This window comes from Parus major, chromosome 1 (assembly GCF_001522545.3).
Source record: "Parus major isolate Abel chromosome 1, Parus_major1.1, whole genome shotgun sequence".
NCBI lineage: Eukaryota > Metazoa > Chordata > Aves > Passeriformes > Paridae > Parus > Parus major.
Window position 1 is genome coordinate 86,727,208 of NC_031768.1, and position 139,775 is coordinate 86,866,982.

Consider the following 139,775-nt stretch of genomic DNA (forward strand, 5'->3'; position numbering starts at 1 on the left):
TCAGATTTAATACTAAGCAAAAGAATGACAAAGTTCTTCGGCAAGGTTCACTCTGCCGCTTACTAGATGGTTAAGCCACACTAAGGGTAAATAAGCCACAAACAAAATCCACTCAATCAAAACAGAAATGAACTGAAAATTATCTATGTGTGTGTATATTTAGCTGTGTGTGATAAAAGGATAGAAAGGACAAGGATAAAAAGGTATATGGCCTAAAAGCTTAATAGCACTCAAACTTAACAGCACTTAAACTTTACTTGTACCTTAAACTTGACAATTTAGCAATGGAACAACGTTTAACAGCCTTTAACATAACTTATACCTTAAACGTAGCAATTTAGCAAGGGGATAATACTCAACAGCATTTAATTCAGCCTACGATTTAATTTAAAGTTATTTACAGGCCTAACTTATTTAGACATCTAAGGTACTTAAACACCGAAGACAGCACCTTTTCTCCCATTTTGCCACATTTCTCCCATTTAGCATATGCACACTTGTATGCACACAGACATAAAGAGTCAATGCAAGGTACCTGTGAAAAGGTCCCCTCAAAGGTAACAACATATTCACTTTGGATGCCTTTGCATCTCCTCACTGAGCAAAGGGGTCTCGAGGAGTGAGGTTATCAGCCCGGGATCCATCGTTGTTTGGTGATCTCTGAGTGCAGCAAAACGAGTTTGCTGGCTCTGGGAGGCCCCTCTCAGAGGGAGGGTGCTGGTCTCACCCCAGGAGAGCTCCAAGGCTCTCATTTTGGACCGCTGTTTATCGGCTGCAACTGAGGGGGCCTTCATCCAATGTTCCATCCTGGCCACACTTCGCATCGGCACCCTTTCTTTGAAGGTGTGAGAATAAGGATGTTACACCATTCAGGCCAGAAATATAGTTTCCAAGGCTGTTCACAAAACATCCAGGAGCTCGTTAGGCAGCACAAGTTTCTGGGAGCGCTCTGTTTCTGATTAGCTCAAGAGGAACTGGGCTGAGGTGCTGCTTGTCAGGGCCAAGGCCTACGAGCATTTCTCAGATCACAGTGAGGCCTGGAAAGGGAGGGGGTGGTGGATAAACCAGCACAGCCAGTAAAAATCAGCCTCAATGGTCTAAGAGGAAAGAGCTACCAAATCCTTTTCCAGTCTAGTCTGAACAAATTCTAAGATCCCACTGTGTAAGAATAAGGCTTGAAATAACTTGCACCCTCAGAAGTGGGAAGAGAAAGGGCAGGTGAACATGACACACAGCCTTGGTACAGAGCCAAGGGAACAAAAGGGTCAGAGGAAAAATAAAGGGAAGAAGACAGACTATTGTATAACTGTGCACAAGTACAAGAGAACAGTAGTAAAAAGGGAATTAATTAACTAATTAATTGGTGTAGCTTTCCTTAATTATCTGTTGCTTAATCTCATCATGCAACTACATGTTTCTTCATCATTTATGCTGGACAACACCACAATTTTCAACTCCTAGGCAGGCAAGATCATCAGAATCTTCAGTGTTTGATACATTCCTTCCAATCAGAGGCAGGAGCATAAGGACACATTATGTATCCCTAAGAACATCCAATCACTTTGCTATACCAAATCAATTTCATACAACCTCCACAGCCTTGTTTTTTGATAATACCTAGGCTGACCTTATTCTATGTGTATGATGCTAAGTTTTCCTTTTGAAATCTCTTCAGACATCAGTCACAAAGCTGATGCAGTTTAATTGACACAGCTTGCACTGAATTAATGACTTTTTTTTATTGCCTGTTCTTCCTAGGCACAATATGGGAAATGTAAAGGAGGATGATCCACAGGTTCTATTCAATTAACATGGAAAGAGTTAAATGCAGCAACTAACAGAATATGCAAATAGCTATTCACTGTAGTTTGCATCCTTGTGATTACTGGTTGGGCTTTTACAATCAAAGCATTCTATCCTCAGCTAAGATAAATGGAAAATCCTATTGCATTTTTGTGGCTTTCCTGGACACCCACAACTTTGTCTTTTTCTGAGTATATACCTTAAGAGCAATACTATCATCCTGCTTTTAGTTTGTTTCATGCCTATACACAGATGATACTTGTGAAATGTGACATACAACTTTAAGATAGCATCTTGAAAATATGCCTAATAATTTTATAAAAAAAAAAAAATATAAAACCCTCCAAACATTAGTAATAAGTGACTAATCACATCTGATGCCTAAATTTTCAGTGCTGAAATTACTGCCTTGCAAAAATATAATCATTCTTCTGTTTTCCAAAAATGAAAATGTAAGGATTCAATCAGCCATACATAATAGCAGACCTGGCAACTCTTGAACAGATTTTCTCCTTTATGTATCAAGACATGAGACATAATGTTTACTACAAATCCCATTTTCCTTGACACAAGATTCTGCCATGCAGAAAGAGCACAAAAAATATTTACTTCAATGTCTTTTATTGAGAGGCTATTTTTTACCACACATTAATAAATAGCTGTTCACAGAGAAAATACACTTAGCTTGCATAGTTCCCTCTCTCTCTGTTTCTGTCTCACATGCACACACACATGCTCATAGTAACCTATAATTGAATTACAAAAGGAAAACAGTTTTAAATTATTAGCAATAAACAATCACTAGTGCTGAAGGAAGAAAATATGCAAACAATGCAAGCAGCAGTAGAATGTTGACTAATGAGTGATTTGCATCCCTCAGGTCACATTTGAAATCCCTTTCTTAAGCTAAAACTGTGGTGTTATGCTGGTTTGGTCTGGAGAAATTGTGGGTCTGGAGAACAGCTACCAGAGAGACCTGGTCCACTGTTTTTAATTTGTGCCTTCAAATTCAGGAATGAAAGATTTAAATATTCAGAGGAAAAGTTTAGAAATCTTATCTTACAAAAAAGGATAAACACAGACATACACATCACCTGATTCCTACTGAAACTTGGATCATTTTGATCTTGAGAATTGAGATGCTGGAATATAATTAAAAACTAGATGTGTCCTCACAATTCTCTCAAGCAAAGGTCAGAGCATAATCTGCCATAATTTATGCAAATTTTAGTGTCCACTGGATCATTTGTTCCATAGTTAGCTGACTGCACACTTACCATGAAATTCTGAACAGTGACCTCAAGTGAATTTTAATACACACGGTTTGAATAAATAGTGATTTCATGATTATTTGGAAATAAACTTGAGGGGGAAAAAAAGTAACAGAGAATCATATAAAACAATTTTTTTTAATTATTAAGGAAAAATGGTACAGAAAGCAACAATAGTCACAAAAAAACCCTGTATAGATGTATGTATAAATGAAAATGTCTCAGAGGAAGTGTACTGAAAACATCTGCCTCAGACTACAATTGAAAGATGTCATTAAAACTTTACTTTCAGTTTGTTTGACTCTTCATCCAATGGGTTATAAGATCAAAACACAGTTTATTCTGAAACTGAATAACATCTTATCTTTTCTTACAATAAATATCATATTGGTTTGCACTTGAAGTCTCCCTGAAACCAAATTTTGTCAAATATTAACATTTCTCTAGAGTCTACTTTCTTCAAGTAATACTTTTGCTGAAAAATTTCTGAGTGACACTTCTCCAAAAGCATTTGGGCTCACAAGACAGTAAATATATGACTAGCTTTTGGAAGGTTTTGACAAATACATTCATAAAGATAACACAAAGATAAATACCACTCCAGATAACTTCATTTAAGATGTCTGTTTAAACCATTGTCAGTTTGAGATACCAAGACTAATCCATCTCTAAGCTCAGGTTTGTCTTAACCACAGGATACATCTCATTTCTCTGAAACTCAAAATCCCTCCAGCACAGCCTGAGTAAGGAAGAAAGTGGTTTCCTTCCTAACTGCTTGTTTTCCTTCAGACAGCCCCGTTGTTACCTTAAAACTTAGTGTATTACCCTCATCTCTTAACTCCATCTCTGTTTTGTTTAAAGATAATGGCAGTTCAAAGGTACATGTACTTACACAGCCCAAAACAAGTTTTGAAGCAGTCTGTATTAACTTCAGACCACAAGACATGTATTTGGTGTGCTTATCTTACTTTCACAGGCGTATGGGACTGACAGTCATAAGACCTAGAAGAAGCCTTTAGAAGTGTGTACAGCCTTCTGTACAAAAGGGGTTCATACTCTGAACTGAAACAATCAGGCAAGAGTGGTTTGTCTCTGAGTTATCTTGCAGTGAGTGATGTACTTTGAAATTCTGTGTTGCAATGTGCAGCAGTAAAGGTATAAATTTCCCACAGATACAAAAGAACTGTGTTCAGAGGAATTGGAGGTAAAGATTACTGCTGCAAGCTGAAATCATGGATCAGGAGAGTGTCCTGTGGGACACATGATGGCTTTTGGATCAACTCTGGTTCTGCATTTCTGTCATTAAAGACCACATGGCCTTTTCATTTTGCATGAATGAGCAGGGCCTGTGTGTGATACCAGAAACCAGATCAAAGAAAGAACGGGTAGGTGCCGAGAGGCAAGTGAAACTCTCCTAAGAATACATAAGAGAAGACTCAGTCCTGCAGATTCACAAGAACAGAAAAACTCAGAACATCAAGACTCTCAAGTCCCTCAAGGCCAGATCATGGTACCAGGTAAGAGTCAGTGAGCGTCCGAGTGTGAGGCAATAACTGAAAGTAATGTGTGAATTGTTATCTGCTATTAATAATAACAGATTGATTCTACTACTAGTCTACCTAGTAAGAAGTGATCTAATAGACATTAATTGTGATCTTTTTCTCTCCTGACTTGAATACAAACCAGTAAAATTTACAAATTTACTCCTGAAACCATCACATCCTTGCTTGACTCTCTAGGACTAGTACAGGCTCATTAATGGTTGCCTGCCTGAGTCCCATCTGTACCTCACTGACCAACAAATATTCCACTAATCATTGTCCCTTCACTGACCTGCCTACTTTGCATTGTGTTGATAATAGTATAGGGAAGTCTGAGATGTTGCATATCCTCAGGGCAGAGTTTGTTGTCAAGTACCAGATTAAAATGCCTTGTGGTCACTATGAAATAAGGCCTTTCTGTCTGCTCTACAGCAATCTGCTCTTGTATCTGCAGCAAAAGGATGATTTATTCAGAGGATCTGTTGTGGTAATTCCTGAACAATGGAAAAGGGATTTAAGGGGACCATTGGAGTCATCAAATCCACACTTGCGTTAACTGAATGAAACATGGCCAATAGTTCCTTCCAGTGACCTTGGTCATTACTGCAGAAGTTTTCTGTCACCATTTTTACTCAGAGCTAATTCCAGGCCCTTATTTTTCTCATTCCTTGTGATATCCAGTCTTAAATGTCTCATAACAACTTTATGCTTTTCTTTACATTGTATAGTCTTTGTTCCAGTTTGTGTTGACCTGTCTCAAAATACTTAGAAGCAGAAGTTTGTTTTTTGTTAGGATCTTCATTACCCTTTGACTGTAAAATGGACTTTGTATTCATCTGATCATCCCTGAAGACATTCTTTGTATTGTTCCAATTCTAGCACATCATTCTGGTAAGCAAAGTGTTGTGTTCAGTTTCTTAAGCAAAATATCTCAGTTGTTCTGCTGTTTCCTGCTTGATTTTCCCAGAATCATAGCACCACTTTAGTTAGCAAAGATGTTAATATCATCAAGTCCAACCATTAACCTAGCACAAAACCTAAGGGCCTGAGGAAACCTATGTGTGTCATCTACACACCTTTGAAATAAATCTGTGGGTGGCAACTCAGTCACTTCCCTGGGAAGTCTGTCCCAGTGCTTGACAACTCTGTCAGTGAAGAATTTTTTCCCAATATCTCACCTGAGCCTCCTGAAGCACAATGTGAGGTAATTTTCTTTCATGGTGTCTGTTCTAAAACCCATGGGCACTGGCACATACCTGTCTACAAAGACACAGTGCCCATAGAAGAGGTGCTGGTCATCAAGGGCTTGTACACTGAGAAACAGATCTTACTCTACAGCTTCCTGGAGTGGGTTTAAAACATCAGTGAGAACTCAGTTGGTGGACACCAATCAGCAAAGACTAGTGCTAAGTGAAACCACTGAACTTCTGTATAGGGGCCAACATGATAATGCATACCTTACCTATCTCTCATTAGCACATCTGTAGTGGGATTTTCCAGACTTTGACCACATTTCCAATGGAGTTTCTGGTTTTCAGAGGTCTGTATCACATAGCAGAAGCAGGATGCTCTGCAAGGGAAGGTCAGCCAGTAACTGAAGCTGACAGCAAACTAGGCATGAAACACGATCCTCACAAGAGTTGCAGTTCCATAATACCTGAAAATAAAAACCCTCCAGAATAGGTCAGCAACAGCACCAATGTTAAGGCAGTAGTCCAGGCAATCCAGACAAAACCAAGATCAAGCCATAAAGTCAAGTCAGCAGATCAGGGTCAGATATCAGCAAAGTTCATGGCCAGACTTCAGCCTGGCTGCCCTGTAGCTCAAGCAGAGACCGTAGGTGAGTGGTGAGCTCCTGAGCAAAGAACAGGCAGCCTCCAGCCAGACTCTCTGCTCTTCCTCTCAGCTCTTTCTGCAGCAGTCTGACCCAAGGCTGTCCTGCTGCAAAGAACTTGAACAAGCAAAGCCAAATGAGAAGGGGAAGAGGTTGCAAAGATTTGTGTTATAAGGACTCAACAGTATGTATGTTACTGAACTCAGGATTCTGGATAAAGAACAGATAGATGTCATCAGAGAAAAGGAGGATGCTGTCGTTCTCATCCCATCACTCATAATAGTACATAATAGTTTAGACTGGTGTGAACAGCATTCTGCAACTTGTTCCAGTTGTCAGAATGAGCCAAGTAGCCACTGTTTAATTAACAGCAGCTTTTATTTCCCTAAAGTTGCCATTCTACGGTAAATGAGAGAGGGAGTAGAACTACCAGCAGTGGTCCCCTAAAACAAAAAGAAACACAGCAGAGGAAACATGAAGGCCTGTAATTCAAACCCTAAGGAAGATCTATTTTAAGAGCTTCTGCCCAAAAAGTTTTGACCAAATAAGGAAGCCTTAAGCCTGCCCCAAAGACAGAGAGGGTATAATTTTTTACTTACCGAACCACCTCTAGTTATAAACACCATTTCCGTTGATTGGAGTACAATTTATCCCAATGAGACCGATAAGCTACAAATTAAAGGAATTTTCTTTGCCTTTTTTTCTTCTGAAGTAATTAATAAATGACCAGTGTTCTGCACGTTAATATTCCTTTGTCAGGTGGGAAATAACACCTTGCGCACAGCTCTGCCTGTGCCACCAGTGTTGCTCCCTTCAGTAAAACAATTCCGATGATGACATCAGGTACATAATCATTCTTCATATAAGGTCACAAGCACACTTTTTGAATTTTATTGGACGTTTTGGTTCCTTCAGATTGGAGATGAATCTTCTGATAATGTCTAAAAAGGTGAAGAATATTTCTATTGGTTCCTTCAGGTAGCTCATGCTAGCACGTGAATCTATATATTTCCTCCTTTGCAGTCATTTGTGAGATACAGGAATGCCCAGCCAGAGTTTTATCTAGGCAGTGCCTGGAGAGTGAAGTTTCATCCATCTGCGGTCAGGATGGCAGCAAAACGACATCTTTCAGCTCCAGTGCTGTGGTTGATTCTCCTCTCCATTCAGCTCTCCCTGGGTAAGTACATACTTTATTTCACATAAGACAGTGAGATAAAAAAAAGTATGCAAATTTCATATAAATAGGTTGTTATTCTACCAACCTCTAAAGCAAAGTGACAAAAAGGTGTTTAAATATGTTTCTGTTTTTGATTCAATCTCCTTGGTGATCCTGAGATAAGGAAGGGTAAGCCTTTTTTAAAAGTTTTGTATTTTACTCAGATATCAGTGACTGGCCATTCTCAAAAGAATTCAAGTCCAAATTTTGTAAACAGTTTAGCTGTACTAAAAAACAGGTGGGTATTCTTACTACTGTCTTATCTCTCCTGCTGAGCTCTTTGTAGCTGGAATTAATAATTCCAGGTCTTTGTTCAACACTAGTTAAAATGATGTAGCTCTATCCTGTGTGTCCAGCAGAGTTTTGGTAACACAACATCTCCTCAGTTTTTCCTGTATATTGGAAGCTTATCACTATTTGTCTCTCTGCTCTTCTGGAGCTATGTGTGCATGCTTGATGCTGGTGATGAGAGGCAGATTTTGGAAACCTCATTTTTATCTCTCTACACACGGAGGTGACATGGCATTGCGGTGGTGGTCACATCCCCATATGATGAGAACAGGACTTCACAGTTGATGTTTTGCTAGAGCATGGCCCTAGTCTTGAAGGTTCTCACCAGCTGTGTGGATGCAGTCAGAGCTCACATGGCAAGGAACAGGAGGCACTCCTAACGTACATTTTCACAATATGAAACATTTTTTATTTTGACACTTTTGTAGTGATGTTTTAGTGTCAACTGAGCTGTACAGCAGAAATGAGAGTGAGTTTTCTGCCAACTCCTTGTTAACTTCAGGGAACAGTAAGAGACTAACTGGAAGATGCAGACAAGAGTAGCTTTACAATGACACCATCATCAGCACCTACCACCCACATCTCTGCTCTGGCAGTACTTGCATTCTCCATGCTGCTACAGGAGTTTTGATGTTCCCTAGGCACAGAGCACTGCAGGAGTCACAACTCTCTGGGAGTGAGCTGGCAATCTGCTCCTGAGGCAGCAGGCCTGGGCTGTAAACCTCCTCTTAGAGCCTGGGGACAGGAATGCATGATACACTCTCATCCTTTTTCTGTGAGAAGAATTGGGTTTTCAGCTGGATCAAGCAAAAATCTCATGCCCTCTCAGCCAAGCAGAACACCAAACCACTGAATTCAATTAAGGTACTTGTGGGACATGATGTGGAGTGTGAGAAAATACAAAATTGTACCTGTACATATCATAAAAAATTAACAGAAGAGTGATTACAACAAATGACAGCTTTTATTAGGAAATGTTTAAATCTGTCAGTTGGGTTATGCCTACCTCTGCATCCAGTCTTTCATGCTGTTACATGCTGAAAATGTCAGATGTACAATTATTCAAAAATTCAAATGCACAGAGGTCATAGAGTTGACTGAAGAGCTGTTTGTTTTGCTTCTGGATATGGCTAATAGAAATTGGTTATCTGGTTCCTTTAAAAATGTACTAGGAATTCAGCTTTTCTTAGAAGTCATTTCTCTTTTTAAGTGTAGAAATGTTATAGCTGAGAAAACTCTTTTTGGACTATGTTCTTCAAATAGCCTGGGGGTTGTTCTTCAGAATATCTTTCTAGAGACTTATAAGACTTATTACAGAAAGATCATGCTCCCTCTGAGACAACTTGTTGCAGGCACAAAGTGGTTTTGTAGTTACCTGAGGATTGTGCTATGTGTGTGATTTTCTTACTCAGGAGACTTGAGGAGAGAGGATATTTTGCAGAAAGAAATAGGTTTTGGAAGTTACCTATATTGAATAGCCGCTTTTTGTTTGTTTGTTTGTTTGTTTGCTTATTAGTAAATAAGCAAATATTGATAGGCAGGAAATTGTGATGAAATCCAGCAGTGTTAGCAAAGAGGTAAAGCCTTTGCCTGTGTATGAGAGGTGATCATGTCTCAAAGCCACATTGTGTCTGATGAAAGTTACAGACCACATGAAGATGGAGGCAAAATTGCCTTCCAATTGACTACTGCCAGCAGTTTACTCTACAATAAGAAATGAAACAATGGTTGGTTTTGGAAAGAAATGGCTTCATTAGCACCGGCTCATGGGTTAAGACTGACACACTTGCAGTGAGTAAAGAGAATAATTGTTTCCAAGTGCAAAGAAAAATTAAATATTCTCATTTCACAGTGTCAGATGACAGCAAGATGTGTGATATGTAGAAATACTTCTCTCTTTTGAAGAAGAGAGAGAAGGTGATATTTTACATAAAGGATTATTTTAAAGAAATCTTATAGGAAAACCCAAGGCTCTTAGTGCAAATTATCTTTAGTTGTTTATCAAACACCTTCATTGATAGGAGATTATCTTTCTGGTCTATTTGCAAGATTTCCACAGCTGCACTGCTTTCTATCCACATCAGTGCCCAGTGCTGGGTCTGGATGAATACTGCAGGTTTCTCTTGGCACCTGGTCACTGTGGCTGTGAGTGCAGAACAACAGGGCCCAAGGCCAGGCATGGCTGTGCCAGAGTGGAACACAGATGCACCTCCCACTTCGCACAGGCAGTGAGAGAAGGTGCAGGTCTGTGCTTCAGTGGGCCCATGGGCAGAGCACATGTGTGGAAAATCCAGGTGGGGAAGGCCAAGGCCATTAAGGATTCTTAGTGCACTCAGGACATCGACAATTGGATCCAGCCTGTCCTGTAAATGTTTGCTTTAATATTCCATTGTGTGTCAGGTCTTGAAACTGTAAAAAATTGTGACCAAAGTTATTAGGCTTCTTATGTGACTGTCCTGTAAACCTCCTTTAGCCATGTGGTCAATCCGAATAATCCCCCAGGCCCAAAAGAAGTTGCCAGCCCTCTTCAGGGATTTACCTCTTTCATAACGTGCTGAAATGAAAACCTGATCAAACTGAAGACAAAAGTCAGATGTGGCCAACTTCTTCCTGTTTCCTTTTCACATTTAGCTTGTAGTTTGTCCTTAACCTGAGAATACAACGGTCCTGCATGTGGTTTTCTATTGTTTGATTTTCCACCCATTTCATGAGTATCCTCTTTCATGCTTCAAACAGCAGTGACTTTGATCCAGCTGGGAGTGAGGCTAACTTTTAGTCCAGTCACACGTATGTAATACTCATACTAATACACACCCACATACACCACAGCTGTACATGGCTGCCCACACAGGTGGAAACATGCGACGTGTGACATGTGACAGAAAGATAAACAGCACCAGTGGCTTTACAATGATCTATCTTAACTTCTGTAAGGCCTTTGACACGGTCCTACACAACTGTCTTGTCATTAAATTGGACATATGTGGGTTTGATGGATAGATATTCAATAGATAAGAAATTGGCTGGATGGATACATCCAAAGACTTACAGTCAATGGCTCAATGTCCAAATAGAGATCAGTAACAAGTGGTGTCCCTCAGGGGATGGGAACTGTTCAAAATCCTTATTATTGACATTGGTAGTGGGATTGAGTTCACCCCTGGCAAGTTTCAAGAAGATGCCAGGCTCAGTGGTATCTATCAGTGGCAGCCACCGAGGGAAGAAATGCTATACAGAGGAATTTTGATGGGCTTGAAAAATGAGCCTCACTCCATGAAGTTCAACAGGGTCAAGTGTAAGGTGCTGTACCTGGCTTAGGACAGCCATCAGAGTCAGCACAGACTGGAGGGTGCATAGCTTGAGAGCAGCCCTATGGAGAAAGGCTTGGGGATACTGGTGGGGACAAATTGGATACGGGCCAGCAATGTGCCCTTGCAGCCCAAAATGCTAACTTCGAGCTGAGTCTTCAAGTAGACCCCCTGACCTTACCGCCTCTCCAGCAGCTGGCCTGGCCCCTCTTATCCCTCTGGTAGCCAGCTGCTCCAGTTACCTCATTCCCAAAGACACACACACAGACTTGGCTTCCAGGCCAATTAACTCACAGGATAATGAAGGTTGGTCTACTGTAGCAATCACACACTGATAGGCAGTCCCCTCACCCACTCCAGTTGCCAATGTTTATTGTGGCAGGCTTTGTGAATCACAAAGCAGGGACATTACTCAGCATTTCCCAGCCCTGATAAGTCAGTAAAAGAGAAAATTTGCCTGTCATTAGAAATAATTTACATTTTAGCAGTGCAGTTAGCTCAAACTTGTAAATACAGACATAACTACTTGCAAAAAAATGCTCTTTAAATTGGACTATTTAGAAAGGTGAACCAAATAAGTCTGATGTAAGAGTAAATTAAGAGCAATAATGAATCTCATTAACATTTGCAATAAATAATCATGATTAAGCTCTGTCCTTTCTATAACCTTGCTCTGTCTGAAGGCGCTGATGAATTGAGGCTGTCAAACGGAACTGGCCCCTGCTCTGGGAGAGTGGAAGTAAAACATGAGGAGCAATGGGGAACTGTGTGTGATGGTGACTGGACCATAAAGGATGCTGAGGTTGTCTGTAAGCAGCTACAATGTGGATTTGCTGTTAAGGCACTTAATCGAGCTCCTTTTGGAGAAGGAACGGGACCAACGTGGTTGTACCGAGTTGATTGCCATGGTGATGAACCTGCTCTCTGGAACTGCACACATACAGGATGGGGTGCTTTTACCTGCCCTCATTACTTTGATATTGGAGTGATCTGCTCAGGTAAGAAGTGACCCAACCTTGTATAACAGAAGAAAAGATAAGAGCCTGGGATCAAACTTTATCCTAGTTGGATAAAGCCAAGTACTCCCTCTACTCATCCAAAGCAAGTTGCCCCAGCATTAAGTCTTCTGCTGACTATGCAAGCTGACTTTGCCTGGGCACAGCAATGACATAGAATGAGCATATTAAATGACATATAACAGAAAAATAAAAAGCACTATTTATTTCTACCACAGCTCTCCCAGGCAACAGGAGAGCAGTACTGAACTTGTCTTTGACCAGAAATGGGAGCTAAAAAAGCAGGTGTAGGTAGAGAAGCATGAAAATGCAATGTTATGTCATGCAACTGCCCTTCTTCTCCAGATCTTCAGGTAAGCTAAGACAAGACAGTCTGCAATGGCAAAAAAAAGTCCAATATCTGTTTGGCTGCTTCCTGTGCATAATGTTCATGGTTTTACTCATTGGAAAAAGAACCACTGAAAGAAGTTTTTCCTTCCCAGCTTCAGGACTTTATATTTGTCCTTTTTAGATTTTTGTAAGGTTCTTATCAGATCATAGTTCTAGCCTGTCTAGATCTCTCTGAATGGCAGTTCTGCCCTCATGGTTATCTCCCCCGCCCCCCAAAAGTGATATTCCACTTGCTGACAGTCTTCAGGTGGAGTGAAACTCACTAATGACCAAGCCTGGCCATTCAATCAGCTGCTTAACCATGCTGTCCTTCCAGCCAAGAACATCCTAGTTTTTGGACATAAGAATATTGTGCAAGACAGTGTTAATGGCAGTGCTAAATGTGAGGTAAATGTGAGGTAAATGTGAGGTAAATGTGAGGACGTGCTGCTGCCCCCTCTTCTATAAATCCATTTTAATCAGAGAAAGCAATACAGTCCCACAGGCATGATATACACTTGATATAACCATGCTGACTCTTCCCATTCATCTCCTTGTGCCTGCAAATGAGTTCCTAGAAATCTCACTCTATATTTTTTGCAAGTACCAAAGTAAGGCTGGCCAGCCTGTAGATCTCTAGACTGTCTTTTTAGCAATTTCTGAAACTGGGTGCAACATTTCCTGTGTCCTCTTCCTGGGGTGCTTCAGCTTCCTATCCATTGAAATAATGAAGTCTCAAGGACACACAGTAGTAAAAAGCTGTTTGTCTATTTATATGTTTGGGGATTACTACTTCTCAGTCATTGGCAGATGTTCAAAGCTTCCTTCCTTCTTTCCCAAGGATTTAGTATTTTCAGTTACTGAGAAATAAGCAATTTCATACACCATTTTCTTTTTTATCAGTGTTATACAGGAATTTCCCTACTCACAGTTCAGAAGTATCAGTGGTCCTCAGAGAAGTGAAATGTGTCTTGCCCATTAAGGTACAGGAGCTGTGAAAATAGACCAGTACAACCAACCCTTGATGCTGGACTTCTTGTTTTTTTGGATTTTTTCCAGGCTTCTCTGATCTGCGTCTGACTGGAGGGGGCACTGCCTGCTCAGGACATCTGAAAGTAAAGCAAGAGGAAACTTGGGCCACTGTCTGTTTCTCACACATTAATTTCAAAACTGCCTCTGTTATATGTAATGAGTTAGAGTGTGGCCAGGCTGTGGATACCTTGAGAGGAACTCACTTTGGAAACAGACATGAACTGATCTGGCAAGAAGAGTTTCACTGTGAAGGGAATGAGACTCACCTTGCAGACTGTCCCAGGAATATACACCATACTAACACATGCTCTCATGATGCCACTATTGTGTGTTCAGGTGAGACTTTGGACTGACAGACATAATTCACCTGTGTCCTTCTTCCTGTTAACCCACAGTTCAGAGCATCTCTACACTTCTGTCGTCCTCAGGATCCTTGGATGCCTCCCCTACCATGCCTTGAGCCATTCAAGGGGGAACAGAAAATAACAGAGTAGTCCCACAATGTCTCATTCACTCTACTGAGAGTCTGCATCTAAAATGCGCTGTTGTAATCACTTCACTACCACACAGAGATTTCAAAAGGGCTGTTATTTCTTTTCTGCTATTAGAAATATGAACCCAACAGACCTAAGAATGCTCTACACATCCTTCTCTTATAAATAAAAGGAAAAATGGCCAGAGGAGACAAGCAGGAATATTGAGACATTAATTTATTTCCTGTGGTGCCAGTGTGTATGTTAATACCTGGCACTTCAGTTAATTATAACTGGAAGATGTACCATATCTCCAAAAGGTTGAAGGAGGCTCAAGTTACAAATGTAAGTAATTAAAAAGTAAAAAAAGGTTGCCAGAGGCCTAGATGACTTCCATTGTGACTGGAATGACTTAAGAACTCTATACAGTCATGGCTGCTGGGGGCTCTGAATACAACTATGTATTGCCATCCACTGAAAAGGTGAATATTAAGCCTAGCAAACATAATTTTTTTTCCTGAGGCCACAGTTCTAAAGGAGTAAACTAAATGTGGGGCAGAGCTGCTGACAACAGTCTGACACAAAACAAGTCTGGAAATGTGTTGGAGTTCATGTCCAAAGGGCTTCAGTCTGTTTCAAGACTGCCTTGGACACTGTGACCAGTGGCAGCCAAATACCTCAGTTAAGGCATCCAACAGGCCTTGGGTCCTGACTATCTTGCAATAGTCTTAGCTCAGAGCTGAAATCCTGGGCTTGTTTGAGGTACAATGCAAGGGCAAGGTAAGGGTAGAAAGTATGAGAAGACAGGGACTGCACGGGGCTGGCAGTAGGACACCACAGTGCCATCCATTCCACCCTTAATTTATTATCAATGCTGATGGTTATGGCCTGTGGTGTTCAGAACCTTGCTCTGGGGCATGGATGAAAGCTGAGAATTCCTTACTGCAATTTCTGTTTACCAGGAAATGTGACATGACTAACTACTGTGAGAGTGATACCACTTGCCCCTACTCTGAGTTCCTCATAGGCAAGGCAGGGCAGAAACTGTCTCTGCAAGAGATGTTGAAGATGGCAGCAGTATTGTGAGGGGAGGAGAGAACAGAGCAAAAAGGAGACACTGAATTTAAAGAGACAAAAGACTTTTAGTCATACAATGCAGGCTACAACATGGACAATAGAGACTTTTTCAGAGCTGGCTAATCAGCATCCTGTTCTAAGACACCTTCCAGTAAACTGTCACATTACTCAGTGCTAGTTTCTTGCAGATAGAGAGAGCTCTTACAGTTTTCAGTGCAATACCATAATACCCAAAAGTAACTGCTAAGCTCTTTTGTTCTTTCTGCAGGCTACGGTGGGTACAGGCTGGCAAATGGCAGTACCACATGCTCAGGGAGAGTAGAGCTTCTTCACGGAGGCACATGGGGAACACTGTGTGACTACATGTGGGATTTACCAGCTGCCAATATCCTCTGCCAGCATCTAGACTGTGGAGTTGCACTACTGATAACAAGTGGACGGTCCTTTGGGGAAGGAAATGGATCTGTCTGGAACGGGACATTCAGCTGCCAGGAGAATGGCTTGCTCCTAAGAGACTGTCTCGTGCGTGCTCTAGGTCATGATGAATGCCCTGCTGGAAAAGAGGCTCGTGTTGTCTGTTCAGGTGAGCAGGGGAAAGGTCTAAGAAGGGAACTGAAAGACTCCTTCCTTGAGGAAAAATATGGACTCAAAATTCAGAGGGCATATGTGGAGTCAGGCTCTGTCCTTTGCTGCAACAGGAGTCAGGGCTGCACTTCAGCTGTACCACAAGGCTGCTGTCTCTGAAATGCTCCTAGTGTCAGGTGACAGCAGGAGCAGGGCCGCTGCACGAGCCAGGATGAGCTGGGCACAGAGGCTGAGCACAACACAGGCAGAGTCCTTACCACCAAGACACAACCCAAAGTATCTGCACAGAGGACAGAGGAAGGTACTGGTGGTAAGGTCCCAGACAAGTCAAAGGAAATAAAGAGATGCAGGGTCTGGCTGGAGGAAGCAGCCAGGCATGGCATGAGACAAGACTGGAGACGGTTACTCCTGTCATGTACTTGAGGCAAGGACTGAATCCCTGGTCCAGGTTTAAGTGAGGGCTTGGACCAGCAGTTGAAGGATGCAGAGCTGTAGGCCCTCAGTCATATTGATCTGAAAAATTAAGGTCTATTGGTTGACCCTAAGCCCAAAACCTAGTGCCCTAATTTTAAAAATTGCAAATGGGACCTAATTCTGAGTTCTAGTAATACTTCTCAGTAAAATAGACTGGACTGAAGTCTACTTATGAGTATGGAAGTTTCTAGTTATGAGTATGGCCCAGTTAAGCCATTTTTACTACTGAATGATAAGAAAAACTCATTCCCATTTCCCAGTCACTTCCAAGTCCTCCCCATGAGCAGCTGCAAATGTAATACTCCAATAATCCCTTTCTCTTACATTCAGGGTGTCCAGGGGGCAGGTTGGTGAATGGCACCACATGCTCTGGCATAGTGGAGATCCGCCATGGAAACACATGGGGAAGACTCTGCCACTCCCACTGGAATTTGCAAGCTGCCAGTGTTCTCTGCCATCAGCTGAACTGTGGATATGCAAAGTCAATCCAGATGGAAGATGGTTTTGTGGAAGGAAATGGGCCTATATGGAGAGATGCTTTTCACTGTGAAGGGACAGAGTCCTGCCTATGGGATTGTACTCAAGTGACTTTGGGCAATCCAACCTGTTCAGCCAAAGAGGCAGCCACTGTAACTTGCTCAGGTAAGTCAGAAGTGGCCTTTTATGGGTAGTGCAACTTCAGACCAAAGCAGTGCTGATGACCTCACTGATAGGAACTAGTCTTTGAGATGGAGAAGCCTTTCTCGCATCCCATTGTAGGCCCTTGTGTGCACAAAAGCAAACAAAGCCTTAACGGACATTCTCCTTAATCAGTGGTGAGAATTAATATTTCACCAGCACAGAAATTTGTCTTCCATAACTTTCCTACAGGTTATTTCTATTGCAGTGAGATCAGTAAATGTTACTCAATATATTTCTCAACTCTCTTGAGCCCAGGTCTTGCTGAATCACTCAGACTCTCAGGGGGTGAGAGCCGCTGTGATGGGCGAGTTGAGATCTCCCTCCGTGGTGTGTGGAGCAGAGTCCTAGATGATGACTGGGACATTAAGGATGCCCATGTGGTGTGCAGACAGCTCCAGTGTGGAACTGCTGAGAAAGCCTATTACCTTCCAAAGTCTGAGCGAGGTATGGGTGTTGTTGGCCTAAGGAGTGTCCAGTGTACTGGAAACGAGACTCAGCTGATGCTCTGCAACACCTCCCATTATCAGACAGAGCCAATGGGAGTTTCTGAAGATGTTGGTGTGATTTGTTCAGGTGAGTTGCTGGGTGAAAGATACATAATGTTTCCTAGGGTTTCTCCAGCCCACATTATGCTCTGGCATCACAGATCTTAAGTCGGCATGAGTCTGACCTTGATGATAGTTAAGGAAGCAAGTGTAATTTACATAGTGCTTTCTTCATCTGAATTTCTTACAGAATTATCTTCCAGAGTCAAAAAGAACTATATGAACACAGAAGCCATAAGAACACTAATTGCACTATGATTGCCAAGCATTCTTACTGCCACTTGAGAATTAAATAGCTTTTATCTTGTGACATTTCTATATTTATAGATACTTGCAGCAATTCTACAAAATATTACAACAGTTTCTACTCTTCTTTGATTTTGCAACCCATCTGTAACAGGAACAGTATCTGTCTCTAACTAAATGAGTAGAGAAAGAAAACAGGTTGTTTGGCTTTCTAAGATAAGGTGACCTCTGCATATACTTAGTATGACACTTCATTCTTGCAGTATCTCACAGGAATCATTCAAACATTCGCCTGGTGCAGTAGGCCTTTCCCTTAATGCAGTTTTAGCCTCAGAGGACTTCTGCCCAAGCAACCATAGCAGTAGAATTGGGATATAACAAGAACATGATGTCTTAAAAGTGCTTTAAAAATATTGCTATTATTATGCTTATTATTATGCAATTATTATTATTGCTGACCTGTGCATTATAGTTGTCTTGCATGTTGACAGCTGGATTTTCTTCCCACAGGCAGCAGACAGATGAGGTTGGTGAATGGAACAAACCGCTGTGCTGGGAGAGTAGAGCTTTATCATCATGGCATCTGGGGCACCATCTGTGATGATAACTGGGATCTATCAGATGCCAATGTTGTTTGCAAACAGCTTGGATGTGGGCATGCCATCGAGGCATTTGTCTCTGCTCATTATGGTGAAGGATCAGGGAAGATCTGGATGGATGATGTGAATTGCACTGGGGCTGAATCTGATCTCTGGGCATGCCCCTCTAGGGCATGGGGCCAGCACAACTGCCAACACAAAGAGGATGCTGGAGTCCTGTGCTCAGGTGTGTTTGGAAAACGCTTTTCTAAGCCTTCGGGTTCAAACAGGAGGGTTGTATAAAAGGGAAGCCGAGAAGAGTGGGGACTTGCTTGGACAGCCTCTTCCTGTCTTGATGACAAGTCATCTTCTTGGGCCTACCAAGATGCAAAGGACCTACAGAAGCCCATATTATGCACCAACACACACGCACTCACACAAAAGTGTGTGGTGTGGTAGAATATTTGGGGGATAAATTCAAGGAGTTTGTAAAGATTTCCACAGCAAGGGGCTGTGTGCTTGTTACAGTCAGTTACAGCTGGCTCTGAAACCAATGGGAGCAGCCCACTGTGCACCACAGCATCAGACAATCCAAGTAGCTTATGGTGGCTCTGCTCACGTGTATTTAAGACAGAATGACAGTAGCAAGAGAGAGGAGAAATGAAAGAGAAGTGAAAAAAAATACTGATGACCACTGAAGGAAGTGCAGCCTGTTAGGGCCCATGTTGGAGCCACTACAAACCCTGAAAGGACTGCAGCCTCTGGAGCATCCATGCTCCACAATACAGGTAGAACCAGTACAGGTAGTTAGCACTGTAAAAAAAAAAAAAAAAGTGTTATTACACAGGCAGGAAAGCAACATATCACAAGAAGTTTGTGGCCATTTTTATGTTTTCACTTTCAGATTTCCTGGCTCTGAGGCTGGCGAATGGCAACGACTGTGCTGGACGTGTAGAAGTTTTCTACAACGGGACGTGGGGGAGCGTTTGTTCCAATAGCATGTCCCAGCTCACCGCAGTAACCATGTGCAAACACCTGGGCTGTGGAGATGGAGGAGCAATAGCCACGGACTTCAAATACGGCAGAGGGTCTGGGCCCACGTGGCTGGACCACATTGAGTGCACTGAGCAGCACAGCTCGCTCTGGCAATGTCAGTCAGACCCCTGGGATCCTCAGTCGTGCAATAACCGAGCTGAAGAGACACATATTACTTGCACTGGTAATCAGAAATGCATTTGTGTATGGCCAGACATGAACATTAACCTATGCATACACATAAGGACGTCACAGTAATTACTTTGTGTTCACTTGTTATTTGGTGTGTATGATTTCTAGCTTATACACATAGCCATGGACAAGTGTACAAATCAGTTTGGTTCTAAAGGTCCATTTCTAATGCCTGCCCTTTTGACAGTATTTCACACCTATGGATATCAATATCTGTAGTCATATATATATTCACTATAATAAAAATTAATTCTACATGACATTCATATATCCTGAAAGTGATTGCAATTGCCTTATGAGAAGAAGGAGAGCATAACCATCAGGAAGATTATAACTCACAGCAACACCAAACAGACATCCACCAAGAACTAAACAGGCCATACACATATTTCAGGAAATAATTAACCTGATGGTTAATTTTCAGGTATCTTACACTCCCTCATTTTTTTTTTCAGAAAATAATTAAATTACTTCATTATTTAAATTCTGCAGGAAGAAAGGAGGCAATATCTCCATCTGCATTTGCTGAGTGTCCAAACTCTACAAGTTGTTCAGGTACCTCCACCTCTTCGGTTTTCCTTATTGGACCCTGTGGAACTTCCTGCTGTTTCAGTAAAACAGAAGGTTTCTGTGTTTTGCAGACAGGGAGAAGTTACGAGTCGTGGGAGGGGAGGATGAATGTTCAGGCAGAGTGGAGATGTGGCACCAAGGATCCTGGGGAACAATCTGTGATGACGCCTGGGACGTGGCAGATGCCCATGTTGTATGCAGGCAGCTGGGCTGTGGATCTGGTGTGTCTGCTCTGAGTGAGGCTGCCTTTGGGGAAGGCACTGGTCCCATCTGGTTGGAGAAGGTGCACTGTAAAGGAACAGAGCTGTCTCTTTGGGACTGTCCTTCCAAGCCTTTGTTTGGTAAAAACTGTGATCATAAGGAAGATGCTGCTGTGAATTGCTCTGGTTAGTGACTGGTCCTTTATTACACAGGTCTGGGAAGGAGGTGGGTAGGGGAGCATTATGCCAGCTGTGCTTCCCGGTGACTAGCCTTTTCATAATTTTGACTGCAAAAACATCACAAATTATATGAAAATATATTTTTCACACTTGCCTTTTCCTTAATGTGGACTCACCTTCCTTTTTCAGGTGTGACAAAAACAACAGCACCACCCACAAGAGCAGGTAAATTCTTTATCTCTCTTTTCTTTCTCCCATCAAATGACAATTTAATGTCCCTAATACTTATCAGATGAAACAGCAGCTTATTTTAGCTCATCAGAAAGCACTTCCCTCAGCCTTTCATAAAGGAACACTGAGTGGCACCACCCCTAGCTGCTGAATTTTATCTGCTTGAGCAGGACCCATAACAGAGCAGCAGATGCCCTGCCTCTCCCTGCTAGCATGGGCACAGCAAAGGGCTTCACTTTGGGGCACGTGATTCTCTACCTGTTTCCTCTTTGTTTCCATTCAGATCGTCCCCGGCGCCCTGCCATGGGCAGTACGAGATTTTCAGTGCCTGTCATCCTCTGCATTATCCTGGGGACCCTTCTCTGCCTGGTCCTTGCCATTCTTGCTGGGCAGATCCGACGTGCCAGGGCACAGCAGAGAGGTGGGTCTCTCAGCAGGACTGGTATGAAATGACTGCTTTACAGGGTCCAAATGTTTAGTTGGCTGGAGAGGCAGTGGGGATGGGTAACTGAGATGAACTGCATCTTTTGCCACACTGAGATTTTTCACTTACTTTCTGGCAGTGAAAGAGCCCAGCGGTGCTTATCCTCAGTCAGCACCTCTGAGTGCCTTTCTAGGTATCAACCAGGCTATGTAGACCTAGGTAAGGCACTTCTTTTCATGGCCCCAGCCTGAGTATGATCAGAGACTGTTAAAGTGATCATTACCTTTTACTTTCAGGCTACAGACTGTCCTATGACCCCTTCTCCGAGGCTGTCTATGAAGAGATTGATTATAACCTGATGAAGGAAAAGCAGGGCGTGACTTTCCTCTCAGGTCTGTGTCTTTGTGTCTTGCTTTTCTCGAGGGAAAGCTCCTCCTTTCTGAGCCTGATCTGATACTTTGCAGCTCTCAAATCTACTGGGAAATTTAAAATTCCTGGATTTGAGGAGTTTCCTGCCCAGTGGAGTCTGTCAATTCCTTTCCTAGGGATAATTTGTTTTGTAGAGTCCTCACTGCAGCCACAGACCATAGATCAGTATAGGTCAAACAAACAAAAGCCTTTTTCTGCAATTATTTAAAGCAGAGACAAATAAAGGAATAATTTGCATCTCCCTCATAGCAGCTGTGTCCCTATAGGTTTCCTTCCATGGATTGCCTTTCTCCCTTTGTGATTTGTCTCCCCCATGATCCATGAGAGGTGTTATAGGGCCCCTGAAGGTTATTCCATTGTAATCCTTGCAGAAGTAATACTGACTGCTAAAGAATATGAAGGGCTTGGATTCTCTTACTGTAGACTGCTCTTTTTCCCGTGGTGCAGTTTTAGCATTTAAGGAGAATTTAATCTGGTATCATACTCTTTCTCATTTGCCTAGATTCTTATTCAGAGAGCTCAAAATCGAAGGAACAGTTTTATAGAGCAGACAGTGATGAAGAAAATGGTCCTGGAGCAACTCAAGGTAATGTGAGAAAGGGTTTGTACAGAGAAAGAGATCCCAAATCAGGGTAACATTTAATATCCAAAGCATTATGAGTGATTAAGACTTTCATTTCATGTCCTAGTGATGTTTCCTTGTGATCCAATATCTTCTGTCTAACTCTTGGGGTGGAAGAGTGTCATACAATCTCATATACAAGTGCTAGTTTTCTCTTCTATATGAGAAATTCAAAATAAATGTTTGCTGGTAGTTCTGCACACACCTCACAGGATCCAGTCATATGAATCCAACAATCCAACTGCTTCTCCCAACATTGCAACCAGAATAGCTTGTAAATTGCTGCCTTATTTCCAAGACAAATGGGGAGAATTAAAACAGAGGAAAGAAATATTCCAAGTAAGAACAGACAATAAGTGCAATTTGAGCTGATCAAGGGATATTAATCCAAGTGATCTGGAGAAAATACAGATTCCTAGCTGGGGGGTTTGCCTGGGGAGTACATTTGGTTTGTTGGCTGGGGTTTTTTTTGATAATTTGAAATAGGTAAGGGAGAGCAAGTGTTTGGAGAAGAACTGCATTTTCCTAGAGCTGGTCAAAAAGCTCTGTTAACTATTGCCTGGTGTCCAAGAGATCAACTGTCAAAGGCACAAGAAGTTTTGGACCCCAGTTGCCCATATCCCAGACTCTGCTTCACCATGTCTTTATTTTCTACTGCTTTTCTTATATTAAGTACTTTTTTAGTTAAAAAATAAAGTAAAAGTTTTCCTTACTTGCTTTGAAGTGCTTACAGAAAAGACAATTCTAAATAATTTCCCTTTCTCTTATTCAGATTGAATATTGATTTCTTGGTAAAAGGTGAAACAGGAATGTTTTGATTAACTTTTATGTTTATACATGTATTATTGGTAAGCATATGTATGTACAGTAAAACTGTGCACACTAACATTGCTGAGGGATGGATTCCAGTTAGTACAGACTTATTAGTTAGTATTACAGCCCTGTGTTGCTGGATCATCAGCTACTGCTTTCCCTAGTGGAAGTTAATACCTGGACTGTTCTAGAGATCTTTTCACTGCCTGAAAAAGCCCTGGAAGATGCTTATGATGATGCAACAGAAGCTCCTGGACCTAGAGATGCTTCTCTTTCTGGGCAGAATGAACAGGAAATCATTGGTAACCCTGGAGAAAGTGACAGAAACAAGGATTCACAAACAGGTGAGGCTAGAAGAGTATTGCTGTTCTGTTCTTACAGCCAGCTAATCTATACCCATGCTCTGCTTTCCTTATGTCCATAAAATTCCTGCCTGTGGCCAGCCTAGCCTAAGTTTCCACTGCTGCGGATTGTTACTTCTTATTAGAATGACCATGGGGACAGAGGGTAGCAGTCATCTTTGTAAACAGCCTTTTAAGTACCTGAAGACTGATAACAGTTTGTTCACATACCTGTCCCCAGTCCTGTTTTGTATTTTGTTTCTCTAGACAGCCACAACCTCACTTCGTCAATTTTCTACTTAGGCCTTGTAGACTACAGTCTGCTCATGATGTGTCTCTAATCAGTTTGTGTCAGTAGGTCTGCATCTTTCAAAATTGTTTCAAACCCAAAATTTTCCAGTATTTCTTTACAGCATTACCATGCTGAGATCTTACTAGTGTCAGGTAGAGCAGAAGGACCAGCTCTTATTTCTTACAGCATATCCTTCTGTTTATGGATGCTAGTGTGATACTTCCCTTTTTTCCAACAACATGGCAGGCTTGAAAGGGCTCAATGTCTGATGCAGCTTCAAATTGTGCTCTGTAAAATACTACATATCATTAGACATGGATTTTTCAAATTATGCAATTGACTGTTTCTCCCTTCATATGTAGTCTCTTAAATGTCCTTATTAGATATCATTCTATGTCCATGGAGGATGGATTCAGCTACGTTTTTAACCAGGCATTAAAGCTTGTCAGGCCCATATAATTCAGTAAGAATTAACAATAAATATTTAAGACAGACTTCTTTATCAGTGCATTTAATATTACTGTGGAACACCCTCTGTTCCACAGTAATATTAAATGCACTGATACTCTACTTTTTGGGGTAGTAATAAAAATTTCTGGCCAAATTGAGATGTGGAAAAATAATCAAAACATAGGACTCAAAGTAACTAGGGAGACATTAGAGGATTTTTTTTTTTTTTAGCAGCCCATGAACATATTCCTTTTAACACTGTGTATAAAGCTTGATCCTTGGCTATGTATACAAGCAGCAGAAGGCAGAGTGACACAAGCATTTCTCAGGTCTTTCACAGCCACTCCTATCTAAGGTTCTAATTGCTGGAGGAGACAACTGGCAGCTACACGACCACACAGAGGTAACATGTACAGGATGTCCATTTATCTATCTTTGTGTTCTTCCCTTCATGCTTTCAGACTGGATTCCCAGAAACAGGACCTCTGAGGCTGAGAGACCCTCATCCCCTGCTCTTGAAGATACGAGCTATGATGACATTGAAGATCTGGAGCCCTGATAGAGACTACTGAACTGTGCTGACTTCTTCTGGAAATACACCACTGTTCATAAAATGCTAATCGTGTACTAGCAGAACCAGAACAACCTGCATTTAGGATTAGTTTGCATAAGTTTGGGCTATTTCCAGAGAAGAGATTACATACATAAAAAATAAGCAAGCATGGCTGTTAAGAAAATATTTCAAATTTCTCTTATAATTTCTTGTTGCTAAGACTTAGTGGACACTTTTTGCTTTTATTTTCAAATACCTTAATTTTATTTTTTTTTCTGAGTTAATTTTAAAAAATATGATTTATGTTTTTTATTAGAAACTGATCCAAAGATCTCAAATTATGCTTTTCCTTCTGGATATATGGGGACAGCTTTTGGGAATTATTCAGAATGGAGACTGAACTGCCAGAAAATCATCAAAATTCTGTTTAAGCCAGGTCTTTCAGAAAGGAATTCTTGCTGATTGCTTCTGCAGCAACATCAACAAGATGTGACAGGTGTGCTGCAGGCATGCTGCAGGCAGAAGGAGGAAAACACATACACTCATGGGATTTAACTGCATCATGCGATCTACTTTTCCTGGCTCACTAACAGGAAAACTCAGGAAACAGAAAGTTCTTGCAAAGAATAGGAAAAGACAGCAGAAATCAGCAGGGGCAACTAATTCTGTGCCAGAAAAAGGTGTAGCAAGCTATTTATCCCTGTCAGAACTATCTACACAGGACAGAACTTCTCTGCAGGTGCACCAGGCAGTGACCAGGAAGAAGGAATCCCATGGGACTCAGAGATGGCAATAACTGGTACCATAGGCATGATCCAGTTAAACTGAGTGCTCCCCAGGTGACTGGGGTATATAATCCTCAATGTGATTGAGTAAGTGGGATACTGGGAATGTGTTAAAATTTGTAGCCAAACTCCTACAGAATTCTGCCTGCACCTGAATGGCACCTGCACAAGGAAATTTTTAGGATAATTGGAGTAATTGGATTAAAAGCATATTAACAATACAAGATTAATAAAAGATGTAAAATGGCTTAACTGTGGGATCTGTCAGGAAAAGTTTCTCTTCTAAGGCATGAAAATAGATGCATTCAGGATGAAACCCAAGAGAATCAGGCTACAGCTGAGCTCATTACAAATCCATCTTTCAAACTTTTGGAAAAAAACAGGTACAAAAGGAAGTTGTTTGTGAGTGGGGTTACAGGCAACAGTGCTTGTTGCAGAGTGTGTAGCCAGCTGTGTTGGAGTCACCTCTGTGTGTACATGTGTATCTCTCTAGGACACACACTCAGCCTCTCTACTGGCTGAACCAGAACTCGGGAATGCAGCAGTCACATCCTCAGGCTCCAGTGGCCTGAAGAGAGGAGCCCACAGACCCCAGAGGATGCCGGAGGCAGTGACTTATTGCAACTCTTTGAAGTCACACTCTGCACTATTTTTGACCCTTTGAGAAAAATGTAAGGCAGGATTTCCCTTTAAAGAAGCCGTACAAATTCTCCTAACTAGAATTTTTATTCAGTCACTCATTCGTTCTTTTTTGCCGCCAATATGCTTGGTAAGGACTTCACACTTAAGTTTCCACCTCTCTCCCAAATACTTTCTTAACGATTGACTCACTGCCCGGTGCTCAGTTAAAAAAATACTTCAGTGAGGGGTCACAAACTGTTGCTGACCTTTCAGGTTTTTCATTCTTGAGTGAAACTTACTCATAATTCAGAAAGCTGCTTTGCTAAAAAAAAAAACAAACAACAAAACAAGATTACAGCCAAAGGAGGGGTCCAGGAGCACGTTCCAGATCACATCCAACACTGAAGGGTTCCACTGCACCGGGGAAGGAGCCGTGGCAGAACTACAGCGTCTGGGGACTGCATAAGGACTTCCTGTGGAATGGGCAGGGGACCAAAAGCGGGGAAAGAGAAGGGCTTACGTGAATGGAGGAGGAACAAGTGTGGGGAAAATGGAGGGTGAGGGGATAAAACCGCTTGCTGATCCGGCAGGGAAGCCGTGCTCCCGGGAAAACATGCTGCACTGCTCCGCTGAGTCAGCTCCCGGGTTCCCTCCTCGGGAGCCTGCTCTCCCCCGGCCTCTAGAAGCACAAGGGCACTGGCTCCGTCCCGGAGCCCTGCCATCCCAGCCCGGGATTTGCCGGAGAGCCGGCGAGGCGAGGCGCGGGGCCGGGCCGAGCGAGCAGCAGCCGCGGGGAGGCGGAGCCGGAGCCGGAGGGGCGGCGGGGGAGGCTCCGTCCCGCCGCGGCGGAAGCGCCGCCCGCTCCCTGCCCAGGGCTGCTGCTGCTGCTCCGGCACCGCACCGCACGGGGCCAGGATGGGCCGGACGGTCGTGGAGCTGTTTTACGATGTGATCTCCCCGTACTCCTGGCTGGCGTTTGAGGTGAGGGGTCGGCAGAGGGAGGGAGGGAGGGCCGTGCCGGGTCTCCGCGGTGCCTGAGCGGCTCTGGCTCCCGGCCGGTCCCGCCGTCGCCTCCCCCTCGGAAGGGCTGCTCAAGGGCAGCTCGGCCGCTGGCTGCTGGCAGCGCCCTTTGCGCCCCGTAGTTACTTTTTCCCTCACCCCTGAGGGGTGCCTGGGTTTCTCTCTCGCGTGTTGAAATCCAGGGATAACAGGGAAGCGTGTCCGAGCCAAACGCCAAGTGCAGGAGTTAGTGCTGAACATTTTGCTTAGGGGATAGTTTTCATATTCAACAAGTGCGAGTGTCCTGATCATGTCATGAGCCTGATCTTTCCCTTACTTACCCCTGCTTAGGCTTGGATAGTCTTGACATAAATAGAGACCCCTCGGTTTTTCTGAGATCAGAGTTCTCTGGCAGCATCCAAGAAAGGCTTTAGGACTAGCCCTAATAGAGTAGGAAAGGATTTATCTGTAGTATTTACTGCCTTAGCTGCACACAGCTCTATAGACATCTACAGACTGTGAATCCCTCACAACTCTTTCACGTTGCAGGTTCTCTGCCGGTACCGGCACATCTGGAATATTGACCTGCGCTTCCGTCCAGCTTTCCTTGGTGGCATAATGCAACAAACTGGTATGGAGTACCGGGAGATGAGCTCTGTAGGGAGACATCTCCTTCACTAGTGCACAGCACTAGTGTGCAGGCCCTTGGTGTGTGCAGAGCCCACGCAGAGACAGCTCTGAACTAAGTTTTGGCACCAGTAACAGATTAACTATAGGGCTGTGGAGCTCCAAGGGGATTGAGAAATTAGTCATAAGGAATTTCACGCTCTTGCAACTACACAGAAAGTCTATACCAAAGTTCATCAGTTCTAAAATACAGTAAAATAAATAATAATAACTTGATATGGAGTGTTTTCCTAGAGTTAGATTTTAAACCAGAATTAATTTGTGGAACACTTGCACTTTGTGATACGCAGGACGGATACAAGTATGTCCTGAAACAGTATTCGTGACCTTAATTACATTACCAAGACTTAAAAATCATGAATTAACAAGCCTTTACATCGGTTTACCCATGCATTATGAGTTGTTTAGCTTAAAGTCATCTCTCTGAATCAACATAAATCCCTGCTAGGATCTACCTTGGTTTAAAACTGATTCAGCTATCTTAAAGCTTTGATATGTAAAAAACTGAAATAAACCATAAATCATAGCATTATCTTTGGAAAAGCCAAGTATCTTTCAGTAAGCCAGTATGAAATTATACTTTTGGTATATGTACATGTGAGGCATAATTCATCCAGTTTGTTCAGTGTTATTATAATACAGCTGGAAATCTCAACAGAACTTTCTCCTAAAAGGTAACAAGCCACCAGCAATGTTACCAAAGCGAGGTGAATACATGCTGAAGGATATGAAAAGGATGGCAAAATACTACCAGGTGCCTGTACACATGTCCGCAGATGACTTCCAGCGTATCCTGGGCACAAGTAAGAGTCTTAGCTGGTACTTCTCATCCCTAGCACTTCTGGTTCCAGTTCTCCCTATCAGTAAAGGTGAATTTCCTGTGTGCAGCCTTTTCCTGAACCTGTGAGCAGTATGAAGTCTGTGCATTCATAGCCATGAAAGAAATTTCTGGAGAAATATGGCTGTGGATGTTACTAGCATGGGAGATAACTGTGGATCAACATGAGCTTTGCTGTACAGACTGTGGGTTTCTCAGGGCTGTTACAGGGGAGATCACACTGTGCTTAGGTAGCAGTTGTGCAGACCACACTGCTCCTGATGCTGTGACTTGTCTGAGTGTTTCTCTGTCTCCCCACGAATCCAGGCAGTCTGACGGCCATGCGCTTTATCACAGCCACGGACATGACAAACCCACAGTACCTGGAACCCTTATCTAGGGAGTTCTGGATGCGGTTTTGGTCACAGGTCAGTATTTGATGCAGCCTGCTTCTTGACCCTTTCTGTCACCCTTCCTGTCCCACATCATTCTAATGTGGAATTCCAGCAAGAGGAAGAAAATGTCTTTTAATGAAAAGTCATAGCAGGAACTTAAGGTCACAGTGGTTCAGAAGCCACTATGAAAAGAACTAGCTTATAATCAGTTAATTTGCCTTCTTTTAGGTATATATGGTGGGTCCAACAGGCTGGACCAGTGGGTCAGTTGTTCATATCAGAAAATACTTTAATACATTCCTAGATTAGGTGACTTAAGATTTTTTCTGAGGTAATTTCTCCAGCAACTAGTATTATGATTATTTTTGTTTTCTTAGAAAACTTACTTTTAAATCCAGAGCTGAGCTTTTGTTCCTTAAATACTGATTTACTTATTTTATTCTTTTACCAGCATGAAGATATCACTCAGCCAGAGAACATATTGGCAGTAAGTGTCTCCTTTTTCTTGGTGCTTCTGCATTTCTCAGAGAGATTCTTATTGATGACTTTGATCAGTAATAAAGACATCTTTGTCAAATGAAAAAAATTGATTTAAATTCCCTTGCAGCTCTGTTCTGAGCCACTAGTGTCACATCCCAACAGTTTGGAATTTTGGGGTTTTTTCCCTTGTCATATTTTACATAACACACATAACCAGAATACACCTGTTTTATTTTTTTTAGTTCATGTTGCAAGATACCCAGGCTAGACAATGAGTTATCTTCTGATACTGTTTTATTAACAGTCATTAAAGTTGAAATAGTTTCACCAGAATGCATTGAGGTGTTCCTACTATATGAAATGTTCAGGTGGAATGCAACACCTGGCAAAGGTGACTTTCCTTAGAGTGATGGAGTCAGATTTTCTATTAAGCTCAGTGCTATATTTTGTATTATGTATTATTTTGTATTATGTATTATTTTTATATTATGTAAAAGTGCCCTTTTACATACCTGGAAATTATACTCCTGATGTAGTTCTTTTTCCTTTTTGATTTTGTTCATTACAGCAAAAGCTGTAATGGCATGTAAGTTAATATACTAGGATATACTCTTGAAGGTCTCTCCTTTCTTCATTATTTTATAAGTTCTTGGAATATGAAGAGAGGAGTTATCTTTGACTAGTCTCTCCTATCCAACATCCCTTGCTGAAATCTGAAACTTTGTCTTGCTATTCACTCCCAAGTCCAGTCCTTGCACTTTAGCTTAATCTTAGAGTAGCTTTTTTACCAAAATTTCAGCAAAGATTTGCATTTTTCCTTTTTAAGAAGCAAGATTTGAAGGATATAAGTGTGGTACTTTCACCATGGTAGGCAGCCAAGCACCACACAGGTGCTCACTTGCTTCCTCCCACTGCCCAGGAGGACAGGGGAAGAGGAAAAGAAGAATAAAAGCCAGTAAACTTGTGAGTTGAGATAAAATTACTTAATAAGCAAAGGAAAAGTGGAAGCAGAGTGAAAGAAAATAAAGAACCACCTACATGTAGACTGATGCTCAGCCAGTTCCTAAGAAAAAGGTAACCTGCCTAAACTCCCTCCTCACTAATTACTGCTGAGCATGGTATGTGGCATGGTCTGTCTCTTGGGTTAGTTCAGGTCATCTCCCAGCCTCTAGTGAAGCCCCAGTTTATTCATTGTGGTGGGGAGAGTGAGAACCAGATACTGCCTTGACACGGTGCAGACACCATTCATCAATAGCTAAAATAATTAGGATGTTATCAGCATTGTTTTGGTCACAGATCTGAAACTCAAAACTACAGGAGCTGCTGTGAAAAGTAGTTCCATTCCAGCTAGAACCAGTGAATAAATACATACAGAACATTGTCACATAGCCTCTGAATCCATCATTACTTAAATAAAGCAAGGACAGCAGAACTTCAGTGACAAACTTCATACTCAGAATGATCTCTAACTTAATCGCAGTTTGGCAGTCGATGAGTATCCCCAATGTTCATCAAGGCAGAGAGGGAAGTGTCCTCTTGTCTGCTTGTGTCTGTCTTCATTCACTCCTGCAACATGTACTAGACTTTCCTCTCTTCTGGAGATTTGTTATCCAAAGGTGGGTCAGAGATTCCAACCAATAATCTGAGTCTTTATAGGTGAATTTATTTTATACATCAATCAGAAAAACTGAACGTTTTTACTTGACTTATTGTCTTAGTATTTTTTTACTTCTTTATTTAGTCAGCAGTAGCTTCACATAAATTGCTATAGCAGCGATGCATGGTCTGAATTCTGCCCCAGTCCACTTAAATCCTCTTCCTGCCCTGAAATGGTGAGGACAGATAATACATCACTGTGTAAATATTGCAGTCTAAACACTGGGGCTACCAAGCATTCTGTTCTAGTCCAGTGGTACACTTGTTTAACCTCCTGTTCAAACACAGTCAAAAAGAGCCCCTCGTCTCCCTGATGTGTTAACAGGAGAAGGTACATGAAAAAAAGTAATTGAAAGAAAGAGTCATTAACACCTGCATGTGCAGGATTACTTGTCCATATGCAATATTGTGGTTTTTTGGGTTTTCTTGTCGTGATTGGGGGGGGGGGGGGTGCGGTTTGGGTTCTTTTTGTGAAATACTTTATTCAAAGGGTACTTGTAATTCACTGTTCCCAGATAAACACTGGACCTTTAAATTTGGCTACTTTGTCTCATTGCTGTGTAGTAGAGGCTTGGGAGAAGTGAAAAAGATACAGCAGTAACACCAGCAACTGTTTAACCTCTGTGATTTAGTGTCTTTCATGCAGTGTCACTCATAGATCCCATGTGGCCACACTTGTCATACAAACTGTTTCTGTCTTGGTAGGCTCGTACAGTGAGATTTTATTTTTCATAACACCAGTTCGAGTTTTCTTATAAGGTAGCTAATGAGTCATTGTATCAAAGGTTCTTTTGGGGTTTTTTTCCTTCTGCTTAGGAACTCCTGGGGAAAAAAGTGCAGATTTGGGGCTCAGAAGGTTTAAAATGTCTCTTCTACTTTGTATCTGAGAGTTGTTAAATTGATTAAACCTATTGATGGTTGGGAATACAGCAAGATAGCTGTGCAAAAAGTGCTTCAAGAGTATTCTGAAATTTTTTGTCAATAGACTTTAGGTGATAATACTGAAGATTCAAGTAATTAGACCAGGGAAGGAATTAGAGTATTTACTTTTAGAGTATTCTTAATTGTATTGTCTTTTCACAGGCTGCCCAACAGGCTGGGCTCTCAGCAGAGCTCTCCCAGAAGGCACTTGAAATGATTTCATCCCCTACAGTGAAGGACAGACTGAAAGAGACAACAGCTGAAGCACTGAAATATGGGGTGAGATGCTTCCAATGGCACTGGGCTTCACAGATATGTATTCCTTCCCTCTTAAGAATACAGGGAAGCAAGGAACAAGGAGGATGATGATTAGAAAGCACTATATAGACTCCTTGTTTTCCAGTGTGTGTGAAAGCCACCTCACTGTTGTTGGTAGTTTATCTCGCTGTCATCTGGGAAAGCAAGGGTGACTCACTCAGCTCATTCCAGCTGGACAGCAAGAACAGGATCAGTACATAAGAGTACATTTATTGCTACTTGGAATAGAACTGTGGATTAATCAGGTTGTTTTTCATGTACCTTCAAAAAGGATACATGGGCTCTAGAGAGTCACCTATTTTCAGATGGCTTCATTAGGCTTATCTTTAAGAATGAAGAAGGTAAAAAGAAGGGGAGGAAAAAAAAAGTTATTGGGATTTATTCCTGAAGATTGATGATATGTCTGCAAGAAACCCTCCCATTATAACATTCTCTGTTTCATCTCCATGGTATCAATAGGCATTTGGGATGCCTGCTGTTGTGGCACATTATGATGGGAAACCTCATCTGTTTTTTGGCTCTGACCGTTTAGAGCTGCTAGGCAGCATTATAGGTGAGTCTACCTCATTGCATCACTTTGGTTTCATGCTTTCACCCTCTTGGAACAAAATACGTAATGCAGCTGAGTAAAACACTCTAAAGGGCTTTCAAATGTTAAATAGTGTTGGTTATCCTTCTCCTGGAATGAAACTGCTGACTGAAATCTGTCTCAGTACACTTAAAATGACCAAATGATCCTTTTCAAGACCAGAAGTAACTTGAGTTTTCCATTCTCTCTTGGTATGTTTCAAGGCTTTGTGCTCCATGTGCCATTCTCAAAATACTACTGAAACTCTTTAGTTCTCAAAATATTCATGTGTAACCTTTTGCTACTAGACAGTAGGTCTTGGCTAAGATTATGACTATGGCTGGTACTGCTTCTTTTTTTTTTTTCTTTTTTTTTGTCATTCTAACATTTTCATTTCATATTGCTTCCTTCTTAGTAAAAGCACATTATTACAACTCCCCAATCCATAACTTGTGTCTACCTACACAGCTGTTCATATATTGACCACCCTTCTTTTCATTTTTCTATTAACAGAACACACACTTTAAATGCTTTAAGAGATTGAAGTAGATTGTGATAAATAATAAAACTGAAGTCACCTGTTTTTATGAGTTAGAAGGCATTTGACTATTCATCTCAAGATTTGGCACTTGAGAGAGTGTCTCTAGAAAGAGTTATGCTCATAATTAGCTCACATTTGTGGAAAACATTCAGCAGAAAGTATTAATTAATGCAAATTAGTATTAGTCACAGGCTTTAGCAAAAGGGAAATTTTTTGAGAGTTTATTTTTTTTTAGTCTTTTGGATGAGTTTCTGATTCTATAAAATATTCTTGATGAACATGAGAGTCAGGAAGAAGAGTACACAACACCCACTACACTAGTCACTGATTTGGATGTTGTAGCCTGGTTTCTAGTCTCAGCTCCAAGGATTTAATCAGATTTAATTTTTGATTCTCTGACTCCCCAGCCTTGCACTCTTTTTTTTTTAACTCCCAGTCCCCCCAAAATGAGTCCCAAAAAGAACTGATTTCTCCCTCATGTGGAGTACCCCTGACGTGCAGAATGTCTCATCTGTAATGGAGGAAAATAATTCTTCTGCATAGTTTCAGTTGTGACTAGACAGTGAAAGATTTATGGAGCTGGCTGAAGCACACCAAACAAGATATAAATCTGTATTCCATCACCAGCAATTACCCTTCATGAGAGCAGGAACAGTAATCCTGCTGCAGAAAAATGACCAGCCAATCACTTGTATGGATTACATTTTAACTGTCTCTTTTGTGTTGGTTTGTTTTACAGGTGAAAAATGGCTGGGACCAGTTCCAAGTCCTAAGCTGTGAAAAGTCCCAGGGAAATATATAAGAAAGAAAATATATATGTCAATCTTCAGTGATTATCTGAATGTATTCAATTTTATGGAAAGATGCCTTTCTCCCCCTTAACAGTTCACTTTACTGCTTGGTCTCATCTCTAATTTTGAAGAATTTCAAGGTTTGCCAGCCTGGTGAGGTGTTTGCCAACACAAATGTGTTTCTTTTCTTTCAACATATCAGAGATTAGCATTAAAGATTTAACTTCTTGCAGAGTGAACATTCTTCTTTCCTGGTTGGTTTTCTTTCCTTTACCCTAAAAACATGAGGACTACGTAGTTACTGGACTGCAATCTCTGCATTTCTCATGTCTTCCTGCTTGTCCTTTTATAAACACACACACACAACCTAAGAGAAGCTGGCCACATTCTCCTTTTATTTTAAGTCCAGTGTACTACATAGACATAAGAAGCACAGGCTAAGATATTAATGCTTCCTTTTACTTTGCATCATGGCAGCTGGAAAGGACACAATTCAAGCCCAAAGAAGAGTCTAGGGAGCCCATCAAGAATTTTAAAAGGAACTGTCCACATCCTGGACAATATTTGATACACCTTGCTCTGCAGTGACTGATATTTGAAGAAACCACCACACACGTGGCACCAACACCAAACTTTGCAGCAGGGGTTTTTAATGAATCCAAGTTTTACAGTAATGTCTTTGGAGGATGGTAGTGAACACCATTGTAGGTTCAGCTGGTAACTGAAGAAAACTCTGTTTTGCTTCTTCAAGGATGCCCTAATTGCTGCCTACCCAAAGGTGATTTGGATACGTCTGTGAAGGACTTCCAATCATGTAGTCTGCAGTGGAAAAGGTTGCAAACAATAAAATGAAGAAAATTCACATGGAAATAGTTTGAGCCTGGCCCTGTATCAGGTGAATTGGAATAACACATGGAAATTTGATTTATATGAAGTTTGATTTCTCAATGATTCCACACTCTCTGATGCATCACTGAATGAAACAGCAGCAACTGAAATTCCCTGTTTTGTCTTTTTCTGAACTTTAAGGTAAAGCATATTCATGTATTTTCACTTGAACAGCAAATCCTGGAACAAAGCATCAGAAAAAAAAATCTGCATCCTTCACGTTGTTACAGCTGTAAGTGTTGTGGCAGTATCATTTGTTCTCCCATCCACAATTTTTACTTCTTTTGTTTCTTCAGGAAATACCCTAGGATTGTAGGAGTCCTTCCTCCTTTCTATCAGTACAACCATTAGTCTTTGGACAAATCCAGCCTGGAACTTAAGGAAATCTTTGTGAGAGATAAGAGAAGTTAGAATGACAAGGAAGTTACCAGTATGTGGGTGCCATAGGTTTCTTTGAGTCACCTGAAGTCATGTTAAAGAGATCTTTTGGCCATTTCTTCCCTGAAACTTGTTAGTCTCCAATCTGTGCTATCAAACTGATTCAGAGATTGTGATAAAATGGAATTACTTAAAACATCACTTTAAGCCAGTAGTGCTGTCTCAGGAGTGGGTAAAATGCCCTTTTGTGGAAATAATGAACTCTGGTAAGGAGCTGGTGAGAATTCAGGGAACATCTGGAAGTAATCTCACAGTGAAAAGCAGGGTCTCATGAAACTTTGTTCTTTGAACCAGATCAATTGAAAAATAGCCAGCCTTTGTGGCAGAATGTTGTTGATTTGGCAGATGGACTGAAAGACATGGATCCTACAGGCTGCAATATATTTCACAAAATTATCTTAAATGCTCCTTGACCTACTTCAAATCAGTGGAAATTAAATGCTCAAAACCTTAGGTACTAAAATCATACTTAAGCACTACTGAGATACATTGCTTATTGCCTGTAATAGCCACCAGTAAATGCAAAACCACAGCCTTTGCATCAGCGAGTTTGCAGATTATTGCAATTCTGACTTTGTACCTATTTTGAGCAAAATTTACCTGTTTGGGAGCAGAACTTTGTGGGAGTTCTGCCCCTTGTTTAGACAACCTTGCTCCTGTGTTACAGAGCTGTGATGTGAGCACAAGCTCTTGGCAGACACTCTGGGGATGACCCCAGTAAACAGCAGCTAGCAGCTGAACTGTGATGCTCGGTTCTGATCTCTGTCATAGCACACACTGAAACAGTCTGGTGGTACCCGCTCCCCTCTGATCTGCTGCGGCACCAGTGGCCACCACCACGTGGAGCTGGACCGTTCACCTGACTGCTCTGAATGCCACAAGGTGGCAGGGCAGCTACAACTTGAGCGCTGAAGATCTAAACACCAACAATAGGAACTACCAGCTCTTTAGGAATATTTGGGAATAGCTGGAAGAATTTTCTTCCGTGAAGATGACACACTACTCAGCTATATACTAAACTAGTTCCTGAGAGCCTCACTCCTCAGCACTTTCAAGGCAGCTGTTTAGCTGTCAGGCCAGGGAAGATACAGGACAAAGAAAGGGATACTGAGCAAAAAGAGAGACTCTCAACAACACTGGACTATGAATTCTAGGGAGCAAACCTGAAGTTGTGTTCCCCTTTGCTCTATTACAGACCTCACCAGGAAATCAAGTCCCACTCCCCATGTCTAGAAAAGCTGTGAAACTGGCATGGACAAGTAGGTCCCAGTAATGCTAGGCTGAAAGCAAATAAGCAAGTGTACAGATAGGCACATCAGAAAATGAGCAACAGAAAGGGGTTCTGTAAAGTAAGGAAACTAAAAAGCAGAGGTTAGGCACAGAGAAAGGTAGGTTGCATCTGAGCAAAGGAACTGAACAAAGAAAAAGAAACTGCCTAGATTAGGGCAGAGAGCAAAATCTCAGTGGGAAATGCTGCTCCATGAGAGGGAAGAGGCAGCTAAGAAAGGGAGCACTTAGGTAAATCAGACAGGCCAGAGTTGCTGGCTGTGGAAGATGGCGTGGGGAGAAAGGTAAGGGACTAGGTCTGCTTGCTGAGAAGCTGTACAGCCCTTGCTGCACTGTCTCAGTGAGGCAGGGATGGCCAGGGGCCCATGGCTCTCCTCCCACCATGTCCATTACCTGTGCTCCTCACCCTGCGTGCAGCAGACAGTGCTCCAGCGCTGACATCACACACAGCACAAAATGGAGGCCTGCAGAACAAGGCACCGCTTTAACCTCCCCCTGCAAGCACCTTCCTGCTGCCCTTTCAACCCTCAGCAAGCAACACCTCCTAAATCAAGCCTCTCTCTTTTCTCCCATCCTTACCTCTGTGCAAGTGAGAAGGAAACATTTTATTAAAGCACTTACTGGATTATGGTGCTGAGCCTCTGCTTTGCTGCCTTTTCCTTTTCCAGTGGAGCCAGCAACACTGCTGGAAGGAAGCAACCTGCTTCCTAGAAGGGAACCAAGCACAGAACAATACAGAAATAATCAAGAGGGTATCCCAGAAGCTGCACACATAGCTGGTTTTACTCCAAAGTTTTCACAGATCTGTGGCTCATCCACAGCTAAGAGTGAAAGGAGTGTACCTATGCCCAAACTGCTAGTGTTACTTTCACCTATTTCTCATTCCAGCTCGAAACATGAGGAAAGTGACTGCTTTTGTTTCATTTAAAAAACAATCATCAGCCACTGGTTCCAGACAATCTGAGTGCCTTATTCCCAAGGATACACATTTGTGAAGCAGACTCTAATCTTATGCTCACAGTGTTTCTCTTCCTTTTCCCTCTCACCCCTCCCTTGAGATTCCCACATCTCAGGGTTTAAGGAATTTGCCTCATCACATATCAACACCATGGCAAAAACAGGGATTAAATACTTGAAAAATTCGCAAATTAAAAGCATTTTTTTGCTTTCTGTAATCAGCTTATATTCACCATACACATTTCTTAAGAAATGAGTAAGATGTCTTTAAGACAATAGCCTTCTTAAACCATTCTACATTTATTCTTAGGTGATCCTCCCTTCTATCCATCCTATGGTTAAAATTACTAAATATGGTCATTTCCTAACCAGTATAGTTTGTGGGAATTTATGCATAGCTGCATCACAACATAAATCTGTATTATAACTCTTCTTTAAATCAGAGGAAAATGGAAAGAGTTTGAATTAAAGACTTGATGTTAGTGTGGAATGTGTTAAGGGGTAGAATGGGAAAGTGAATACTTCTGATGGCATATCTAACCACCATTCAATCAGGAAAGTGAAGAAAGCTAGTGTGGTATTCTTGCAATAAGATGGTAAGCTAAGATGATTTTCCGAGGAACACTTTTTTTTTTTTTTAACTTATATGTGACCACACCAGTATTTTCTAGGAAACAGATGAGATGCAACTACTTTTTCAGCATTTTTTCCAAGGCAGACTACCCCCTTTCCCAGTGTCCTGTCATTATGTAATTTTAAAATGAGATTTAAAAACAAAACTGGTAATTCCCTGCCAAATGCTGCTAAACAGTGGTTTTAAACATGAATTTACAATATGAGGGTTCTTCTCTATTTTGTATATATCCCACTTCCACTGTACTGAAATTTAATTATGATGTATTTTTTGCAGGAAGCGAGTAATAGGCCATGTAACTAAATAAAACATATCTAACACAACTGGTAGAGTCTAAGTGTTAAGGAGAGTTATAGCTGAATTTTTATCCTGCCCTTGAGGCTAGAGGGAAAGTCACCTCTGCCTCATGTGACATGCACTGGCACATGAGAGATGTTGGTGCTTTAAAGCCAACTCAGAAAATATTTTGGCAATGGCACTTCTTTATGTCATGATCTGGGAACATAATGACCACAGACTGCTGACTTTTTTTTCCCTGTAACTTTGCTCTCTCAATCTGAAAGGCAAATTGGAGAAGCCAAGAATGTGTACATGGGTTAGGAATGCTGGATTTATTCAGCATAGGATCTAGACTCACAGTGGGCTTGTCTTAGGTTTCTCCATTAAAAAAAAAAAATCCATTCATTCTGATTTTACACAGTGCATTAACTGTGGCTGAATACTTACTGGATAACTCAATAATAAGGCAAAACTAAACTACCAGGATACTGCTCTCTGTCCTCATGTTTGTAAAACCTAAAAAATTTACATTGCCTTCTCTGTAATGATTATTCTCAGTGATGCATATTAATGATTCATATTCTGTGAGACAATAAAAAGTCAGCAGATAGAGAAACTATCTGTGAAGAGCAGCAAAGGCCAATGGACAGGATCCCTGCCTCCAGCATCCACAACAAAAGAGGAACATCTCACAGAACAGAGGTCTCTGCAGAATATCTGACAGTATCTCATCGTCAATGCTGTTGCTAAGATACAGACAATTTTAAGCAGGGATCTGTCTGATGGTCACTCTTGGTATCTCATATACAGCAGCTGTGGAGACTATCATCAAAGTTAGCTCTAAAGTTAGCCCCACTTTCTGACCCTTGTAATCTTTACAAACAGTCCTTTTTCACACAGTTCATATAAAGATTTCACGGTTCCTTCCAACCAACTCTCTTCCTTGCCATACACATCCAGTATTATTGTATATTATATATATGTATATATATTATTATGTGTATACATAATCCCCAGTATCTCTTACCACCTCAACATGCTCCTATTCCCATCTTCCAGCAAGAAACGTTACATGTTTTGCCTTTCACAGTTTCTAATGACTCCCCAAACTCAAAAGAGTCTTTTCAGTCATACTTTCCCAAAATCTTACACAGCCTCATTCTCAGAAATGGACTGAAACTGATTTAAACTTCCCCAATTTTAGCTTAAGGCTGATGCTCAAGAAGAAATGCTTCAGTCCCAACCAGTTCATTTTAACAAAGTGAAACACAACTGTAAACAGGGTCTGAGATCAGGGCAGGTGATCCAGCTCCACAGCAGGAAACACAACGGTTGTCCCTGCCACAGGACTGGAGAGAACTATAATAATCTCTGCACTGTGAATGGATCCAAGCTGATTTTAATCAACTATGTTAGCTTTAATCAAGTACTAGACTAAGAGCCCAGCCTTGGCAAAAACCTCTCAGTGCAGGTTAGCTTCCTGATTACCCACCTTCTCAGGAGCATACTGCTTTGTTCAGGAAGCAGTTCTTATAATCCCATGTCCAAACTATCTAGTTTATATGGGGACTGCATTCAGAAATGCAACCATAGCTCTCCACAGAAAAAACATAAACACTTCAATTCTTTGCAGTCTGTAACTCCTTTTGCAGTATGTACAGCACTATTTATTCATGCCACTGAAACATTCTTTCCACAATAAACTTTACATGGCAGCTTCTCTCCCCATTTCCTGGGCTATCATCTACCTGTGCTTCTAAAATAGTAAGCACAGCATACAGAAGATTTGGCTTAACCTCTCATACACTTCTAGAAGCATAAGTAGAGGGTTTTTTCTATTTTTCTTTTTTACCTGGTGAGCTAGAAGTACTGGGTGTGCAGTCACTGTCATCCAGCCACATACTCTGAACCACTGAATCCTGTTTTGGAGGGCCCTTAAGTGAGCACATCAGCTCCTAGAGAGGGCAAAGAAGATGTGTTTTAATAATGCACTTGGTAAAATCAGGGAGGGTAGCCTCTGTTTGTTAGAGATCATACACCCACCCTGTCATTCTCCTCTTCCTCAGATGTTCCATTTTCCCTCAATCCACTACAACAACTGCTTACACTGGATGATGAACGTGAGAGTGGCTGCATCACACAGTATCCTGAAGTTTGACTCCTGAGCATTCTGTGAAATGCAAGCATTCAACATCATCATGCTTATTGTTACACGCAGACTGAATTTTTTGAGGCATAGCTTTATTACATAGCAGTCAGAAACAGTAAGAATATATTAATCACCCACAGCTAGTTTTTCCACCTAGGAACAGAATTCAGGTGAACTGGCATGCATACCTTAATTTCTAGTTGCTACATCATTTAGGAGAAACACCAATTCTGTTTCCATTCTGGATAACTGTGTGGAAGGACAAGTCTGAATGAATTTTTAAGTCACAGACCTAAGTGTAATAAAGCAGAGTGACTCAAACCACCTGCAATTAAGTATTAAATATATCTAGACATTCATTAAAACCAACAGATTTTATTTTGGAGACCAGAGATTTTAAGAGCCTAAATACAGGATGAAGAGATGTTAAACTCAGTATAAAGGGCAGGTGCAACCCAGTCTGGGCCACCCATTCCCACAGCCACTCTCACACTATCATGTTTTGCCTTACATGAAATTCCAGGCAGAACAAAGGGACCATAAAAAGCATACTTTGCATGTCATCGAGCTTATAAATTGTTACTGCTGTTTTCTGTACAGGTAGGTGTAGCAGGAGGAGGCAGGAAAGCAGACAGACATTAACCAGTATTACAGAACAGTTAACTAAGAAAGTTTAAAGAAGCAATAGGGAGGTAGAAACACATTACTGAGTTCTGCATTATTGCAGGATGTCTCAGTGTCAAACTATGTAGGATCAAGTGCCAAGCTCTTGCATGGACACGTCAGAGCCTTCCTCCTGCTTACGGACAGGAACACACCTAGGTCAAATCCCCATCCTGGTGATTTTCCATATGCCCAGTTGCCAATAAACTGACTCCTGTAGGTCTGTCCCACTAAAATTTAGCTCCCACAAGGCCATTCAAAGGGGACATTCAAAGCAAACTGTACTGGATCCTTTTACCACCACTCTATCAAATGGAACAGACACTGAGGTAGCCTGGTGCATGTCTCAGGTCTATCAAAGAAGACCCTTAAGGTCAGCTCTTCCCAGCTGAGAATTTGGGATTCACTGCTTAGAGTCATTCAGGAGATATAGTCATTCAGTCCATGAGGCTCACACACTTACATAGTAGAAGGTGCACTGTGCATGTAAGCCCCAAATTTATGGTGAAATACTGTCTGCATAAGAGACCAGTGAGTAAGAGAGAGATGAAGTGCTTAAAAATGTTAAGGAACAAAAAAAAATGTCAAGAGAGGCAAGAAAGATCAGACACCTTTAACATACTAAATATATTTATTCCTTCAGAAACACTGCAAAATGTGGCCAGTCTTGACCTACAAGCAGTAATGAAACCTAAAGTCCCAGGCACATTACATGCCAGCATGCAACAGGGAGAACAGTAAAGACAGGGCCAATAAAGGCCAAAGATATTTCCTCAAGAGATTAGGAAATATATTTTGGAGGAAATGAAGGCCAACATGCTTCTCCCTTAGCAGAGCAAATCAATAACATGAATCTAAGTGACGTGAGATCTAGATTTCCACAAGGTATCTCCTTCTCAGCACCCTTCCTCAGCAGGTTTCTCCATCCTTGTTCTCTGCACTGCATTTCTTGTGTCAAGGCCCTAGAGACAGAGGTGGAGTTGTGTTCTTCTGCTCTTGTCTTCTGCAGGCCAAACTATTCTCCCTCATCTGAAGGGAGAGGAAGGGAAGAGAAGGGGGTGCACAGAAGGCCTCTGTTCCCCATCATTAATAGAGGCTGGTTCAGTGGCTTTTGATTTGGCAATGGGAAGGGCACAGAGCCAAAATGCTCCAACAGGAGCTATCTGTCCATCTCTCCATCTATCACTCTCACAGAATTCCTGCTCCAGGAACTGCCAGTGGAGCGTTACTTGGTGCCACTCGGTCTCTCCACAGTCCTTGAGGTCCTCTAAGTACGTTCATGCTCCTCTTAGCCAGGACTCTGATTTCACCCCAAAAGTCTTGCAAGTGTCTTCAGTGAGGTACCCAATGACTGAGTAGCATCCGGTCCACTCCTGTTTGGCTTGATGTCCCCACTCAGATGTGTCTGACGAGGGAAAACACACACACAAAAAACCCATGTACTTTTCCTAGGATATGGACATACACAGTACAGTGCTTGATTTTTCAGATGCAAGCCAGAGAGTCGTCTGATCCTCAGGAGCTCTACTACTTGGTTACATAGACTGGGTTCATTCTTTTGAGTCTGTCCCTTGGGAAGAAGGATTATTTGGAAGGCTACCTGGACAGTAAAGCAGAAAAACTAAGGACAATTGTCCCTGTATGTGGGAGAGAAGACATCGTTAGCTCAAGTGAACAATGCAGTTTCATGGATTGCTGGCTGATCACTGCATAAACGTGTGTTAAACTCAGCATGCGAGGACAGAACATAAGTGCTGCTTTGCCTCTACTGTAAAATAGTTAATCTATTACCTATGTGTTCCCTTTGTACTTATTGCCAGGTTGGTTTTAGTAGAACACAGGTGAAGAGGTTGATCATTCCAAGTTTTGAATCTGAAATGATTATGTAAGACCAGTAACATGACATTGGACATTTCTGAGGTAACAGAAATTACTTGTGACCCTATGGATAGAACCAGGAATGGACTGATGACATATTCCCAGTGATAGCCCATTCTATTATCTATTAGGGACTACATAAATTATTCCAGAACAAGGTAGAACTCTTTTGCATTGCAAGTATGCCTACATCTTGATCCTGGTTTCACAGCTGACGGAAAACAGGTAGGCTACCTCAGCAGAATGCCAGTAAACTGTCTCCAAGACAGACTTTACACTCCCAGCCTTTTCCTGCAATATTGTGTTAACATTGTCTTGCTGAAAATTGTGTGCTTTACATGGTGGAATTACAAGTTCTTAACTCCCTGTCTCTGATGTCATGTAAGAAGTATGGCTGCACATGGGCTAGTCCCTAACTTTGAGATCACAACACTAACTCTGACTAATCACTAATTGTGCAAAACTCCATGCTGCATCCCACCTTGTAAATGAACTGTCCAGGAATGGGCTAAACCACCACAGATATGAAAATACTTCTTTTTTTTTTTTCTGGTGATCCTAAGTGGTTTTGAGTCCATGACTGGAAAAAGAACCCTGGGAACAGAACTAGACAGACTGACAAATCATACAGTTCATGCCTAATGTGCATAAACAATATTCATGCAAGTATTGTTAGTAAAATCCCATGCTGTGTTTGCTCTCTGAAAGCATGTGGATACCAACTTGAAACAGCCTTTGCAGCTGGCTCACCTCCTTAGCTGATGGAGAATGGGGGTTGGGAAGTGGGGGAAGCAGAATTCTTGGTGATTATGCAAGGTAATCAGCTATCTAATCAGAACAAGAGTCCCTCACACATGCCTGTCAGGAACTTCTAGTTCACTAACAAGGTCCCAGGCAGGATGAGGAAGGGAAGGTGGAATGATGTGGTAATGCTGGAAGATGGGGGCTGCTGACCAATCAGCAGTTCCATGTTCGGCATTCCCTCTAGTCCTTAGCTGCCAGAGCTAGCACCTTAAATGGTCTGTATCTCCTAGATGTGCTCCCATCCTCCTCCACACCAAAATTCTGGGCACTCATACAACCAAAAAACTAGTACAAACACAAAACCATGCCAGAATACTGCACCTTGGCTGTGAGAAAATTAAGAGCAGTCCTACAGCATACAACTGGGTAGCTGAACTACTGCAGATAGTCACCAGCTTGTAATTCCTAGGGAGCATTGGGTGTAGTTGTAAGGAAGGCCCTTCCTTTGTCAAATTTGGCACCTGAAGCAACTATAACCATAGAAGCCTGGTTCTAGGGCACCTCCTGAAATTTTCTTAAGAGTCTCCACAGTCCTGAGAAAGGGAAATACCCTAATACAAAGTACTTGCTACCTTTGTTACCACAGGTCTCATCCTAAGTCTCTTGAAAAAAATTAGGTGCGGCAAAATGTTCCAGAAAGTCAGCTGAAGCCTTTGATTTGGAGACAGGCTGTTCTGGAGTCTTGGAAATGTAAATGGGTGGTTTCCCTGAAGTGTTCTAGGTAGGATCACATCCCAGTATAATACAGCTTAGCAGCAGCAAAGCTCCATTACCAGGAAATTGCATTTTTCCAGTTTTTGACAAACAGAAACTGGAGAATTAACTTGCAGACTACTGCATGAAGTGTTTTGCACATACCACTGGGTGTGGTATGGCATGCTTTAGCAATGAAACATAGGTGCAACACATGGGACCGTGCTGGAATCCTGCTGTAACACTTTGGGGAGACTGGAGACAGGTTAGTTCACGCTGGTTGGGAGCAGCGGCATGAATCCTGCTTAAAGGGGCAGAACGTGAGTACAACCCAACATCCCAACATACCCTTGTCCAAGCTTCTCCATGAAGCTCCAAAATCACTCCAGAGCAAACTATAGAGGAAACATACACATGAGTAAACATGGATAATTGGACAGCTCGGATTTTGTGTCTCCTGTTGGATGCAAGCTCACATTACAGTAAAGATATAAACAAGATCAAGTGATCCAATCTTTCGTCATGGTCTATTTAAGAAAGCCAAGTTCCTGACAGGCTCTGAACTACTGTGCCACAGCCAGACATCCAGCTTTTGAGGTGCTACAATGCCTGATGTGGACAATTTCAGTAAAGCCTCCAACAGAGCAAGACATGCACCACACTTAAGCCAATACCAGAGACAGTGAGCATCTTTCAAATACTAAAATTTATTTTCAACTCACTTGCTCTTCCTGCTGGGGAACTCTGGGGAGCTGGGACTGGATGATCCATCAGACTTCAGGTCAAAGAAAGTTCCTGGACAGTCCAACACCCTCTGTATCCTCTCTGTGGTGTCTCTGCTAGGAGAAAAGAGAAACCAGCTATACCCCAGGGCCAGAGTTAATTACCATCTATTCTAACACTCCCTTACAAGACACACTACAAAGCTGTATTTATTACCTGTATACATGTAAAAGGAAGGCAAACACAGTTGTGCTGAAAAGGGCAGACTCCTTAGATGTGACATGTGACACCTGGAAATGGCCAACTTTAAGCTCCTCTTGAATTGAAAAGCCTGAATTAATTTCAGTATTCACCTTTAATTCTTTAACTTTTCCCTCTATCCTCCCCATTCCATTGGTGCTAAGAAGCTATAGAATTTCATAGAGTGTGTAAATATGATGGTTACAAAAGTGTTATTGCTACTAGGACTTTTCAAGGTACCTCTGAAGAAAGTTGTCTGTGTGAGTAACTGAAATGAGAGGTACGTTTAATTAAAGCAAGGAAAGCTAAGGGATTTTGGACGGGTTTTTAGGGCTTCAGTGATGGAGCTTGTCACAAAGTTCTTCCTCTGCTCTCTTGGCCAGTTGACTCTACCTGTGGCCCTCACATCCGAGTTTCTGATGATGACCCTTACTTATGCTAATAGAATTGTTTGAGAGACTGGAAATTACCCTGACAAAAAGTAATTCTAAAATTAAAACAACCCTGAAATTCCTACAACAGACTAACAAGCAGGATGGACTGGGTCAGCTGTCAGCAAAGCCTGCATATCACTGAATTACAGCTTTAGGGTGAAGTCACACGTGACACTTTGAGCTCACTGGTCAAAGAAAGAGAGCATGCTCTAGCCTCCTTCATTCTTGCTGAGTACACTTTCCATCAGTCCTCGTACCCATCAGACTTCTCCACGAGCCAGTTCATGGCAGAACCTGGCAGACAATTAATCCAGTGAAAGAAAGTTGATACTTTTTCTATTTGATTAATGGGTGGAATCAGTTCCATGAAAGGCCCACTAGGGATCTGAGCAATCATCACAAGGAATAGTCAAGACTGGGTAGATGAAAGGGACAAAGGGGAAGTACCACATCTGCTTTCAGTAACAATGAACCGTTAGAGCAGTTGCTAGTGAAACTGCGACTTCAAGAATGACCCAAAAAGTTTTTCAGAAAATACAAGCTCCCTGTTCCTCACATCTAAATTTACAAGTAAGCAAAAGCAAAGCTAAATAAGCCAATTAGTTCATCAGGTCTCTCCAGACAAAGAGCAGGGGGAAAGAAAAGAAAATAAATCCAGGGGTTTTCCCTGTATTAGTAAAGTCTTACAGGTTTTTTTCTAACATTTGAAATGGTTATTGTACACAAGTAATGGATTGAAGAACACAGCCACCTAAGGTATAAAAGTATTTAAAGGAGTGAGAAGCTGTGGCTATTGTGACAGCTTAGATTGTTGCAGGGCAGTTGTCCCTGAAGATTTAATTTTTCCCAAAAGTTCTGCTTTTATTCAAATTAGGTCATAGGCACCTCATTAAGAAAGAAGGGAAAATACAGTAATTTCCTCCTAAAATAAGTAGTTTCTACATTAGAGATGACTTTCCCCCTTTTGCACCCAGTCTTCTTGTTTCTTGGAATTCTTGCAACTGGGAAAATTGCGTATTAGATGCAGAGCATTCATGCAACTTTTGAGTCAGCATAATCTTAAAAAGGTGTCTCAGCTAGAGCTGAGAGAAATTTGTAATTTAACTAAATAATCTCTCGTGACCAAAAGACAACTTTTGAATGGTTATAATTCTGTCAAATATGCCAAATCACTCCTTGGAGCAGCATATTATCTATTATCCATTAATTATAACTATTTCTCAGACCATCTAACTTAAGCATTAGTCATTTTAACTTAAAGCTTTCTAAAATAAATCCTTTAAGTTACCAGAAGTTTTGCCTATTTGAGTATTTTAACATGAAAACAAACAAACAATCAAGCATCCCCTTCCCAAATACCAGCCTTTCATCTGACTGTCTCTGAAAATTGGTGAGTGAAGAAAAAGAAACTGAAGAGTCCTGGATCATACTGCACAATATCTAAGAATGATCTTATAATGTTCCTCCACCCATTTCTTCCATTCTTCTTCAAATACTGATTCTCTCCAATTCCAAACGTCCTCTTCTAATTTTTTTCTGTTTCTGTTATTTGTCCATTTCTCCACTGGCTGACAATCAGTCTCTTTTCTTCCCGTTCCAACCACTTCCATTTTAGTTCTCATTCCTGTTGGTTCCCCCTCTGCCTCTATGTACCTTCCTATGTACCTTTTGTCATCTCCTCTTGATTTTTTTACCCTTTTTGTCTTGTCTCCCCACAGCTCATACCTCTTTTCCTCCTGTATGTTTTCAATGCCAATGGCACTACTCCGTCGCCCGTGGAAGCGGCTGGCTCGAGTACGTGATGGGCTCCTACCAGGCAAGGCAAAAGACTAGAAAAAAGGAAAGCATGACAGAAAGGAGAGGAACAAGACAGGAAAAGCTGTGCAGAGCTGAAAGCATAGGAGAAGAGTTTGCAACATGGATACAAATCCTCTCTTCTACTGCAATACAAGAGCTCAGCTCCACCTGTGCAAGGAGTGCTTTCTGTCAGCAAGCAAGAGCAGCCAGGGCTTACAAAGGTGGTGTGAGGAAGAGACAGAGATATAAAGAAACAAAGGCAGAATACAGCCAGTATACAGAGAAACAGGCTTGGGAAGGGAGGCATCCCCATATGGTGAGAGGAGAGGCAGAACCAGAAAGGCAAAGAAAACCAGAAGTTAAAGGAGCAAAGGAGGCAGCAAACCCAAGTCATTAGTACGCTGTGACTTTGTTGTATTGACATAAAGAATGCATACAACCAAGTAAACTGTCACCAAGAAATCTTCACACTGAAGGGCACATTCTTGGCTTACTCAGAGATGTTTTTTTTGTAGTTTGCCTGTATTGACATCACTAGTGCAGAGACCACAACCAGCTGGACGCACTTTGGCCAAGGTAACCATATTTTCAATATCAGAAACATGGATCATTTTCTGGAAAGATTTGTGATAGATTTTTAATTCATTAGTCACATATGTTTAGTATCCCTATCAAAGAGGAAAGGCTTTGATAGTGACTAGAAATACTCATTCTTTTTCCCACCCCAAACTTTATTCATTCTCCTGTTTGTTCCCAACATGTAAATTCTTTTTACATCATAACAGCACCTTGAATATTTTGTGCACCTGCTTATATTACAGAAAATAGCCTCATTGGTGAAATTGAAGAAAAGAGAACAGTTCTAGTGTCCTTATGTTCTCAGGTCTTGCCATATGACAATACAGTACCATTGCAGCCAAACCACAGTGCATGCATTTTTTAACACATGGCACCATACAGGATCTAATCCAGGATAGCAGAGATAGATCTCTGATGTAGAATCATGTTTTTCTTTCTTCTCCCAGTCTGCATCAATCTCAGCTCTAGTTTACACATGAACTGGGGCTAGAGATGGGCACAGACAAAACAGACTGCAACACATGCTGTCACCACTTGTGAAATGGGATGATACAACAAAAAGATTCACAGTGGGACAAGAGGACAAACTAATAGGGAAAGGAAATATATGAGTGGTTACAAAGGTATGCCGGGTTCTCTTCTTACAGCCCACCCGAATACCTTACCGCAGCAATGGCCTTAGGGCCCTCGGCGACACTCTGGCTGAGGGCAAGGCCAGCTGTAGCTGGGCGGCTGGGCAGGGTGGCTGGCTGCTGCTTTCTCATGGATATCCCCATGGTATCCAGGCTCTGGCTGCGGCCTCTGATCACCCGCTGAACAGGAGGGAGGCAGGGAAACAGACAAACACAGATATACACATATAGACATGCACACGGTAGGGTAGTGTGAGAAGCACCACAGATTGAGTGGGAAGTTGTGACAGACCGACACCAGAACCACACAGATCCTAACTCCTGAGAGGCAGCACCTTAGACACTGCCCAGTTTTGGTCCTAGATGATTCATGGAGCTCTGGGAAGAGCTCTTCCTCAAGTATATTCTCTAGTTTCACTTCCCTTCTCCTATTGCAATGAATAGAAGTTTCCGACAAGTATCCCAGCACACTGGATTAAACAGCATCACCTGGAGTAGTCCTACAGGCTATAAAACACAAAATCAAACTCCTGTTTGAGGCTGTAAGGCTCAGTCTCACATGAACTTGAGTTCTGGTTTCAATAGGAAAGCAGTCATATCAAAATCTGCAGCATTTGAAAAAGCCATTTTCTGGCTTAACTCAGACCTTTCCAGCCTTTTACAAATGTCATCTGTGTACATGACATGCAAATCACAGCATCTGCCAGAAGTCATAAAAGGACATTTTGGGAAAATTAGTGTAAGACATGGATGGGTTAAAATTCATGGCTAGCAGCAAAGGCAGTTTGTATGTAAAAATACACCTCACCAAAGCATCCCAGACCTGACCAAATCTATGCACACAGCTACCAAACCTATTTGTGAACAGGTTAGTTTTACAGACCTTAATAATTCTAATTGACCCACCATATAAAGCCATAAAGTCATCTGAAGAAATGCTATTTATAACACATCTCTCTTTCCAGAGATATAGCATATTATATAAAAGAAGTGGCAAGGCAGTTCCCATGTGAGTGGGAAAGGGCAAGTAGATAAAATAAGAAAGCAATAAAGATTCTCTCTATATAACCTGCTCAAAAGTCAGTTTGCCCATTCATACAAAACCTTTGCTTTCTCATATCAATCATCTTTATCACTTCTAAAAGAAAGTTCTGTCACCTGGTTTATTAAAAAAAAAAATCAACAATAAAAACCCCCTAACATGCCATTTACACTGAATAAGGTAAATTAACTTTGGCTTTTAGAGGGTAAGTAAAGCATCACAGTTTTTCTAGACAGTACACTCAAAGATAAGTTAGAAACTCTTGCAGCGGCTCCTGCAATTCTTTCAGTTATAATTAATTCAACTCAATTTCAGAAAATTAATTCAAGGGAACTGCTGTAGGAACTGAAAGCCCTTTGCTCCTAGTTATTACAATTCCTCTTGCAAACACTGACTCCTTCTTCTGCAAGTCATGGAATAAAACCACATCTGACATTTGACACCACCACAAAGCATAAAGAGTTCGACTTCTAAGGGCCAGTATGGAATTCTAGACCACACTAGGTTAGTAGAAAGGCTCACCTTGAAGTTCTCGAGGAAGCCCCCACTGCCATTCTCTATCTTGTCATCCTCCCCTACAGGTAATCCCATCATGCTGCGGCTGCGAAGTTGCAGCTCCTCAAAAAGGCTCTCCAAGAGGGCACTCCGTGTTCTTTCCTGCATCAACATTGGACATGAGAACAGCTTTTATTGAGAGCAGAGATTTTTTCCTGTTTTTTCAATGTCTTACATCCTCATAAAAAAACCCAACAAACATAAAAAACCCCAAAAGACCAACAACGACAAAAACAAAACCCCAACAGCAGAGTCTGGAATAGAATTTTGGTACCTTGAACCAAAAATCAGTGATATCAGCATACATCCTGTAACATAACACTGAATTTCAGCTAATACAGAATTTCCTCCAGCAAAATATATGCATCATATTCCCACCCTTACTTGAGGATTAGATCTTTATATCAAAATGTACCTGCTCATATTCTATCACACCTGCTAAAAAATAAGAAGGAAATACCCCATAACTGAGTATAAAATCACATTTCATCTTCCTTTCTTAAGCAACACAAAATTAGAAGTCAGGAATTTTACTTTATTTTATCTGATAATAATATATTTATTGTATATATTTAATAAACATTTTCAATTGAAGCAGCCCAGTAACAGACCCACCTCTAATTTAGCAAATTTCTCAGCTCGATAGCAGCTGTACTCAGCGTTGATGAGCTTGACCAGAAGGAATTCACGAAACTCTGCACTCTAGAAGACAAGATGAAGACTAGTGTAAACTGGAGACAAAAACACTAGTAAAAATATCACATTATAAAAGCTTTGCTTACTAGTCTGTGGACCTCCAAAGTGCTCTAGCCAGACTGACAATACCTACTCAGAACACAAGTGTGTGTACCATGTTCCCTGCCAGCTAACACAGGACCAGAGAAACAAACCTTTTTAAATATGGCTGGATTTGGCAGAGGTGGTCCAAAGAAGGGGACATCATCTCGGGCTGTGACTGAAACCTGAAATAATATAAGGGGGAAAAAATGAGTATCAGAATACAAGTGAGACCATCAAACTACTATGATAGATCTGATTCCTCCTAAAAAATTTACCTATACAAAAGAGATGTAATACAGTGTCCTGTGCATCCCTCTGTTTCTGAACTCAGTGGATGAATGTGTTCATTTATCTCCCAGTAACTCAGTCAGATATATGTGCACACAGTAAAAATAATAAAAAAAGCTAAACTGACATATTTTTTAAAAATTCTTTTAAATAATAACTAGAATAACCAGTATAGTTAGGAAAAAAAAAAAAGCTTCTATTCAGCCTGCAAGATTAACTTCCACTAAAGAACCTTTGTCAATGTGGTTGTACTGACCTAATTTTGCAGAGAATCCTTGGTGGAGATACACTGCACACTGAGGGGAGTATTTCAGTGCCACTGCCTCTGTGAGTCACAGGTGGTAAACATACAAATGTTCTCCCAGTAAGAGATAGGTTTCATTTGTTTTATTTCTAGCATGCTCCTACCTGACATACCAATGTCTAAAGAAGTAACTGTAAGGCAGTCCAGTTTTTGCATGGTCACCTGTTTCTTCACAGAACTTACCCATAATTATATGTTGCAATCTTACCAAATACATAAAGTACCTCACACTATTTCACAGGGGGCTTTATTGTCATGTTTGAGATGAAGCAAGACCATTATTTGTCCTTTCATACAAGAGGGAACAATGTCATAACAACCACAACTGCCTCAAAACAACAAAACATAAATGTCACAGAGACACTGAGAGGACTGAATTTAATGAGAAGAAGAAGGAAATGGGCTCTTGATTTAATTAATATTTCTCACATTTAGGCCACCTCCCCTAATTATAAAGCCTCCATCTCTCTCCTAATGGATATCTACCAATTAAAATCCTGCTTTGTATTTTTAGTTTTCTGATTGCAAAAATTGAATCTGTGAAATAAATTCTATTAATAATCCAATTTAACAGTAGGCACTAAAGCTTAAGTAAATGCAACAAGAAATGGCAAAGAAATCTTTCAAATGGCAGTCTTTTGTGTTAGTACTACTATGCTCTCAAGGCAGCATCAGTTAAAGGCCCTTTAGACAGGCCTTTACAGAAAACTCTGCATTGGCTCTAGGGTGATTACTAGGATGATTTCTTCTTCATGGAATGAAGTAGCCCTATTACACTAACAAAAAAAAAACAGTACTGCGGACAGACAAAGATGAAAACAATGGCAGGAAGCCACACAACAAATAGCAAACTTTCCCAGCTCTTTCCTTGTCATTAAAAAGTCCAGTTAATTTTTGTGCCCTACAAAACAGAGAGCAAGAGAAGAACTGGAATCCCATGGCCTTGTCAACACATGGCCTTCACTACAAACCAGCTGCCCACAGCATAGGGAACAAAAGAAGGTGGTTGCTCCACCACTGACACCCTCTTGATGGAAGAGGAGATGGGGATACTGTCCTAATTTTGATATTCTTGGTGTTCCTGTAGACCTCCAAGGCATAAGGATTCATCACCACCATATTATCAAAATCCCTCCATAATACAACACATGGCGCTAGGATTAAAATGCTTCCACAATGAAAAATCCATCACAGATCCAAGTTTCTTTATATTTTCTGCTCTCTCAGCATCACTGAAAGTGACACCGAAAGTTACCTGACAGGTAACACTTTCCTGCCAGATGGGAATCAGTTCTGAAATCCCCAGAAGCAGGTGTAGCTGGCTTGGATTCCATAGTTAGGTCAACCAGCTGTACCTGACCTGCAGCCTTAGGCAGGTGCAAGATGCAAGCACTGTGCTGTGCAGCACCAGTAATGTGGACATGAATTTTACCTGACTTATACAATGTGAGACAATCCCCAAAGTGGGATCAATTGTGGCTCATGCTCTTCGATGTAAACTAAATTTTTTTACCTGAATTCTTTCTGCTTCAATTCCAAAGCTGTAAGCTTCAGAAATTAATCAGCTATTTTGAAAAGTATATAACTTAACTCTTTCAGGTGTAGATACTCAAGAAATCAGGACAACATCTGGCTGAACCTGCACCTCTCCCAAAGGCCCAATAACCCGTTTTCACTTCAAGGATCAAAATCAGTACAGGTTAATCTATTGATCCTGGTTACCTTGTAGAGAGTGTCCCCAGTGGTGCTATGAGTGAGCTGAACTACCACATAAGCATGTAGGAAATTAGAAGCAATCATATCAGGGACAAAAGGTGTGCTTTCATCTTGGAAAATGATGGCTACAATATCATTCCCAATGTGACGCTTCCGCTGAAGCTGGAGAGGAAAGAAATAATGAAGAGAGAAGGCAGGTGAAAAAGAGCAGAACAGTATGATGGGACCTCAAACACCAGTCTGCCTAACATCTCAAACCCATCTCTTCACCAAACCACTACTTTTGCCATTACTCCAGCCATAATTCCCAACATTATACAGTCAGTCAGTCTCCCCTCTATGCAGTCCTTCAAATACCTTCCTCTCCCAGCCACACTGTTGTAATCCTTATTCCTCCCTCTGATACCTGCTGGGAATCTCCCTCTGTGAAGGGCAGCTTTGTGGACACGTGAAACATGATCTCCTTCCCCCGGAAATTTGTATAGACTGACTCTGTGCCTGTTTGGCCTCTGGTAACATCCAAGCCTCCCCGGAACCTGAGCAAATCCACACCATAGGTCAGGCAGAACAGAAATGAGAGAGCAGAGAAAACACAGATGGTATCAATAACAGTGGTACATCAAAGGACCATCAAAGGTAATTTTTAGGAAATCAGTGACAGTGAGGCACCAAATCTTCCCCAAACCAATGCACTGACTGAAGCTGCACCATGTTTGTGCTGGTGAACATGCCAGCTTGCTAAAAGCTACGAAGTTAAACCAGGGATCCTCAAAGTAGCTACGTTCTTTGGCACTCTTCTAAGAAACACACTCCATATCTTAGAACTACAGAAGGGATGAGATGCCTCACAGAAAGAGTCTGAAACAATACTGCCTCATACCACTGTGAAACAAACTTCTATTTGCACTGCCAAATACTATTATTCTCTGCTGATACTGCAGGTCAGATTGAGGTACCAGAAGACCTTTAAATCAAAATACCAGCAGAGACCTAAACTCCAATTAGTTCCCAGACATGTTGGCTGACAAAAGCATCCAGGGCTTCTTCACTTTCACTGGGATTCAGAAGACACAGCATTTCTCTGGAAGCTGGGCTGTAACAGAGTCACAGCCCCTGAACACATGATGTTCCCTAACTTAATCTAGTTTTCCAGCTGCACAGGGTACCTACCCACGGAAATCCTGCAGCTGAATCTTGTCACCAAGGAAATCCAAGAACTCCAGGAAACCCTGACTCTCTACAGTGTTACTGAAGACTTCTTCTTCAGTTGTCTACAGAAGGAAAGCAGAAGTAGAAAGAAGCACAAGGAGTACAAAGAGCAGGCAGTAATTTCTATAGACAGTTCAACCAAGAATCATCTCTGCTTGAATACATTTCTGATATGGGCCCCTCATGGTGCTGGAGTCCTGTGCCTCAGCCCCAGGCAGCCATGAGGGATAGAGCTAGGGATCAGAGACCCACAAAGCCTATACTGCCAGAGACACTGCAGGTGAAGAAGCAAGCCAAAGGAACCACGGCACTACAGAAACACTGCTGCCTCCATGCTACTGCTTCTGGATAGTGCAGACCATGGTATTACATCCCTTAGGCTAACAAAACTGATTCTTTGCATTTTGCCCCAAGTACCATGGGATCTGATGAATCTTACCTGTCCAGGTTTTTGGTAGATGACCCCAAACTTGAAGTTATTGCTTATGACATGCTCATCAAATGCAACAATAAGCTGCGAGGCCTGAGGTAATGAAAACAGAAATTATCAACTGGATGTCATTAGCCAGACCTTGGTGGAAAAGTGATATACAGATATATCAGAACACTGTACCTTGGGATAGAGGACAGGAAAGAAGCGTTCAACATTCACATCCTCACAAAGTAGCTGTTGAGTGAGAGAGATGGAAACAGAAGTGTGATTATCATGTGCCCTGGCTTGCTGCGGGCATGAGAGTGTAGGCACTGTTTATAATTATCTGACAGGAGCCCCTTCAGGCAAAAATTCTGAGGTAAAATTAGAAGAGAAAGAAGAGAAAGCAAATGGAAGGGTAAAAGGGAACTACATGACAGTTCTACTGTGGAATAGTAGAAAAAGAGGGAAATGGGAGGACAGAGGTGAAAACAACTTGAAGAATGAGGCCTTAAGAAAAACAGGAAAGCATTAATCTCACCTTTGCCATCTGAACAGCATTGGGAAACTCATTCAGACAGGAAATGGGAATTAGATCATGTTTGGTGCCAGTACGAGTCCTGACACAAAACAAAAAAGGCATTAGAGACAAGGCTAAAGGGAGACACAAGCAACACTGGCTCTTTAAAGAAAGAGTAGCCATTTCTTCAGAGCACTGTTTAAGTATTAATTCCAGAGGGTTAATTTTAACTGCAGTGCATAGAATCACTGGAAAAGCAAGGCATTTGCTCTTCTTACTGCCCAGTATTTCTTGTGGTGAGCAGAGGAAGACAAAACAGGAGCCCTTAGTCTCTCTGCTCCTTTGCACTCTTGTCTGCCTTGAGGAAGTATTTTGCTTCCCTCCCACCACTGTTTTCATTCACAGAAATCTAAATGTCAAAATACAATTCACAGACACAGAATAATAAGGGATTCCCATGATCAGTGAGGGCTTGAAAGATTGTTAAAAGGTCTGTAAGAAACAGCCTAGGAAAGCAGATCTATGCAAAGTAAAGGAGGTAGAAACAGGTGTAGCATTGTTCCAGAAAACTGACAAAGGAAAGCTGCCTTCCTCTTTGTATGTGTATTCAAGGAGATATCTTTCTAAGGAAAAAGAAATATTGGGCTGTCAAAAGCCTCTTCAAACCATGATAAACAAGCCATTGAGCAAGAAGTACTGCGTATAACAAAGTATCTTACTAGAGGAATAACTACCCTTTTGCTCTTCCCTGGTCTCTTCCACATAGGAAGATAAACACTCCCAGGCACAGCTCACAAACAGGCTCTTTCTTTATTCCCAGATTATTGCTGGCAGTCTGAAGGATTCTCTTCAGACACTGAAGGAAACTCACCAGTGATTTTCTTGTAGCTAATTCCCATGTAACCATTTTTTCCCCTCAATCCTGGACAAATCCTTGTCAGCGGCAACTGTCCATCACCGGGTTGCAGTAGCACTGGCTACTGGGAGTGTACCCGGCCCATAGTGTGGTAAAAAGCTTCTCTGCAGTGGCCTCTCACCTACACAAGATCTTTCTCTGTTCTTCCTGCAGCTCATTCAGCAGTTCTCTCTAGAGAGAATATGTCTCTTCATAACCCTCTCTAAGGGTTATGGCTTCATAGACTGCCCCAGGAATCTAGGTAATGTTCTAGACCACCTCCAAGGGAGCCTTAGTCTCAAATACAAAGCCTGGGCTAGCCTGTCCTCTAATTAGGGAATCCATGTTCTCCTAGAGAGTACTCACATGCCTCTAAGTAGACAGAATAAACAGAAAAGCTTTCTGTTTGAGGGAAGAACAGTATTTTCCACACAGGTACTACAAAGATGCACCTGCAAGCACTACACCGTCTTCTTTAAGGAAACTGCTGAGACCAACTCAAGAAGAGAAGGGAAGGAAAAAAAGGCTCAAAGGTTTGTTTGCAGTTTCCTTTCTCTCCAAAAGAAAGACACAAAATTCCCATCCACATCTACACAGAGGGAGTGCAAGGATACACAGCACAGTAGCATACACTTCAATAACAGGCACTGTTACCTCAGCAACAGGCGTAGATTTTCCTGTTTCTCAATCTGTTCATACTTCACAGAAAGTACTAGGTAGCCCAAGGACATGTCACTGGAATAAAAGTTCTGGTGCTCCTGCAAACAGGAAACCAAAATGCATTATCCCCAACACACTTCCTGGAGAAGTTTACCTGGTTGTTTTTGGTTTTTTTTTGCATACAACCAAGATTAACTAATGTTTAATTTAACTTGGAGTAGCATGCTTCCAGATGTGTGTATGCTGTCTTCCAGCTCACTTGATTGTAAGTGCATGAGCATACTGAAGTGCTTCCAGTCAGTTCACTTCTTCCTCACCTGTCCAACATCAGAAGGGCTCCTGAGAAGGAATAGTATTAGAACATTCAACAACCCGATTTGAAGAAATTGAGTTTCTAGTAAATAAAATCATATCTTTCATGAACTTTCCCTGTATCCATTCAGATTCTGACTGACTAAGCAGTATCTTCCATACATTCAACTGGACCTGCCTGTTTTCCATCTCAAGAGCAATGGCAGGGTTATGGTAAATGGCTGAACTCCAAGAGTGCTCACATCTCAGGAAGGATACAGAAAACAAAGAGGTTTTACAGATGAAGACTGGACACAGCAGTGCCACTAACACTGCCTGAGCTTTACTGGAGTGCACCTGCAACAGAGTCATGCAGACAAACAATGAAAGATACTGCAAACATTTTTACAGTCTCTATACATAAGTGGCTGTAGCCATACATTCTTCCTGGGTATACAGCCATGTTCCAGTGCCCTAGGTATAGCAATGTATATTTTCTATATTGCTATACCATATATATTGCTATACAATCTCTAACCACAAAAGGTTAAAGCCCTTTGACACAGGATGGGAATGGAAACCTCCAGCACAAAGAAAATACTGTTTAGGTGATATCATGCAGAAATGCCTTATTCACTCCCAACATCCTAGTGGAAAAGCATCCTCATGCATGACAGAGAAGTGGGAGAGCAAGTTGTGGTCAGCTGTACAGGCAAAACTTGAACAGTTTGGAAGATGTTCTGTGAAAGGAATACTCCAGGCAAAATAAATTAGTGAAGAACTCAGTGGGAGCAAAGTATAATTTGATAAAAAATGGCTGTGGTCTGTCAGTTCCTTCCTCAGTCTTTTGCCTAGAATATATAGAAAATATATATGCCTAGAAGGTCTGCCCTGGCTCTGATGGATTGCAACCTCTCTCAAAACACTGGCAAGATTGTCTTTTGCTGTCTAAATCTTATGTATTAGTCATAGTTCTGACTCACTGTCAGAAATAAAGATACATCTAGTGAAATACTCTGATATCTATGTGGACACAGTCAACTTGAAGTTAACAGACATAAACCAATCCTCTCTTTCAAAAAAAATATAGGAATAAGTAAGACTACAGTCACTACTGTAAACCAAAATGTGAAGATGTAGCTATCTAACTTTTTTAAGTATTAAAGATGTCATTGTCCTCACCTCCTCTTTGAGACAGAAAATACCCAATATCCAGAACTGCCCTGATACTGACTTATGGGCAAAAGGTTCCATTGCTGATCAAATGAGGCAGTCTGAAAAAGTTATGGTCTAAGAGCAGACAAGAGGCATATAGAATAATATGGCCTCTAGCTGCAGTGCTCAAATCACAGAAGTCCAGTGTGATCTGTCACATTGGTCAGTGGTACCAAGGACAGTTTATTTCTCCTGACCATGACTTTCAGGATATTAATGGATTTTTGGGATGTGAACAAGAATCAAGTGCTGTAAGTCACTGTGACCAAGGGCAGAAAGACAGAGCAGCTGAGGAACAGACATTCAAGGAGCAAAGCAAGACCATTCTCCATGGTCTGTTGAAGTCTAAAATCAAAATACTTAAACCAAGAAGCCAAATTCCAGGCTGTATGCCCAAGACAAGCTGTAAAGGAAAAAGACAGCATAATGCCAACAAAAATCAGAGCTAGAAGGCAAATCAAAAGAAAAGGAGCCAAAGCCTGAGGTTAGCTGCAGCTGAAAGTAACACTGAGTTGCAAAGACCAGGAATTAAGATGCCTTTTGATGAGACTTCTTAGCCAGACCCCAGCAGATCCGACAGGAGGATCTCAGTTGCTTTGGAGACTGGGCTGTCAGCTCTGCAGCTGACAGCTAGGCAGAGTTGCACAATGGGTGCAATCCTCACACGGGAATGGGTACCAGAATTAATGGAAGTCTTAAAAGAACTGATTTTTTGACAAAGCCATTGTTGCTATGTAGCTTGATCCTGAATGTAAGTCCAGGGTTTAAGCTGAGATCTGAGCAATTGTATGCATGAATAAACCTATAATTTACTTCTTATGTTTTTCTTTCTCCATAAAAACATACAGGCAACATAAGTCAGACTCATATTACTTCAACAGACAGCAGCCTTTATTGTTAGCCGTCCTGAAGTTAGAGATGAACAATCAAAAGGCTTTACAGTTGATACTGAAGATTGCAAGTCAGTGATGACAAGATACCCTGGAGCTGAGTGACGTATGTATTAAGTACAAATTTGTTCAGCCACAGAACAGTTTCTGTAACATTTAATATAGTCTGAAAGATAGTTCTGAATTTCAAATAGATCTCTGTAAAAACAATTAAGTATCTTCCATGGGCCAAGGGAGAAGACTAATAGAAAATACAAGGAAAGCTGACAGTTTGCCAAAGAAGTTATAAAGCTACTAAGACATCTGCCATCTGCAGCAACTTTAACCAGCACAAAGAAAGGACAGCATAAAGGAGAAATACATGATCACATATGAATGCATAGCAAGAAAGCTTCTCTCTCAGCACTGAGAGCTTCAAGTGCTTGAGAAAATGGACCCTAAGTTCATTTGACTGGCAGTTACAATGTATACCTTTATTAAATCCTTCCTGGCTTCAGGCTACTTCTCTTTATTACAGCCTTGAGAAACAACATAGACATTGAATAATTCCCGCAGGATAAGACATAAGGTTTTTCAGCCTTCTTCCTAAAGGCTAAATAAATCTTACTGTGTAATCATCATACAAAATACAGGTCACGAGGCAAGGAAAAGGAACTGAGCTATGACTTGAATGGTATTGATATTTTTTGGTGGTTGTTTTATAGGATCTGCTATAAGATGTTCAGTAAAAAGTAAAAGTTCTATAAAAAGTATCACAGAATTGTGCAAGGTTGAGCAACCTACATATGCACATCCATATGTACAAACACAGACATGCATATTAAGTCTGTAGTACCACACAATACTTTGATCACCTGTCTCGCTTAAAGGATATTCCCTAAACCACTGTCTAGACCTCTCCCACCATGTGATGCTTTCAGACTCTTCTTCAGGTAAGAACTGTTTGCTGTTATTCAAAGCATGAAAGAGATCTTTCCTGACATTGCTGAAATAACCTTCCCATGTTACCAACAAGAAAAAGATCGAACACAGCATCAAAGCCACTGCTAACTTTGCACTGAAAAAAATACTCTTCTAGTGGAAAAGCTCTGAGGTCTCTCCTTAACTAAGCTTTTAAACCTTAGGGAAAGTTTTCTAGCCATGGGTAGAGTTTTCTGTGACACAAGAGTCCTGTTCACCTTATTCTTTTCTGACACTGGCTTGCCCAAAAACTTGCATGTTTAACTGAGCCTGGACACACACTCATGTCAGTTAAGGCAAAGAATAAAACACTGGGCACCAGAAAAGAAAGAATACAGGAGAGAGTTTGTCTGTAGTACTGAGGCACTGGTGGCTGGGCACTTTGCAAATGTGAAGCTCTGCAAAAGAGGAAGTCCTGGATCTCACTTGGAAGGAATGATGATGATATGGCCTTGCTTGAGGAGGAGAATGAACAAGATGAGCCCCAGAGGCCCCTTCCAACCTCAACTATTTTGTGCTATCAGGTCAGCAGTGAATCCTATGCTCAGACTGAAAAAATCATATCCAAATTTTCCTCTCGTCCTATTGGCTCTGGAAGCTTTAAAGCACAACCCTAAATTTACCATGACAGAAAAATAATTACAGTTAGCACACTAAAAGCTTCCAGAAGGTTACAGGATAAATGTCCATTAACAGATTGCTCAGCAGACCTGTTAGTCTTGAAGGGAAGCCTCCAGGAAGGCTTCTTTTTTTCCTTATTTATAAATCACATTAATGTAATTTTCCAGTGTTGTGGAACAAGATTCCTACAGAAGATCAGTCTGACAAGCCCAATTACTGCAAAACAGGTCCCCAACACTGTGCAAAGCACCACCTATTTCTGGTTTTGAACTCGTTCAGCAGTCACTGAGGGAGATCACTGAATAAGATGCAGTCAGACTTTCTTATGTCCTTATACCATGAACTAAATCTCAGAAAAGATCATGGGTTTTTCTCACTTGTTCTTTATGGCTAATCTCATCTTGAGATTCAGTCTGGTAATCAGCCAATTCCCTAAACACCCAGGGCCCACCCAAATGGACCTTAATTGCTGACCAGAAACCGTTTACTTTATGAGGCCTAGCTCTGTTTCCCTATGTGTCAAACTGGAATTTTTATATTCATGGAGCATTTAGCACCAAACTTACTTCAATCAACAACTATAAAACACGTGGTCTGGTTTCATCATATACATTCTGTAAAGACCATAAACTGAGGGAAATGGATTGCTCTGCTTCCTACTGAGGAGCTTGCACTGTCAGTGCTGAAGTCCCCTCTGAAAATAATGCCATTTCCACTTCCAATACTATTACACTTCTGTTTGCTTGTTATCCCAAGGTTGGTATCTGTACAGGAGCCTCGAAAGACCTTCTTAACTAAATAAAAGCATTTCCTGTGCAAATCTTTCTACTAATACACAGGATGATGAACATTTCACAAGGGGACACGAACAGTTTAAAACACTACATACATACACATCGTAGTATCTACCTCATTTACATCAGTTCAAGGCATCATAAGGAACTGAAATGCAGTAGCAGTGCAGACATTTTTAAGTCCATCAGAAAAAGTCTGAGAAACATTTCAGCCTTGTGGCTGAGTGGGCAAAAAAGGCTCTGAAGGTCACCCTTACCTTTCCCAGAAAATGTTTGCGGTACAGCTTGGCTGTAGGGTCACTTTCCAGTTTCACTTTACCACTCCAGGAAAAGGGTACATCAGACAGAGTTGGACTCAAGCTGGAGAGGTTGTGGCTGGTCCCTTCAATCCAGTAGCCCCCAAACTGGGGTAGGATAATGAGAGGATATGGCCACCCTTTCTGTAATACCTATTCAGAAGGACAGAGAGCATTAAAGCTGACAGATCTGTAAGCTGGAAGGCCAATAAGCTGAAAAACCAATGAAATACAAGGACGGAGAGAGGAGAGCAATACTAACCTCATGGATGCTGGGATAAGGAATATACTCCTCTTCTGTCTGAAATCAGAACAGCCCATCAGCAAAATCATGTGACATCTTTTAAAATATTATGCTCTCATGACTGTGCAAGCTGCGCCCTCAGCTTCTATTCTGCCCTAGGTCATCCTTTGAGTTTTATTTCAGGACTTAAGGTTAGACTCCACTTCCAAGGTCTCAGCATTGTAACAAAGAACTTGGAGAACAATAAACTTACAAGTCAGATTCCACCCACCCTCCTCCTCCAAACCACAGGGAGTATAGGCATGCAAAATGAGGAAGTAGCCAAACTATAGGTAAACGTGATGTGGTTAGCAGTGGCAGCCTCTCTCCTTTCCTTCCACACAGTGTTAGACAGCTGCTGTCCTTCTGCTGGCAGGGATGACAGTAGGAATGGCAGAAAAAGTGCTGTTATGAGATTGAGGCTGTGTCATATCCATGGCTGATCTGTGGTATGCATCTGAGCAATGCCGAGGTGGGACTCAGAGAACAGAAGCAGTATCTGAGTAAATTTATGCCAGTTGGATGCCCCCTCCATCACCACAAAGAGCACTGACTGAATAAAGCTATGTCAGTTCTCAATGTGGCTTTTTTTATAGGTCATCCCAAGATTAAAAGTCAAGGTCACGTTTGATTTTAAGGTTAGTAGGCCTGAGCTGAGACTGAAAAAATGGAGATTAAGCCTCAACTTGAGGATTTAAAGATAGGTATCTATTCTTATTGCCTTAATATTGGGCAAAACAGATCAACTTTCTAGTAGCATCTCTATGAGTCATCAAGCAGACTACTGAAATAAATGCTATGTGGTTTCATAAATATTATTACAGCTCTTAAATCGAATAAATTTTAGAAATTACTTAGTCAAAACTAACACTTTTAATAACAATAAACTCTTATTGGAACCACTTAAATTAGAAAAAGGGAAATGTTAATTATATTTCAGCTACATAGTTTCACCCTCTTGTGCAGCAACTAGGGAAAAAAAAAGAGAAGTAAAAAGGCAAGCATGTAAGTGTTCTTGGGATGTTTGCAGACTCCCTGTCCATTCCAGTAGGAAAGCACACTGCAAGCCAGGTCAGTAATTATCTGCCATTCTCAGCAATTTAGGAGGCAACAACAACTTGGCCTGACCTTGAGAGGAGCTGGAAGGGAACATCTTTGTTCATCCAGACGACTCCCCTGGAAATACAAAGTCACAGACAGTGAATCTTGTATTTTAGCATGTCTGTTTCACATACCCTCTGTGTCCTTCTTCATACCCTCAACATACATATTTTGTCCCTCTATAAAATCTCTCATTTTAAGCAAGTTTGGAAGATTGGAATAAAAAGGAATAGTGAAGTTGGAAAACAGCCAGTCCTCTAATTTGGCATTAAAACTGAAAAGCTACCCCCAAGCTTACACCTCTTAAAAAGTAGACAACTGGCAGATATTAAAAATAATCTCCCAAACTGATTTTCTTATTTGATTCTCCAATCTCTTCTAGCACCTTTCCTTCATATCCTAAGAAAAAAAAAAGGAAAAAAAAAAACAGAAAAAAACCCCAAAACAATGACTACAAGATGGCTTGGAATGGCAAAAGCCTACTGGCTGCCTAGTCTCTTCCTGAATCAGGAGCTGGCATCCCAACATGAATCTCCCCCTTAAGGCTGTTCCATCCTCTGCCTTAGCACAGCAAAGTAGATCACTTCCACCACACCTCTGCAGCAGAAATGCACAAGAATAGGACAATTTTAGTGAGGAGAGCCCCAGCACAGACTGAACAGAGGGCCAGACAAGACAATATGAGGGTCAACAGGCCATAGTCCAAGTGGGCACCACAGACAGAAGAGTAAGAAGCAGAACTTGTATCATCATATAGGAAGGTGAGGACCAGGATTTAGAATGTAGATTTCTCTTACACACAGTACTTGAATATTCAACTATTGTCACCTAAATCTTGTAACTCTCATACTGAAACATGATGCTGAGACTACATTTTTATATACCATCAGTGACAGCTTAATGGTTTGGCTAATCAGGGATTCCAGACAGGATAAGCAGCTCTTGACTTGGTTGTGAAAATAAGCAGGATTGGATTTAAAACAGCCATGTCTGTGCATATATTCTACAGTGGAACTGGTTGGGCAACTAGGTTCTGGTAGAAATAGGTAAACCTCAGAGGAGCTCTACAGTGGAGACTTAGGAGGCTCAGGAACAAAAGTTTTGGACAATGCTCCAGCTGTACAGGGTGCAAAAACTGCTAGCATAGTACCAGCAACACGGAGCAACATCAACCTTAACAGCTGAGGATTCAAAGTAATCAGGATGCTCTTTGCAGGAGTAACAAAAGGAAAAAAAAAAGGAAAGAAAAAACCCAGCACATCTACTTCACATAAAAACAAGGTTTTAGGAAAACTAGAAAGTTTATTAAAAGAACCTAAGAAGGAGCCAGAAAAAAACCCAAACCTGCATGAAATCATGAGGAGCCAAACCTTGAGTACACAAGAAATGCCTAACACCTAAAAAAAATCTCTTAGAAACATCAGAAGTAAACCAGTATGGCCACACTCCAGGATAAGGAAGACTAGTAGCAGATGCATGAGGTAATTTTTCAGAAGTCTGAGATTGAGTTCAATCACAAAAAGTAGCAGTAACAACAAAATTTAATTGGTTAAATATACACACAGTAAAGATATATAACACAGTAAAGCAAGCAAGGAACAACGAGCAGATAACAAAAAACCAAACTATTTTCCTTAGCTCTGCTAGGAGAAAGAAGCTTCACATGTTATCTACAGGGTGACACAAGATCAAACTACAAAAGCTGAGCTTTGAGACAGTTACACACCCTCCCCAAAGCAACTGTTTTCCTTTTGTATTTTCAACCAATGGATACTAAACAAATACCAGCCTGGAAATATTCTTCATAAGAAAACTTTAGAATATATGATCTGAATTGTGCTGTCAATACAGAGCATTGACAAAATGAACAACCAATTACCAGGAAGTGGTGAGTTGTGAAATTAAGATGGAACACAGGTTGACAAGTGATCTTTATCTTTTGCAGAGGTAGTTAATAGCCATTTTGCATTTAGGGAAGTTGTAAAGGTGAAAAAGTTGAGTTCATGGAATGTAAGAGCTAAACTGTGTTTTGTTGCTGTGTTTCAATTGTCAAGCCATTCAGCTGAGGTTCACAAGAAAGACCAGGTTTTGAAATGGATTTGGAAAAGAAACAGAAAGTCCTGTGCACTGTATCAAAACAGGACTGAGGCAGGACGGACGCAGAGGTACACAGCAGCCACAGCCTTCCACAACAAACTGTGGGAAGTACTGGGGCAGAAATGGAGATTGGGAAACTGCAATCTTGTAATATTTCTCTCTCCTTCCTTGGCATTTTCAGCAGATCTGATAATGCAAGAATTTTCCAGTTTCAAAGGAGGTCCTGGACCAGTATCTCAGCAAGGCCTGAGGGAAAACCTTCTGGGCTGCTGTAAAGATCTCTGTATCAGAGCCTCTACAGAGAGTGAAGGAATGTACCAGCACATTCCATGACTCTGCACAGTTAAGCAAGCTCCTGGTACCCTGGAAGCAGAAGACATAGGTTTAAATCTACCGACCTCTCCTCTAGAGTGAAGCTTAGGATAAGAAGAATGCATCCCTGAGCTGTACAGTCCAGTTTTATTTCAAAGGGAAACCAGGACCACAGAAAACTTCCAGCATAAGTTGTTGAAGTGTCGAAACATGGGCAGAACAACTACTTGATGATCACTGTCATTCCTCAAAACAGAGAGGAATAAACTGCAGCAGTCTCAGCCACCCCTTGAGACATCCTTCTGGTTTCATCTGGTTTGGCTTGCAGCACTGCCAGCTTCCCTGGGTAGCTTACTGCAGACAGCATCAGTCTGGGGATCTCTATCATATGTCCAAGGTCTTGTACACAGGAAGCACCCGGCCTGAGCAGGATGGAAGAACAAATGACAGAGGAAGAGGTGTCCAGACCCAGAGTCAGAGTCCAACATGGCATAACAATGCTATGATAATACACATATTTTATGGGGAAAGAGCAGTGCCTGGAGGGCACTGTTCAAAACAGACAACTTGGATACAAAAGGGGATACAGGAAAAAAAAGTAGTTGTGAGAAAATGAGACTGAACAATATGCAGAAACTGTAGGAGTGCAGAACAGAGGGAGTGAACAAAAGTAATCAAGTGAAGAGGGATTGGCTATGGAAACATACAAAGACCTGAAACATCAGACTTATTGGATGAAATAAAATTTCCTTGTTTTTCAATTGCCTGCACTGCAAAGCAATCTAGGAACAACATATTATTAAGCATTCTTAACAGAGTATATACTGTGACTTCACTAGATCTGTAAGCACAGAACAAGGTGGTCAATAGCCCACTTATTTCCAAGAAATGATAACTAAATTTGAAGAGAAAAAAGAAAAAAGAAACAAAAAAGGTAAACTTCTTTCCCAGATCTTGGGATTAGTTTCAGTGAAAAATGAGTACAACTTTACCTGTTAATTCATCACAAAGAATGTGAAATGGCTATCCTAATTTTCAGTCCAACAACTATATTCCAATCCAATTGTTAAAGTACTCAACAATCAATTTTATCCTGAGACTTTTTTGTTGTTATTTTACAGGAGTAATGTTCAAGCCTCCTGCTTTGGTTTTCACACACCTTGATTGCTAATGGAAACCCTAGATTTTGTTTTCAAGAGTGATTCAACAAATCTAAAGGATAGTCACAATCAAATGGAAGGAAAAGTAAGGAAAGGGAAAGCAAGAACAAACAAAAGAGAATAAAGAATTACTAAAAATCTAAACAAAGAGCATAAAAAGTATTAGAAATTCTTTTTTTTCTTTTGGAAAACACTTAACTTTCAAAAATCTGTTATACTTAACAGCAGTTATTGATTCTCCTAGTGCAAGTCAGGTGACAAAACAAGCTTAACCAAAAAAAAAATAAAAAAAATACCATAAAGTCTTAATAATGGGCAGCTAAGAAAACATCATAGATGCAAAATGAGGCAGTCTGCATGCCTTGGAAATTCCCATCTGCTCCTTGTTATCTCTCTAACTAAAGAGGTGCAAATCCAGTCAGACTTTCCATGTAACTGGGAAATGAGTAAACTGGGAGATGAGAAACACTGGCAATCTTAAGGACCAGTCTTCCACAGAGGGACACCTGGTAGTGACTCTTCCTTATCTGTATTTCAAAAGGCCTGGGAAGGATGGTCACAACCTTTGAGCATGTGCTTGAACTGAAGCAGCACTGCATCTCAAGTTTACTTTCCTGCACAGAGGTAAATGAGCTAGAGGCACTTACAGAGCTTGCTATTCTAAAGCATTTAGAACACAGCCCAAACATAGTGTGGATGTCAGTACAGTGGTTGCAAGGTCTGTGTCTGTGTGCACATGAATACATGGCAGATACACCTTCAGCACCTCCCTCCCACACTCCTTCTCTCTAGTCTGCCAAAAACTACTTCGGCCTCATCACTCTAAACTGAGCATTTTGCTGCTACCTTCCACCTCCTCGCCTTTGTCATCTCACTGAAGTCAGGCACTTTCTTCATATTCATAATTTGATCACTCAAATTTCAGAAAAGAAGTTAATTGGTTTTGGTAAGTGTAATTCCTGCACATAATAAAAGCCAGGAGTAATGTGCAGTGCTATGTGTTATGTTAGGTCAGGGTTAACCACAGCACTTTAAAGAAGATCCACCACTCAGGGAAAATATTGGTAACCTGCTAGAATGTTCTGAGAACATATAATCTGAAAACATAATCTAACTTCATTGTTAGATATTTAACACATATAACATATTACTATTTCTTTATCTGATACGATAAAAAGGGAAAAAAACCAACTCAGCCCTATTTTAAGTTTATAACATAATATATGCAGCTAAATGCATGTATTTCTGTGTAAGAATTAAGCCAGAGTCCTTCTTTCTCACACAAGACAGGACCTACAGTAGTTATTTATTAAACTACCCGACCTTGCTAAATGCAGTTAGGTTAACATCCCATTAATCAACTGTCATTATACCTGTTACCCAGCAGAACAGTTTCATGAAGAAAATGCCAGAGATAACTTATTGCAACTTTGATTTTCTCTCAGAATCACACTTCTGCAAAGAACAGGCAGAATTATAACCTGTGTCTGTTGCTTCCATCATGCTGACTGGAAAAATGAACACAGAAAAATGCTTTTGAAATCCCATTGAGGAGTAAGAGATCGAGCCTAGAAGACCTAAAAATTCTGCAAGCCCGCATTAAAGGATATTGTGAGTGAAACAATAGGACAAACAGTAGCTGATTATTTGTTTGCTACAAAAAATTACGAGATCACAAAGTTTGACAGGATTACTTCTCCTTACCTGCATTTTTTCAATCATTTCAAACAAGTCCACAGTCTGTGAAAAGGAAAAGACAACAGAGAAAAATAATTTGACATTTGCAGAAGCTAACATTATCTTCTGTGGAAATTCAGATATGGAAGGAGCAAACAGCTCCTACCATATTTTGGCAAAGAAACTACTTGCTTGCTGAAGACACAATGAAATTGTTCTTCCTTAATTGGTAGCATGGACAAAACAACTGGCCAAATTGTCTTCTGCCTTGTGTTGCAAAAGTTTGACCTGAACCCTGGTCAGTCAGGTATCAGGAATTCCTCTCTTTCAATGGGTCAGATTGACTTGAGATAATATGGCATAAGAACTGGTCAAATTAGCAAGTTCAGGATTCTCACAGAAGGAGGCCACTATAGCTGTAAGACATACATGCACATGAGCTTGATTTCAGTCAATTCTTCTGCACACATAACTCAAAGTATGCACCAACCCTGAGCCAAACATGGACTGTTTTTACCTTGTTGGGGACAGCAGGAGTGAGGACACATGGAAAGCCTTCAGTGGGAGAGTCTATAACATCACTACAACCCTGCACCGCCTCCTCAGGCCTCCTGCAACAGACAGAGGCAGAAGAAAAAAAAAAAAAAAAAAAATAAAAAGTTAACTCAAGAGAATTCAAGATGTCAGTGCTTGCCTGCAGTGTCTCTTCTGCCTTCTGCTTACTATTCCTCTCCCCAGGCCATGTCGTGCCTATAAGGAAGCTGTCATTCCCTGTGAGAATCCCTGAGGTGGCTGAACTTACCGCTTACCATTTGCAAACATCCTGGATGTAACAGCAACAATTTTCTGGCTTCTGACTGCTCTGTCTCTGCTCACATACAATATTTTCCTCACAACTGTCATGGAAGTGCTGAATGATTTTTCTTTGCCAAGTTCCTCTTCCATCATGGATTTGGAGCAGAATTAAGACGTGTCTCACAAGAAGCTTTGTAATCAGCTCTCAAAACAGAACCATATTAAAAAGGATGAAAGTAGTTCTGAACCATCACTGAAATCAGCACGAAAAGGACAGCCCCAGCTGCCACAGCCCAGGTATTAATCTCAAAGACAGGAGCATAACAGAGATGGCACTAGAACAGAACCGATAACATCCTGCAGAGATGCAGGCACAGTTTTGTGTTACCACTGCTGGTACAGCCAGCATGAAGATTAGGTGAGCTTTTGTCTGCACATCTGCTATGGAAAATATATTATTACTATGGTCCCTGCTGGAGCAGCAATGTGTCCAAACAGCAGCAGGACTTTATTTGATTTCATAGAAGAGAAAATAAAAAGCAACACAAAGACTACATTGTAGTTTAGAAGACATATTTAGCATTGCCCATGGCACTACAGACAGTCTCACTGCCAGCTGCACCTCTCCTACTATTACTTTATAAGCATTCCATGCCTCTCAGTATTTACTAGCAGTCACAGCTGGGCTTAAGTCATGGTGAAGGCCACTTAGATGGGGCTGGGAACTAAGCACAGATTTGCAGGAGACAGGGCTCATCCACTTTGTAATGCAATCATGAATATGACTGTTAGGTGGTCATAGAATCACAGAAGGGTTTGGGTTGGAAGCAACCTTAAAGATCATCTAGTCCAAACCCCTCTGTCACCTACTACATCAGCTTTCAGGGCCACATCCAGCCTGGCCTTGAACACTTCCAGGGATGTGCCATCCACAGTTTATCTGGGCAACTTGTTCCACTGCCTGAGTAAAGAATTTCTTCCTAACATATAATATAAATCTCTTCTCTTTTAGTTTAAAACCATTCCCCGTCATCCTGTCACTACCTGCTCTGTAAAAAGTCACTCTCCCTTTTTAATAAGCCACTTCTAAGTACTAGAAGGCTTCAATAAGGTCTCCCTTGGCCGTTCTTTTCTCCGTGCTGAACAGCCCCAGCTCTCTCAGCTTGTATTTGTAGGAGAGGAGCTCCAGCTCTCAGAACATCTTTGTGGTTGGCCTCCTCTAGACCTACTCTAGCTGATTCACATCTCTCTTCTGGGGACCCCAGAGCTGGATGCAGTATTCCACACAGGGTCTCACCAAGAGCAAATCACAGAGGGAAAATCACCTCTCTCAACCTGCTGGCCACCCCTCTAGTGATGCAGCCCAGGGTATGTTTGGCTTTCTGGGCTGTAAATGCACACTGCAGGCTCATGTCCAGCTTTTCCTCTACCAGAGTCCCCAAGTCCCTCTCCACAGGGCTGCTCTCAATGAGATCATCTCCCAGTCTGTGCCCATGTCTGGGATTGCCCCAAACAAGGTGCAGCACACTGCACTTGGACACATTGAACTTCACAAGATTCTCATGGGACCACCACTCGTCAAGCTTGTCCAGCTCTCTCTGCATGGTCCCCTCTTCTGTTGCGCCAACCACACCCCTCAGCTCTGTGTCATCTGCAAACCTGCTGAGGGTGCACTCAGTCCCACTATGTCATTGATAAAGATATTCAAGATCACCAGTCCCAAGACAGAGCCCGAGAGACACCACTTGTCACTAACCATACAATCATCATAAAATGCAGAGAATAATCCTACAAGGCAATCCAGTAGCTTCAAGATGCATAACTGCTGCTGCTTCCAAGCTACGAGTGTGGTCATGCAGACCCTCACTCTGAAAGCAGTGACTACATTCCCTCTTGTATGGAGATACAGCATATTTCTGTGATCTTGAAACTACTCTACCACAAGTTCCAGAAATCATAGCGCTCACCAGTTCTCTGACAATTCACAATTCATTTTAGTGGCCCAATGGCATCATGTAACTTGCATATAGGCTCATCCACACAAAGTAACACAATGCTTCCATCCCACAATTTTCTCCTGAAATTCAAATGAGAGAGATCTGTATAATGCATCTAGAAATTAATGCCATAACATGTCTGGGAGGGATTTAGTCTTGACAACCTCAAATAAATATTGAAATAGTTTGATGGCAAATGTATTTTAAATTAATACATACGTGCTTTATTTATCATCTTATTCATTTACTTGAAGAATGTTTGGGATGAACAAAATTTATGTCCAAGGCAGTGCACAAAACATTTTCACTGTCTCTTAGAAGTCTGAAGTTTCTGTTCTGTGAGCCCGAAAAAGGCAAGAGCTTAATTTGACAAATTCTCGTTTTCAGAAAGAAGTGTAACAATAGAACCTTTTGTGCAACTGAATGTCCTGGGGCCTCGTTGAATGCTAGTGTTTTCTTTGGCATGTCACTGAGGTGAATCCTGAATCATTCAGAGGAGTTAAATACACACCTGCATCATGGAAATCTGGCAGCTCCTACATGAGGTCAACATGGCCAGTCCTGCCCCCGTCCTCTCACTAAGAATTCATCTCAACACTTGAGACTGGAAAACTTTGGGTAGACACTGTTCTTTACTGTTGAATCCTAGTACAGTTCTATTATCCAAATGAGTCCAGTAGATGACAAAATCCTAGGTCTTACTGTACATTTAGAGATGTTCACATTTTTGTAATTATCCCAAATTAGGAATACACCAGGAGCCTTTGAAAATCCTAGAGAATGCCTTAGATTTTACGTTACCTTCTATAAAATATCACAAAAATTTGGGGTTATTATAATTATTGCTTTAAAGTCCACATTCAGCTTCTGGAACTTTGAACTTCTGGAGTGAAAAGCACTAGACTGTATTATAAAAAGGGAACATACTTCTTTTCAAATTGGAACTTCAAACTCTTTGACCACAGAAAAGAAGAACATCATTCTTCAGAAAACGGAAAGCAATTCTGCAGATTGGGAGAGGAATATTTATGTGCAAATGTATACTCGCTGAAGCTTTATTCTTAGGAAATGGCAATAAGGGGACGCATAGGGCCTAGAAAATGCTGAAGGCTACATTGGGATTTTGCTAGTGACAGTAACCAGTTCATTAATTTCAAGCAGGCAGTCAAACCAAATGTAGGTACTGCTGATCCACTGATAAATTCCACTCTCAATTCTGAAATAGAACAAGAAGAACCTTTGAAGATCTCTAAGCAGTACAACTCTGCTCATGCCTTGTATTCCTGTCTTGCAGCATCCTCTACTATTTCAGTCATGGGATCCTTCTACCCAGCTTTCAAAATCATTGTTATCTGCTGTAGCTGAGCCAGTTCAATAACCAAGTCAATGCAAGTATTTGCTCTAAGAAAAACAGAGATTGCACAGAATTTCATACACCCTTTCATAAATATTCCAAAGCAAATGGGGTTTATTGCACTCTAAAAGGCAAGTGCCCCAAATCCTCAGATAACTGTTTTCCTGAAAATTTACAGAGAAGCAGGTGTATAGCTGTTGTAAATACTTCTGCTAATCTGGAAGCCTTCCAGTAGGAGAAACACCACAGCATGATTTGCAGCTATCTATGGAACAACAGTCAATATAATAACTGGTGTCCCAGACTGATAAGAGTTTTTTTGCAGGGAGACACTAATATGTTTCTTAAATCTCTCACTAGAAGGGACAGGCAATTCAGAAGAACTGAAGGTAATGTGAGACAAGAACAGGTCTGAAATCCTCATAAGGAAAATTCTGGGCAGCAACATCTTTTGAGCAACAGCTTCTGCTCCCTTGTTTCTGCCTTAGAGAGATGCATCTGTTTCACCAAATACAATTGTTAGCTATTCGGTGGAGGCACTGAACACATGACACGAATAGCCCTACTCTCAGAACACCTGTACAGCTTTAAAATGTGCTTACACATGGATTCCTAGAGCTCAAGAGAAGGAATTACTGAAGCAGAACTAGCAAAAGGAAGCAACCACTACAGATGAGAGGCGGCTTGCTTTCAGCTGGTCACAAACTTTCTGCCCACAGACTCTGATTTACAGTAAGCAGCCTCTCTCCCACCCGCACTCCCCTCTGGCTGCTGTGCAGCTCCCGTGAAGGCCACCGCTCCCACTCGTGGGCAGCCCGTGCTCAGGACTTCGTGCCCCCACAAAGAAGTGGGCAGGGTACCGGCAGGGCAGGGTACCGGCAGGGCAGGGTACCGGCAGGGCAGGGTACCGGCAGGGCAGGGTACCGGCAGGGCCCGGAGAACCCCGCCAGCTCTCCTTGCGGGGCACGAGAAATGAGAACTCCAGGGGGAAATTCATCTTGCCATCCAACCCGCACTCCCACCTCCTGTAAAGTCCCCATAGGAGAGGACCCCCACTCGCAGGACGGCAGGAGAAAGCCGGCCGAGCCTCCCCTTTCCCTCCAGGGGAAGGGCATCCGCGGCCGCCCCAGGGCCCGCCTCCGCCGGCCGGAGCGGGGCCGGGCCCTCAGCCAGACCCGGACCTGCCGGGCTGGGCACGGCCATCGCCTTCCCCCTCCCCGGCTCTCCGCCCTTCCAGCCAACCCGCTAGGGCTCTTCCTGCTGCTCCAGCGCTGCCATCCCGACGCCGGCAGCCGCTGCCCTGCCCCGTCCCCGGGCTGCCCGGGAAAGGCAGGGCCCCAGGCCCCGCGGCCGCCGGTACCGGTCCCGGTGGTGGTGCCGGTACCTACCCTCCGCTGGCTCCGGCAAGGAAGCCATGCTCCCGGGAAAACATGCTGGACTGCTCCGCTGAGTCAGCTCCCGGGTTCCCTCCTCGGGAGCCTGCTCTCCCCCGGCCTCGCCATGAAGAAGGGCTCAGGCTCCCTCCCGGCCCCCTGCGAAGCCGCGGCTCCCGCCCCCACCCCTCCTCTTCCTCTCGGGCCGGATTCACCGGATAGACCGGGAAGGGACCCGCACGGCCGGGTCCGGGCCCGGCGGTCGGCGGCCCCGGAGAGGACAGAGGGGAGGAGGAGGAGGAGGAGGAGGGATAGAGGACGAGGAGACAAGGGGGGATGGGGTGATGACTTCTGCCCCTCCTCCGCCGTGTCAGAGCGGATCCCCCTGGAGCCCCCCGTTGTGGGAGCCCATGGATGGAGCACAGCGTGCAGGAGCAGCTGCTGGGACGGCCGAGCCGGGGACGCTTCTCTCCAGGTCATCCGTGAGGGTAACACAAGCACAGGGTTAGACAGGGACAGCAGAGGGGTTTCACTTATTCAACTCTGCTGTAGAACAAGATCACATCTCCGGGCTCTCAGTATCCAGTGAGGAAAGTGAGCATCAAAGCGGATCTCCACAAATCCCCGTTCTTTTAAAGGGAAGGCTAGGAAGATAGAAAATCCACTAAATCCAAATTCTTGTCATTTGGACCTGACATACGTCAAGTACAGAGATTTGGCTCTGGACCCCTTATGAAATAGCTCATTGATGCAATGTGTAAACTAGGGAAGTTCAAATTTACAGGGATCACAAGTGCCTTAACCACATGTATTTCCATTCACTCATCAACAGATTGTCATTCCTGATAAAAAACTGAGCATGAGAACATGGTCTGCTATAGCAGGAATATGCATATACCTGTGTTTAAATGAGAACACAGAGTTCTGGACACATATTTTTTCCTGTGCTTCTCAGTTTCATTCCACAGGATGATGTCATGTTTTCTCTTTACATCAAGACCTATAAAAGCAGCAGCTACAACCTTATGTCAAATGTCAGCCTCACACTGGGTTTGTTCTAACTAATGAAGGGGACATAAGGAAACACAGAACAAGAGACAGAATTTGCCAGAAAGCTAGGAAAAGATGTAAAGCAAGAGTGCAAAGAGTATGCAGACAGACCAAACAGAAAATATGAGCTAGCAGATAGAGAAAAAAGAAAGATGCAGAGAGCAAGGAATTATATCAAAATTTTGGGGATGAACACAGCATTTTCATCCTAATGCTTCCTATAAATTCTACTCTCGAAAGATCTGGATAGAAATGATTATGGGGACTTCAAGGGTCTGTGGGTGGGCAAAAAGACTGTAAGTAAGGAATCAAGATAGGTGACACCTTTGAATGGACAAAGAAAGGGTCCTCTTGTTGTTTTTAGTGACGTAACCAAGTGACTCAATTTCCTCTTGTCTACCTCTTGTAATTCCCCAGAAGATCTGATGCTGGAGAATGGGCCAATTCATACATCCTCACTCCAACTCAAATGCATCCCAAATGGGCCCAGGGCACTGAATAGAACAGCTGCTCTCTTCACAAGCAGGTCTTACTCATTCACCTGAATCTCTGAGCAGAGATGTGACTGGACCAAGGCAAAGAGCCAAGCTTGCCATTTCTGCTGCATCTAGGAAGGAGGAAGAGACATTATTTTTTGCTGTTAGAGAGAGCTGCCAGCAGTAACTACTGCCCTCCCCCATCTCAGGGTCATTATCAGCAGCGCTATCAAGCCTGACCATGGTGAAAGCAAAGCTTACAGAGAGGCTCAGGTCTTTCTGCCATTCTTGTTCTTCGGCAGCTTGCCACTACAGACAAGAACCAACTTTATTCACATACAAAATCACACTGAGCTTAGCTTTCATTTAACTGCCTCACAGCTTTACCTAAACTTCTGTGCCACTCCAGTTGTGTACAAAGCCCTCAACATGCATAAGCAAAACAGCAAACAATTATTAAATACCCTAATTATTGTTCTAATTAGCCTCCTTTAGCAATAGCAATATGAATAAATCACATGTAAGCAAATCACAGGACCACTTTCTGCTCCTCAACTTACAATCAAGCTAACAATTGTTACTATTTACCCTGCTGATGAAAAATATTACCTATTATAATCCTTCAGTTGTAGTAAGTAGATTCAGCTCCTAATGATACTTGCGTTCTTATATGACTAATTGAGTGTACTTACAGTCTCAGATTTTAATCCCTATATGTGTCCTTACTTGCATGGATCATTATGCATTTTATAGTTATTGCGTGGTTCAGGGACTGGCATACAAGTTTTTGTTCTTTCAGGCATCATTGTAGGCATGTTAATATATGTAGTAATTGGTGTCTATACCTTTTGCTATATATTTTCCCAGTTTTTGTTAGCAGATTTTTTCCATGTGTTTAAATTCATTAGCATTTTATCTTGCTCACATAGGAACAGTCTGTATTAGCTGTAACACAGAAACTGGTCCCTGCAATTCTGTTAATTGAGTCATTGTAGGAACATCAGCAGCTCCACGGAAGCTGCGCAGTACCACATAAACACAGCAGTATATCCTTCAAGGGTAAACTCTTCAGGGCAAAACATGTATTTTTTTTAAGTTTTACCACAATATTACACAAACTCATAGCTGCATCCACAGACAGAAACACACATGTTTTCACATCAGCTGTTTCCACAGATCTATGCACACAGCTTCTAAATATAGCACCGGGTGTGCACAGACAGCACCTCCCGCAGCGCACTTGGACTCCTCATTTTCTCTCCAGGACTGACATAATCAGGGTGGGATTCCTTTGAGTGTGGGGAGACCCTCTCTCATGCCCCTCCATCCCTTTAGTTTGTTTCATTTCTTACACAGACATCTGCTCTCCCCACCTCCACTCTCCCTTTCTCTCTCTGCAACTGCTTCTCTACACAATGCAGAATAGCACAATGTCTTTTAAAAAGCACACACACTTTCCCTGATGAGGCTAAAACTGCCCCAAACTCTATCCATTACACAACGCCATGCAAGCAGCAGAGAAGATCCGGATCAACCCTCCCCCACCTATCTTTGCTCCCATTCCTTCTAGATGCAAAGAATTTTTAATTGGCATTGCAAGCAAGACGAGAATAAAAGCAGCTAAGCTGTTCATCCCCTACCTGAGCAAGGATCTCTCATCCCCAGCTGGTGAGCAGATGGAGACAGGGAACCCAGCTGCTCTCCTTTCCTTGCACTATCAATTATTCACGTAGGTTGCAGTGTCCTCCCTCTCCCTCCCTCCCTTTCTCTTCCGCTGCCCCCACCTGCAGCTGAATGGAGATGGAGCAGGTCGGTGCTGTCACACTTGAAACTAGAGATCATTGCCGATTGAACAGCCAGCCCGTGGAGCAGCTGTGCTCTTAAGCAGAGATTTGCCCTGGCAGAAGGGGAGAGACTGGCAGCTCCAGAGGTGGAAGACAGGCAGCTCTGTACATCCACATCCTGCTCCCTGCGCTTCTAATCCCAGAACTGCAGGGATGACCTTTAAAAATGAAACAGGGTTGTTTGGTTGGTTTTCTGTTTTTTGTTTTTGTTTTTTTCCACAGAAAAGCACATTTTTCTAGTTCTCTCAAGTATATTGACAGTTATTTGGTGACAGTGAAGTGGGTCATGCGAATTCATGTGTACAGATCAGAGTAGGAAGGGAAAGTATAAGACTGGAAAAATCTGAAACATGATTACGTAGTACTGATTTAGTCCCATAGCAAAGGCACTGGGAGAGGATAATTTAAGGGGACAGGATGACGTGGAACTTTCTGTAAATGATTTTTGGTAATCATGAGGCATGAGACTGACCTGTGGGTTGGAATGATTCTTCAGTTGCAATTTTTGTAGATAATTAAAGGATTTTTACGTGGTACCAGTCATAGGCAAAGGTAAAATGAGTTCTGGCAGACCTAGATCAAGGCGTTCAAAACACTTTGCCTTTGTAGAGGGCTACTACCCACAAGTGGGTGAGTGTTCTAGATCTGCCTCACAGCAAAATTAGTTTGAAATCCCAGGACAAATTAACTGCTCCATTTTGCACTGGAGTAACTCACCCTGAATCATTCCAGTCCCATCAGTTTTCTGGGGACCCTTCTGCTGTGTTATCACAGTAATTTGTTCTGTTAATTCTTCCCACGACCATAGCTGTGGCAGAGTCACCACAGAGACAAATAAAAAACCCCAACGTACAAAAGTGCTCAAACAGTAGGTCATCATGGCTTTCCTGCCCTAGTTAACTTTTCCCATCTTTTGAAAAAAGTGTCTGCAGGAATTTTACCAGAAGTAGTGAAGAGTTTCCTGAAATAACATTAAAAATAAAATGCCTAATAGAAAACCTTAGTGTTGCAACTACAATTATGAGTAAAACTCCTGAAAACCAGCAATTCTTTTTTAAGAGGGCATTGTGATTGTTTTTAATTGTCTTCTTGTTTTCAAAACTTTACAGATCAAGTTTTGTCAAGCATTTCTCCACAATTCTGCAGGCTGGAAATGTTGTATTTTAAATAAAGAAAAAGTCATCACCTTTTTGTTTTCGTGTGAGCATTGGAACCACCAAGTTTTATAGATGGAACAACAGATTTCCCAAAGATTTGTTTTGTGCAGTTGTTCCAGGTCCAAGATAATTGAGTCTGCTGGAGCACTTACAAGACCCTTCTCTTGTGCTGGATCTTTGATGAGGTTCACTTTGAAACCTTTCCCTCCTTTGGATCGTTTTTCCCAGTTGACCATTTTAATTAAATTTACAGGAACCTTTTCTCTGAGATAACAGAAAGAAAAATCTGTTTGAGATAATTATCAAAGGGATAATTATCAAGTTATCAGAACATATTTTTAAGAAAATTACCAAATCAACAAATTATTTTTGAGACCTTGATACCCTAGTTTTTGTAACTATTCCAGAAGTTACAAAGGGATAATGGTATACAAGCACAGACAGAGTGTCTAAAGTAAGTTTTATTTCTAGAAAAGTAGACTAAGAACAAGACATGGTAAAACTCAGTAAAAGTAAGAAAATCAGCAATGTAAATATTATAGAAGTAGTTATTTTTGGTTTCTCAGTAAGCAGCAAATATCAGTGCCTGATATCTACCTACAGATATAGGAACATAGATTTATAGGTTTTTTTTTTTCTTTTCTGAATATTAGACTCATACTGGACTAGTTGTATGACTATTTTGGTATCTTACAATTTAGTATTATTCATATATACTTTATATACAATTCATGTACTGTATACAAGTTTGTATTATATACTAAAAATTAGTATTATTCATAACCTGATCAATACAGTTATAACATCCTGCCATTTATACAAGTCCTTAAATCCTTAAATCTAAATAATCCTTAGATTATAAACTGACTGGGTCTTCCCGTATGTCTGTAAAGACTGTGGAAGAAATTGTTTACATATAAATACAAATACTTCCCATTTCCTTGCCACCTTTATTTGCATATCTCACAGTGCATTACTGATATTGGTTCCTGTTACAACCACTGCTCCACATAAGGATAAACTGGCACAGAGATACTAACCCTCACTATCACCCAGGGCCAGAAAAAGGAAACAGAGCTCAGAGTCCATCAGCACAGTTGTATAAACAGCTTCAGATGCCTCCATGGCCTGCTGACACAGGAGAGTCCCACTAGGATCAGCCAGTGGGTCCAGGTGACATTCTTAATGCCAGTGCTGGTACAATGAAGAGGGCTGGAACAAGTGGCCAGTGATGGAAAAGGGATATGGCAGGACTCCTTTGCAAGCAACTGAATTTTAAACTGGCCAATGACAGTGCAGCATCTCTCAGCAGAGCCCTTAGAAAACAATTCAGTTTACTTTCAAGCTTTGAGCAAAGTTGCCTGCTAGCAAAACTTAATTATATGAGAAATATTTATCAATTTATCTGTCTGTCAGTATTGTATGAATTGGGAGGATTTTGACAGTATAACTTTGGATATTTGTCAACAGGGAAAATTCATTAGGAAGGAATTTATGGGATTGCTTGCTAATTTCAGAGATGACTGGAATGGCCATGATTCAGAAAAGATGAAGCAGCTCCTCCACAGAAGTGACATCTAGGTTCATCACTATAGGCACAGCAAAAGAACATTCAGGTTGCACCAACGTTCAGGTTGCACCAAGGAAAATTTCAGCTGTGTTGAACGAGGAATTTGTTCTTCCTATGGGGGTGATTCAGTACTGGGAATTGCCAAGAGAGACTGAGAAATATCATTCTTGGAGATCTACAAAAAAAATGTATATACAAAGCCCTTCTAGCTTTGAAGTTGACCATTTAGTGCACAGTAGTTGACTTAAATGAGACTTTTCCATACTGATTTATTCTATGGTTTTATTCCTGCATGTTAGAAAATCCATGGCATGAAATGTTCAAAAACTCAAAGTTCATCATTTCAGCATAATATGTAAGAGTTTCGAGTTCTGCAGTGTATCAGATCATAACCAAGTCAAAATTCTTCACCAATAGTTTCCACCCAGAAATCAAATTCTCTAATCATTCAGCAGGTAAAAATTTCTTGTCGTATGTGAAGGAACTTAGATAATCAGAGTTTGTATCATCCAGCAAGTCTTGCCCTGGACATATATCACAGGGCCTCAGGGAGAGGGTGACTCAGGACGATGGAAAAGACAAGATGCTCTAGCAGAGGAAGGCCCTCAAATTAAAGACCATATTTTGTAAACAGTACTGCATTACCTATATAATAATCATGCTTAAGAGAAAGGATTTAGGTTCAAGGCTTTATAGCACCACTAACTTCATAATTGGCTTTAACTAATAATTTTAACAAAGGAAAACTCTACACTCTCAGTAAGCCTGGTCCTTTAAAAGCACTCATATATGAATATAGCCAGTTCACATCCATGAATTACAAGTGAAATCAAGGCAGAGAAGTGAAAGGATTGCCAGGGTCATGTTAAAACAGATGGACAGCAGAGAGGCAAGTCATAAGACTGAGGAAAGGCTGAAAAGCACAAGGGTGAAGATATAGGCCTTGCCTAGGTTGGATCAACAAGTTTAACAATTTGCAGTAATGAAGTGGTATTCAGACAAGGGGAATAATAACTGCTTAATCCAAACAAAAAGACAGGAAGTACAGGCAAAGATGTTTTGTGGCAATGGCTGCTAAAAGAGACATAGGATGAGAAGGTAGAGAGGTCAGAACTGGATGCGGTGCAGATGAGGATAACAGGAATGTGTAAATGGAAAGGGAATCGGAGAAGTAAATTTCTTCTGCAGAATTAGGGATAAAGGTGCTCGCAATTTCCTTCTGTCCAGATAATCTGGACCAGCAGGGATTATTCCCTACAAACATCTTCTGAAGGGCGCAGAAGGGGTTAAAGCAGCCCGCAGCACAAAGGGTGGCGGGAGCGGCTTCTGTCAGACCATGTCGAGCCGCGGAATTCCCGGGGACGGGACACCCGGGCCCCCTCCTCTGGGAAATGAGAAGGGTGCGGCGGCCCCTTTAATAACGGGAGCCGGTGCTGATTAGTGTGGACGGCACGATCCACTGCGGAGCGGGAGAAGGGAGAAAGGAGCAGGGAGCGGGAGAAGGGAGAAAGGAGCAGGGAGCGGGAGCAGGCAGCGGGCAGCCCACCCACAGGCTGCTGTGCCCGGAGCGTCTTAGGGACGCTCAACAGGGCTTACACCCCCGGCCAATCCACACAGGCGGGAGGTCGTGCTGACAATTTCTTAGGCATGATAAACACCTGAAATACCGTGAAATTATCTGTTTCAGTGAAACATTTGTACTTCAGTGAAACATTTCAATTTTTCTTTTTTTTTTTTTATTTTCATTGAAGGAGGATGCGAGCTAGCTCAGGAAAATCTCGGCCCTGTTTCCAAGGCACGAAATAAGAGTCGGACCCCATTCTAAAAGAGTACATTCTCTGAGAGACATGCAGTGAACAAAAGGACTTGGTTAAAGTCACAGCTGAAGGCTGTAACTGGAATTTGATCTGAGATTACCCAAATCAGAAGTCAGTGCTAGTTACAGGAACAGTCTCCTTGTTTCCCTCTTCCTTCCCACCTTTCTTCACTCAGGGCAAGAGAAAGGCGTTGTTTCTTAAGGAATCAGGACAGTAAACAAACAACGTGCAGACTGTTCACAATTAATTACTCAATAGAATTTCATTGGAAAGAACCTAGCAATTAATCCACATCAACAGGCCATCTGGAAAGCAGTAAGGGTGGTTTATGCAGAGCATTAGGAGACAAAATAATGGATCATTTATTTATTAATCAATAAGGACACATAGAGAATAAGGAGGGTTTCGTAGTGGAAGCATGTACAGTAGAGAACAGCTGAAACTTGTTTTGACAAATATTTGGCATATATAAAAAACTTTAAAAGAATCACTTCATGACATTCAGTAAGAAGGTGTCTAACACTTAAGAACCATACACTAATCCTAAATATCTAGAAATCTATTCATGAAGAATGTGGGGAACATTTTGCTTCTGTGAATGGTTAAATATGTGTCCTAATGTGTTTGCACATTACATAGGACATACAGTTTTACGTGGCATGTGTGGCCTGTGCTTTATAGGTACCCATACATTTATCAAATACATATATTGTGTGTATCAGACATGCAGTAAAAATGGAATCTATGGCTTCAAGTTTACTTGTTACAGAGAGGTGCCCCCTAAATGTTTTTGAGTACTATCAAACAGTATGTCTCACAAAATAGTGTTTCCACTTCAAACTTAAATGAAAAAAAAATAATAAAAAAGTTATTCTCTGGCCAGTTTGTTAACCTCAATGGCCTGGACAGCACTAAGAGGACAAGCACCACTGGAAAATCAGCTTGCATAGAGCACCTTGGTAAGTAAGAATCCAGTATAATTCCCAGACTGCAGGGAGCTGAACTGCTACAGTAAAATAAAAACTTGTATTCAATTGCAGTGAAATTGGCACACTTACTTCCCTGTGGTAGGGTGGGGGGAAGAATCAAAAGGGTTAGAGTGAGAAAACACATGGGTTGAGATAAAGACAGTTAATATGTAAAGAAGAGTCTGCATACGCAAGCAAAGCAAAACAAGGAATCATTCACCACTTTCCATGGGCAAGCAGGTGTTCAGCCATTCCCAGGACAGCAGGGCTCCATCATGTGTCATGGTTACTTTGAAGAAAATTAACTCTACCACAGCCAAAACCAGCACGGCATGGGATAAAAAGCATCCAGGCATTCTCAGGAAGCAAGCGGTCTTAAATAAATTGTAGACCTGAAATAAAGAATGCCAGCAATGCTTTGGTTTTGGACATAAAACTGGGAACAGGGAAAATCTAGAAATCTTTTAACAGCAAGTAGAGCTGCACAAACTAAATTGTAATGAAAGGAGAGCAAGATGTTTACTTCCTTCTCAAGGAATATTAAGAATTGATAAATGTATTTATATAACGGCTGTAAATATATTTGTGGAATGAAAGGCAGAGCTATAATCAATCATGGGACTCTACCAAAACCAGAGAAGTTAGATTTGTTAGGCAGTAAATATTTACACTTTGTTAGTGCTCAAACAACCAGCCCAGCTGGCTTGGTGTGAATGCTATGGAGATAACTCGGAAGGGTCAACAGTTATAGCAAAGAGTTTAGGATCAGCAACAACTCTCTCATCCTGAAGAGTTTTGCAAAGCATATCAAATGTGGAGAATCACCTAACCACAGCCTTGTTATTTATAATACCAGTATCTCATCTATGACCCCAAAACAGTAATTTCTTTTCCCTTTGACTAATTAAAGAGCATACATCCAGTATTAAGCTGGAGAATGTCAGTTTTGGTTTTTTCACCATTTTGTGTATGTTCTTCAAGCTGTACCACTTTCATTATCTCTTACTGACCTACCACAAAAACCTCTTACTGTGGCAATTTCCATCCAAAACTTCCATTTAAAGAGCCACAATTCACAAGAAGCCTTGATTTAGTCTATTTTTTTGTTTGGAGGTATGTTTACAGCCGAATTCCACATTGCTTATTTGATCTATCGGTTTCAACAACTTGTAAGAAAAAATATTCAGCCTCCAAATTGATAAAATGTAAAATAGGAGCATAAAAATAATCTCTGAAACAAGCCTTTGCATGGAAACGAACATATCTCTGCCTTCTCCAACTCCATAATGAAGTGTACTGACATGGTGGATACTGTATTGCCAGTTTCGTGTACTTGAGGTCCAGAATTTTAGAAACTGTGAGACAGGCAAAGCTCACCATAGCTGGGCTGCCATGGAATGACACTTCAGGGTAGGATTGCAAGAGGAAAGCAGCAAGCAGAAGCAAGACATGCAGAAAGCTGTAGTCCTCAATACAAGCAAACAATTGGGATTTTGCATATGTAAAAATCATCTGGCCTTTATGGTGCTCATAGGAAGTTGAAAATAAATTCATCTCCATACAATCTGCATTCTGCCCTGAACCCTACTCTGCAAATATAATTTAAAAACCTCAGGTGAACATAACATTGCCAAGGAAGCAGAGAAGTCAGCTCCATCATGGAGGCCCTTTATCTTTTCTTCAGATGGCCAAATATTCATGCCATAACAGTACCTGAAGTACAAATTTAGGAAGTCTTGGTGATGGTCAAAGTTGCTGCTGAGTAGCTTCATGGGCAGGAGAATCTGGCTAAAGGAGCACCACCATATATCAGAGATTTGGAAATTTCATCAATATTAATGGGACCCAGGAATTTTGTCAATATCAGTGGATCTTACACAGGTGTAGACTGGAAACTTGTGAGAGCTCTGGGTGTCATATACTGCCACACACTCAGGTGTGAGAAGTAAAGGGTCATATAATGGTGATTCTGATAAAAGACTATTCTCTCCTTTTTTCAATCAAGCAAGGCAATATTTGGAGGAAGCAGGGAGGAACAGAGGAGGCAGTGGACAATAATATAGCCCTCATGAGTGCTTCCAATATAGTCAAAGAAATCTCTTCAGCAAAGACTGTGATCTCCCATGCCTCAAGTGTTAACAAGAGCTTGTCAAATAGTTAACACCTTCTCATGAATCACTGTGACATCTTCCATCATCTGCAAGGGATTTCACAGAACGGTTCTATGAAACAGAGGTTGCCAATAGCCAGTAAACTTGACTCTTCTCAAGAAACAGAGGCACTATCACAAGGATCATCTTTTGCGTCAAATACTTCTTCACTTCAACACAAATGTCCACAAACTATGACCACTCAACCCTGAAATTGTCCCTTCAATGGCACTCATTCTTCTCATTTTCACAGAAAGACTCTTTACAACCAGTCAACGCTTTCTCATGAAACAGGTACAGTGTGGAAGAAGCAAACTTGCACAGTCATCACCATTAATAAATTCTCAAAGCCATCAGTTCAACCAGATACACAGTTAATTCCACATATTGAGTGTCCTGGGTTTTTGTTGCCTACAGTGAACAAGAAAGCTATCTCTCAGCAGCAGAAGCTCTGATAACACAGAGTTCCCCTTCACAAACAATAGGAGTAACCGTATCACTACTGCTGCTGCCTCAGGAGACAGCAAAAGGTGGTGTATTGCTCTCACAGTGCTCATTTACAAGGAGCAGGCTGGACTGGCAGTGATGTGGTGTGGTACTTTTATCAGACTGTCCCTGCAGCTGATGGCTGACCTTGCAAACAGTCGTTTGTCCCCACAGGAGCAAACATCTGAAACATCATCACAATGACATTCTAGAATGTACCAGAATGACAATGCAGATGCCATACAAACTGCAACACTACAAGGCATGAGAATGGCACATACCAGAAATGCATTATGATGTGCTCTTGTTAATTTGGCAGGGTCCAATAGGAATGCAAATCCATGCCAGAGCTGGCCAAAGTCTGTCTGTATCACTAAACAGACTGACAGCTCAGGCTGAGGAACCATGCCAAGATAAAAACTACGTTCTTTTCAGTTCATGTGACTATATTCATAAAATAACATATTTGCTCTTTCACTGACCCCTGTGAATGCCTGTTTGCAGGGATGTAACTGAAATACAACACCCATTTTTCCTGAGGCAGAAAAAGGAACCAGATTGAGTTTCCTCCTTCCGAGGCGAGCTGCCTTTATGGCACGTGGCTGGAGCAAAGTGCAGTGAAAACTAGTAGTAAAACTAGGCTGAAACAGTGTTGCCTTTGAGTGGAGTATATCTAATGAGGGAAAAAAAGGATCCCAGTTACAGATCTAGTTTTCAGGCAAAACCTATCTTCACTAAAATAGATTTTACTAATTTTTCTTTTATTTCTCAGAATTTATTTTCATACTAAGTTATCTATCTCTGGTCTCCCATAGCTAAAATACTCTGTGGCTTTGTCACATTTGCTTTAGACTATGAGCACCTTGGGCTGAGAAGAGGCACCAAGGAACATGTGGTTTTCTGTTCTTGACTAGCTACAAAGCACAGCACTCAGAGAGGGACCAGTATCAGTACCAGCAGTGTCCTCTTCTTCTCCAGGGAACAACTCGTAAATAAAATAGTTACTAAAACTCATTAATAAAATAGTTAAGTTAGGATTTCTCTGTCTGGCAACACTTTCCCCATTCTCCCACCCCACTGTTTATTAAAAGAATTTGAAGAAAGTGCAATGTTATTCAATAGAAATGTAGGAGCATCTCATGGAGAGTCACTGTGTGTCCCACCAGTGACAGGAAACAATGCCAAATTTCTACTCAGGAATCTACGTGCTGGAACAGGCACTTCAACCTCTTTCTCATTTTCTCACATTTATTACATTTTAGCCCACAGCAAGTTGCACAGTTGCTAAATTCTAACCCAAGTAGTCTGTATTTTACTGTTGGGTGGCAATTCCCAAATATTTCAGGTGTGGTTCCCTAGAAAAAACATCTAGTGCTGTGGAAAAGAAAAGGGCATCCCCCTTTCTTCAACACTGAAATAGGCTATGAGGTTCTTTCTCCTCTCCCATGGCCATACTGGCATTTCCTGCATGTTTCTGTGACTGTTAGTATATTAACATGAGAGAAAATAGCACTTTTTTTTTTCCTTTTTACTTGTTTATGCCCTGCTAACCATTCAGAACATGTCAGGGAGGGCTCTAGTGCATAACAGGTTTGGCAACATAAGCAGCAAGAATATGTCGCTAGGACCAGGGAGGAAGATAAGGAACAGAAACTGTGGCAATTACACATTAACTTTTCTCACTGCATCTCATGTCCTTTGGCTGAAAAGTTTCCTATTTTAGAATGGTGAAATTATGTCTGGAGAAAAGGAATGTTCCGTAGTAAAGCTGCTCAGCATACACAGGTCTGATTTTCTCTTCTTTCCAGAGACACCTAGTATAGTCTAGAAAGACAGCAAATTATCTTCCTGTGTTCTTTTAATATTCTCAGTTAAGTCCTTAGTTTCATTTTACAACTATTTCCTTCTGCTCATTTGCTCTTTCCACACTGTGGAAATTTCCACAGTATTCCATGTGATTCTTTCACCATATTCTGGCAGTAGGATCTTAACTGCCCTCCTTCTTCACATTTAGTCACGGCCATCTCCTCCTCTGTCTAATCCACATTAAGAGTTCTAAATTAGCAAAAGAGGGGTCACTGTAGTGTCTCATTTCGTAGCATTCCAGTCACCAGGGTGGGTTCCTTCAGAGAAGTGCATACTGCTAATTTGCATCACACATACAGTAACATCTCAGTAGAAGTACTGCAGTGTGCGGAGATTCTACACAAGTTAAGAAAGTCTTCCAGCAAAAAGTTAATAATTTAGACCAAGCTGGGCTCTATCATTAAACTAAATCAGCTGCAGAAAGTTTCACCAATACTAATGAAACTTAACAAATTTAAAGTTCTTGCCCTAAGGGCAACTCAGAATTAAAAAGTGAGGAAGCTTCTAGCCTTCACTTTTTTTTTTCTTTTTTTTTTTCCCTGACAAAATGTAAAACATTATATATGTGAATTTAAAAGTCTGTAAGAGGATATAAAACCCCTCATATGATCTTGGTAAATGCTTGCTATTTTTCTGTTCCTCTCCTGGCAGGAAAAGGAGGTGATGCTTTGTTAATTTTAAATACTTATGAACATTAGGTGTGCAGACAGCCCTGAAAACACATCTTGAATGTGACTCTCCACTTTCAGAAAAGAGAGATCTTTAGTTCTGCACAACTTAACAAGTATCTCTAACTCAATCTCTGTACATTTATGCTTTTCAAGCATCCTTTGGACAGCTGAGGAATTAAGAGTATTAGTAGAAGCTCTTTGTGTAGTATCAGTCCTTCTGTGACCATATTTCAGCCCTGATCTACAGAAAAAAGCCACTGCAGGTAGAAGACAGCCATGCCAAAAAAAATCCAGCACACAGTGACTACACGCGTGACTTCCAACCATTGTCCTGTAAGAACTGGAGTAAGCTGGAAGGAAACAGAGATTGCCAGTTCCCAAGAAATGCATGACCATTAAGCTCTGGCAGGTCAAACATAAGTATTTTTTCCCAAAGTTACACACATATTTTGAATATCCAACCATAGGCATTCTGCTTTCCTTGGGGTTTTGCTTTCTCCTGCCTAAAACATTATACTGACCAGAAATATCAACCAGAGCTCATGACTACCCCATGATCTCTAGATAAAATGCAGTGATGCAATTTGCTTAGTCACAAAAGTGACTATGCAAAACCTAGGGGACAAAAGGAGAGGCAGACAAGACTGGAAAAGGTGATTCAATAACACTTTGTCCCCAATACCTGCTCAGGTTCTCAGAAATTGCTTCAGGATGAGGTTATGGGGAAGAATAGACATAGCGATTACGGTCAGATTAATCGTGCCATGGTGTGCACGTCACAAGCCCTTGGGAATAAAGCAAGCTTCTCTGCATACCGAGCTGATAACTGAGCTTACTGTAGGTACTAAGTTAATTAGTAGCAGTCGGGGCAGAAGGTTGAGTAGATAGTGAGATGAAACAGGGGAAAGGTGAAATGCTTCTTAGAGGCTGACAACAAGATACAGGAAAAAACAAAGAAAGAATTTAAAAAAAGGAAATTTGCAGTCCTAACTAAAGAAATATGCTGTTAAATGAAGGTTCCCACAGTATGACTGAACAACAGAGAACAGAAAGCTTTCTGTGGAAAAGAAAAAAATCTCTACTGCACATGAAAGGGAGACAGTTTTGCATGGCAGGATAAATATCCTTGTTTACTCTACCAGGCTTCAACACCTTGTTTAACAAACCTTGCAGAGAAATATCTCTCAGGCTTTACCCAAGCCCCACTGCATTTTCTGTGTCTTTTAATCACCAAAATCTTCTTGATGCAGCTGTGTGATCAATTTTTCTTTGGTATGGATCCCAGTGTCAGTCTTAACCAGACTGCGGAAAGAACCAAAACAACAAATAGACAAAAATTTCAGAAGTCCTTCAGAAATGCTGAAAGGCCTCATGTAGAAGCACTTTCCTGCTAGAAAACATACTGCAGAGGTTAGTTCATAGAAATTCATCCTGCTTCGTATCCTTAGACTCACAAAGCAGTATGTATCACATTCATAAACATGTTCAACTAATGCACTCACAGCTGCATCATAAAGTATTGTTGTTTTATGCGTGCTTGTAAATGAATAAAAACAATTCCTAAAGATTCAGCACTGTCATCCATGAATTGCATGGGTAAAATCCACAGGAGTTACTGAACTCTGAACTTTAACAGAAATAAACTGATACAATCAATGCAATCAACAACCAATTCAACACAGACCTACCATTTCTAGCCTTTTTCATCCCAATATTTCGTAACTGTGTCCAAGACTATTTTTTAAAATGGTGCACCAGTCAAAACTACTGTACAGATTTTCAGCAAAACCAACATCTTTCTATCTATCCACAAATCAAATACAGCATTTCCAATCACAAAAGTAGCTCTCCAAAAAAAAAATGAAGGATTTTTTCACATTTCTGACTTTCTACTATCCACTAGGAGAGTGTCTGCTCCACACAGGAGAATGTGCAGATAAGCAAAATGCCTCAGCTCCCTCCACACAGCTGTAGCTGTTCCTACCTTCTGTAGGAACCCACAAGGGGGATTCAACAATGGTCAAATTGTTAAGGTCTTTGGACAGTAGACAGTGTACATACCAGAGCTGGGAGTTGGCTAAAGTCATCAGGCTGAGCTGGTAATCCATGATATATCTAACAGGCTTTGCTGAGTTAAAAATGGGACTTAGGTCCTTTCTACACCTTTCTATGAGGCTTACTCCATCAAAGAAGGAATAATTTCCTTCTGCTCCAATGGTTTGGGCCCAGTCAATCAAATGACAGCCACTACAGGCCTAGAAATTATTCCCACTCTTCCTCCCTTCTCCTCCACCACTCTGGCTATGCATTCCTATTTCTTCACTTTAATGGGGAGCTAGTGCTTAGATGATAATGATACGTTAGGGACTAGATTAAGCCCACCAAATTCACTTAGGAAAAATATAAATACTTTCCCACTGAGATGGCTGGGCTGGTTCAGCAAGAGATCACCTGAACACTGAGTCACTGCAAGGAAGACAGGAGGAAATGGAGAACAGGCAGGGAGATAATTTTAATTACCTTCTCAAATCAGTAGGATATAAATCTTTTATCTCTGAGGAATGATTCTAACAACCACCAGCTACACTGGTTAGAAAGTAGTTGCTGTTTGTACTGACACGTGCAGATTCCACCATGGGTCAGTCAAGATGATGCCTGTGTAAAGAGGCTGTCAAAACAGTTTTCTCAAATCTTCCTTAGCAGTTAAGGTGTTCTCAATACCAGGCAGCCCCAAAATGAAAATCATATTTTTCATCTAAACAATAGCCTTGCAAAATGGCATGCTGCAACTCCAGAATCCTGACTTTCTCCCCTTTATGTGGGTGTTAAGTCTGACATCTTCAAAAGAATTCTCTTTGAAAGCAAAGAATGGATAACAATCAAAGCTAAAGTTCCTTTATCTGTCAGCAGCCAGAAAGGCAATTATAAGGAGAAAATATTCAAAACACAGAAACATTGACAAGTCCAGACTGGAAAGGGAGATGATCTGGTCCAACCTCCTACTGAAAGCTGAGCCCTGTGTCTTGAATATTTCCAGCCAAGCGGATTCTTCCATTTCTCTGGGCTAGAAATAGCATTTTGCTGTTTTCATATTAAACGCTGTTTTTCTTATATGTAGAGGGACTTACCCTTTTTCCTGTTGCCTCTTATCCTGTCACCATGTACCCTCATGAAAACACCCTCCCTCCTCTCTGTAACTACCTACTACTATTGGAAAACTGTGAGTAGACACTTATCACCTGCCCAAGCCTTCTCTCCTCTCAGCTACACAAATCCAGCCTCTTAAGCTGTCAAAGTTCTTCAACCCTCAAGTCATTCCCCAGACCATGCCAAATTTTTCAGACCACATCCAAACTGTGGGGACAAAACTGAACACAGTATTTTATGTGTGTCCTAACAAGTGTTGCTCAGAATAATCCCACCCCTTGATCTGTTCACTACCCTTGCAGGTTGGGATAATAATAATAATAATAATAATAATAATATAATAAAATAATTCAATCTCTGCTCTTTGGGATTATTCCATCCCTGCAGGACTTCACATTTATCTTTGTTGAACCTCATCCAATTCTTGTTGGCCCAAACTTCCAAACTAAGTGCTGTTAATAAATATATAGGCATCTTCTTGTTACAGACCACCATGAGCTGCACCCTGCTCCTGGGGATAATTCATCCTATAGTACTCAAGAACTTGCAGTGATGTAAACACTGATGAGTTCTTCTATAGGTATTTAAGAGAAATCTCTGAATCAGCAGCCCTTACTCTTATGGAAGATTCCAATTTCCCAGGTATCACCTGGGAAAAACAAATTGCTTAGATGAACGCATCTAGGAAATTCCTGGAGTTTGTAGGCAATAACTTCTTGTCACAGATATTCAGTGAGACAGCTAAGAAAGATGCCCTCCTAGACTTGCTATTTGTGAAGAGAGAAGGACTCATGAGAGTGTTGGTGCTGCCTCACCCAGAGTGCTGGCAGCACTTCTGGGCCCCACCGTTTCAGAGGGGTGAGAAAATCTTTGAATGTGTGCAGAGGAGGGCAACAAAGCTGGTGAAGGGGCTGGAAGGTGTGTTCTGGGAGGAGCAGTTGAGGGCTCTGGGTTTATCCAGCCTGGAAAAAAGAAAGGTGGAGAAGTGACCCCCTTGCTCTCTGCAGCTTGCTGAGGGGAAGGGGAGATAGAGGTTCTGATCCTTCTTCCTGGGGATCCAGTGGAGATGGTTCAAAGCTGTGTTAGGGGACATCAGGAAGCATTTCTTTACCTAGAAGGTGGTCAGACACAGGAACAGGCTTCATGGAGCCATACCCCAAGCCTGTCAGTGTGTAAGAGGCATTTCGACAAAGTCCTTAATAACATGCTTCAGCTTCTAGTCATCCCTGGAGCAGGTGGGGAGTTGGAGGTGTAGATTCCTTCCAACTGAAATTATTCTATTCCTATTCCTATTCCTATTCCTATTCCTATTCCTATTCCTATTCCTATTCCTATTCCTATTCCTATTCCTATTCCATTCTAGTCCCTTCCGTTCCCTTCCGTTCCACTCCAGTTTGCAGACACACACCAAAGGTTCAGATACCAGAAGTAATTCAGTACCTAATTTAGTTCTGTTGCTTATCATTGCCTCTAATTCCATTCCCAGATACAACAGGGAGTAAAAATGTTTTTAACTCAGCCCTCTGTGAAATAATAACCTCTTGCCCCCTTTTTTCTCCTTTTGTTTGTAAAATCAAAGAGGGCATAAAACAAGATTTGACAAACAGGACTGGATCAGGACAAATTATGAATTTGCATTTTACAGAAGTCATAAATAGATTTATGTGTGATGTGTTCCCCACGTGATGTGGGCTGGGCAGGCAGTTGTTCCTGCTTTGTGAGGCAGAGATCAAGATTCCTTTGCTACGTGGGGAAAACCCCAGAATTTTCAGGGAACTTTCTCATTGAAGTGAAGCAGACCAAAGAGATACGACACAGGTAAGCACTCCCCCACTGCTCACTCCGCCCTCTTTCCTAATGAGTTTCCTGCTTTTGTGGGACAGACCGAGAAGAGCTGCACAAGAGTCGAAGGTGTGTGATCGTCTAGAAACTGCTTTGGATTCAGAACCTGGAAAACAGAGATTCTACTTTCCCATGCAAAACTTGTACAATGGGATCTTCCCATCAGTTGCTATCTTGCCATAGTCATTAGTTTCCGACTTTTATTTTTGAATAGTTTCCCTACCAAAAAACTCGAAAGGAGGAAAGGGAGAGTTTTAACTCGTGTTCTATCCTCGGGTCAGAACGGGAAGCAGCAGCTCACATTTTTCCTTGTGATGAAGAGAGAAGTTAAAACATGACTGCTCGTACCTTCCAAAACCTCTTTCTGGTAAGTACATGCTAAAAAAAAAAGTGTTTCTTTTGCTTATATGCATTTAATTATTTTTGCTGTAATAACGGGAAAGCACACAATGTAACATGTAGCTATATAAAACTGTTTATTTGTTTGGAGATGTATATTCATAAAAAGTATGCCCACTGTTTCATGCTTTTTTCCTTCAAAGAGGTCTTCACCGAAGCAGTGGGATAGATGTAGGTTAGTATAACACGTGCAAGACAGCTCCTTAATTATGGTATTCTTGAATGCCACAGATCCCTGGTATTCATTTCATATTGACTGCACACAGTGACAACTGCTGTCCTTTCACAGAAATGGGGTTTGGAATGGAGGACAGGAAGGGCTCTTGTGTCTGAGAACAGAGCAAAAAACCAGGCATATCAACAGAGAAAGAACTGAGAATACAGGCAAATACTGAAATAAATGCCTACATTTTACAAAAACACACATACCCTAGCTACACCCAGAACCTAAAGTTACATTACTGCTCTAGTACTACACTGAAGTAAGATGCTTGATTGACCAGGGCAGACAGGCGTATTAAATATTGCTGCTTTTCTTCCGGGATTTGAATTAGTATTTGAATGTTGATTATGCAAGGCACAAATGTCCTAGAATTAATCCTAATCCTAGAATTAATCCTTATGGTTATTCGGTGTCTTGCTTTCGCAGTAGCCTCAATCTGCCTCCCTGGTAAGCCAGACCTTTTTAGATATGTCTGGTAATAAGTGCTGATGGTCTATTTATGCATTTTATGTTTTGCAACTGTGTCCAAGTATTCCAGCTATTCAATATGCATGCTGACAGGAAATTCTAATATGTTTACATTGGTGTGCACAGATTTCCCAGGCTTATGATGCACATGCATGTACTCGAGTGTGTATGTTTCTACTTCGGTCACAATACTTAGGAACGTGTTCATATGCTCATGTTTCATGTTGAAAAAACTCTTCCATCTTCCACAGATGTCTGTCCCTTTAAGTGCCCATCCGTTCTCAAGTGCCTGCTACTGCCATCCCTTCTGCCATGTGGTTAGAGACACGCTGGAAGAACATCCGCCAAACCTTGCTGCTCCTGTTCACCGCTGCTCTCCTCATCGGGGTCACCATGCTGGCCATCTCCTCTAACATCAACCCAGTAGGCTACTTCTTCCTCGGGGTAGGGGGAGTGTGCCTGGTCGGCTATTTGCTGAGTGTGTTTGTCGAGTGTTACCTGAGGAATCAACACAGGCATGACGCAAATGAAATACCTCCAAACAGGCAAAGCCAAGCAGGGTAAGCAGCAACCTGGTTACTCCTCTTTAACTCTCTCACTTCACTCATGGCCATTCTAAACACTCTTTTGTTGCCCTTCCCCTGAGGCAGCACATGCAGACTCCATTCCTAATGATAAAAGTTCTTTTCAGGTCTTTTTCCCTCATTATTGATGTGGAGGTTGCAAATGTCAATGCCACGCATGTTCTGTACCTTTTATAATACGAATTTTCTCCTCCCTGGGAACTGATCCACTAAAACTTGCCAATGTTAAACTGATCCAGGCCCATTTTATTTTTCTTTGAGTAATCGAGGCTTGCCAAACAATGAGTCAGACAAGGAAAAAGAAAAAATGTTGAAGCAATACCAAATGTTATTTGGGTTTAGCTCTATAAACCTTATCTCTAGAGCAACTGTTTCTTGGCAAACTTTAAGAGAAACCTGTAACTGGGTGTGTTTCGCTCTTAAAATTCCTACTTGACGCTAATAAAACCCCTGATTTTTAGAGACTCTGAGCACTACCAGCTCTTTTTGGCTTCAGGGTCATTTGCAGGTTCTCAGCATCATCTAATTTAACCCCAGTTTTCCTACTGTCATTGAAGAAGTTTACTTTATTTGTAGCCTTGCCTCCTTGTATAATCCAAATAATCGTTACCCATGTGCATAAAAGACTTGATGTTCCTAAATAGAGTGTGTATTTTCAGAAAGACTATATAAAAAAAGAAGTCTAAATTTGGCCCTGTTCGTTTGGAGGCATACTTGAAGAAAACTAGTATCCTTTTATTTAAAAATACGACCTGAAAAAGAAAATGTCTCCAAAGTAACATTTTTTCTTTGCAGATAGTTCTTTTAAACACAGAATAATTAGTCTTTGTTTAAACTAAATAAAAGTACCTAATTTTCTCTTCTTAAAAATTGGATGGACATTGAGCTAATATATTAAAAAAAATAGGTCCTGTTTTATTCCATGAGATAACTAGTAGTTAGCAATCCTTAGTGATAAATTTTAACTGTAGGAGAACACTAGGTTAAGGCTAGGACACTGAACTGAACAGTGTGGGTAGCTTCACTAACTCTGGGGAATGTGGGAAAATGGTCAGATGAGCTGTTTTCTTTACCAGTAAGAAAGACATTCAGTTGGCTGGAGAGGTGAGCTGATCCAGAATATCCTACACAGCAATTCCATGTGAGATACACTGCCTCAGTCCCATTTGTTGATTGTGGCATGGTCCCTATACTCCATGATCTGTACTATAAATATAAACTATGCAGTAAAATAACGAGTGTATCTGGCATTGCTCCTGGCACAGGGTGAATGCTGCCTACGAAGCGCCCACCTATGAGGAGGTGATGACCATGTCAGCTCCAGCAATATGGACAATTACATCCAACCCAGGCTCCGTGCCCTCGCCGCTGAGCGAGCCTCCCCCGTACAACGTCGTTATTGAATCCTCTGCCCAACAAGAGATGATGGTGGAGGCTCTCCAGGGCCCAGTGCCAGCAGACACAGTGCACACCTCTGAGACAGACACGGGCTCCAGGACGCACCTGCAGCTGGTGCTGCCCCCAAGACTGCAGCGGTTTGTTTCGGACATCCATGAGGAGAAAGATGTTGAAGAAGGGTTTGAACCACTGGAGCCACTCACTCCACCACCTGCTTACGAGACTGCCATCAGTGATGAGGTCTTTGAAGATGCTCACCAGCCCTCTGGGTTAGGAGTGATCTCACCTTCCATGAATACAGAACCAAACCCTCACCCCAATACAGGATGCTCCTAGAGGGATGGTAAAACAGCTGATAATGTTTTGCTGAAACGTTTGTCTCATCATTCTTTGAACCGGAATTGAACTACAGACACAGCTTCTGATGTTACTAGAATCTTATTGCACAAAACAGAAATCAATGCAATACCACACTGCTTTGTCTTGGTATATCCATAAAACCACTACGAGGAAAGCTGTGTTATGTATGGCAACATTCTCAAACTGGAGCTACACCTTTATGGAAGAGGAGAAGTAAATCCTGAGAGGAGACAAGAGAACTTGCCAAAAGAAGGATTGAAGGACTGTACGATGCAGCCAGAAGAATCTGCCTGGGAAAGGGGAGGAATAGAAACAACACTAAGCACATTCTGCCTGTGCATTGCAAACAGGAATATTGCTGAGTGCTGTCGGGTTATCAGCCACCCTGAAGTCCCTACAGAGAGAACAAGCATGCGCTCCCCACGTTACTGTTTTGCAGCAACACAAATTTTTGGTCTGTTTTTTACTGTCCCTCTGCCACACCTGCTCCACATCCTCAGCTGTGCTACATGGGAGCGTGACTGAGAGGAGAGTGTCTGGCTGCATGTGGAAGGTGGTACCACCTGACACCTCACATAGGGTTGAAAAGCTGATAGTATGCATCAAATGACTTCTGTTGTTCACAAACTTCGCATCCCACACAGCCAGTGGTGGACAAGAGGGAGATAAGTTTTCCCCCTGCAAGAGAGGGCAGTGATGGGATACATGCACATGTAAGCATCCTCTGCTTGGACTTAGTGGCTCTACAACAGGGTGTATGTCTGCTGTACTACAGATGGACTCTAACAGATGGCCTGAGACACTTTATTGTCCTTTATTATGCACAGAAAGGCCAAAGCTCCTCCAGTTCTCTGTGGGCTCTGGAAAGGTCCTGTCTGCCTGCCAAGGCAGCGGAGCACCTGAGGACAAAAGTGCCAAGACACATTTGGCCTTCATCATGGTGGTTCTAGGCTGTAGGCCTAGGTTCTAGCTCTCACTGATCAGTGATGCTGTGCCTTTTTAAATTGGTGAGCTAAACTGATCGGCCCTGCAGAGTCAAAGTGGTCTGCAGTCTGCAAAGAGATGCATTTGCGTCTGGTGAATTTCCAAATTAAAAAATAAAAATGGTGGTCTGATTCTCCTGTGAAGGAGAGCAGCAATCACAGCCTTACTCATGGCTGCATCTTTAATTCATATGAGGAACCATCAAACCATAGGCTAGAAGCAAATAAATTATTTCTTATTGTTTGATTCTTTATAGTCCAAAGGAAAAAAAAAAGACCTTTTATGTTGTTTATAAATAAACAGGACTGCATTTAAGATTCCTGGTAACATCATTAATTTTTCCTCCCAAAAGAAACACTCCATAAAGCCATGCTTTTGCTTGCATTCTGCTTGTTTGATAATCTTGGCTTAGAAAAAAGAGTTCCATTTCTGAATCGACAGCTGAAACACTTTATTATCATTATTGATGAAACAATTATGATACCTCTATCATGGAAGTATTAGGAGAGACAAATTTGCTGATCAAGGCAATGTGGTTTCTTTAATGTCAATCACTGCTTGCACTTCCCTCCTGTATCTGTTAACAGAAAAGAAAAAAACCTCACCAAAGGGTGTCACAGGTATGTGACACAGGCATAGAAACTTTGAGTCTTAAACTGGGCAACTCAGGACCTTCCTGAGTGCACCAAATTGCCAGGAGTCAGGAAGAAATTCAGGTGACCAGAACAGACTAAAAACTAGCCAAAACAAAGACCAAAAATGTCACCAGTTACGATCAGTACAATTTTGTCTTCAACATTTGTAAAGGTTGTCAAGCCTTTGTACTTGTGTTGATCTTTAGCAGATAGAACTCCTGTGTGTCAGGACACAGGAAATCTATGAGCTAAAGAATAATGTGCAGAAGCCATCTGAAGCTTTAAGTAACTTTTTTTTTGTAAGTTGTAAGAGGAGCAGCTGTGGGAGCTGGGATTGTTTAGCCTGGAGAAGGCTCAGGGGAGACTTTATCGCTCTCTACAGCTCCCTGAAAGGAGGCTGCAGCCAGGTGGGGCTTGGTCTCTTCTCCCAGGCAACCAGAGGCAGGGTCAGAGGGACTGGCCTCAAGCTGTGCCAGGGGAGGTTCAGGCTGGACATCAGGAGGAATTTCTTCTCGGGAGGGTTGTCGAGCATTGGGGCTGCACAAGAGGTGGTGGAGTCACCACCCCTGGAGGTGTTTAAGGAAAGACTGGACGAAGCACTCAGCAGTATGGTCTACTTGTCATGGTGGTGTTTGGTCAAAGGTTGGTGATCTCAGAGGTCCTTTCCAACTGATTCTGTAACGAGAGCCGTGAATTTGCTTTTACTAAGATGCTCACTTGATTTTCCCTTTATATTTCCCTTCCTATTTCTCTGCACATCCCCTGTGCTCCATTTCTCCCTCCCTCTTAATTACAAGCACGTTATCATTTCTGACTGCAGCTGATTCCCGCAGAAACCCATCTCAGCAGAGGCAAAAGAAACTAAAACTAAAATAGTAAAAAGCAAAGAAATTAAAATAGGTTAAGAAAAACAAACAAACAAACAAACAAAAAAAACAAAGCAAAAAGAAGGCTTCCCAGGAAAGCCGCAGCCCCGGTGCTCCTCCCGGCAGGCCCAGCCCGTGCCCCGGCTCCGCACTCCCTGAGGGGCCGCTCCCCAGCCCGGGGCAGGAAGAGGCGGGAAAGCGCGTCCTGCGCGCCGCGGTCACGTGACGGCGGGAAGAGGGCGTCCCGCCGTTTGAATCGCGGGGGCCGCCGGGAAAAGGCGGGAGGGCGGCCATACTTTCCGCCCGCCCGCCCGCCCGTCGTCAGGTGGCGGCGGCCGCGGCCCGTGGGGTCCCGCCGCTTCCCCCCGAGCCCAAAGCCGCGACGGGGACGCAGGTGGCTCCTTTGGCTCCTTGCCGCGGCGCTCGGCCCAGGTGTCCCCGCTCTTCCCAGGATGCTGGCGGCGTGCGGCATGCAGCGGTGCCACCAAGAAGCGCTGAAGAAGAATCGGGTGATGCTGGCCAAGCAGCTGGTGTTGAATGTGCTGGTGCAGCACATGGTGGAGAAGGACATCATCACCGCGGAGATGGTGGAAATGATACAGGTATTATCGCGCGTTGAGCTTTATTTCTGGCTGAGCTCGGTGTCTTTCCTTGCAGAGGCAGCGTGGAAGGAACTCACCTGTTACCCGCAGGTTTCAGTGCGATTGCGCTCAGAGGACCTGCAGGGCTTTGGTTGCAGCGTGCAGGAGAGCTGCAAGGTGCTTTTTTAGGAAGAAAAAGCGCATTTCCTCTGAGATTCCTTGTGTTCTGGTGTGCAGCTGCAGCAGGCTGCGCTTTGTGGATCGGATGGTGGCTTCCAGTCCTTTATTGTAATATTGCCCTTATTTATTTTATTTTTTTTCACATGAAAAAGCAGGAATAATATTTCCTGTATTTCCAAACGATACTGTGAAAATAAGTGAATGAGTATGTTATGTACCAGTTCGCTGTGGCATCCTCCTTATGAATTGTGCTTCATTATGTTTTTGTAAATGGCATGAAGCACATTGCAGTGTTCTAGGTTCACTGTTAAATAGCAAACGCTGTTTGTTTGTAGGCTCGTGTTTACTTTACCTGTGCAGTGGGAAAGAAGTGTGGAGAGAAGTTACTGGAAATAGCTTGGGATTTTTCCCAGAGAGGTGGTAATGCACAGAGCACTGTGCAGGATGGTCATGCAGGATTTCCAAAGAAAGCAGGCTGGAAAAGGAGTGGTTGAAGCTGCACGTCAGGTGCATGTCAGGTCTTACTGCTAAGGTTTTGATAGCAGTGAAGAAATAACTTCCTGATTAATTTTGAGTCACTGTCAAAGATAATGTGAATCACTTTGCTTACTGTGACGCAAAGATAATATTAGGTGCCTCATGGGGCCTGTCAAGGATATTAGTGCTGAACTGTGGGTGCTCCAGGCAGTCTCACCTGAAATAGCTCCAGTCCCTAGTGGAAGAGAACAAAGATACCGTGAAACAGTGCAAGCCAGAGAATGAATCAAGGACTTCTCCAGGTTTGGGCTGAAGTAGTTGATTTCTTCATGGTAGCTGGTATGGGACTGTTTTGGATTCGTGCAGGAAACAGTGTTGTTAATGTAGAGGTATTTTAGTTATTGTGAGCAGTGCTGACCCAGAGCCAAGGCCTTTTCTTCTCACCCAACCCCACCAGCAATGCTGGAGGTGCACAAGAAATTGGGAAAAGTAGGGGGGACACTCATCCGAGATAGCTGACCCCAAATGACCCAAGGGATGTCCCACTCCATTTGGTGTCATGGTCAGCATGTAAAGGTAGGGGAAGAAGAAGGAAGGAAGGGGAAACTCTGAGTGGCAGAACATGGTGCTAATGATGCCAAGGTCTTGTGTGTGATCCCTGTATTGGCCATTCACTTAAATGTTTGACTCAATGATCCCTGTGGGTCCCTTCCCACTCAGAATATTCTGTGATTCTAAGTCACCATTGTGAGTGATGGAGCCCCGCTGTCCTTAGGAATCTGTGGAATGGCTGAACACTGCCTGCCAACAGGAAGTAGTGGATGAATTCTTTATTTTTGCTTTGTGTGGGTGGCTTTTACTTTACCTCTTAAACCATCTTTGTCTCAACTTTTCTCACTTTAATTCCTTGGATTCTCCCCACTGTTCCGCTTGGGGAGGAAGTAACTGAGCATCTGATGCTTAGCAGCCCACAGGGGTTAAGCAACAGCATTGCTGAAGTGTGGACAGTGAGTTGGACTGGGCTTTTGATGGTCACCAAAGGGGGAGCAGGGATAAGGGAAGAAAAGGAAAAACAAAATCCTCTCAAATGTAAAGTAATGACAGGGGAAGTACTCTTTTTGGCAAGGCGCTGTTGTAGTTAAAAAGTATTAAACTGAGACAGAAGGGAAGAAGCCTAAAGGAACTTTCCCCTTCAGATGTGAGTAAAAGGGAATGCAACAATACTTAGTAATGGATTATCAGTAAGGAGAAAGGTGTTATGATGGATAAGTAATGACGGATGGTAAAGAGTAAGAGCTTAGTGGGAAAACTATGCCTAATACAATAAACACACCTAACTAAGAGCTTAAATATGTATAAATAGCAGTAGCAGCCTGAGCAACAGAACAAGAGTGACTTGAACTACTGTTGCAGGGTATTGCTCTGGAAATTGCAACAAAAATTAAAATATGGCAGAGGTAGAAGGAAAGCTGCAACTGCAAAATATGCATTGTACTAGAAGGATAGAAATGAAGGGACATTTACTGGATAGTCCTACAGGTAGGAGTGCTGTGGAGAAAAAGTAAAGTGCATTTAAAAAAAAAAATTGTTCAAGTGGAAAACACTTTGGCTTTCATTTTCTTGTAGTAGGTCTGTGAATTTTTAATATTCTTCCTGTCTCTGGCAAATGTGAGCACAGGTCTTAGAAGTGCTGTTAAGTAGCCTGTTACTGAAAATGTATTGTGATGCTGATCATCAGTACCTTAATGGAAACAGGAGGAGCCAAATGCCATTTTCTGATGAAAGAGAATAGATTGTCCTGGATATTATAACTGACTGGTTCTATATATATCCTCCTGCACCCCCAATAAGTCAGGAAATCAAGATCTGGATAAATAGTTCTGTTCTAAATCATCTTTTCTTAAAAACACAAGTTACACTGGTCCTGATGGCTTGATTTAAGCTAAACAAAAGAAGAAAATGGTTCTGGAAATGGAGAACTTAAATAAATTTCTGTAATCTAAGAGAAGTGAAATAAATCAAGGAGCTCAGGGAGATGAAGCATGACATTTTTTCCAAGTGTGAGGTGTCAAACCAGTACTGAAACTTCACCACAAGTAAGAAAAAGATGGAAGAGGGAGTGTATTGCAGGAAGAGCCACTGAAGACAAAGGTGGTTCAACCACTGGATGAAGAGCTCACAAGGAATATGAAAAGTAGAGAGTCTGTAGGTGTGCAGCACTGGAGAAGAATCAGTAAATAGAAGCTGCTTCCTTTGATGTGTGAAATGTGGGGAGATAGTAGGATCTGTCGGTATTGAACTTAAATTGGGTCATTCAGAAAGATACTAAACCATGAGAGTTTTTTTCTACTGTGTACACTTTCAATAAAGAGTAAAGAAAAAAATTGTGTTTACTTTTTTTCACTGTGGTGAAAATGATGCTATAATTATCTGGGTGAAAACCCAGAAGAGGGGGATTTCAAACACAAGGGAAAAATTATGGTGGAAGTAAAGCGGGACAGTGGAAACAGCTGTTTTTAAGGCAAGCTCCAACATCTACTTGCCTGCTTGTTGGAGCCTCAGATGTTCTTCCAGAGCTCTGGGATGGACTTCTAAAATTGCAGATATGGTAGCAGGAGCTTGCTTGCTTTTTAAACGAGTAGTCTGTACTGTAATCAAAGACTGAGATTGTATAGATACAGAGATTTCAATACTTTGTTGGTCACTAGATGGTAATGAAGGGGTCACTGGTTTTGACAAGTGATGTAAATTTGATTAGGATGTTTGTCAATTATATATGTTTTTTCTATGGATTCTGCAGGTGTGTAATAGGACTAATTCAGAATTTATTTTAGGACTAATTCAGAATTTATTTATAACTAGTTTCTGTTATGCAGATTATCAAACCCATCTGTGAGGGTAAAGAAATAAATTAAGGATGTATTGGGAAATAAAATGAAAGAAGTGTCTTATTCTGAATGCTTGCTGAACATTATTTAGAATAACTTAAATGCGATGTTGAAGATGAAGTCATATCAGGAGGCACAGCCCTGTGAGTGTTTAAGGAAGCATTAAGGAAGAAGTCTGCCAAAAGCTGACTGCTGTGCAGTGCAGAATATGAACATTATGGAAATTTCTTAAATTTTTCAATAAAACTAATGTTCTTGTCCTTGAGGTCAGCTTGTGTTCTTAACTATCATTTATGGCTTAGAATCATAGACTGTGAAAAAGATGAATTACCTTTAGCTTGTCCCAAAACAGCTGCAGATCTTCTAGAAGGGAAGAAAAAGATACTTTAGAATTCAAGTCTCAATTTACTTTATTAGTTACAATAAAGTTCAGTGAATTTACAGCACAATACAAATACATGGAGCTGGTTATTTTCAATGAACTAATGGAGCAGTGTTACCAGGAGAAAGGTACTTTCATATTTCTGGGAAGACACAAGTAAGACATTATTATCAGTACTTCTAGTCAATAGTACTCAGAAAATTCAGAATCCTGTGGAAATAGGAAAAGGTACTTACAATGTTAAGAGGCCATTTATGAAGGAAAGTAACTTGTTTCCTGTAGCAAATCAAGACAAATTTATAGAAAGAAGTTTCATAAATAAGGGAAAGGACAGAACACTGAAGTCAAGGAACACTGTTGATAAAAATAAATGCTCTTAGTCAGTCATGAATGAATATAGATCTAAAATTATAAATAGGTTCATAAACATTGGATCAACAAGATTTTGCAATGTCCTCCCAAACAATGCATGGGGGCCAAAACCAGACTATTTTTGACATTGAGCTTGATAATTATGAATGAAACCAGATGCTGTGATATCTTCTGTAGCAGGAGAACTACACATGCACCCCAAGGCTCTTTTGTTTTCTGATTTTTCTGTGATTGCTGTGTTGTTAGGCCTTAATTCTGTGCAACTTATCAGCTATTCCCAATCGTCCACCAAAAGGAGAGATCTTGTATCTAAGTGAAAATTTAAAAAATAGGATGAATTCCAAATAAATAAAATTTACTTCTGATACCCAGTATTTTGTTATGTGATTCTTGGTGTGGTTTAGATTTGACAGGGAAGGGTATAATTGTGTAAATTATACATTTTGTTGGCAAATACCTGTTCATATTCTAACAATTAGAATTTCTTGGCACTGTTTCATTTTTTGATGGTTACTTTTACATGTACTAATATATATTGCTTCACTGGTTTAAGTGTTCATCTGTGCATAGGAAATACCATTCTAGAATTGACTGCATATAGTATATATTTTACTTAATGTTTTCTGGCAGATTTGACTATCTGCATGACAACATAAACTACTGAATAGTAGTAGAAGCATTATTTTCAACTTTGTGTATTCAGAGAAGTAGATACTATTCCAATGGAAACTGGAAGTAAAATTTTAGAGAGAATACGGTTTATTACTGTGTGTGGTCATGTATGAACTGTTGGCTTGTTCTGTTGTCATGTACTCCCACTCTTGTGCAAATAGGAGCAGAGGAGTGTGAATGAAATCAGCTAGGAAGAGTATGATGGATCTAGCACAGCTAAGCATAGTGGTGGAATGTTTTTCTGAAATAAAAAAAAAAAAAAAAAGAAAGTTGTTCTAATGATTCATTTAAAGTTAATTATGTCAGGTGTTACTTGAGTATGGATTTAATTTTGTTTTCCTCTGGGTTCAGGCCAAGTCTGGGAGCTTTGACCGAAATGTGGAGTTCCTCAATTTGCTGCCCAAGAGAGGCCCCAATGCCTTCTCGGCCTTCTGTGAAGCTCTGCGAGAAACCCAACAGCAGCATCTGGAGGCAGTGATCCTGAAGACAATGTCCAACCTGAGCCATGAGATTGCAAGGGTACAGCAGTTTTAAAAAAATAAGATGGGTTTGGGCACAAAAGCAGTTTTATCAAATGGGAAAAACTCAATTGTTTACAAAGGACAGAGTGGTTTTGTTGCAAGTTGAAACTTGTAGTAGCTTTAGTAAAAGCAGAGAGGAGGAAACTTGGGGAGAAGAGAATTTTCATAAAGAATCACAAGGTCGTAGAGGTTGGAAAGAGCCTCTGGAAGTCATCTCTTCCAACTTCCCTGCTCAAGTATTACCTTCAGTAGGCTTCCAGGGTCACATCCAGGCAGTTTCTGAGTATCTGCAGGGATGGAGACTGCAGTCTCTCTGGGCAACCTCCTCCAGTGCTCAGGCACCTCACAATAAACAAGCGTTTCCTGATGTTTCAAAGGGAGTCTCCTGTGTTTCAGTTTGTGCCCATGGCCTCTTGGTCTGTGAATGAGCACCACTGAAAAGAACCTGGCTCTGGCCGTCCTTGTGCCCTCCTTGCAGGTATTCATACACATTGATGAGCTTGCCTTGAGGGATGAGGGATCACCTTCATCTCTTCTGCTGGCATCACTCCTTCCAGTGCAGCCCAGGGTACACTGGTGGCTCCTGTTTGACTTGGCAACACCAAGTCCTTTTCTGCCAAGCTCCTTCCCAGCTGGTTTGCCCCTCAGATGTATTGGTGATGGGAGTGATCTGCCCCAGGCACAGGACTTTGCACTTCTTTTTATTGAGTTGTACAAGGTTCCTGCAGTGTTTTTACATCCAGCAAGTTCTTAATGGATGTGTAATCAGTGATCCAAAAATTGAAAGAAAAGCAGTTTTTTTTCTCTGAGCTTTTTTTTTTGTTTAATGTTCAGTGATTGTCTGAGTAAGTTCTTAAGGAAACAAATACTTTTATTTTATTTTTTTATTAATTTTTTTTTTCCTTTTCACTGTGTGTAGTTAGTGTTGTACTAAAGGAAGAATTTTGCAAAGATTCCATGTTCTTTGTGCATTGGCAAGGATGGAAACTCTCAATTAACATACTTGATACAAAGGAAAGGAGAGTAAATACTTCTAGACAAATATTCCCTTACTAAAAAGTAAAATTTATCAGACTACCCTTTTAACTTTTTGGTTTCAGTTTTACTTTACTATACAAACAATGAAATCTTGCCAGCAAACAAAAATAGAGGAATCACCAGACAAATCAAGTTTTTGTTAAAACCAAGGAAGCTAAGATGACCCCAGTTAATAGATTCTAAACTGAGGATTTGAGTAGAAGTGGAGATGATCAAAGGAGAGGAGTCCTGCATTGAGAGAAAGTGCTGCTGCTGTCCTGTCATGATGTTTCTTTTGGAAGTGGACTATAATACTGTATTTCAGTCATTTTTATGTGTATATAAATGCATGTATCTTTTCTTCCATGATATCTTCAGCTTTATACTATAGAGGAAAAAAAAATAGCTACTTTGTGCTACTCTTTTTCATGGATTTATTGATGTCTTTTAGCTTGAACACTGTCATGAGTCAGATCTTCCATACCCTGCCAGAGAGTCCTGCAATTCAAAGAGAGCCCGTTGGCTTGGTGAGTTGTGCATGATTTGCTACCTGGTTGGCTCCTGCCAGTTTCTTAAGACTGTCTTAATTCAATTCTAGAAATAAGCTTGCCACCACTTGGCTCATCCCAGGAATACAAACTTGACAGTAAACTGACTGTATTATGATCAAGGAGGGTGCTTTATAGCATTTGGGAAGAGACAGCCAATACATATCTCTTGTTAGCTTCATTTATTCTTATGGGACGCTTAGTTGCGTAAAATAGTACGTCAGTAAAATTCTAGATTTTGCAAAGGTTTTCTTGAAGATTTTTTAATAGAATTTCATTGAGCTAGCACTCTGATAAGATACTGACTTCAGGCAGTATTCCTTAACCAAGACTTCCTTCTTAAAAATTTAGTTTAAGGCCTTACATGTGTTATGTGGGTCCAGCTTGCTTTTCTGTATCTTCTATCAAGTGCAGCAAATCAGCTTTTCATTAACATGCATTTACAACTTAGACCAGGGGACTGGTCTAATAAAGAACTGTTGGAATTAATCTTGCTAGTTTTTATGTTGCCTCTGGTAATGCCTGGAGTACTTTTTCCCTAACTGCAGGTTTACCTTTATGCTGGTTCCTAGGAGCTCTTGCTGGTGTTAAAGTGCCTACTTTTTGGAAACTTTTTTATTTATGTGCAAGGGTTTTAGGTTGGGTTGTTTTGATTTTTTTAGAGCATTTGTTCCTCCAACCAGGAGAGCCATGCCTCAAAAGGCTGAAAGAGGATTTCAGAAGAGATCGTGAATGCCATTAGCTCAGTTTCTTCGGTACAGAGGAGTGAGTGTTTGTCTGCAAATGGCAGATAGTTGATTATCATTCCCCTCATCTGCTGTTATCCAGAGGAAGGTGTTCAGAGGCAGAGAAAAAAAGAAAAGGGCTTTGCACTTCATGAAAGTTAAAATTGTCTCGTTTGATCACTTATGCATGTGTTCAGGATGGGAGGCCTTTTATGAAAGGAAAGAACTATTCTGTTTGAAATTTTCTAGCAACATTTCTTCAGCCAAACTCTGAAAGTAAGAACATACTGTGCAAAACAGCAAAAAGCACAAGGATCTTAAATTAGATGAGAATTCTGTTTTCATACTCTAGACTAGGCTTTAGATAAGGCTAACCCACATACAAGCAAAAATAAATGCTGACAGTTAAAATAAATAAAATAAGTATACCATTATAGTACTTCTTTTTCTCTTCTGTGTTTCATTTTGTGTCAGTAGTCCCTGATCAAACAAAATTTTTGGAGGTATGAAATATGCATAAATGAATATAGCTCAGAATTTGCAAGTTACTACCTTAATGCAGAAGCTTTGTCTGAATTTTTTTGTTTTTATTGATATATTTGGTTTTGCACAGAACCAATAGAACATTCCTTGGATAATGGAGATGGTCCCTTAGTTCCTCCAGTGAAGTATTGCACTCCTGAATTTTATCACAATCATCAGCACTTGGTAAGTTGTTGGCAGAGGAAGTCTTAAGATGTGAGACATACGAGATGTTTGGATCTATCAGCTGAACATGTACCACTTAAATTGAGTTGAAATGCTTCACTGGGATGCAGATCAGGGTTGTGCTGTTTGTGTAACTGAAAGGTGTTACCAGTCATGCTCCATTTGATGTGGTTCTCATTTACAAGTGTCACAAAATACTGAGAAGAAGTTCTGTAACTCTTAACAAATCTTTGCCTCTGTTTTTTTTTGATTGTGAAGAGCCTGGTGAAATATCTTCTCTACTATTGCTCTCTGTGAGCTGTCAGTATTATTGTCTAAGTTTATTTGTCTATGTCCTCATCTTCTGTAAGATGACAAACCTTGTAAATTACTTTAAGATAGTGGAATTGCTTTAAACTAGTAAGTTGGCTGTTTTAATTGCCAACTGTACCCAGTAGAGTTCTTAGGCCTAATAACCAGATCAGGATTCTGTGCTAGAATTCTACATGTGGGTAGAACAATCTGAATTTCTGATCTTTCTGCTGCAGTGTTTGAAATTGTATGTGTACTCTAATTACTTTTTGTTGATTCTGTCTGTAAAGCATAGATTGTGGTGGGGTGGCCTTAAGCAAAAATTACTTTGTGTTGTGGGATAAATATTTCATTAGGGTTATGCAATGTCAGAGGCTCTGTGTATAACAAAACAGTTTTTCTTTGTGTGTTGTTTTTTGTTTGGGTTGGGTTTGGTTTTTTGGGGGGTTGTTGTTGTGGGGTTTTTTAAAACTGCCTGTGGGCATGACAGTGCCAGTGTGAGCTTGACTGAGCTCCTTTTACATCTGTGTCTGGATACAGCTTATTTGATATTGTCCTTTGCTATTAAATTTTACTTCCACTTTACAGGAGTGTTAGTAAGTGAATTACTACTGGTTCGTTGTTGTTAGAGTGGTAGGGACAGAGAGGGAGCTTAATCTGAAGGCACCCCTCTTAAATTAGTTATTTTCCTGTTAACCTCTTTTGCCAGTTGCATAATTTTAAAGATCAGTGGCTGATGGTCCCTTGCTGTTACAATTGCACTCATTGCTGTTTCACATCTCTCGCTGCTCCCAACAGCAGTTGAAAATGTTAGCTAAATTTTACATTGTGTTGTCCTTTGATTGGGGTGACACAAATATATGGGGCCCTGTTGGGGTGAGTAAAAGGGAAAAAGTTAGCAATATCTAATTCACAGTTTGAAATGGGTAAGCTGTGTTTCTTTTAAAATGAGGAATAAGGCAAGCCAGTCTAACTTATTAATAGTAGTATTGTAGCATTGTCAGTTGTGGAGGCTGGCAAGCACAGGCATATCAAGTTGGTGTGGAATGATAGCTGTTCTATTCTAACACACCATTATTTCCTTGTGTAGTCTAAATTTACCCATTTTTAATCTTCCTTTCAGGCATACAAGCTGACATCAGAGCCCCGAGGCTTAGCACTGATCCTCAGCAATGTCCGTTTCAGCAGCGAGAGCGACCTGGAATATCGCACAGGGGGAGACGTGGACTGTGCTTCCCTGGAGATGCTTTTCAAGCATCTCGGGTATCAAGTCACTGTTTTTTGTGATCAAACTGCACAGGTAAGGGGCTGATCCCAGTACTTCACAACTGGTGTGGCTGAGAGTTTGTTTCATAGTTGTCTCAAGAGGTTCCCTTTGGTTCCTAGCTAAGCTTTGAAGATATGAATTATCACTGAAGGACAGAAAATAAGGCTAAACATGATGATGTCTGCTCTCATACTGATCAACATGAGAAAGCTTGGAAGGCTGAGCTCTTCCAATGCATAGTAGTATCACAAAGGACTACAAGAGGTATTACTGTGGTCTGACCCTAGTGCAAAGGGCAAGAATTTTGAGACCACACCTGGCATGTGTGTTAAAAGCACAAATAAATAAAGTCTTCAGTTTACTTTAGATAGACTTTTCCAGTGTCCTACTCTCCTAAAAGTTACTTTGCAAATATTTAATGTAGTCTTTGCTACTGTGATGTTTTCTTGTCACTGATGATGTCAACTAGGATCCTATTTATCAGTTTTCCAATATCCATGTAGTTCAGTTCAGCTCTTTAAGTCTTTGCTAAAAATGTGTATGTGCTTCACTTAGGTAAATTGGTTGTGTTCCATTACTAACATAATCAAGCCATTCTCCTTAGGAATGCAGTTGCTGTTCTCTCCAGCATCATTTGATCTTAGTCCTTTTAAATCCCAATGAATTCAAGTGATACAGGACCTGTTAAAGAGTGTTTTATTCAAGAACAGAGCTTTTGCAACATTGATAAAAGATGTTTGCACCTGCCGTGTTTTCAGAGTTCCCAAACTCTTCCAGTTAAAATTTTGAATTGAAAACTAATGTCTGAATGCTTGAAGTCCCAGAAGTATGTATCTGTTAAGTTGCTTCAATATCCAGGCCAGATTCCAGTGTCAGTGTAAAACCTCTGCAAAATTGGTTTCCTCTGCTGGCCTAAGTGATTCCTGCTTCACACTGTTACACTTAGGACTGAATATTGCATAAAAGAACAAGAATATTTTGCCTTTCTTTTTTTTTTAATAGAATAGGTCTTTTTCATGTATATTTGATGTGTGTAAGGGTTTTCTTTGTAACAGGAGGGCCATTTGTGTTCTTCCCAGAAAATTGATTCACTTTACCTGTGGAAGTCTGGAAGGCATTGAACTTTTCTTTTATTTCCTGTTCTAGGAGATGCAGAATTCATTGGAGAGATTCTCCAAGCTGCAAGGACATCGAGATGTGGATTCCTGCATTATAGCTCTGGCTTCCCATGGTGTGGAGGGTGGGGTTTATGGCAGTGATGGCAAACTGCTAGAGGTATATTGCTGAGTCCTGATCTCGTGTTGTAGGTTATGTCTAGGAAATTAACAATGTTAAAAAAACACAAGAAATTATGCAAGACTGAAGATTCACATTTCTTAAAATAGGAAAAAACAAGGGCTGGAGGGAAGGAAAGGGCAGGGGGCTGTCTGTGGGAGGTCTGTGAGAAAATGAAAAATGGCAAGTAGGAGAAATCATCTCTCTGTATAAATAGGTAGAGTGCATGAACCCAAGCAAGTATGGGTCTGGGGAGAGGGTGGAGAAGGGATGTGTTTGTCACACTGAGTTTGCAGATAAAGGAGAAGATACCAAGACTGATGAGGTAATAAAATACAGGAAAGCAAAGTAAGACTGGGTTGGCTTACAGAAGACTACAGTGAAGAAATTTCCTCTTTCTTCTCTCAGTTGCAGGAGGTTTTCCGGCTCTTTGATAATGCAAACTGCCCAAATCTCCAGAATAAGCCCAAAATGTTCTTTATTCAGGCCTGCCGGGGAGGTGAGTGCCCAAACACTAAAAGCCATGTACTTGGCATGCCATTAAAGGCTCATTTTGCACACATGCACACCCTCACATTCAACTTGCTGTCAACTTTCCTCTTTGCTTCTCTCAGGTGTAAGTGGGACCCATATTCACCTCCCTCTGCCCTGCTGCTGCCACTGCATCTGTTGCTCTGTAAGTGTCTTTAGCTCTGCATGAGGTGTGTGCATTGACTTGCAGACCCCAGAGCACTTTAGTGACATAAAGCTCTGCCATATCCCACTCATCCCTTGAGGCTTCCTCGTGCTGTGCCTGCAGTAGGGGGAGTGGGGCACATGATGCACGAATAGCAGCACAGCATGGAGCAGTACACTAGCACTGGAGCCTTGCTGAGGTCCTGTCTTTCTCTTGATCTTCCATGTGTTGTGTCTCTTGTGGCTGTCTCTTGAGCTGTCAGAGTTGCATCCAATTATTTTTGGGGTTTTGTCTTTTTTCTTTACCTTAGCCTGTTCTCAGCCTCAAATGACCTTCCCTTGCCCCTTGTCCACATACTGCTGTTGAATTCTTACATGTTGTTGTACAGAACTCTTTTCATGACTCTTACAGACTTCTTTTCTGTGCTTTGTGTACCTTTTATTTTTAATTCTGCTATTCCTTTTCCTTCCTTTTCTAACTAAACAAACACCTCTGTAACTAACTACTTTTCATATCTGCTAATAATCAAATTTTTCCCTCAAGTATTTTTGGACTCTGAAATTGCAGGTATTCCAAAGTGAAGCTCTGTCTTACAGTTTCTTTTTTTTCCATTGTGATAGAGGAGTTTTCCTGGTGTTTATGCTTTTCCCCCTGCTTTTCCTTTGTTCCTCACAGTTGTCTCCCATCTTTCTCATTTTTAGCAAGCTTTATGGTTTGTCCTCTAGTCTCTACTCTTGTTTAATCCCAATGCAGGGAAAAGCCCAAAGTCTACATGAAGTATTTTGGTGATCAGAAATACTTGATCCTTTTAAGCATTTGGGAATATTGTAACATGCATGTTTGCAATATGAATTGAATCTGATTGTTTTCCTTATGGGAATGAACATTTAGATACTCTTGAACAAATGTGAATGTGCAGACTCAGGGTGGAAATAAGTGTAATAAGCCAGAATTTTCAGCTGACCTCATTAGGTAATTATGTTTATTTGACTGTAATGTTACCTGTTAAGACTAACAAATCAAGCTTGGCCTTTGTATTCCAAAAAAAGTTGCAGTTAAGGAAAAGTGGTAAAGCTTGCTATTTAGGGTGCTTTAGAACTAGGATATTGCAATAGACAAAGGATTAAGATACTTGAAAATCTGGAAGGAAGAACTCAGTTTCATAAAAAACCAGCAAAGAAAGCAAACCCCTGCCTTGTCTAACCTCTTTTAAACCTTTATTAATATTTGAAGGGGAAAGCCAGTTAGAAAGTAAGTGAATTGGCAGCAAAAGATGTGTATCCTTTAGGCAGCATTCAAAGGACTGTGTAAATAGTATTGTCAAATTTCAAATAGTAATCAATCTATTTGTACCATACAAGTTAGCTGGAACTAGTTGAAAAAAGATGAGAAATGCCTAAGTTCTTCTTCTTCTCTGACCTTACATTGTAAGCCTGCTCTATCTTCTATTAATGATGCATTTTTAAAAGGTAGATAAAGAACTGATGGTACAGTCCTAATTCCCAAAGAGCTTTTGGCAGCAGTGTACTAAAGTTTAGTAGTCCACCTACAGTCATGGATCAAAAACCAGGGGCAACAGAAAACAATGGGAAGAGTTTCAATGTGGTGTAAAATGAAACTTTGATGTTGCTTTATATCTGTGTTTGATGCAGTAGATTCTAAAGAGTGAACAATTATTCTAATAACTAGGTAGTTAGCAGTTGTTTAAATTAATTGGCAGAACAGCTGAGAGCTTCAATACAATTTAAATTGACTAGATGAATTTCTGGCAGTGGCTCTGTGAGTTAGAGGTTAGTGCTTTTGCACATTTTAGTTAAGTTGACTGAGTGGTGTTTGAAGACATGCATGAGGAAGATGTGTAATTCTGAAGTGTAATTCTGAAGCTTTAATCAAAAAAAGTTTTGATTTTATACATAATGGGGTGATGACAGTGTGAATAATAGAGTTTGACTGTAAAATTACCTGAGTCTTCTGAAATAAAATGAACAGTGAACAGTACACTAAATTTTTAAAAAGACAGATAACTGGAAGGATTTTGAGAAATGTTGATAAAAGACATGAAAAAAGTTTGGTTAAAAATGAAAAAAATTTGCATTGCTACCCAGAAGAGATGAGGAAAGGAACTTAATGGAAGCCATTATGAAATTCTGAGCTATGGACACTTTAATTTTAGGCTGTTTCAGGCAATCACACCCCTCCCACGTTTTTTTTTAGAGGAAAAGAACAATGTTGCTGACTTATGAACTGTCCACTTTCTGCACAAAATTTTGATGCCACCTGTGCCACTGCCTGTTAAAGGGTTAGAAATCCAAATGTATCATTTAGGCATGAGCTAGCAATAAAAATGGAGAAACATCTTAGGAGGAAGGCCTCTGAAATGGACACTTAAACCTTGTAACACTAGACTCTGATTCTGCTGTTAGGAAGTAACAATAATAGATTCTCATCTTAGAACAAAAGAAAACAAAAAGGCAAAATTATGTGGAAAATCCGTAAAATGTAATTTTAATTTTCTTGCAACACAGCTAGACTATCAAAGTTACCACCACTAAGCAATTAGTTGAGATTGTAATGGAAACTCTACATCATGTAGATGCAGAGAATATCTACACTTGCATAATACATACTAATGAATCCTGAAAAGGGCATTAAATGATCTCCAGGTTTTAAACTAATCTCCATGGGCTGGAGTTCTCTCTCATGTTTGGGGTCAGATTATTTTGTGTTTTTCTGCTGCACAATTTATGCTTTTAGTTGAAACAAGCAGTATTTTAATCAGGTTTTAGAACTAGGTGAGACACTTGGTCCAGGTTTTCTGCATGTCCTGGGTGTAGATCTTAGCAACCAAAATTACAGCTCTTCTTTGACTTCTGCAGTAAATAGATAGTTAGCATTGCAAAGTGCACTAGACATTTTTGGGTATTTCTGGGGCAGGTATGAGTGGAAAAAAAAAAATTTGTGGCTAGGCATCAAATCCTTCCATGAATGGTGGAGAACTGCCAGGAACATCCCTGCTTTCATGATTATCCCATGATCTGCACAGGAAGAGGTGGGTGCAGAAATCAGCATGCAGATCAAGTCAGGTTAGGTTAAGCAGGTGAAGCAATTGTTGGTATCTGCATTAGTTTGTGCAGAATAACTTTCAGATGAGTTTAAAATAGATGAGAAATCCTAGAGCTTATGCAAAAACTTTTTGCTTGACAGTAGTTGTGACGTTGCTGATGACAAAACTAAGGAACTCCAGGAAAGCTACATCCAGTAATTCAGGATAATTTCTTTCCCCCTTCTCCCTCTCCTTGTTTATTGGCACCACAGATGAGGTAGACCGGGGAGTGGATCAACGAGATGGCAAAGGACGGTCAGATTCTCCGGGCTGTGAGGAAAGTGATGCGAACAAGGAAGAAGGTCTGAAGCTGCGGCTGCCGACATGCTCAGATATGATCTGTGGATACGCTTGTCTGAAAGGTACTTGGCCTCTAAGTGTTGGGCATAAGGAGGTTTCATGTGTCTCGGTTCCCCAAAAGTCCTCATGGTGGACGCTCTCTCACCAGGCACTGCAGCCATGCGAAACACCAAGCGTGGGTCCTGGTACGTCGAGGCTCTCACCTCAGTGTTTGCAGAGGACTCCCAACACACTCATGTGGCTGACATGCTGGTGAAGGTAAAGCACGAGGGCATTTATTCTCCCACTCCTTCCTGGTTTTTGAAGGGCTTTCTATTGCTTCAAAATGCTAGGATTAATCTAGTGCTATTAAATCACTTATTCTTGCCTGGTTTGTAGAAAAATTACAGTTCTTTCCTCGTTCTTATTTATTTATTTATATGCAGTTCCACAGCAGTTTAACTCAAGTAAAGATGCTGTTTCCTTGACTCCTTCTGTTTCATTTGTGTGGTTGCATAGTGAAAGAATTCCTTTTCTTCTATAGAAATAGCTTTTGTTTTCAGGTGAATTAATTCCCTGAACATGTAGACAACATAGCTGCAAAAGCACCAGTACTCATATAGGGTAAATTCTGAGAAGTGGAGGAAGGAGTAGTGAAAAAAGCAGTGTGACCACAGCAACTTGAGCTGCTGTGGAACTGCACCCTAGTTCTTTATCCTTCTTATAGTTAGGGGGCTACTTAATACATTAAACATAATTATCTGTGAGTACAGAAAGAAATTGCATTTTTCTTCTGTCCTTTTAATCCCTCCAGTTACTCAAATTTATTTTTTTTTAATTTCACACCTAGGTGAATAGGCAAATCAAGCAACGGGAAGGTTATGCCCCAGGCACCGAATTTCACCGCTGCAAGGAAATGTCAGAATATTGTAGCACACTCTGTCGAGACCTTTACCTGTTTCCTGGCTATCTACCAGGAAAATAACCTTGCCAGCTCTGTTTGAAGAGAGACACTGCCAAAGCTGAACTTTGACCATGGATATCTGTTTTCACTCTTACAAGCTGTGACATAAGATGTGCAAGCAAGCAGTGCCAGTATAATTCTTTGTCTTTTTCAAAAATCAACTGGCAACTCTCCTTGTAATCTGACTCAGTTCAGGGTTTAAAATTCTAATATCCCAATTGGCTCTGTTTGTATAGAAGGTGATGGAAAGAAGATCAGCGTTGGAACTGGAAAGAAGTGGGAACATCCTTTGGAAGGAGATGTAAGGACATTTTTAAACAAAGTGAAAATGGAAATGGACTACTAGTACAGTTTTTAAGTTAAGCCTTTCTGAAAGGAAAATCAGTCAAAAGATGCTACTTATGCTTGTACTCTAATGATTTTAAATACTTTCTGCATGATTCTTCATACAGGACAGTGGACTCCTGTGCACATTAGAAAAGGGCTCCTTATGAAGGAGAATCCTCCCCCTCTCTAAAATGCAGTTATTGTTCTCAGTACATAACACTTTACGTTTCGATCACTTAAAAGTCTATTTTTCTACGTGTCTTCTATAGCCAAGTCATCAAGAAAACTACAAGATATCCCAGATTATCAGCAAAACACAGACATATATGCCTGGCATATAAATGACCAGACACCTAAATACACATAGACAAATATGCCTGCATAAGGCATTCCAGAAATAGTTTTGAATCTAGAAATTCTAGATGAACTCCCCTTGGTCCCAAGAGTGAGCAACTGCATGGACTATTCCTTTTGAGGAATTTGTTTGCCATAGTACTTGTTTGTCACAATAGACATTCAGTCCTCCAGCTTCTCAGGAGTCTATAAATTGCACTGTACAACTGAAGCCCCAAAACTACAGTCTTGTGCAAGAGGATCTTTTTTCTTTTTAATTAACAGAAATATTCAAGGCAGCTCTTCACAGTCTAAGCATGTTGCTTGGAGTATTTATCACTGCAGTTTTCTCCCCTTTTAAATGAGAGGGAAGAGTTTTACATTATTGTCCAGTTCTGTGAGTTTTCTTTCTTAATCCATGATCATTTAAAAGAGTAATCTGTCACTTCTTATGGAAATTCCTGACACAGTCTTATCATGTTATAATTTGTGTCCTGCTGTGTCCAACTGTAGTTTCTCTCACTCCATAGGATGTGGGAGATGGGCATTGTTCTCTTTTTGTGGTAGACCCTAAATCCTGAGATACTGGATTACATATGGACTACAGGTAGCTCACTTCAGTCCATTTTGTAGCACTAAGTTGGCAGAGTTCCTGGCTTTTTTTAAATGTAAGTATAGTTTTTAAAGTATATTTTTCAGGATAGAATTATGAATAGGAAGTACAAAGATATATGGAGGGAGGCTGGAAAACTAGGCATGTGCTCTTTCTATTATTCTGCCTAGGAAATGAAGGCTGTGTTTCCTCCAGCTGGCAAAGGTGCAGCATTAACAGGTATCCTGTATTTATCCTACACACAATGTGATGAACAGAACAAGAATCATACTTGCCAATTGGTGCCTTACTCTGAAGTCTAATATACCAGTTTAGGGGCTCCTGTACCTCCCTGGAGTATAAACAGTGTCTTCCTGAGTGCTCCCTCTGTAAAATGGTGCAATATTTTACAGATAGGTTTATTGATGAAGCAGTCCATTCTGATGGATTAAATTTCTGTAGGATTGCATCAAGTTGCATAATCACTGCCACTTTTGTATATCTTTTTTGTATAATTGTATTTTACTGCCTTGAGGTGTCAAAATAAAGAATTTTTGTTTGATTAATCTGTGTCTTCCATTAGGAGAGTTACACCTCTGCAGAAATGGAGGTTCTACGTAAAGAGAGTCTTGTGTGATTTCATGAAATAGCACATCCCAGAGGGGGTTTTGAAGCCTGCTACTTACAGCTGCAACCACTATGAGCTGCTTGTAAATTTTGGTAACACCTGGGCCAAAGACTGATACATTAATAGAGATACGAGGCAGAACCACCAAGTAGGAGCTGATGATGTGCTTCAGCACATAAAATACTGACCTTGGGAAAATTTTGAGCTTGGTGTTTTTGAAGGAAAAGGTGTCAAAATGAAGGGTTCCTGGAAAAGAAGAGTTTTGGAGGGAGGAAGAGACTGAAAAGAAAATGAAGATACCATCTGTCAGAGCGATTCTGGAAGTGGAGGAAGGTCCAGGGGATCAGAGAGCTGCATGGGAAGGGATGCCAGGGAATGCGTAGAGGCCTGATGCATAAAGCCCAGGACTTGTAACTGGGAGCAGCTGTACAACACAGAACTTTCTGTTCCACCTTCACAAGTAAGCCATGATCTTACTGCTGGGCAGGGAAGCTGAGATCAAAGTAATGCACCTGGGAGAAACTCAATTAGTGTGAAATAAGGTAGAAGCTCTGTTCTTGTAAGCTCTAAAAATAATCCCCAGCCTCCACATCCACTAGAGGTTGCAATTTACCCTGTTTCATCCATGACACCTTGAAGAGTTTTTTCCTGTCTTCCATTATCTCTTTTTAGTGAAAGAGTACATTGGTTTATTAAAAATACTGAATTCTAATACAGGAAATGAAGTACTGATTTTAGCATTGGAATTACCCACAATTACCTGTGCAGAAAGTGATTCTAGTAGGCCAGAAGATGGAGTAAACAAGATGTTTGTATTAGGTAAGTTCTGAGATACTAGCATAATTTAGGGAATTACTTTTAATAGCTGGGATAGCAGGGCAATGTTAACAGGTTCACATTTTGTCTGGAAACCAGAAGGATAGGGTCAAGGATTTTATTTGAGATGGGGAGTGAAAACTGAACCCAGTGTAGAACAATGTATTTTAAAAATCTTGAGTTGCATGAGAATAACATTTATTAACAGAAGAATTCAGTAAAGAAATAAATTTTAATTCTAAACTGATTTTGTTTCCCTATTTGTGATTATTAATAGATAGCCAAAGGATTTGATTTTGTAAAAGTAGTTACTGGTCCCCCTAAAAATTAGGAGGTACAGAATGGTATTGAAAGAGAACATATGCTTCCCAAACATTAAAAGGTTTGGCTGAACATCTATAAAACATCTTACAAAATTTATGCCAAGCTGAGACTTCTAACATGCACTGTACCTGTTATACTGTTGTATAATTTGTTCTTACCCCTCAGGGTATGAGAATTCTTCACTATATCACAACAGTAAATGATTAAGTTAGGAGAAGGAAATGCAAGAAGATACTGTTATGTAATAGATTATGTCATCAGCATATGCATACAGAGAACAGTTTCTTTAAAAGGAAGGGAATGAAATGGAAATCTCCAGAGAAGTTACAATCAACTTGTCACAGGATCAGCAGCCTTGGTGAGTCTTTTACACTAGGAATGAATGCTATGTCCTACTCAGTGCCATTTGGCCTGCTGTTGCTGACTTTGCCACTTCTCATTGAAATCTTTTCTGTTGAAGTTAGATATTCTTTTGTTTCCATTCATCTGCATTTGATATTTGTTTATGGGAACTGCTATGTATAACTTGGTCTTCAGACCATATTTTTGCACAAACTGTTTTGCCTGCATGCACAAATTCTGAAGATGACATCTGTGTAATTTACTACATCTTTCAAAGAGCTCGGAGTTGCACTCAGATTTCTCTGACTTAGAAAAGTAGATGGAACTGCTGTGGTTTAGGCTGATTTTTTTTTTTAATTTTAATTTTCCTTTTGGCTCTCCTAAAAGTTTTTATTTGCAGCTGTGAAAAATAGGAGCAACAGTAATGCCTGCCATAGAAACCATGCTTTGACAAAGGTGAATTTCACATTGTATTGATAAAATACTTGGATTTGGATTTGTTAGGTACAGGTGGTAAAGAAAAACACAAACTTAACAGCAGTTGGTATTCAGTCACTTGTAAAAGATGAAAAGGACGCACTGAGCATAGGCTTGAATTTACTAAATGGATTCACACAAAAATAAACACTTAAGGAATTCTATAAACTGCCACTTACTCTTGCAAGTCTGGCTTGGTTATTCCGCCTGCCCAGCCTGGAAACCCTGGGCTCCATGCCTTAGCAGCTGCACCCAGGACAGGTGCTAGTCCCATCCTAGAGGCTGGGCAAGAGCAGACACTCCTCCACTCCTGTTTTTAGGACCAGGATGCCAATACCCCTGGTGTGACCAGTTCCTAGCACCAAGTCCCCTCACACTCAGTGAGGTCTGAGCTCATTGAGTTGGTCCAGAGAGCTATGGCTGCTCCAGCTACTGTTGCTGAGACCACACTTTCTTCAGCTCTTGTCCCAGCACCCCAATCTGACTGCAGTCACTGGGCCAAATTCACTCATGCCACTCTCACCAGCTGCTGGCACCTCAAACTCACAGCACTCATGTACATGGGATAATGACATTTCATGGAAAGATAGTTAAGAATGCATTTAATATGAAGACAGACACTGACCAGCCTTGCTTCTCATGAAAGCTGTCCTTTTCCATCTATTCCCCTCATTATTCCTCCCCTGCCATCTTCCTTCACAGTCCCAGTTCAAATCCTTATGTTCCTCATTTCCCCTCATTTCCTCCTTTGTAATAGTTACAAACTCGAAGCCAACCCTCTCCAAAGCTGTGAATGTACCTTCTTAATGGCCTGTCAAATAGGGACTCTAGACATTTGGTCCTTTGCATGATCTCTGCTCCTCATTGTTTCTGGGTTCTGGGTATTTTTATTTCTGGCTTCCCATTTTCTGCATTGAAAAGCTCCTTGACTGGATAGCTTTAATAAAGGTGACACTTTCACCTTTCACGTGCTCTTACATAACTCATATTTATTTTGTGGGAGAAACAGCTTAGGAAGTGATGATGTTGCTCATTTTTCTTTCTCCCTCAATGAAAAGCTTTACAGATAGCAGATGATAGGAAAAAAAAAGAAGAAAAAAATTAAGCAGTTTTCTATGAAAAGAACTGTGGCCTATATTATCTGCTCCATTCCCCACAAACTTCTGTGCTTGCTGCTGCCTCAGGGTACAGCAGACAGTAGCTGTGACTCAGCTGAGGACGTAGCTGTTGCCACAGCTGCTCAGTGCTCTGTTTCTCAAGGCAGTAACTCACAGCAGCAACCTGATTTTGTCCTTTGTACACTGTTATCTCCTCCTTGCTTTTCTTGTGGCAAAGGCCCAGGACACACAGAAGGACAAGGGGCAGGTCCTCTCTACTTGGCACCCCTAAGATGTTCCAAGATCTTCAACAGCCCACAAACCTTTCCTGACTATGCTGTTGAGCTGCTTTAATTGGTTTTATGTATAAGAAATTTGAAATTGATATTTGAATTCGAAACTGAATTTGAAATTTGAACGGAAACCCAGGAGGCTCCATCTGAACATCAGGAGACACTTTCATACCATGAGGGTGCCTGAGAACTGGAGGAAGTTGCCCAGAGGCTGCAGTCTCCATGCTTGGAGGTACTCAAAAGCCATCTGAATATGGTCCTGAGCAACTGGCTCTAGAAGGACCTGTCTGAGCAGGGAAATTGGGCCAGATGTCTTCCAGAGCTCCCTTCCAACAACAGCCATTCTGTGATTCTGGGTATAAAAGATACTGAGTGCTAGTTATGGCAGGGGATGAAGGTTCACGAAGGTATGAAGAATGCAAGGACAGCTGTTCATTTGTGGTGAGGCAACCAGCAATAATGGGTATGCTTGAAGAAAAATTGTTAAATGTGAGGACAACATACTAGTAATTCATATGAGGAATAGTCTTCCAAGGCCTGCTAGAGAACTTCCCCTCTCAGATGCTGATGCTTCACAAAATTGTCCCTGAAACAGGCTGTGGGAATAATCCTCTTCAAACTACAGGATTGCGCTCTTGTCTCTAATTCTGCTAATTTGTCATTTCCATCCTTTTCTTCCTTAGTTTCTCTCAGCCATCAGTACCCATTTTTCTGTGGTTCCCCACCCTTTCCAAACGGAGTGAAGAGGGCACTGCCTGAGAGAGGAGGAGGAAACGTTACCTCCTGTTAATTTACTGAGCTGTCCCATTGCCAGCCCAGCAGAGAGAGATTAAAGCAGGGAAGCAGACAGAACAGGAGGGGGCAGGGAGTCTCTGGTTACACTCTCCCTCTGTGTCTTTCCCTCACCAGTAACCTTCTCTCTCAGGGTGCTCTGAGGGATTTTAGCTGAAGCCTTGTGCCTGTTTCACTCCATGATTTTGCTGGGGAGGGCAGACAGGAAGACATTGCCCTGAACAACCCCTGCTCCACAGGACGTTGTCTCTGGGGATATGACTGGGGATGCCTCACCAACGAAAGCGTTCCGATACCAAGAAACTCTGGTGAGTAGGATACCTGCAGCAGCACAGAATGTTTCCTACATGAGAGCTGGCTTCCCTCCTCTGCTTAAGGGGCTGAATGCTTTATTTGCCTACAAATATCCTTCCCTGTTTGCATTAGACAAACTCCGTGAGACCTCTGCCTGAGCAAATGCTCCAATAGTGGCTTCCTTCAAGAGAGAACATGGCCATGTTCTTGAATTCCTAATCCCCATGGGTGAAAAATTTACATCACCAGGCAGGTTAAAAAATGCTGGCATGAGTCAGAGCTGAGTCTGCAGAGCTACACAGAAATGCAACTGCAGGTTGTGAATGGGTTTCTCTTTCCAAGACAACAGCAGATAAGGCACTGAAACCATTCCCTGCCCTTTGTTACAGCTGCCACAGGAAGTGGTCAGGATTCTGCCATAGTGGTGCCTACAGGTGCTGTGAGAACGTGGAGCATGTTGCTCTATGGCATCCTTTGGGAACATCCCAGTGGGATCTTGCACTCTTTTGTTTTATAGGTATTTGGATGCAGATTCTTGAGCCTCCTTCTGCTTTAGCTACTTTAAGGAGTTCCTGCAAACTAGCAGAAATGAGATTCACTGCATGTCTGTGAGTCCTCACACTTTACTGGACAAGTGGAGGTAGCAGTTTGTCCTGTGCCTAAAAAGCCTCTTGCTTTGGTCCCTGAAGTGCGAATTAGCCTCCTACAATCCAGATTGCCTAAGGAACAGCATGAATGAAATCCCAGCCTTTAAAAATGAATAGTGGCCTGTTTGTACCTGAGCATGCAAAATTTTGGTAGCAGTGTTTAGAAAGAAGCAAGACTCTGTTGGGGCTAAGAAAAAATGAAATCCCATTTTCTTAGAGCTACTGCAAAGAAAGATGGGCACTTTTTTACATGTTGCTCCCTGGCCTCTTTTGAGCACATCTGAGTAGGGTCTTGGCACTGCTTTGTTTTATAGGTCTTTGGATGCAGGCTGTTGCCACACTTTCTGGTTTCTGTTTCTAGAGCGCCTGGTTTAGTAAGGAGAAGGTATGATTGTCTTTGGGAGCAGGAGGCTGAGGTGAAGAACTGCAGAGTGGCTTTCAGTCAAAAATATTCTGCTGCTGAGCACTGCTCATGTGTATGAAGAGCACTTTACAGATGAATGAAGACTCCATTATCTTCAGTGTGACCATATAGCCCTTTATGACTGAAATCTTCATTTCAAGTCCAGACTTACAGAATTAATATAAATTTCTTAGTGATCCATGCAGGCACATCACAAGCACACACTCTCGACAGAGGTTTATTAAAAATGCTATTTATCATATATGAAGCATTAACATTGCCAAAGGAGCCAGTCAGTACAGTGGAAGGATTAGGATGAATTTAATTTCTTGGCCTGACTTTCTGCATTCAAATATAAAAAAGAAGCATCCTCAGTGTCAGAATTGAGTAGCATCAACAGTAAAGCATCGAGACTGAGCCTAATATAGGACATAAACGGATTGTCATGACATGTTTGAACTATAAACAAACAAGTAATGATTGCATGAGGTACTGAACTGTAAGGAAATACTACAAACCCAAATAAAAGCAGTGGTAAGAAAGAGAGCATGAACCAGAAAAAGATGCAGTAGTGAGTATGCTACTTGGATAAAATGGCTATATTTCTTCTTCATCTATAAAAAACACATGGATTGCTACAATTTTCAGTTTTAGCTTCTTGGTGTAGAGCTAGACTAGTCAGAGAAAATAGACTAATAAGAGTTTTCTTGAATGCTTGTGGGAAGACACAGCTAGCACCAGATTTCTTGAGTTCAAAGAGCGTGAGTTGTATAACTTGAGCTACAGCAAATCTTTGACAAAATATTTGTCCATTACTAAATAGCTATTTGTGAGAGAAAGAAATACAATGTATTGCTTTATATTAATTTATTCATAAATTTAACCTAAATACTTGCCACTGAGAGCTTTTCTAGGTCTTCTGGGCAGAACAGGATTGTGTAATAAAATTTATCTGTTTGATTCCTTGAGTACCTGCATAGGTAAACCCCAAATGACTAGTTCTTTGTTGAATTCAATTTATCCCCATCCCTGATAAGCTTTATGATAAGGTGGCAGCCATGCCATGACCCATTTCATTAGAGATTACTCTAAAGTTAGGAATTCTTCATGAATGACCATATATACTCGAGTCCTTAGGGATCACAATCAGAATAGCAGCTAGTTACTGGAGCAGGTATTTGCTGGCTCTAATCCAGGAATTAGTGCTAAGAAGGCACTGAATCACTAATCTCAACTGAAGATAAATTATTTCTCAAAACAAGCAAAATTAAGAACATTTATAAGGATAATGCAGCAAGTGAAAAAAGGACTGTAATTCTGGATGTTGTTGCCTCAAGTGTTGTTGCCAGACGCTCTCAGGACTTGAGAATCTTAGCAATTTACACCTTAAAATGCTATCTTTAGGAGCAGGCTCCTCTCAAGTATCAGCACTACATCTGTTCACTCCATGTACCCAGTCATGTTAGTTCGTTCTTGTTTAGTGAGCGAACAGAAGCAGAGAGCACTTCTGAACTAATGCTGCACACATCAGTTTTCAGACATAAAGCCACCACTGCTCTCTGGGCATGCTGCTTGGTCATAAAAGACATACAGTAGGTCATTGCTTGGTTCCAAAGACTGTAGGAATGGCTGCTATTTTCTTCTGATTTAGAAAACCTATTGCAGTGTCACAATCCATGGGCAAAGTCACTTAAGAAGCCTGTGTATCTTGAGATGAAAAGCTGCTGGTTAGCCTTCAAGGTCACAAACCATCTACATGAGACTGCTGATACGTCAACTGGCCATTTCTTGTCCTTAAGTCCCTTCTATGACTGAAGTATCTGTGTGTGTTTATATATTGTGGCCACTTTATTTTTTTTTTCTGCTCCTGGCTCTTCTTTTTTTCTTTCTTTTTTTTTTTTTTTTTCTTTTTTGCCATTTCCAATAATCTCTTTTAGCTATTTGTTTCCCAGGTGTTCATTGCCTGTTTGTCACTTGCTCTTTTACCCTTCCTTTGTTACCCTCACATACCTTCTCCTCACTCTTGTGTTCTGCTGTGTCTCCTCGATTTGTTTCTCTGCTGTTCTTGCTCTCAGTATACGAGGCCAAGTGTTAGGTTTCACAGCTGTGTTTTTCTCTGTGCCTTCCTCACATCACTGCCATTGGATTCTGTTCTAAAAATATCCCATGTGACCCTTTCCCTGTGCTGTCCCAAGGCAGAGAGGGGATTCTCCCCAGCTCCCCTCTCCTCTTTTTATTTTTGAAAGTGTTGTCAATCATACAGAAAGGAATGTTAGAAGGCAGAAGACACCTGGGTAACTGAGGTCATGAGAAAGATCACTTGTGCAGATTTGTATTGCCAATTCCAAAGCTAGAGAGGACAAAAGATGCAGATGAACATGGGGCCAAATTGTACATGGCAAGATGTAGGCTTCTGACAATGACAATGGAAAAAATAAAAAGGAAATCTTTCTTCAGTCCACCTCTGCATGGGAGAGATGTTCAAGGCTTCCCTATGTGTTTAAGAGATGGGGATAGGAATTTTTGCTATATTTTGCTGTGATCTTAAGCTCTGCTGTGAGAGCTAGCATCTTCTTGAGGAAATTTTCTCATTTACAGTTTGTATTGCTAGCATGCCTGGTCTCCATCGTTCTATTAATAATTGACGTTTGCCTGCCAGTATTTTGGTTTTGTCACCATCAAAGCAAAAAACCAAGAATCACAGAAAGATCTAGAATGCAAGGGAACATTGGCAGTATCCAGTCCAGCCCCCTGTTTGGTTATGAATTTCCTTGTTCCAAGTCATGGCTGCTGCCTCTTGCATCTTCCTCGTGCCTCTCTGAGGAGAGCCTGGTGCTGTCTTGTTTATACCCTCCCTCTGGGTGTATTTGTGTTTGCTGTTGGCAAATCAGTCTCTTCTCTGGGGTGAATAATCCCTGCTCCTTCAGCTTCTCCAGTCAACCATCCAGGCAGGACTTCCTGAGGTGACACCCACAGCTGCACACACATTCTATATATTCCTGACTTAAAGACCTTTCCCATGGAGAAAGTCTGGTTTCACAGCAGCATGTGCAACAGAAATGACACCAAAGGCTTTGCCTTGCCTGGCTGTTGCCCACGTTGTACTGAGCTATGGGAGCAGTTATAACCCCACAAGAGCAGGCTGCCTGCAGACACCATACCCTGGATACCATCATCCCATCGTCTGCTACTTGCAGAAAAGTATCTTTTTTGATCCATTTCCCACATAATTCAGCTACTGGGCCCTGTTGTGAAGGTGTCCAAAATTACATTTCCATGAATTGTACAGGCCTCCTGCCCAAAGAAATAAATTCCAAGGGCTGGCAGCATGCCAATTGGTCTAAATGTTGCCTCTGATCTTGTGCTGTAAAAGGTACAAAAATTTGCTCATGTGTAAATGGCATATGGGGGTATCCCACATTTGTATGAAACCTAATAGGGTAGCTGCATGCTATAAGCTTTTTTTATATGGACAAAGAAAATACATTATTGCTTTGACATCTGGTGTGTGTTACTTTGGCAATACAGCAAATTAAATTATTTCAGGCAAGTTTGGGGTAGGGGGTATATGTGTAGAAGAACCATGTACTAGAATTCCTGACATTAAAAAAAGACAACTTGTTGCTAGTATAATTCTCAACAATGGCAGTAGAGGTGCAACTGGAATACAGAGATTACTGCCCCAGCTGTACAGCAGGTGGCACACAAAGTATGGTAGATGAGAAATAATTCATCAATACATGCTCATGTACAGAAATGTATGGTAAATAAAAATCCTCAGGGTAAAGTCAACTATCTTCAGTTGTGAATCTCCACAAAAACACAGCAGAGAACTTGGGCATGCGGAAGAGAAGCTGGCAGTAAGCACAACATAAAAATAAGGTTTTTTGTTAATGTTTACTTTAGAAAAGTAGGAGGATGTTGCTGTTGTCAGTATTGGTGGAACAGCTTCCACGTACCTGTATGATACAATGATCACTGTTAACTTGTTTATACAGAGGCAGGACAGACAAAAGTTTAATAAAGCTGGACATTAGAACCTGCTTATTTTAAATGTTCATATTTACTATAAAGTGACCAGACTTTTTGGCAGAACCAGATTTCATTGCTGTTTCTTTGCATGGGAAGACATAATGTTTTTGTATTCGTTAATCACACGATTCTCAACACAGAACAAAGAGGCAGCAGAGAGATCCTCCACATGTTGTGACTGCAACAAACACTTTGGTCTTTGGACCTTGGTAAGGACATAGTCAAAGTTAAAGGATTTGCTCAGGTTTTTAAAACTCAGCCATTTATCTCTGCAACAAATTCCTGCCTCTTGGCGGAGAAATTGATTCTTACTTGTTCTTAAGTGAACCAAGTGGCTGTTGGGATTGACAGTCATCCATTTCCACAACGTATTTGTAAAAGGTCATGGATCAGGAATGTTTGCCTATCATCTATCAGCACTGAGAGTGGATTCCAGAAGCACATAAAAACACAAAGCACCTCCATCTATTGCACAGTGCTATTGCGAGTGTGCCACGTACAGTTTTTCAAAGGAAGTCAAATACCTGTAGCTTTAAAAACTGACAAAATACATGCAGTATGTTGTTTTCTGTTTTGGTGCTGTGAGGAAACATTACTTTGTGCCACCCCAAGTTTGTTTCAGATGGCAGTTTGTCCAACTAGTCTTACCTGTGCATAGTCTAGCATACTCATCCTTTGATTATGTGTAAACTACTATAGTGACTATGGATGTCTATATCCTGAGACTTGGTGTTACCCGTATCTCTACTGGGACACTGAAGAGAAGAGAATTTGCCTGAAGACCAGTCACAGAGGTTGACAAAGTATTTAACTGTGAGGAGGAACACGCTGCTTTTAGCAGGTGTAAAAAAATAACTATCTATTTTTGAGTATGTGGTCAGCCCAGGACTGACCACAGGCATGCAAGCAGATTTCAGAATTAGATGATACTTTCTTCAGACCACTGGAAGTGGTCATGTTCTTGCAGCAGCAAGAGCAGGGCACAAGCAATCCAGGAGGTTTCTGGAGTGCATTGCCAACAAGTTCATAACAAGATAATAAAAGAGACAGCAAGAGAAGGTGCTCTGCTGGACCAGAAGAGGAAGGATGGGTTAGGGATGTGAATATCCAGGACAGCTTCTGGATTTGAGGAGGGAGAAGGGCTCAAAATAAGGTCTCAATCCTTGAGTTCAGGAGAGAAGTCTTTGACTCTTCAGTGATCTTCTTGGAAGAATCACATGGGAAATGGCCCTGCAGGGAAGAGGGGTCCAAGAGAGCTGGTTTTTGTACAGGAATCATCTCCTCCAAGCTCAGGAATGATCCATCTTCATGAGCAGGCAATCAAGCAAAGGCAGCAGGAGGCCTGCATGAATTAGGAAGGAGGTCCTGACTAAACTCTGGCAGGTGACCTGGTAGGAATCTAGGGACACCAGCCACGTGTTAAAGGATGAGGTTAAGAAAACCAAAACTCATCTGGAGTTGAATCTGGTGGGGGACATGAAGGACAACAAGAAAGGCTTCTACAGGTGTATCAGCAGCAGAATTAAGGCAATGGAAAACGTGGGCCCTCTTCTAGAGAATCAAGGCAAATTGATTCTAAAGAAGATAAAGAAGAGCAAGGACCCTCATTGGAGGAGGATGAGGTCAGAGAACATTTAAACAAACTGGGCATGCACAAATCCATGGAACCTGATGGGATGCACCCACCAGCATGAGGGAATTGGTCAATCTCCTTGCAAGGCCACTTTCTATTTAATCTTTCAAAGGTCACCGGGATTCAGAGTGGTAACTGAGGACAGGAAGAAAACAAATGCCACTCCTATCTTCAAAAGGAGTAAGAAGTCCAGCAAACCACAGGCTAATCCACTTCAGCTCAATCCCCATAAAGGTGGTAGAGCAACTCATTTTGGGAACCATTTCCAGACCCATGAAGGACAGAAAGATGATTGGGAGTGGCCAGTATGGAACTGTGAAGGGAAAATCACACTTAACCAACACAGTTCAGTGATCAGATGAGACAGCTCAGAGAACAGATGAAGGAAGAGCAATGGATTATGTTTATCTTTACTTTAGCAATGCTTTTGTCTCCCACCATATCCTCACAGTAAGCTGCTTAAGTACAGGCTGGACAAGTGGACCTTGGAGTGGATTGAAAACTGGCTGAACTGCAGGGCACCAAAGGTTATGATCAGCAGCACCTCCTTCTGTTTAGCTGTGATGAGGCTAAACCTGGACTCATGTCCAGGTCTGGGCTCTCCAGCTCATAAAACCTGTGAAGCTACTGGAGAGGGTTCTGCAAAAGGCCACAAAGATGATGAAAGGACAGGAGCATCTCACATCTGAGGAAAGGTTGAAATAACTGGGATTGTTATTTCAATCATGATTGTTATTTCAGCAAAGGCTCAGGAGAGATCTTATTATCTGATGGAAAACTGAAGATGGTGGAGCCATTCTCTTCTCAGTAGAGCCCAGTCACAGGACAAGATGGAATGGGCACAAATTGAAACACAGGAATTTCTGTCTGAACATAAAGAAAGAGGCTTTTGCATGACTGAGCACTGCCACAGGTTTACCTGGAGTGATTGTTGCATCCTTGGAGACATCCAAAAGCTGTCCGGACACAGCCCAAGGCAACTTTCTCCTGCTGACACTGTTTGAACATGGTATTGGACAAGACAGCAGGTGTCCCATCCAAAGCTCAAATATTCTGTAATTCAGTAATTAACTAAAGTACTCAGAGGAACAGCAGTGCAAATTACCTACTAGTCTACAAGATTATTGTCTCCTAAATATGGCACAGAATGTATTTTTAATTCCTTGTCTGTAATGAACTCTTTTATCTACCCTTGTGTTTAAATGACTCACACAAACCTGTCATTTCCTTCTATTACAGAAAAGCAAATTAAAACTCTTTCCCTGCATCTAAATTCCAAGGAGTTGTGACTTCAATAGAAGACCTTACCTCCTGAGATACAGCCAAATTAACTTTCTCAGTTAATTTTCTTCATACTGCTCAATATTTTCCAGACCTCATTGTCCTTTCCAGCCTGGGAGGTTCCAGTCCACTTAAGCGTTCCTCATATGGCAGCTATTCCATAATTTGACCATCCTCGGAAACCTCTCCCAGTTCTACTATATTCTTTTTGAGACTAGGGGAAACAGAAAGCAAACATCACTCAGACGTACTTGCACATTGTATTTAATTAGGTATTATTTTCCTACTTCTTAACCATAGTTCTAGATAAATGCTAAAGAGGTCATTATGATCATTCTGTGTAACCCCAAGATCTCATTCTTACATATCAAGAGCTTACACAGTTGAACAGTTCCTGTGTATGCAAAGATAGAAGTCTGTTTCTCCTTAATCACTTCAGATTTATTGTGACTTTTCATCTGTAATTTTATTGCTCAATCATCCTGTTAAATCCTGTACAATTCTTCAGTCAGACAGTTTTTATTCCTCTGAATAACTTACTAGCAGCCTCTGAGCCCTTATCCAGACCAGAGAGGTATTTGATATTAATTCTGCTTGGCATCAAGTTTGTTATCAACCGTAGGGGACATGGTACTGAGGGCAGGCTGCTTTTAGTTCCAGTTCCATATAGAAACAGGGCATGTTGGAAACCTCATTTCAATTTGTTTGAAGTCCATAATGCTCCAGGCTCAAAGGGCAAAGGAGCTGCAGATTCACCTAAGCTTTCCAGGAATGGTAAAGGCAAAAGCAGGATTAAATGCATGGCAGCTATGCAACAGGGTAGTGACAGAACAAACAGGATGGTGTAGGCACTTTATTCCAGACATGGAAATCATGGAAATTTTACTTGTGGGAAGATGAAGCAAGGGTTAAGCAAAGTTCTCTTGCCTACACATGTGTTTTACTGCTGCATGTGAGCATGTACATGGTGGCTGACATGATCTATTGATGGCCACAAGAACAGCTTTGTTCTTAAATGCTGCTTCCCTGACCTGCGGTGAACTCACCCAGAGCACGACTCTGAGAAATTAACTGCATGAAGACATGAGCGTTTTCCATCAGTTTACCTTTCACAATGCTCAGGCAGACATACCAGAGCTGGTACAAGGATGGGAATATGACCACCCTTTTTTTATGCCACTCACTATTTTGGGACTATTTTGTAACGGTTCAGGCCAATGCTGAAAAATCTTAACTTTCTGTGTGCTCTCTCTTCTTTAATACAGCTATATTTCAAAAGCAGTACCAACTACTCTTATGCCATGACCCCAGAAAAGTTCTTTTTTTTTTTTTCCTTATAACTGCCTCATACCAAAAGATAAAAGACTAGACTTGACACTTTGTCTGGAAATGTGGAACAAGGGAGACTAAGAAGGTCAGGGCCTGATGCATCACTGGCTTTTGATTAGGCAGGTGCACAGTGTGACAGGCAGCCTTTTCTGTGCAGAGCTCAGGTACAGCACCCTGACTAGTAGCCACTCAATGCCAGCCCTCAGAAAGAGTCAGAATATCTACAAGAAGTAGTCCTTCCCCATGGGACTTCTCACTCCCCATTAGCTCTAGCCCTGCCATATTCTTTATGCTGCCTTTATTCTCTTTTATTCTCTTTTACTGTTCCATCACTGGGGGAAACCACTTGAATGCTATGTAGCAAATAATAGTGTAATAATAGTCTGGTGGATTAACAGAATATGCTAAAATACTCTGGAACACCCTTTCCAAATCCCTTTGCAAAGATTTTTCACTCTCAGAACCTCTAGTAGTTTCCGCTTCCAACCCAACATTTTTTTATATGTGTAGGCTTCTCTCTTCTTTTTTCCACTTTTCTAGATCAATGTATTTGGTTCTGTAGTACATAGATCTTCTCTAAAGAGAATGAACAGTCATCAGCTGATGGTGTTTTGCTACTGAATATGGAGGACTGACAGAATTGATTCCATAACAGTATTTCAGCTGAACCTGATATGCCACACTAAACAATTCAGCTTCTGAGCTGAAATCACTACTTCATGGTGACCACAATGCACTTGGAGTCAATAACCCTGTGGGAACCACAAGGGTCAAAACATTATGGATCAAATGGAAAACCACATAAGAACAAAGAAGCTTTTTAATCTGTTAAGAGAAGTGCTCAAAAAAGTGAAACATTTCCAGAAGACATGAAGGTTACTGAAAGACACCAGACTGGAATCTAAAGAGAACAGGTCCACACAAAAAGGCCTCAGTCCTTCTTTAGTCTGCTTCAGATCCTTAACATGAGTGCTGTCCCCTGCCAGGATGCAGGTGATATGCTTATTATTTGGTTGGAGGGTGTACTAGGAATCCTTTAGTGAGTGCTGACCTCCTGCCTTCTCAGTGGTATCTGCCTCTTATTTCCAATGAAGCTCTGTAAGAAAAAGCTGGGTCCAGACCCTCCTGTGGATGGACTGTGGACTGCAGAGGAAGGCATCTTGATAAAAATGACATTTCAGAGCTGGTATCAGAACACAGATATTGAAGACGTTAATGCATTCCTGAGCAGATCTGAATGCTCAGCAGCTGATTCAGGGCAATGATCATGTTCCCCAGCGTACAAGACTATAGGTCAAGAGAGGACAGGACTGTAATGATCAGTGTGCCAAAACTCAATATGAAATTGTACAGGCAGACTCGTCTGTTCAAGTGGTCCTACCACAGTTAGATTGGTGACGATCTCCTGCAGGAAGACGATAGACAACCCTCCTGCCCAAAGCAAGGAGAATACCCTGCCACTACAGAGACCTCACCTCCATCCCATGGGACTTAATGATGGCATTTGGAGCAGTTTTATTTGGAGGGAGAAGGAAGGGGGTAAGGAAGCTCTTGGCTGGCCGTGGTGGTGCCGCTGGTACCAGCTGTGCTTTTTATCAGCAAGTTCTGTAGCCAGAACTGTGGTCCCTGTGGTACAGGGAAGCACCACAGCAATATCCTCTGCATCCCTTTCCTCTTTGATGAAGATGAGGTTGAAAGCTGCCATGGCAAGGATCAGCTCTTCCCAGAGCAATGAATCTTCAGCAAGTGGCATAGCTTGTCTGTCAGCATGATGGGTCTGAGAAGCCTGCAGACTTGTGTGAGCTCGTGGTCCTCATGGTGCCCAAAACCCAGTGGTCTGGGGCATTTCTGTCCTTCTCCTCCTAAGTAAATGTCCCCAGCCCTGCCAGCGCACCTGCCAGAGAGGAACAACTCTCTTCCTAATGCAAGCAAACCCAACAGAGCAAGTGGGATTTGAAACATTTCACAAAGTTCATCTCTACTTTTTGGTTTTTGCTTACTGACTAATTTCTTTAAAGATATGCTATAGACACACTGTGGAATAGAATCTGGCTCTGATTAGACAGAAAAGAGTTGATGTACACCCCAGAACAAGGACAGTGCTTGAACAAGATACCACACATACTCTTAGGCATTGTTGCTGATTCTGAACACCTAATAATGCAAGACCCGGATTGTAAGCAGTGGTCTTGAACAAACACAACATCCAAATATCTGTAATTTCTCATAAACACTCTGAGTTTAGCAGCTCACAGAACTAATTTCAGCTCCCAACATAAGTGAAACTCAGAATAGTTTCCAATGTTCCAATATTCTCAGCACCTTCTTCTTCATTGGCCCTTTATGTCTCCACCATTCCTGACCTTGGTCAATAGTTTCCAGCGCCAGCCTACAGCCCCTTCCTGGACTCCTGTTCCAGGTTTAATATTTTTATTGGATGGCATGGACACTAAACACCAGCCCTGGGACACAATGCCATTTATGGGGAACTTGCTGCACATTCTTCTGCTGATTTATCTTGTCCTAGGCTTAATATACTAAGCTACCTGTCTCTTTCGACATCTGGAGATTGTACCCCCTCTTGGCCCTGGTGTACTTCTTGCACTATTTCTCCCCTTGTGACAACCTAAATTGGCTCTTGCTAATAGGTGTGCAGCAGCTCTCATTTTAAAAGCTTGACTTTTCTGAGAAAAGACTTTTTGCAGCCCTCATGCTGAAAGAGTGCCCCAGTTCTTCAACCTGGATGCACATGCATGATGCAGTTCTTCTTGCCTTCCCCCAGCACCTTCCTACAAGTCAAAGCAAGGGTCTGACAGAAGAGGGAGAGAGTCCAGTGAATGTCATCCTGACTCTCACTATCATCCTTGTATCAGCAGCCAGTGATAACAGCAAAGGTTATTGCTGCAGGGGAATTTCTTTGCCCTCATTTGTGATGGATTTATTATTCAGGCTGCCAAGAGAAATACTATCTTCCCTCTGTTTACCTTAGTCTTTATCTCATATTACCACCAGGGATTGTTTTATGGAAAACAGGCATGACCCCTGCTATGCTGGAGGGTTAGGTGTTTTTGTATGGGTATCTGAATTTAGATGGGAAAAAGAGGAGGAAAACAGTAAGCTTAGTCAAAACTTCACAGGATTTACAACTGTCCTAGAAAATAAGGTATACAAAAAAAATCTTCAGTGGTAGTGATAACACATCTGTGCTACAACCCTTCTGTTGACATCCTGTATCTCAGTTATCTGAGATGGGACAGGACAATCAGTGCTGCCAACAACTCGTACTTAGCAACCATGGTTCATGCAAGTAGTTCATAGCATTTGCTCTAACCATGTCAAGAGTCTGAAATGTAAGCAAGAGCCAAGCGTTACTGAGAAAATTTTTATGGTGGATAACGGCTCTGTTGCAATCAGAAAAGACAGTTCCTTTCCTCATTTCTAGGTGTTCCTGATCCCTTCTTTACTGACATTCACATTTATCAGAATGAATGGAGAGATGAGTTGGCTGAAAATCAATTTTTTTCCTTGCACCAAGCTTTTTCATCACTAGGTTCAATACACAAGAAAAAATTAGGACTGTCCTTTTCAACCAATCTGCTCCTCAAGTGCCCTCAGTTAGGCAATGTGATCACTCTTATAGTGATCTATAGATCATAGAGCTTCAGCAAAATTACTTTTCAGGTATTTGAAAGTGGGACATATATCAGAAAAATGAAACAATCTTTCTTGCATACCTCTAGTCCTAGCCTTGGCCTCCTGGAGATACTCTGTTCATACTCATGGTTCCTTCTTGACCAACCCCAGCTCATGCACACCACAAACATGTCCTTGAAAATTTCCCAAATTTTTTCCCTTCACAAGCCAGTTCCTCCTCCTAAACCTTTCAACTATGACCACACATCTTCATAGCTGGCCACATTTTACATAAGAATCGTTGTTCTCCCCTTGAAATTAGGCAAATCCAAATAAAACCCAGGAGCCTGTGGCAGGCCAGCTCTGCACAGCTCATTACTTCACTTTCTTTCCACCCTCGTGGTGTCAGTCAGGCTGTGTGTCATGGCATGATTGGCAGATCTAATGGGCAATTATTCATTTCACCTGTGCAACAAGAAATCTACAGGGAGAAGGCGAAGAAAGACACAAGCTGCAGATTCTCTGTGCTGGAATAATAACAAATTCACTAGCTTAGAGGTATCTTTAATAAGTTTTGATCATTAGAGACAAGTCTGTATTTTCTAGATGTTCCTTGGTCCTTTCTGCTAAAAAATGTCTTCAAGCTGACTACATCAGAGAATGTTTGTGATGAAAAATTTCTCTCCTAGAAAATAAGAAATCCACTGAATCTCCTTCAATCAGTTACCTGAGTGTTTGCTAGTTCTCACTGACTTTAGCTGCTTTTGGATGCACAATCCAGTTAGAAAGTTTTCTCCTTTTCAGCAGCCTAATATTACTTTTTCGTTATTGCTTTTTTTCTTATTTTGGTAGTTATGTACACACTGTGCCTATTTGATTTGTTCTTGGTTTATCCTAAGACAAGACAGTCACTTTTCTACGCCCCCAGTAATACACCTCTTCATTTGGAAAGCCTTTTGGCAGATGAAAAGAAGAAATTATTTAATAGAAGCTACGGGGTGCTGTAGGGTAGAGAATCACCAAGGGAATTGAGGCCTGCAATTTAAGAAGGGGGCAGCTGTAAGGGAGGAGGCATCCAAGCTGTGGAGATATGGAAACAATCTCCTAGGCAATAGAGTGTAAGCATAAAATTTTAGCAGCTCAGAAGGTCATCAACTTAATTGCAACCAAGGTCACAGAGGGTGAGGGACAGTTGTATATAGACTATATATTTATTTCCTTGCTTCCTGACTTCCATGCTTGAAGTTTTCTATTTAAAACAATCAAATAATTTTTATTCTACTAAAGGCCATTCTGTTTTGAGTTTTGAAGCCTTATGGTCTTTACCTGAGAGCTCACCAGGACAGTCAAATTCACTTTAAAGTTCTGAATGAGTTCGGATCCATTTATAAAAGCTAATTTTGCTGTCTTCTCTTTCATCTGATTTTCTGTTTCTTCCTCTTGTTGCTGGGTTTGTTTAAGTCTCTCTGCTTGTTATTTTTGCTCTTAGTTCCAACCTGTGACCACATTGTGATGTAGGACAAGACTACCTCGAGTTAACAAGTAATTTATCTTAGATGGCATCACTGACATGGACATGATGCTCTGTGCAGACTGTCAGTCACAGTTGGGTTGTTTCTGGAACTGGGACATAACCCTGCCCCTTTAAAGCTCATTTGGTTTTTGCCAAGTCATGGCATATCATATTGTCATATCATGTCATACTGCACTGCCATCCTGCCCTATCCTGATCTGTTCAAGTTTCCTTCCAAAATCTTCTATTACAACATCTACTTCAATGGCTCCTTCATGTCCTTGTGTTCCTGTAATTATTTATCTGATGCCAGTTTTGAGATTTCTTTCCCCCATTCTGCCTCTTTCTTCTTGAGTTATCAAAAGCTGATGATTCTCAAAATCTGCCCTGTTTCTGTCAATTCTGCTCTACTCAGTCTAGTATTAGTCAGTACATGTCCACTTGAATATCATCATATTATCTTGTTATTTCTCTATGATGAAAGCCCTTAAAATTTCTGGTCTTTTTACTTTTTGCTGTGAACTCAACCCTTCTTTCAAGTGTCCTCTGAGAGTTCTCTGTCATTGTCTCTCCATATTCAGCCTGGCTTACTATGTGCCCCTGCACAGCTTAAATTTCTATCTTTTGCTGCTGTTCAAGCCTTGGTCCATGATCTGTTTCATTCTTTTACTATAAAAGCTGTCTTTTCTTCCAGTCTCCCTCCCTCGTTCTAGCCCTTTTCACAGCATTCTTTCTCTCCCAAAGCTCTAATTGCCTCCTGTAGTTCTTTGAAGCCTCCATGGGTATCTTGTCTAATAAAATGTCCCAGTCAAGAGCTTTGTTCTCATCTAGAAGCTGTTGCCTTATCTGACACCTACTGAAGTATTTTTCCTGCCTTTTCATTCTTTTTTGCTCCATCTAAAGGTACTGCTTGAAGCAAAATATGCTTGCTGTATCTTCTTCCTGTCCAGATTCTCATTCCCTCATGCCCTTCGGTGCTTTGTCTCTTATTGCCTCCATGTTTCTCTCTTAGAGACTGTGTTAGTGTTAAGTAGTCATCCTTTTGTCACCTTTCTCCTCTGCCTCCTTTAAAATTCTGCTTTTCACCTTTACAGTTTCTTTTGTCCTGTAGACTATCCTTTATATTACCTTCTTTACAGACTTGTGGACCTCTTGGGCTGGGCTTTCTCAAGCACAGAGTGTTATTTTTGCTTTGTTCTTAAATGACTGTTTCTCTATTCTGCATGCAGGGTTCTAAGCAACAATAACTCTGCCTCAGCAAATTCCAGTCCTGTCAGTCTGGGGTGGCAGAGGGCTCTGCATCACCATCTGCTATAATGTCTGTGTGTGCAGTGTTGTTGGCAGCTGAAAAATAGACGTGGTGTTTTGCTCCAGAGGAGGCTGCAGTCTGCTGGTGGGCCGTAAGGCCAGTGAGGTCATGTAAGTGGTCTGGATCTTTCAGGATGTACGTGCTACAGAACAAAACCAAAATAAAAGCCCAAACAACTCTGGCATAAGCAGAAGTTCTAGAAATCACTATGATGTCTGATAATTGTGTGGGCAGGGCACAGGGAACATTAGGATTGATACTGTTGATAAATTGCACTTGGATTATTTCAGGATATAAATCTCCTGGGACCAGACCGTGAGGGAAATATGTCTTCAGTCATCCTTACCCCCCTCCCCACCAGGTTCTCATAGCTTTCTCTATCCAGGCAGTAGGATGGGAAGACTTGGAATTGTATTTCTGCATCCTGAAAAGCATTCAGGGGAAATAAATAAACACAGAGAAAGGGAGACCTGAGAGAAAACTGAGAAGGGAGAAAAATAGAATCCTGACTGTACAAAAGATCCATCTTGGTTGACAGTTCTTCCAACTTCTGTTCTTTCCTTTATTGTCACTTAATACCCTAATTTGGAGTGTAGCTGTATTTTCATCTATCACAAACCTGTCCTTCTTGAAACACACTTTGGAGCCCCACTAGGGCCTGTAATATGCAAAGAGGAAGGAAAAAAAAAAGGTATATGAGCAGGTTGTGTAATTTTCCTCCTGCATGCTATGGGGAAGTCCAGAAACTTTTATGAGCCTTTTCAAGAGGCTTTGGTGTACCTGAGGAGTCAAGCCATGTGTATGGGTCATCTGTGTTTGTGGTTAGTGGAAGATGGTTTTGATACCTTCCTCTTATTTTTATGTCTTGCT

General features: G+C 41.4%; 5 protein-coding genes across 36 annotated transcripts; 4 read left to right on the forward strand and 1 right to left on the reverse strand.

Annotated features, from left to right (window-relative positions):
• The first annotated feature begins 7,556 nt into the window (after positions 1–7,556).
• LOC107213344 (antigen WC1.1-like) lies at positions 7,557–26,025 on the forward strand. Its single transcript, XM_015647691.3, has 16 exons — positions 7,557–7,626; positions 11,948–12,262; positions 13,709–14,017; positions 15,500–15,814; positions 16,621–16,932; positions 17,227–17,544; positions 18,273–18,587; positions 19,245–19,559; positions 20,060–20,122; positions 20,209–20,523; positions 20,707–20,742; positions 21,032–21,169; positions 21,469–21,564; positions 22,104–22,187; positions 23,228–23,380; positions 24,581–26,025. Exons 1-16 carry the CDS (start codon positions 7,557–7,559, stop codon positions 24,676–24,678), a joined length of 3,252 nt encoding a protein of 1,083 aa, XP_015503177.1. The 3' UTR covers positions 24,679–26,025.
• An 894-nt stretch (positions 26,026–26,919) lies between these two features.
• On the forward strand, positions 26,920–34,498 carry GSTK1 (glutathione S-transferase kappa 1). Its single transcript, XM_015631994.3, has 8 exons — positions 26,920–27,059; positions 27,627–27,708; positions 28,439–28,567; positions 28,909–29,009; positions 29,428–29,463; positions 32,196–32,312; positions 32,811–32,904; positions 34,200–34,498. The coding sequence occupies exons 1-8, from the start codon at positions 26,994–26,996 to the stop codon at positions 34,238–34,240; spliced, it is 666 nt and encodes a 221-aa protein (XP_015487480.1). The 5' UTR covers positions 26,920–26,993; the 3' UTR covers positions 34,241–34,498.
• Positions 30,550–78,401, reverse strand: LOC107206204 (rap1 GTPase-activating protein 1-like). 31 transcript variants are annotated; one of them, XM_015631834.3, is made up of 24 exons: positions 74,939–75,095; positions 69,922–70,015; positions 69,432–69,467; positions 64,186–64,233; positions 63,037–63,075; positions 62,736–62,927; positions 57,702–57,805; positions 56,174–56,252; positions 55,834–55,887; positions 55,660–55,743; positions 55,182–55,282; positions 54,418–54,547; positions 54,018–54,173; positions 51,814–51,885; positions 51,539–51,625; positions 50,891–51,025; positions 49,360–49,506; positions 48,044–48,147; positions 45,644–45,760; positions 40,778–40,904; positions 40,587–40,689; positions 37,486–37,571; positions 37,258–37,328; positions 30,550–31,280 (listed from the first exon to the last, which is right to left on the reverse strand). In XM_015631834.3, exons 1-23 carry the CDS (start codon positions 74,980–74,982, stop codon positions 37,305–37,307), a joined length of 2,163 nt encoding a protein of 720 aa, XP_015487320.2. In that variant the 5' UTR covers positions 74,983–75,095; the 3' UTR covers positions 30,550–31,280; positions 37,258–37,304. The 31 variants fall into 31 exon arrangements, 18 of the variants coding, with proteins under 18 accessions (XP_015487320.2, XP_015487462.1, XP_033372756.1 ...); XM_015631976.2 differs by lacking the exons at positions 30,550–31,280; positions 74,939–75,095 and adding exons at positions 76,515–76,580; positions 78,090–78,124 and having other exon boundaries at positions 34,627–37,328; XM_033516865.1 differs by lacking the exon at positions 30,550–31,280 and adding an exon at positions 34,627–35,514.
• Positions 78,402–93,815: 15,414 nt separating this feature from the next.
• TMEM139 (transmembrane protein 139) lies at positions 93,816–98,696 on the forward strand. Its single transcript, XM_015640835.3, has 4 exons — positions 93,816–93,943; positions 94,182–94,334; positions 95,309–95,617; positions 96,907–98,696. The coding sequence occupies exons 3-4, from the start codon at positions 95,370–95,372 to the stop codon at positions 97,373–97,375; spliced, it is 717 nt and encodes a 238-aa protein (XP_015496321.1). The 5' UTR covers positions 93,816–93,943; positions 94,182–94,334; positions 95,309–95,369; the 3' UTR covers positions 97,376–98,696.
• Positions 98,697–100,173: 1,477 nt separating this feature from the next.
• CASP2 (caspase 2) lies at positions 100,174–118,628 on the forward strand. 2 transcript variants are annotated; one of them, XM_015640823.3, is made up of 10 exons: positions 100,177–100,486; positions 105,788–105,955; positions 107,426–107,501; positions 108,861–108,955; positions 110,370–110,546; positions 111,660–111,788; positions 112,197–112,287; positions 115,780–115,929; positions 116,016–116,125; positions 116,697–118,628. In XM_015640823.3, the coding sequence occupies exons 1-10, from the start codon at positions 100,337–100,339 to the stop codon at positions 116,829–116,831; spliced, it is 1,281 nt and encodes a 426-aa protein (XP_015496309.1). In that variant the 5' UTR covers positions 100,177–100,336; the 3' UTR covers positions 116,832–118,628. The 2 variants fall into 2 exon arrangements, with proteins under 2 accessions (XP_033372790.1, XP_015496309.1); XM_033516899.1 differs by lacking the exons at positions 115,780–115,929; positions 116,016–116,125; positions 116,697–118,628 and adding an exon at positions 112,403–115,773 and having other exon boundaries at positions 100,174–100,486.
• Positions 118,629–139,775: the final 21,147 nt, after the last annotated feature.

Bases quoted from the DNA above. Each gene is read 5' to 3' on its own strand.
- LOC107213344 (XM_015647691.3), top strand. From the start codon at position 7,557: ATGGCAGCAAAACGACATCTTTCAGCTCCAGTGCTGTGGTTGATTCTC. The intron at 17,545-18,272 runs GTGAGTTGCTGG...TTCTTCCCACAG, and splicing joins TGTTGGTGTGATTTGTTCAG to GCAGCAGACAGATGAGGTTG. The intron at 21,170-21,468 runs GTGGGTCTCTCA...TTTTACTTTCAG, and splicing joins TGCCAGGGCACAGCAGAGAG to GCTACAGACTGTCCTATGAC.
- CASP2 (XM_015640823.3), top strand. From the start codon at position 100,337: ATGCTGGCGGCGTGCGGCATGCAGCGGTGCCACCAAGAAGCGCTGAAG. The intron at 107,502-108,860 runs GTGAGTTGTGCA...GGTTTTGCACAG, and splicing joins AAAGAGAGCCCGTTGGCTTG to AACCAATAGAACATTCCTTG. The intron at 112,288-115,779 runs GTGAGTGCCCAA...TTGGCACCACAG, and splicing joins TATTCAGGCCTGCCGGGGAG to ATGAGGTAGACCGGGGAGTG.
- TMEM139 (XM_015640835.3), top strand. From the start codon at position 95,370: ATGTGGTTAGAGACACGCTGGAAGAACATCCGCCAAACCTTGCTGCTC. The intron at 95,618-96,906 runs GTAAGCAGCAAC...CTCCTGGCACAG, and splicing joins AACAGGCAAAGCCAAGCAGG to GGTGAATGCTGCCTACGAAG.
- LOC107206204 (XM_015631834.3), bottom strand. From the start codon at position 74,982: ATGTTTTCCCGGGAGCATGGCTTCCTTGCCGGAGCCAGCGGAGG. The intron at 70,016-74,938 runs GTAGGTACCGGC...TGTCTGTTGCAG, and splicing joins CTTGCCGGAGCCAGCGGAGG to GAGGCCTGAGGAGGCGGTGC. The intron at 63,076-64,185 runs GTCAGGCCAAGT...TTCTGATTTCAG, and splicing joins CCCTTCCAGCTCCTCTCAAG to ACAGAAGAGGAGTATATTCC.
- GSTK1 (XM_015631994.3), top strand. From the start codon at position 26,994: ATGGGCCGGACGGTCGTGGAGCTGTTTTACGATGTGATCTCCCCGTAC. The intron at 28,568-28,908 runs GTAAGAGTCTTA...CCACGAATCCAG, and splicing joins CCAGCGTATCCTGGGCACAA to GCAGTCTGACGGCCATGCGC. The intron at 29,010-29,427 runs GTCAGTATTTGA...TTCTTTTACCAG, and splicing joins GGATGCGGTTTTGGTCACAG to CATGAAGATATCACTCAGCC.